The sequence below is a fragment of the Varanus komodoensis genome, unplaced genomic scaffold (assembly GCF_004798865.1).
Source record: "Varanus komodoensis strain SLA01 unplaced genomic scaffold, ASM479886v1 scaffold15, whole genome shotgun sequence".
NCBI lineage: Eukaryota > Metazoa > Chordata > Lepidosauria > Squamata > Varanidae > Varanus > Varanus komodoensis.
The window spans coordinates 15,061,547-15,205,725 of record NW_025335440.1 but is presented as its reverse complement, the minus strand read 5'-3'; the positions used below and the strand labels follow the sequence as shown (position 1 = coordinate 15,205,725).

The 144,179-nt window shown below is 42.7% G+C and overlaps 2 protein-coding genes across 8 annotated transcripts in view; both read left to right on the top strand.

The window, feature by feature from the left end:
* Positions 1 to 38,110: 38,110 nt before the first annotated feature.
* On the top strand, positions 38,111 to 102,501 carry LARP4B (La ribonucleoprotein 4B). 3 transcript variants are annotated; one of them, XM_044424784.1, is made up of 17 exons: positions 38,111 to 38,532; positions 68,183 to 68,308; positions 79,757 to 79,904; positions 81,347 to 81,520; positions 83,747 to 83,828; positions 85,191 to 85,327; positions 86,404 to 86,507; positions 87,237 to 87,347; positions 87,972 to 88,025; positions 88,114 to 88,323; positions 88,729 to 88,835; positions 90,395 to 90,646; positions 93,691 to 93,736; positions 94,936 to 95,100; positions 96,270 to 96,394; positions 96,710 to 96,821; positions 98,665 to 102,501. In XM_044424784.1, the coding sequence occupies exons 2-17, from the start codon at positions 68,228 to 68,230 to the stop codon at positions 98,944 to 98,946; spliced, it is 2,190 nt and encodes a 729-aa protein (XP_044280719.1). In that variant the 5' UTR covers positions 38,111 to 38,532; positions 68,183 to 68,227; the 3' UTR covers positions 98,947 to 102,501. The 3 variants fall into 3 exon arrangements, with proteins under 3 accessions (XP_044280719.1, XP_044280720.1, XP_044280721.1); XM_044424785.1 differs by having other exon boundaries at positions 38,112 to 38,532; positions 81,359 to 81,520; XM_044424786.1 differs by lacking the exon at positions 98,665 to 102,501 and having other exon boundaries at positions 38,112 to 38,532; positions 96,270 to 96,402; positions 96,710 to 96,815.
* Positions 102,502 to 135,372: 32,871 nt separating this feature from the next.
* The window catches only part of DIP2C (disco interacting protein 2 homolog C), a 323,243-nt gene continuing 314,436 nt past the window's right edge, over positions 135,373 to 144,179 (top strand). For 3 of the 5 annotated variants that reach the window (XM_044424779.1, XM_044424783.1, XM_044424778.1), the window contains exon 1: positions 135,374 to 135,857. In XM_044424779.1, the coding sequence (XP_044280714.1) occupies positions 135,773 to 135,857 (85 nt within the window). In that variant the 5' untranslated portion in view covers positions 135,374 to 135,772. Of the gene's footprint in view, positions 135,858 to 144,179 lie in introns of all 5 variants that reach the window. The other 2 variants (XM_044424777.1, XM_044424780.1) reach the window with 2 other exon arrangements.

Below are 144,179 nucleotides of genomic sequence, written 5' to 3'. Positions count from 1 at the left end.
TCCAAATTAGTGGCCATCACTGCATCTTAAGGAAGTGAATGCCATGGCTTAACTATGAAACACTCCCTTTTACCTGTCCTGAATCTCTCACCAATGAGCTTCATGGGATGACCCTACCTGGATCTACTATCATGAAAAAGAGGAGGGCAAATGTCTCCCTATCTGCTTTCTCTACCCCATGCATAATTTTTACACCTCTACCAAGTTTCTCTTATTTCCCCTTAAAAAGCCCTAAAGTGAAAAAATACCAGCTTTTCTTCACATGGGAGCTGCTCCAGCCCCATGATCATTTTCATTGACCCTTTTTGCACTTTTTACAGCTCCACAATAATCTTTTTGGATGTTGAGACCAGAACCATATAAAGCAGTGATGGCGAACCTTTTACAGACTGGGTGCCCAAACTGCAACCCAAAACCCACTTATTTATCACAAAGTGCCAACACTGCAGTCAAACCAGAAAACCGAGGTTTTAGTTCAGAAAAAACACCTCACAGCCACTCCAAGCATCTCTTTGGCAGTGCGCTGACTGGCCATACCAGAGCTCAGATAAGTCACAGTTAACGAGCCATGGCTTGTAACATCATCACCTGGCGCCGCTACTCGTTTCCAAGCATGTGCATGGTCCCTATGCACACTCTTATCCGATACTCGGCTGCTAGGGTGATGCGGGGGCAACTTGGCTTGCATGCCAACAGAGAGGGCTCTGCTTCCCTGCTGTGGCACGCATGCCAAAGGTTCACCACCTTTGGCACAACCCTACTCTGGTGCACTCCCCTAACCCTAATATAGGGTTAAAGTTCCACGGAAAAGAGGATGATTTAGAGAAAGTCTTCCTTGAGGTGCTGCTTCTGCACACCCCATAATTTCTGCCCATTCTAAACACATTCCAACCATCAGAACCATGCCAGGACACCTTGTTTTTCTAACCCTAACCCTACCCTGGTGCACACCCCCAACCCTAATATAGGGGTAATATACCATTGAAAATAATGCGGTTTTAGTAATCCATTATTTTTCTGTTGGCCCATAAAATCCTCAACCTACCAAATCAGATTATGCCCACCAGGCATCTTATGGCAACCCATCACATAATTTATTTATTTATTTTATTTTATTTATTTTTTATTTATTAAAACATTTTTATGCCGCCCCATTCGCCGAAGCCTCGGGGCGGCTTACAACAAAAAATTAAAATAACATTTTAAAATATATACAATAAAATACAAATATATAATATAAAACATACACTATAAAACAAGCCGCCCTGGCCAAATAAAATTCAATAATATTAACATTTAAAATACTGCTTAAATAAAAAGGTCTTCGCCTGGCGCCGAAAAACAAATAACGACGGCGCCAGGCGGACCTCTCTGGGGAGCGCATTCCATAACTTAGGCGCCACCACTGAGAAAGCCCTCCTCCGAGTAACCACCCTCCTAACTTCTTCCATGGAGGGCTCCCGGAGAAGGGCCTCTCCCGCCGATCTCAGGGGGCGGCTGGGCATATAAGGATGTAAGCGCTCCTTCAGGTAACCAGGACCCAAGCCGTTTAGGGCTTTATAGGTCATAACCAACACCTTGAATTGGGCCCGGACTTCAATGGGAAGCCAGTGAAGCTGACGGAGAACTGGAGTCATGTGAACATAACGTCCAGTCCCCGTCAGCAGCCTGGCAGCTCTATTTTGGACCAATTGAAGTATCCGGACCGTCTTCAAGGGTAGCCCCACGTAGAGCGCGTTGCAGAAGTCCAAACGGGAAGTCACCAACGCATGTGTCACTGTCGCAAGGCAGTCATTCTCCAGATAGGGGCGCAGCTGATGAATTAGCCGAAGCTGGAGGAAAGCGCTCCTCGCCACTGCTGTTACCTGAGCTTCCAGTGAAAGCTCTGGGTCGAGGAGCACTCCCAAGCTGCGGACCTTGTCCCTAAGAGGGAGTGCAACCCCATTCAGGACAAGGTTCAATTCACCCTCTCCGAAGCCCGATCCACCAACCAACAGGACCTCCGTCTTGTCTGGATTGAGCTTCAGTTTATTGGCCCTCATCCAGCCCATTACCTCGGCCAGGCACCGGTTCAGCACAGCCACTGCCTCACCTGGATTGGTGGAAAACGAGAGGTAGAGCTGGGTATCATCAGCGTACTGATGGTTCCGCAGCCCACACCTCCTGATGACCTCTCCCAGCGGTTTCATGTATATGTTGAACAGCAAAGGGGACAAAATGGACCCCTGCGGTACTCCATGGCATAGCTGCCATGGCGCAGAGCCATAGTCCCCCAGCACCACCTTCTGGAACCGGCCATTGAGATAGGAGCGGAACCACTGCAAAGCAGTGCCTCCAACCCCCAATCCTGCAAGCCTATCCAGAAGGATACCATGGTCGATGGTATCGAAAGCCGCTGAGAGGTCCAGCAGAACCAACAGGGACGCACTCCCCCTGTCCTTCTCCCTGCACAGGTCATCATACAGGGCGACCAAGGCAGATTCAGTACCGTACCCGGGTCTGAAGCTGGACTGCAATGGGTCCAGATAATCAGTTTCATCCAAGAGTGCTTGGAGTTGTCCCGCCACCACTCGTTCTAACACCTTGCCCAGAAACGGGATGTTGGCCACTGGTCTATAATTAGTGGCCATCTCTGGATCCAGTGACGCCTTCTTCAGGACCGGTCGGACTACCGCCTCCTTCAAAGGGGCAGGCACCCGACCCTCCCTCAGAGAAGCGTTAACCACTTCCAAGATCCAGGTTCCAATCCCGTGCTTGGAATCATTTATTAACCAAGACGGGCAAGGGTCCAAAAGGCAAGTGGTTGGACTTACTCGCCCAAGCACCTTGTCCACATCATCGGGCCGCAATAACTGAAATTCATCCAATAAATCTGGACCAGACGGCAGCGTTGGTGTCTCCTTTGAAACCTCTGAATCAATAGTGGTGTCCAGCTCGTGACGAATCTGAGCGATTTTCTCCCTGAAATGCCTGGCAAAGTCGTCACAGCGGGCCTTTGAGGGTGGAATCAGGTCTTCCTTTGGACCTGGACGGACCAGGCCTTGCACCACTCGAAAGAGCTCCGCCGGACGGCATTGTGAGGAGGCAATGGAAGCGGAAAAGAATCTCTTTTTTGCCGCCCTCACCGCCACAGCATAGGCCCGATAGTGGGCTCTTAAGTGTGTTCGGTCAGATTCATCTCGTGATTTCCTCCACCTACGCTCTAGTCGTCTCCCAACCTGCTTCATCGCCCTCAATTCAGGAGTATACCAAGGGGAAGAGCGGGCTCTGCCCGGTGGGAGAGGACGCTTAGGAGCGATCGTGTCTACAGCCCTGGTCATCTCCCCATTCCACAGTTCGACCAGAGCCTCGACAGGAGCACCCGTCTTGTCAGCCGGAAACTCCCCCAGGGCCTTCAGGAATCCTTCTGGATCCATCCGGCTCCGGGGACGGACCCACATAATCGGGTCCGCACCCTTACAGAGGGAGAAGTCGCTCTCGAGCATAAACCTCACCAGGAAGTGATCTGACCATGACAGGGGAGTCAAGCATAAATTACTCACCCTCAGACCACCCTCTTCCTGCCCCGTCAAGAAAACCAGGTCCAGAGTGTGTCCCCGTTCATGGGTGGGGCCGGTGACATGTTGAGACAGCCCCATGGCCGTCATGGAGGCCATGAAGTCCTGAGCCGCCCCGGTCAGACTAGCCTCGGCATGGAGATTGAAGTCCCCCAGGACCAACATCCTGGGGGTCCTCAACACCAGGTCCGAGACAGTCTCCGTCAGCTCAGGCAGGGAGACTGTTGGGCAGAAGGGTGCGCGGTACACCAACAGAATCCCCAGTCTGTCTCGGTCGCCCAACACCAAGTAGAGACACTCCAGCCCTGGTCTCGAAGGGACCGGAAGTCCCGTGAGGGAGATGGAGGCTCGGTAAACCAAAGCGACCCCCCCTCCCCTCCCCTCCGGCCGTGAGCAGTGCTGGACCAGATACCCGGGCGGGCACACTTGGGAGAGGGCAACATCCCCCCCCTCTCCCGCCCAGGTCTCCGTTATGCAGACCAGGTCGGCCCCCTCATCCACAATCAGGTCCTGGATGAGGGCAGATTTGTTATTGACCGACCTGGCATTAAGCAACAGCACCGTCAGGCCGGAGGGGCGACTGACGAGACTCCCTGGCACCCTCTGGCTGGGAGCAAAACCAGAAGTAGGGACAGGTGTCAGCCATCTGTCCCTCCTTCTTCTATGCGGACACGTTAAGCTCCCAACGCTGTTACGTCCCCTGCCCATAACCACCTCAATGGCGACACCCGTGCGCTCCCCAGGAAACATAAGCAGCAGCATGGCCAGGGACGACTCCATAAAAAGATTTAAAATACTACTAAAAACACACACACACACACACACACACTCACCCCTCACTCACAGCCCAGCAGGAGGGCCTACCATCGCCAAGCGCAAGCCCCTGGCCAGCCCCGCCCCCTGCTCGGCCACCTGAACAGCGGCGACCGTCCTTTGGCCGACGCCCTTTGTAGCCGCCGGCCCTGTGTCCCCCGCCTCGTCCGAAGCACGCCTGCCACACGTGCTGGGGCGTGGCGGAGCAGCCAAGTGGGCGGTGGATGGCGGCGCGGTCTTACGCGGCCAGGCAGCGGCTCCCCTCCGGCGCGGCGCGGTCTTACACAGCGAGGAGGCGGCCCTCCTCCGGCGTAGGCTGCCGGGCGCAGTTGGTGTTGCTGTTGGTGCGCTCCTCCCGCGGGCTTTGTAGCCGCCGGCCCTGCGTCCCCCGCCTCGTCCGAAGCACGCCTGCCACACGTGCTGGGGCGTGGCGGAGCAGCCAAGTGGGCGGTGGATGGCGGCGCGGTCTTACGCGGCCAGGCAGCGGCTCCCCTCCGGCGCGGCGCGGTCTTACACAGCGAGGAGGCGGCCCTCCTCCGGCGTAGGCTGCCGGGCACAGTTGGTGTTGCTTTAAGGTCCTGCTCAAAGCCTGTTCACAGGCAGTTGGTGTTGCTTTAAAGGTCCTGCTCAAAGCCTGTTCACAGCCGCCAAACCAGGAAATCATCAGCAGCCGCAGTACTTGAGCTTGTTGTTGCTCTGTGCCATCAAGCAATCTCACTTACGAAAGAATGCCCTGAAAAAATCTTCTTCCTCAGAGCTTTCTCCACCAGCCAGCTGCCACACCCATACACAGTGACTGGGAACGCAACAGTGTGGATGTTCTTGGCCTTGTCTCTGCTGAAAGCCCCTTACTCTTGATGATGATTCTTTCTTGTACCTTCCGTGTTGCCCTTCAAAGTCTCAGTATTCTTCTGATTTCCGGACTGCTGTCTCCATTTGACTAGATGAGTGAGCCAAGGAATAGAACAATTTTCGCAATTTCAATGTATCCACTGTTGACATTAAAGTGAAATACTTCTTCTGTAGTCATGATCTTTGTTTTCTTAATGTTCAGCTACAGTCTTGCTTTTGCAGTTTCTGTCACTTTCATCAGGGCTCATTTCAATTCATTGCTGCTTTCTGCCATTACTATGGCATTATCTGTATATCTCAAATTATTGAAGTATCTTCTGCCAATCTTCACCTGGTCTTCCGATCCCAATCCAGATTTTCTTATGATTTATTCTACATACAGATTGAATGGATAGGAAGATTAAAAAATGCCACAGTCTCCCAGTTTTGCCTACAGAAACCACTGAGTTTCTCCATATACTGTCTGAACAGTAGTATCTTGACCATGCTACAGGACAATCAAGTGCTGAGGCAAAAGCATCCATAGCACCTCATAATCCACATAGCAAAAACTTTAGTGTAGTCTATAAAACACAGACTGTTCTGAAATTTTGCTGTGCTCCAGTAGCCAAAATATGCTTGTGATACGCTCTGAAGGGCCTCTTCCTTTTAAGAATCCAGCCTGAAAGTCAGGCATTTCTTGCTCTAGGTATGGTGAAATTCTTTGTAGCACCACCTTGAGCAGCTTGCTTGCACTGGCAATTAGTGCTGGGAGCCTTTGCATCATTTTTCTTAGTGATTGCACTGTATATTGAACATCTCCAACCTGTGGAGCATCGCTTTGTTTTCCAGATCGTTTGTATATTTATGTTAGGATTTGGATTAATTCATTTTCTGCAGGTTGGAAGAGTTCTACTGGTATTCTGTCTACTCCAGATATTTTATTCCTACCAAGTGTTTTCAGAGCAGCTTTCACTTCACTTTCTAATATTGCAGGCTTTTCTTCACAGAATTCCCCTTTGAGGGAGACTGCCATCTGTTTATCTCTTCTGTACAGTTCTTGTATGTATTTTTTCCATCTTCTCTTTATTTTATCCTAATCAGATACTATGTTTGCCTCTTAGTCTTGCAGCATTCCTAATCTAGGTATGAACTTCCCTTTGATTTCTTGGATCATCTGGAAGAGGTCCTTTGTTCTCCCTCTTTTGTTGTTCTCAACTATTTCTTTGCACTGGCGATTATAATAGTTACTTTGCCTTTACTAGATATTTGCAGAAAATAAGGATTCTGACCTTATTTCTACCCCCTTTCGCTTCTCACCTGTCCTTAGCAGTTGTGAGCATTGTTTTGGCCTGATGGGACACATATTACTCAATCCTACATGAGGAGCTTGGATGGTATGATTCAGAAGACTAAGCTACATATTTCTAGAAGGACTATTGATATTCAATACCTTTTCTGAGCAAGAGGGCCAAGATGCCAAAGGGCCTTCTTGCCAAAGAGTCTTCCTCTAGGTCATCTGCTACAGCAAAACCCCTGTGGCTTACCTAGTGACAAGGAATGACAAGCAGCTCAAACCCAGCTTCAATTTGACATTCCGACAATACCCCTAAAGTTGCATCACTCAGAGATCCTGATGAGAAATCAAAATGGCAGCTCTCCGACCCATCCACTCTTTTAAGGAGGGGTCCTGCTGAAAAAGCTGGAAAAGCATCTAGAAAACCCACTTAATGCTCAACTGATTACTTGATTATATGGCTATTTTCATCTTGTGGAATGCATTTAAGAAGAGGGGATATTACCATGGAAACTCTATTGCAATTTCTTTCCCTATAGTGAAATTCCTTTGGGGGTGGGGGATGGAAATTCAACAAGAACCACCAGGAAAATGGAGGTTAATTTTCTATGATATTTCAGTCTGTGAAAATAAAATTCTCATCAATAAACAGCAAAGTGGCTAAGTGCTGCCATCACCTCTAATTGACTAGGAGAAAAGGAAAGTTTACAAGCCACAGCAAAATGCTCTAAACTTGTAAGACTTGTAATTTGCGCTTATCCAGGACCAGTCACTATATAAGGAAAATAACAAAGACAAAACTCCTCAGCATTTCTCTCAAAAGCAGCAGCATTGAAAAAGCACCTTTGAACCAACCAGTCTTGCTCTCTCCTTGCAATCTGTCATCTTTTCTTAATGCTTTAATGATTTTTCCCCTTGGTCCTGTTATCTGAACAGACTCAGCCAAAAGATAAAAGTTGGATTTGACTTGGGAAGCAGGATTGCCATCAGCTGCACCTATGAGAGATAGCGGCAGCCAGCCTGTGTCTGCTTTCAGAGGGAGGTGTGTTGAAAGATAGAAACTTTCCTCCTCAAAGGTTGCTTCTGGACTTGGGTCAGCTGGGAGCCTGACAACTAAACATGTTGTTTTTGGCAAGTTTGGGGATCTCAGATGTCCTAGGAAAAACAGGGTCAGTCCTGGAAGCCTCTCTGCTTCTGAGCTATTGCATTTATAGTCTACCGTCCACCTTTGTCCCCAGGAGCTCATGGTTAATCACTGGTCCAACATCACCATGGCATCATGGTATGTACGTATATATTTATTTAACATCCATGTATTTACACATGCCACCTTGAGGGAGCATATTTATAATTAACTACCATATAGTTAATTATTTTATTGTAATTCTGTTGTGTGAACTGCCATTGATACAATTATTATAAAATGATTTAAATCTGTTATTACAAAACCCATATAAAATCCACACAAATACCATCTAACAACAAACTACAAGATAAAGATAAATTTCGAAAATTCTGTGCTAGAATGGTTACTGTCATCCATATGTCTGAATAAACCATAATGCTCATTTGATTGTACTCTCCCAGCATACTGGTGTTCACTATCTCTTGACATTGTGCCTTTTTAAAAAGGAGACAACTGCACTGGGAAATTCGGAGCAAATACCAAAGAATAACTATGTTTCGGCTTGCATCCTGATTTGGGAAGAGCTGGAGCAATTAAAAGACAAGCTGAAAGCAATTCTCCCCCATCCCTGGACTGGCCACTTGTTCCTTATTGGCTCTGCTCCTATGCCTTTCACTGACTGCACTTGACACAAAGCAATTAAGTTGAGAAAAATTTCCTTTCACTTATTCTTCAGATTCCACCCTTTTTAGTCCATCTTGGGTGCCTCACACTTTCTAACCAAGTGAGGGAACCATCACCAGTCCTCCTTTTTTAAGTTTTTAAGACTGATCTTGCAGCTGTAGCTTTGGGCTTTTATGCTGATTGAGGTCAGCTGAGCTCCAGCAGCTACAAGTGACCCCAATCAATTTCCTCTTAACTTGGGCTATTATTTTCACAAAAAGAATTGGCTGGGAAGCCATTTTTCTCTTTCTACCAATCCCTTCCTGTCCTGCCTAACTCACACAAAGACTTTTTAACTCCTAAATGGACTTTTCCCCCCTTGCCCTATGCTTAACCTCCCTTTCCGTAGACAGCTTTGAATTTCTCAAACAGAAGTCATCAAAACAACATTTGTGAAAATTTGAACTCCACTTGCCAAAATTATAAACTTAAGGGATGAACAAGCACTATTCAGCAGGCCCTCATAGAGATGGGAGATTTTGCAATATTGTGGGGTTTATATGCAAATAAGCAATACCCAGAGAGTGGGACTTTTTTTTAAAAACATGTTTTTTCATTGCAACTAACAAAACCTTGTGATATTTTTGATCAGTTGTCTTATAACTTTATTTCTTCTAAGCAATTGTGTCATAAGGAGGACTGATTTGTATCTGGACACTGTGTTGGAGAAGGGGTTTACTCTTTTTCTGGTGCTGCTTTGAGCGCTCACACACTCAGCTGAAAACGTGTATTGGTCCAGTTAAGGAAAAATTATTGATACCTACAAGTATTCCAAAACTGATTAAGGAAATTTAAAATATTTGATCAAGCAAGCAACCTCAGAGAAAAGGATTAGATTCCTCTCTGCCAATAGCATCACAATCCTGATAAAAATTGTCCCTCCCCACATGGTTACTTTAGGGGAAAAATGCAAGACTGATCACACATCTCCAGCATTTTATTTATCTTGGCTCTAGTACAAGCCTGTTCTGGAATGAAGTGATAAGTAGGGAGAGAATCCTATCTGTGTTTAGAAGAAAAAGTCCATTAACACCCTGCTGGGTGGACAATACTGGCAGGAGTGCGGCCTTTTTCTGTCTAACATGCAGAGCACTGTGTCCCTGTTATGGTCACCCTGACAGGGCCCACTCAGCCAGACCATGCAGACTCTTTCCTACCCAAGTCCAAGGGACAGAAAGCTCTCTCTTACCATAAGCGGCAGGTCTTTGAGGAAGGTGAAAAGGCCAGGCTATCTGGATGCTAGCATTTCAATGCATATGTCTTGGTTGAGGTCTCTAGGCCAAGCACTGCCACTTAATTGAAAGTATTCTTTTCAGGTGCCTAAACAACAGGAAATCTCCCGGAATGCAGCTCAGAGCTGGGGATAAGCCGTTAGCAGGTAGCTAGCAAATAAAACAACAAGAAGTCCTTCTGGAATCTCTGCCTGGGCAAAAGGGGAGGGGTCAAAGGAGAGACAATCCACTGGAAAAAGAGGCCGGGCTCCTTTTCTTCTAGCACAGGTCCCACAAGCAATTCCTGGGCCCCGGCAATGGCACGAAGGTTTGTAAGAACATTAGAAAAGCCATGCTGGATCAGACCAATGGTCCAATCTGTCCACACAGTGGCAAACCGGCTTCACAGGATCCGTCAAGCAGGATGGGACCAAGAGTTCTGCCTGCCCAAGGTCCCCTGCAGGATTGCTGCCTCTGACCATGGAAGCAGCACAGAGCCTTTTCCCCAGTGGGGGACAGACCTAACAAAGGCACCAGGAGAACTTTCCTATGAATACAGTGGATCTTCAGGAAACCAGGATTGGCCCCAATGGCCCCTTCTGGCCCCTTCCAATGCTGCTATTCAATGCTGCTATTCTATGGTTCTGATGACCACTTATGGGATCAATGCATCAGCCCTAGAGCCTGTAGCTGGAGTGCCCACAGGCATCAGGTTACCCAACTCTAACAGTGCAATCCTGCATGTATTTACTCAGAAGTAAGTCCCATTGAATTCAATAAGGCCTACTCATAGCAAAATGTGTATAGGATTACAGTTAAAGAGGTAGCAAGCTGAATTGGTAGCGTATCCTGTATCACTTTGGATTGCGGATGGATAGCAGTAATTTCTGATCCTCTTCTGTTGTTCTTTTTTTAAAAAATACCTAAGACCAAAAGGGCCAGGTCAGATTATTTCCCCCTGCTGTGTTCATTCTTTACTGCAAAGATTTTTTTCAAAATCATTTGGGACATTCACAAATGGAATCTCCCACCTGCAGTGTGATTATAGTCCACTCTACCATCAAGAGGATAGTCCTGAGAATACTGAAAAAGGATGGTGCTCACATGTATTTTAAAAAGGCAGCATAGTTTACTTTCAAGCAGTAACTTTCAATGGCCAGCAACTAAGCCTTAGGAGAGCCATTTCAACCTAGTAAAAGATGGTGCAAGAGCTGGAAACCCACCAAAAAGCTGACCCTTGCAGAAAAGGGGTTATGGCCATCCAGAGATCCCAGGCAGGCTGGATTTTGCCATAGGCCAGGGTTTGATACCCCTGATTTAGAGAAGTCTTAATAACATAATATGTTACTACTGGTCAAAGAGTAATGCTTAGATCAGGGTTTCTCAACTTGGAGTTGCCCAGATGTTTTAGGTCCTAACATCTGGCACTCTTGAGCAATGCTATGCTGACTGGTCCCAAGAGGAGCTGATATCCAAACATCCAGAAGGTGGCAGGCCAGAAAATGCTGTCTTAGATGATCATGGAGAAGGAGAAAATGCTAAGGATGTCCAGATGGAACATCCATTGCTGTGATTGCTAGAGTTATGTGGAAGTCTTTACCTGAGCTTTCAAGTCTATTATACCCTTTAACACACTTTGCTTTTCTTATACAGCAGATCTCATGTACTTAAGAATCATTTCCATCCACCACATATCTGCCATGGACTTACTGATTATTTTTAAATCTAACCACTTTAAGTGATTGAAGTGGAAATCAAAGTATCTCACAAATGAATCTATCCTGATCTCTGTTTTGTCCATCCTTTGTCTACCTGGACATAAATTTGCATCCATCTAAGAGTCCAAAGCCCAACAGGATGTAGCACATTTTAGCTGATGCTCTGCCTGAAGTGCTTTGGAGGTGGAAGCCTAAAGTACCGCCAGGATATCTCGTCTCCTGCAGCCCTGGAATACTCATCCTGTCTCCTCCTTACTCCTTTTCTCCCTTCTCTGAGGTCAGTTTTCCAACCTTGGAGAAGCAGCTGGCACACAGAGGGAGACAGTATTCTCCCATAACACCCAAACCTGGAATCATCCTAGGGAAGGTTTAGGACAGAAAAGTTGGGTACTTCTTCATACAATGTATTGCTGATCTATGGAATTCACTGCCACAGGAGGTAGTGGTGGCCACCAATCTAGATGGGTTTAAAAAGGGATTTGTTAGGTTCATGGAAGAAGAAATTATCTGTAGCTACTAACTTTGCTGGCTGTGTACTACCTCCTTCACCAGAGGTGGCCTGCCTGCATACACCAGTTGCTGAGATGCTTGGGCAGGTGAAGGTCTTGTACCCATCCTGTTGGAGGAAACCTGTGGGCACCCGGTTTGCCACCATGTGCAAGGAATGCTAGACTAGATGGATCTTTGGTCTGATCCAGCATGGCTTCTCTTATGTTCTTACTGACTGGGAAGAGGGATTGAAGTGTGGATCCCCAGTTCTAAAGCAGGAGCTCTGTTTTTGTCCTTGGAATTGGGAATCTGAAGTATCCAAGGAGATCACTCCCTTAGTTGTTTTTAATTTCACGAGGATAACATTCCAAAATTCTATTATGTTCTAAAGCAAGTTAAAGTTCTGCTGACAGACAAGCACAGGTATCTTTGCGAATTAAATCAGTTTCATTATAGGATTTAAAGAAAATACTAGGAAATATTCAGAATGGTTCACTGTTGCCTTCTTCAGTACACTACCAACTGGGGGTAGCTTGAGCATCTGTGAAAAATGATCTGCCAGTGTCACCTTCCGCTACTGCTGCCACCCACTGGCTGCTCTTCAAGAGTTTCACCCCATCACCATTAGAGATAGCCATTCTCCTCTGCTGATGCCACTGTTATTCCTTCAGAGGGTGGATGAAGGCAGAAGAAGGAGGGGAAGACCAATTATGGATGAAGGCTGGAAAGGAAGGCACAGTCTTGAGTTTACAAATGCAGTCAAGAATAGAACAGTTTGGAGGGCTTTCATTCATAGGGTCTCCGTAAGTTAGAGACAAATTGACAGCACATAGCAACATATTGATCAGTGAATTTCAGACAATGATCGCTTGACTGGCTGATCTTAATGAGCCTGGCTATAAGAAATGCTTGTATTGTGGCAAAGAAGGATATAATAATCAGCATGCAGGATAAGCTTAGCTTCATTTTCTCCAGATAATATAAAAAGAGGTTTTGAGAGTTCTCCTTGAATGCCAAATCAGATCTCTCTATAGGATGGCACTTTAAGTGTTGAAATAGTGCCAACTGTCTGACGACTTCAGTATGCATAGGGTCATGGTTCGTAAGTTATTAAAAATCAGGTCCTCTCATGTGCAATTACCATTACAATAGGCATCTATACTAATGAGCCAAAAAGCTTTAGAGTATAATGAGTAGACCACTCAGTGGATGATAATGCATGATCAATTCACTCCTGGCAGTCTGAGTACACATATCAGAGAAATGCATGCCTGCTAAGGATTCTGGAGCAGTTTCTTTGCTCCCAGATTTAACAAAGCTTCCTGCGTCATCAGAGTCAATACTGCACTGTGCTCCAGGCCTCCATATCCTCTAGACAGGGATTGTCTTTACTACAAGGAAATTCTAGGCCACTATAGAGGAAGGCGCTTGTGTCACTGCTTCTGCTGGCTACACCGAATGGAATGGAGAGGTGGGAGAAGCCAAGGTCTGGGACCTGCTAGACGTAGAGGTTAGACCAAGGCAAGACCAGAGCAAGCCAGGGCACTTTCCAGAGACCACCATAATTTATAGGAGAGGTTAGGTGCATCTGAAAAACCTCAGAAAAAGATCCATGAGAGGCAATGAGGAATCTACAGTAAGAATTAAACATGTGGGGTACATTTTTTATTATCAGACTGTTCTTTTGAAAGCAGAAGGAGAGTATTCTTTCAAAAGCACATTGTGAGTAACCAGACTGAAAAACAAACAAAAAGCACTGAAAAGCTGCAAGGGTAGCAACCATCTAAGTATTACAGCTGGTTTATGTTGTTATGGATGATTGTTGATGTTATCAAGAATTAGCGAGTAGCCATGTGTTGCTTCCTGTTGCTAAAGATGCCCTGACAAGAAAGCATTCAGCAGTGTTTAATGCTGCTTTAGTAATGGCCAAAGTCCAGTATGATGAGCTAAATGCTAGTTTATACAGACTGTCTTATGCAGATGGTAGTTTGGAATCACAAATGCATTTTCCAATAGAATAGAGGCATGCCAGGTAATACTGTTGCAATTAAAAATACCCCTTTTTCCTGGAACCTATCATAATATAGCCACTGATCTATGTGCCTCTGCTGTTCTCTCACTACTTCCAAGCCCACCTGCACCTGCCTCTTGCACATTTGTCTTCAGGGAGGTCTTCCGCACATGTTTACTTCCAAGTCTGTAGCTACTTTAAGCTTTTTTCTCAACAGTGTGAGACTCCATAATTTTGATTTCACCAAAGAGAAGCAAAGGTGTTTTGGGAGAGCAGTTGTACTGTTCTTCCAGAGCAAACACCATGATGCCTAAGATAGAGAACAATAAACATGAATTTATTGGAGTGCTCTGTTTCTCTCCAGGCACCCGTTTCCTTCCATGCGGTCCACTGAGGAAAAGACTTCTCTTCTCTGTTTCTGGCACAGGAAGAATTACTTGCAGAGAAATGCAGCAATTCCCAGACTGCTCACTTGCAGGAGTAGAGCCAAGCAGAAGGGATCATGGTTGGAGCAAAGAGTTCGTACTGGAGCAACCTTCTCCAGCCTGGCACTGTCCAGAAGTTTTGGAGTACAACTTCCAGCATTCCTGATCATTAGTCATGCTGGCCTGGGGTGATGGGTTTAATCCTCAGCTTCACCAGGACTTCACCAGAGGAGTTGGTCCAATCTGGTGGATGCCAGGTTGGTGAAGGCTGCACTAGACCCTTGCCTCAAGGGAGCCTCACCTCCACATGTCCATAGGTATCCATCTCCTTGCTACACGTCTAGGATTTCGTCCAGCACTTCAGCCAAGTGTCTGGCCCCACCTGAATGGCATATACCTAAACCTAAGACAAGGCTGTTTCTGCAGAAACTGGAAACAAAAGGAAGCAGCTAAAATCTGTAAATACTTCTCTGTTGACCAAGAAAGCATTGATAAAGCACAGGGTGACACTTTGGAAACAGTACCCAAAATGCTGTCCAATCCAGTTGCAAAGACTTACATTCTGGGGCGACTGGAATTACAAGATTGTCCAGATGGTATCCAGCTGGGAGCTCTTTTTTAACGAAAACATTCCAATGTGAAATTGTTAATTTTCAAACAAATATACAGAATTTGTATTTAAATCAGCTCTTTTAGGGAGAACTGGAAGATTACCAGCATATTGCATTTTTAATGGTCTGGGGAGACTCAGGAAATTACAAGCCTGTTAGTTTATTTGTCCTGGGCAAATTGGTGAAAAGACATATTAAATCTGTAATTATTAAGCATCCATGAGAACCTTGTCTCTTCGTACCGACTGAGTAGTTCATAGATTGCTTGATGCCCCTTCTGAACTGCTGGTGTTACCTACCTGCCTCCATTTACTTTTCTTGTGGAGGACATCTGTTCCTCTTCACCCAAGATTTCTTGCTATTTACCACATTTGTTAAATCCCACTTTTCCTTTGCAAAGCTTAACAATTGGTCTTTGTCCTTTTATGTGGTCCCTTGAGGTTCACAGGTGAAGCTGCTAGCATCTGATGGCAGTTAGAACAAGGCAAGAAAAAAATAAAGCTCCTCGTAGTTGGGTCATAGTGGCTGCAACATGTAACGACAGGAGAATATTGTCTCAGGAGGAAGCTAAAGCCAATCGAAACCTTACTTAGGTACACAAGGCCTGTAGTGTGGCCACCTCTGCTCCTTCTAGGGTAACTGACTGGACTGGACCAGATTGTATAGCCTGAGACTTCTTCAAAGTGGGGAGGTTAAGGTTCTGCTGGGGACTCACCCTCTGAATCTGAGGATGCTGGCAGAGCTGTGTCCTGGGCAGACCCTGAATAAAGCACTGACTGCTCTACCCACAAGGAAGCTGCGCTGCCTAATCCAAATCCTTTGCTGCACACTGAAAGGGCTGAGGATATGATAGTCATGGTAGTCTTCAACCAGTGGATTGGGACCCACTGCTGGGTCACAGCCTGACCTAAGGTGGGTAAAAACAACAGCAGTAACATCACCCAAATGCCTTGGAAACATGTAAGAAGCTGGTCCCTAAAAATATATTTGGACTAAAGACAGATGTCCAATCGGAAAGCACTGATGATGTTGCTCCTAGTACTTTGCCTGTCTCAGATCCAGACATGCTTTGCTTTACCAGACCAATGATTCAAGTGCAGAACTTCATTCAATAAAATACAATGCGGTTCAAAAAATAGGTATCCCAAGACTCCTGAGTTATAGGCAAAAGCTATTATTAAATTAAAGTTGACAAGCAATGAACTGTCTCATTGGCTGCACTCATATCCCTCATAAATCTGGCGTGCATGCAGCAACTCAGCTGCTGAGACCTTGACATTTTAAACAGATACTTGCATAAAACCTGGAAACACAGGAAAGGATAAATGGGATGACCATGAGACACTTGATGGGTGCATCAAAAAGCATTTCTGGTTGCACTTAAACATTAAATAACAGGCACCTAACTGCATAGTGGGGACTGCAGGTGGCGCAGTGGTTTAAACTGCTGTGCTGCTGGACTGGTAGATCGAAAGGTCGCCGGTTCGAATCTGCACAACGGGGTGAGTTCCCGTTGCTCCGTCCCAGCTCCTGCCGACCTTGCAGTTTGAAAGCATGCAAATGCAAGTAGATAAAAAGGTACCACTTCGGTGGGCAGGTAGCAGTGTTCCATGCACCTCGGTGTTTAGCCATGCCGGCCACATGACCACGGAGACCGTCTGCGGACAAACGCTGGCTCCCTCGGCTAGGAAACGGAGATCAACACTGCCCCCTAGAGTCAGGCATGACTGGACTTAATGTCAAGGGGAAACCTTTACCTTTACCTTTAACTGCATGGTATATCCATCATAAACCTATGCTATAAACAACAGGTCTCATTAATGCAGTTTTAGAGTGTTGTGTGCTTGGAATAGGCCCATGTTTATGATGGTTAACTGTGCTGAATGCGTGTAAGGATGTAGGGGGTATTAGGCAAAGCTGTGTGATACTATACCAGCAGCTGAATTATTTATTTTCTGCCTATCTTTCCACGTAAATGGAAAATTTTGCTCAAGATGTGATATGGCCTAACCCCCTCTCACATCATTATCATCCAAATATAGATCTTTAAGTATGAGCCAAGCAAAACAGTCGGATTAACAATACTTCCCTGGACACACAAAGAGAGGGAACTGTGCTACCTGGCCAACCAAACATCTCCTTCGCAGACTTGTTCAAAAAGGATGCTGTGTTGCTATCAGATCAGTGGCTGTTTGGCAGGTGGAGAGACAGGAGAAACCTCGTTTAGTCTTCAAGTGTTTCTCTGCAGACCAAGCCATAACTATCTGCAAGGAAGGCAACGATGCTGTTTGTACGACACATAACTTGTGAGAAGAAAATACACCCAGTTCTGGTGTAAGAATGAGTTCCATTCCGGAGATCATCTTTAATTCAAATTTGTATGCAAGTCAGATCACATTTTTTTTAATTCTTATATTATCATTGTTTATGTGTGTATTTATGTATTTTTTTGTGAGCCGCCCCAAGGCTTTGTTGCGATGGGGGCGGCATAGAAATGTTTTAAATAAATAAATAAATATAAAAAGCATGTGAACACTTAAGAAACATTTCCATATACACTAAAACATCTTAAACACAATACAGCATTTTAATAATGATAATATACAGTAATAATAAAGTAACTACAGGAACTGAAGAGAGAGAGAGAGAGAGAGAATCTGATTGTTGAAGGACTAAAGCCTAATGCTTTCTCATTGACCGATGGCATCTCACCTTTCTCTGATCGTTTTATTATTTCCACTTTAATTTCAATTATGAAAATAAGTGTAACAATGACAAACGTTGGGATGAAGAGATAGTGGCATGTCCTTCTCATGGAAACACCTGTAACCAGCAGAAGGCAAATCATTGCATTGCAGCTTTAATTGTTCCTATATGAAAACTGAGAAGCTGACTAAACAATGAACTGCAGCTGAATATGAAGAAAACAAAAAACCATGATTAGAGAAGAATTAGACAACTTTACCATCAACAGTAAAGAAGTTGAAATGGAGAATGATTTTGGCTCACTCATCAATTCAAAGAGAGACTGCAGCCAAGAAATTTGAAGAAGACTGAGGCCTGGAAGGGCAGCAATGAAGGAACTAGAAAAGATCATCAAATGTACGGATGTTTAACACCATTGTATTCCTGAGCGCTATGCATGGACAGTTAAGAAAGCTGGCAGAAAGAAAATTGACGTATTCAAAACTCAGTGCTGGAAGAGAGCTTTGTGAATATGTTGGACTGACAGAAAGACGGAACAAGTAGGTTATAAATCAAATTAAGCCAGTACTTTTCCTAGAAGCCAAAATGACAAAACTGAGGCTGTGATACTTCGGACACATCATGAGAAGGCAAGACCCCCTGGAGAAGACAATCAAGCTAGGGAAAGTCAAAGGCAGAAGAAGAAAAGGAAGATCAAATAAGAGATGAATTGACTCCATAAAGGAAGCCACAGCCTTGAATTTAGAACAGCTAAACAGAGATGCCATGGATAGGACATTCTGGAGAGTTTTCATTCATTGGGTCACCATTAGACACAGACAATTTGATGGCACATAACAATAAAGTACTGTAATGCCTTGCAGACACCAGATTATTAAATAGGTACCACAGAGAGACACAGACACACATATATATTGCTCATTGGTGCTAAAATAGGACTATAGATGAAAAGATTAAGACATGACGTGTTGTTGTTTTAATTAAATGAGCAACCAGCAAACCCATTGCAATGTGAGCTTTTGGCAAGCAAGAACATGCTTAACTTGGCCATTTTTCTAGGATTCATCAAACACTTTATAGTAACACCTCTGCGCGCTAAGCACAACTTTGTTGATGCATCTGAGGGGTATGACATTATCCATAGATCAGCCAGACCACTGACTAATTTCAGCAGTTCATAGATAATGATAGTCACAAACAGGCTTGCTTATGGCCTATGTAACCATAGACTGAAGCTAACTCTATAAATACACTGCATACAACTCCATATATATATATATATATACCATGACTGAACTCTTGACAACGCTCACCTGGGAGGGTGTGGCTCTACTGAGCTTGCATCATGGTGTAATTAAGAGGGGTGAGCTTTGCCTGCCTATCCTATCAGCAAGTGCTTCAGTGCTTTGGAATGTCACCTGGCCTACTCCCTGGGGTGTTCCTTCCCTTTGCTTTCCTTTGGGAGTGAGTGATACCAGCACAGGAGGAAGCTATCCGATGTTGATCAATCAAAGGAGCAAAGGGGACAAAAGGAACAAGGAAAAGTCAGCATTTGCCTTCTTTTTGAGGATTACCAAGTCCTGAGAATGGTCATTACCAGATTCCCCTGATAGCACTCAATCCCATGCTGGCTGCATAATGTAACACAGAAGCTAACACGTCATCCTTCTTTCTTTTTATAAGCCTCTCATACTGCTAGTGACTGCTCTGAAAGCAGAGCTGGTCCCTGTGGTCCCTGATGGAGAAAGCAAGTGGCCGGAGAAGCCAGTAATTCATATCTTTTCTCCAGCTTTCAGACACAAGGCTGACCCAATCTCTGAGCTGACACTGTACTGCATAACTTTTATTATTCTCAGCCAGCCATTTCTTCCCATACCCGTGACTATATACTCAGTGCACATCTGAGAAATGCTCAGTACACATTTGACAAAAGTTATATTTTGGACTTTCCTTCCCTCTTGGTCTGACAGCAATACCTTAAAGACAACAAATGAGACATTTCTGGGAAAGCAGCCAATCCTGACAAAGGCCAACAAAGGAAATCAATCTCCAACAATGAAATGAATTAAACACTGTTGCTATTTATCAATATTTGTCTTCAGCTCCAGCTAGCAGTACTGAGAAAACAGACGGCTTGTTTTCGAAGATACCAGCAAGATGGAAATGGGACTTTGGAATGTGTTGAAAGGACACTTACAACAGAGAATTAGTCATAATGACAGGACAGGACATCCCATAAAGGGGGAAAGGGGGGGAATTTGAGTCTAGAGCAAGTCAATATTGGGATTGTGGACAGAAGGGCAGGCCAGGCAACGGGCTTGATTTTATAACAGGTCAGAATCTCTAGGGCAGTGGTTTCCAGATTTGAGACTGCAGCCATTTTGCACAAGAACTCCAGTCATTTCCAGTCAGCATGGCTAATGATGGTCCAAAATTCGCGAGCCCAAATTTCAAAACTGGTGCTCTAAGGAGAGATCTGAAGAGAGTGTAAAATAAACAGTAAAAAAGACTGAACATCAGGCAAGTGGAGGAGACAGAGCTCATTCTTGGGCCTGGTCCCATTGCAGTGGCCAAGCACTGTCCATCAGCCTTCCAGCTTCCTTCTGTGGAGGCTTGCAGGATGATGGGGATACTGAGGCCAGGGCAAATCACCCACAAAATAGAAACATAGAAACAGAGCGAGTCAGAAGGGGCCTCCTGGGCCATCCAGTCTGACCTCCGGCACCAGCTGGCTCTGCTCACGACATGCCCACCATGTGCGCATCCAGCCTATCCTTGAACACCCGCGCCGATGGGGCCTCAACGACCTCTCGCAGAAGCCCATTCCACACCCTCGGGGTCCTGACTGTCAGGAAGTGCTTCCTGGCATCCAAACGGAACCTCGGCTCCCTGAGCTTTGCTCCACTGGAGCGCATCCTGCCTTCCTCTGCAGGGGAGAACAGGCCTCTACCCATCTCCATGTGACATTCCAGGCCACTGGGTTCAGATACTGCACTGGGCCATCCTAATGAACCATGCCATCTGAGACCAAGACGCTAACTAACAGCTGCTGCAAGGAGCAGTTGAGTAGTCCACAAAATGGCTCTTGAAGCAAGCAGGTTATCCAAGTAATACACAGGGAACCTGCTACTTCACAAGTTGCCTGGAACTTAGATGTGCTGCCAAAGTGAGCATATTGGGAGAGTCATCTCCATGCACCTCTTTCCAGCACAATTTAATAAGAAGATAAATGGGGGAGGGGAGCACCGGCTCCAGGTCATGCGCAGCCCATGGGCTTCCAGTCAACCGCCTCTAATGTAATTGAACAGTAACAGTATGATATAGCTACGCAAGACCCCAAATCCAGCAAGGCTCAAAATCCAATCCAATCCCCTTGTTAGTGCACTATTTGGTTCCTTTGTTTAAAATGTATACCCTGTCTTTCAGTATCTCAAAGGCCATTTCCCAGCAATTATACTCCACACCACAGAGGATGGGGAAAACCCAAGAAGAACCCACGATGATGTTGAAATACAGGCAGGGACACACCTTTCTTAAATTATGTGTAATTTCAGGAAGTAGCCATTTCCCTGTCTTTATCTGCTTCTTCCATAGCATTTTGGTTTCTCTGCTGCCACCACCTGTTGCCATGTTTCCTTGTTCACAAGAACACATAACTATCGTTTATACATGTGTAACAATAAATGTGGGCAGGCATGGATTGAAACTGTACATGTATGAAAGTCTTCAAGTGCATTCTTGGACCTTATTACAGATGCAACCATCTGCCCATGAGGACTTGCAGATGAGCAACTGACTGTAGTGAATAGCTTTGCATAGCTATAACCTATATATTGATTCTCTGTGTATACTGTATCTTCTTGGCAGTGCTGTTTCAGCTTGACTTTCACTCTACTTTTTTAAAGAATGTCATCTCCAGAATGCTTTTTGAGTTTACTCACCTCCTGTCCCAGCTCTCTCCATCTAGCAGACTGTCTGATGGTCTCCTGTGAACAACTCCCAAACCTGCTCCGCTCCAACCTATTAAATTGCATGCAACTTACTTTCAACTCAGCATGCTTAGGATCACTACTAAACAAGTTACAAATAAGCAAAATATATCCTAGTTTAGCTGCTGTTCAGCAATTTCTGACACAAAAAGCCATTCTGTGTGTACCAAGTACTAGAACAGCCTTCACACACCTTAAAAAATAATGTGTGATTGATCAGGTGAAGATTAAAGTACAATAATTTAAAAACAACAAGTAGGCCTTAAAGTGGACACAGTTGCCACGTCAGACAATTAGCTGGTGATGACCTTTCATTTTCCGCTGCTTTACGGAAATTCTATCTTCATTGAAAATGCAATCACCCCTTTAGGAGCTGTGTGACTCTGAGTTAGCACAGAGAACGTCTAGCAACCTGTCAGATGAGCACTACAGAGCCATCCCAAATGGCTCTTCCTTAGATTAGACAATTCAGGGCCATCTCGGGACATATGCAATGCTGCACCTTGAGGGGTTCTGCCACATTTACAAACAGGCACTTAGGACCTGTCCACATACCACCCTGGGCTTATTTACACTAGCCTTCCCCAACTGGATACCTTCCAGATGTTTTGGACTACAATGCACAGCATTTTTGGCCAATGACTATGCCGCCTGAGGCTGATGGGAGGTGAATTCCAAATGATCTGCAGACCCCAGGGGTGAATGATAGATGTCCTCTGTGCAGAAAACAGAAGATGCAGCTTGAGGCCATGCAGGAACACCTGGCTCTAAGTAAGGGAAGAACCTCAGACTTGGGGACCAAACCCAGCTGTTGAAGGTTCCCCAGATGGGCATTCCGCCTTTCCCTGCCCCAACACCATTTCCCCTAATGATCATTTGAAGGTTTCTCAGCTTCTGTAAGGTCCCCTCCCACAAGCCCACATGCTAAAATGTTAAAATGCCTCTCCTAAGATTATATTCATGGCAGTCATAGCTGCCATGGTATTGGGGCTGGACCATGAAGGCTTTGCCCCTGAAATTCCTGTTGGTTCACAGATAAAAGGCAAGGATAAACCCTCATCAGGTCTTTTATTTCACTGTATGGCTGGATTCACATATAACAAGCCATGGTGGTTTCCACCACAGGATGGTCTGTCATGTTGTCTGAACCCTGTCATGGACTTACCATGCCGTATGTTTTGTTTCCATGGAACCACAAAGATAAACAACATTCTGTTGTGTAGTTTCCACATTTCACCATGATTTATATGGTTCTCTGAATCCAGAAACATGATTTCTACATGGTTACCACAGAGTCCAGTGGAAAGAGTAACAATCACAGGAGTCAATCTAGCCATCCAGCCTTTATATGCAGACCAATCAGGATGAGGTAGGTGACTTAGGCAGGAGCAGTGCAGCCTGGGATTACATTTTCACCAAAGAGGTTGATGAGATACATGTCAATTGGAGGACTGAGGCAGGAGGTGTCATGAGGTGTGGTCCTTCTTCCAACTAAACACACTACTTTAGAGTTCCTTTTCTCAATGCTTTATTGTTACACATTCATTTTGTCAAAACCTCTGAGTTCACCCAGAGTAAAGTGTTGAACCCAGCCCTCCCCTTAATCTTCGTCCCGAAGAGACTTTCTCCATCGCTAGAGCCACTGGCATTTCTCGCCTGTCTCCACCCCTCCTGCCACTCCCACAACAGAATCTCCTGCCTGTGTTGCCCACAGCAATGAGGAGGGGCTTCTACATCTGACAGACTACTCAGCTCTTGGTACACACCCTGAACCCACCTCCCATTCTCCCATTGGCAGATCGGAGCTCTCATCATCTTCCACCCCCAGTTTTCCTTGTTGGGCTATCTCTTCATCCCCTCCCCACCCCAGCTAGTCACTACCCTCACCCAGATGGAACAATGGTGCTTGAACTGCAAGACACCCCCTGACTTTGATCTGATTCTGTCATTTGCTGACATCCCAAAACTGCTTCATCTTCACTGTCTGAATTCCAGTTCCCATCTATCCACAGATTGTGGCCCTTATGGTCACTTTTCTCTATGGGTGTGCACAACAGGAGGGTGGAAACTATGTGATCATCTGAGAGCTTCTACCACGTAGGAAGCCACAAGGCATGGTTTAGCATCACATGTGAATGCTGCTTTTCTCTCTTGTTCAGGAAACTCCCCCACATCCTGAAGAATTCAATCCAATACTTTCCCTCGCCACCTGATACCTGCTGACTAGTGCTGGCTCTTCAGCTGAGCCATTCTCAAATCTTGCCTAATATCCATACATTCTTTTTCCAGTTCGTATAAATCATTTGACTGAGCAAAGGAGCCACGTGCATCCTGGTCCCACAGAGACACGGTCAAATTACAGAAGAAAGATCTGGTCTGTTACACAAGACTCTTTCTTCAGTCAAAAAGAGATTTTTCATGCAGTGTGATAGAATACTACCAGATGTGATTAAAAAGCATTCCCTCTTGCTTGAAGTTTAAATTAACAATGAAAACTCATTACATTTTTGAGGGAGTCAAAGAAAGGAAACTTTTAGAAATCTTTCTAATAGTTAGCCAGTATATTGAAGAGGCGCCTTGTGAAAAGAATAGACTGAAGTTCAAAGAGAAGATATTGAGGGCACAATCCAATCAGGACGACTGTAGCTCTCCAAACTGTCAAAGGTGGGAAGAATAGGCAGCCGATGCCTCTCTCTGAACACCCTCAGCCCTAAAACTCAGCTACGCAACAGATTTCAGCTAGCTGGAGTGGGAGGGAAGGAGGCTGGGATGCTTCCAAAATACTTTGTGTCATAGCAGCACTGGTCTGCTTCCATCCTTGTGCCCCAAAATGCCCACAACCTCACCAAGTTGCACATCTGGCCTTGGAGATGCAGCTGGCATGGCTCCCTCTGTGCTGGCTGCAGGTGAGGAACAAGTGCTCCAACCTCAGAGCAAGGTTCAGAGTTCAGAGCTGGGGCCCCACAAACTCATAAGGCCATCTAGATGCTGTCTAGCAGTCCTAGGACGGTCCAGCCCATAGGTTTGAAATGTGTCATATAATTATAAGACATATGTGTCATGTGTGTATGTATTCCCCTCCCCCAGAAACACAAATCTTCAGAGGCTAGGAGACTGGATTTCTGATCACAGACATGCCAGATATTTTGATGCAAGCTAATTATGGAATTAAAGCACATTAATATTTGATCTAAATAATACATATTTGGAAGCTCTCCTCCATATTTATTAATATCTTGCTACCTGAAAACCTTAAATGGTTGAGGAACTTGTAGTTTTGAAAGGGTGCAACACTTTTAAACAGCTAACATCTTCAAAAAGGTATGATTTCACCTATACAGTTTTCCCAAGATCCTGAAGACAAATTGATATTTAGATCAAATTATGATTTCAGAAAAGAAAATGGATGCTAGTGTGAGTTTAGATATTGATTTGGCATTTCAGATTTACATCGGGGTGTGAATGCTACAGTTAGGATTACAATGCCTCTAGCAATATGTTGCTGAACAGGTTAACTGCTGGAATCAGAAACAAAGCTACTAGAATGCTCTCTCTCTTCATGTGTTTAACCTACCCGGCTGCAGAATGCATGGACAGGACTATTTTGATTATGTAGACATATTAAATCAGGCTTTCAGATGGATTATAGGACTAAGAAGCTTTGGTCATCCTGGTGGATGATTTATGCCAGGGAAGGAGAATACAACATCAGTTCTGGATCTCTCAGTGATTTGTCATACCAGGTTCCATGTTTTGCTGTGAGATTTCAGCAACAAACCATGATAGTAGCCAAAAAAGACCCAATTTAGCTGCATGTATGCAAGATTCCTTGGGTTCCACACAGGAGGGAAAAGTCATGATATAAATGCAATACAGTAAAAACATAAAAAAACAAATTTGGTCTTTTAAGGTCATTGGTATGGTTTGCCCCCTCAAAATCGGCAGCAAACTGATCCCTGATTAGCTGATCCCACTGTTGTGAATTTAGTGAGGCTAGCAGGAGCAGCAATTAAGCCCACGCGGTCTGGATGCTGCCCACCGTAACCTAAGGGGACACCTGTGTCTATTAGTATTAACACCACAATGCATTCATATCCCACCCTTTTAACCCTTGTAAGGAACCCAGGATGGCTTCATAGCTCTCCTCCACTTCGTTTTTATCCCCACGACAATCCTGTGGCTGAGTGAGTGACTGGGCCAAAATCGCCCAATGAGCTTTGTGCGGACTAGAACCTGGATCCTCCAGGTCCCCAGTCCAGCATTCTAACCACTGCGCCACACTGGCTCTCCCTGGCTATTAAGATCAGGAGAGGCCTCTTTGAGACACCATTCCTTGCAGAGTCTCATTTACTGGACATACACAAAAGGACTTTCTCCTCAGGAACAGAGTTCCTCACCAAGTACAATTGACCCCACTTCTTCTGGTGTTAAGTAAGAGTAGGAAGTGACTTTTTAAAATGTAGCTATTAAAATATGTAATTGGTTTCATATTTCAGGTGGAATCTGAAAACACTTTTAAAGAAAGGTAAATTTTGACAGTCATGCCATGTGTAGGGTTGTACCTTAAATGTTTGAAAGTTTTCTTGTGTTTAGGTTTTTTAATTTTTAGTGTTTTAGGTTGGCATTGGCTTTGTGGCAAAGAAGATGGTATATTATTTCTGTTAATAATAAAACCAAATGTAACACGAGCTGAAGGAATGGAAGACCAAAGTAGCAACAGCAGCACTGCAAACCCAGAATTGCTGAGAGATCCATAGATGAGCTCAATGCAGAAGCATTTACAGAGTGTGAGAAGTATCACAAGATCTCCTCTCTGTCTTATACGTTACTTCATTGCTGGCTTGGCTGATCTCCTTGCAGTAAGGAACAAATGGGTTGAATTTCTGCTTGACAGCCCTAAAGTTCAAGACCGACTATGGCTTCAAGTCCCAATACCCAAATAAGTATGCCATAAGCAAAGAAGGGGAAGAAAGTCCATGCTCACTGGCCCTGACCTTGGCACCCAGGGATCCTCTGGCCCTGTTGCAGTAAAACACTGGAGGCACAGCTGCAAAAGGTCAGTGGGCACTGTCCCCCTGGAGCCTCCATGGGTGCACAGCAGGGAAGCTGCCTCCCAGATCCAGCCTGTGTGTGGACCTAATCTGGCTCCCCAGGATTCCTTGGAGGGCAATGCCCCACTTCCCTAGCTATCAAATGGTCGGTGGTTTCCCGACTTTTGCAGTTTTTCTTCTCGTACTTTGAAATGCCTCTCCTACAGCTTAGCCTCTGGCAGCAAGAGCTCTATGCTAAAATATCCTAGTATTTTGGCCTTGGTCCTCCTGCTTTTACCTTCAGTCTCATCTGCTACTGGAATTGCAGCCACAGAGAATTTCTCTGAAAATGAATTTAATCCTCAGGCTGAAAGAGGTTCAGCATCCCTGTTATATGCACGCTGAAGGAGCATGCATGCAGAGGGCTTGCTGGCAAACAGTCCTTAATGGCTCTGCCTTAAGCAGAGTGAATCAACTGCCTCAGCCAGCAGATTGGGGGTGGGCAGGCAGGCGGGGAGCTGCAATGAAGCATTGGAGGTTAGTGCCATGCATTGGACAGGCTGGGAAGTAGAGAGTTTCAAAGTTCACAGCGACTATCAAAACTGACATGAAAATATGGCCAGGAGCCAATGCAAAGCCATAAGGAGAGCTTTGATTGATTTTTATCAATTATTTGACTGTATACCACACCCTTCGTCTCAATGGAATTCCCAAAGTAGCTTACAAAGGGGAGAAAAACACAACTTTAAGCAGGGGCATTTAGAATAGAATGGTGAAGGCAGATGAAAGATAGCCTACACAGTATTAAAGCGCCACGCAAACTTAAATAAACTGAAGAACGGGATTGCAGTAAGAATACCAACATTTTTACTTATTTCCAACTATTATGTTCCCTTCATTCATCCATGTCAAGCACTACAATACACATTCCATGGCTCCATCCTGCAACCCAATAATGAAAACTATGTGGCTCTCACCACAGATATTCTTTTTTGAAAAAAGAAGTCACAGGACTGCCACTATTTATGCTGCTGAATGGTCCTCTATTGTGCTGCGCTTTTGCTCCAATGAAGCAGAACAAGCCCTTCTTTTTCTTTGTTTATAGGAGGTGGAAAAAAGAAAGAGAAAAACATACTGGTACAGGCTTTCCAATAAAAACACAATTAATGCAGTTCCTGCTCACTTCAAGCATGCTGGGACTAATAGAAGGGGGGCAGAATGCTCATTCCAATATTAAATGGAATGAGTTGCCTACAGAATTCATCAGAGTCTCGTAGCAGAGTAAGCTGTCAAGGCACCAGAAACAGATGAACTTTTCAAGCTTTGCTCTAGGCCCATGAAAGCCGGAAACATTTTGTTTTTAAAGGAAAGTTGAGTTTCTTCCTAAAGGCAGTATCTTGAACAGTTTGGGTCACATGCAAAGTATCAGTCATGCTCTATCCTGTGGCGGTCTTTCAATGCCAGCACCAAGTGTCGGAGGACTCTTAGACAGGGCAGCCTCAACAGGTTCCTCCCACAGTGAGTCTATTACTATCCTTTTCACCAGCTGTTTTTAGTCCACATCACTTGCTTGCTTGACAGGCAGCGAGTCACCAAACAATCAGGCAACAGCATCTGTTGCTGCTCCCTCACCATCATTACCACCAGCAGCACTGTCTGGACCAGCGTGAGAAGCAAATAAACAAGCAGGTTACATTGGTGAAGAACAGTGGCAGGTTTTTTCAGCAGCGCTTTTCTGGGGTGAGCAAGGACCCAAGCACAGCCACCCTCAATGCCCTGCAGCCTTTGCTAATGAGCAAGGCAATATCTCTGATAAATAATATGTACATAATGATGGGCAAGCCCAACATGGAACATACCTCATCTACTGATTTTAGTTGAGACACAGATCTAAAAAAATAATAATAATCCAAGCCAATACAAAGTTACTGAATGGTAATCTTTTGTCTAGGCAACCTGCAGGGTGCAGAGAAAAATTATCTCAGGAAATGTATTACATGGAAGAACGAGGCCAATAGATACAATAGATAATACAATATTACAATAGAACAAGGCCAATTGGACACTCACACCCAGTGGTGCTTTCTCCTCTCAGCAATTGGGTGACTCTGTTGGTTGGATATCTGGTTGTTCATGTTCAGCAGAAAGTCTAGGCTGCAAAACTTGCGCACCTGTGTTGAATTGATATGAAGCAAAAATTGCAGTTTGACCCTAATTTTGGGCCTGTCATAGATACTCAGCCTAACCTACCTCCCAGGGTTGTTGTGAGAAAAAAATAGAATAAAATCAAATTCTCAAATTCGGCCTTGGACTCCCTAGGGGTAGGATACAAATGGAACTAACCAAGTAATAATTAAAGTTCGATCAGGATAACTGACAGTGTTTGGTATGAAATGCTGGGGTCTTTGCAAGGTACAGCCAGGCAGAACATGCACATGGAGATGAAAATCAAAGCAGAGGGCTGGCAGGCACTGAAAAATATTCTTCTCTATGAGACTGGTTGCTTTGGTTGAAGTGCAATAGCAGGCCCCACAAGTGGCTCTTCCTGATCACCTGACTCCCCAGCTGGAAAGCTCTCTATTGAATTCTGTCTCCTGAAAGAAGTTCTGTAGTCACCCACCACCTCTGAGCAGCTATCCAGGTGATGAAGGTAGCTAGGAGCTGGAGTCTGACTCCCGAGCTGAGCAAGGAGGGCTCCCACAAGAGCTTACGTATCCCATGTAGTCACTGTAGGTTTTGTAAAGCAAGCAAGTCATATATATTTATATAATCCAATTATGCTTGACAATGTTAACAGGTTTCAGCTAAACCGTGAAAGGCTGTACATGAAGCATTAAAATCATGTACTTACATTTATGGGCCCTTTACTGGTTTGACTATGATCCTTCAGTGTCCGTGTAACTGGATAGCAACTCATCCAGCTTGTTCTAGGCAGCATCATGTAACTTTAAAGGATCACACAAAGGAGTGGCAGGAGTCTGTGATGGGCTTGTGCTGAAAAAACATGTTACAATGCCCCACGAGCACACTGGATACATTGGTAAAGCCACTATATACAGCATGGGTCCTCAACCTAAGGCCCGCGGGCCACATCCAGCACACCGTGCCCAGTTAACCAGCCCGCCCCACAGGTTTTGCATTTGCTGGGCGTGCGCGCGGGTGCGTGGCTTGCTCGCAAGGAGGTCGTTTTGGACGCGCTCAGGGAAATGATCTTGTGAGCAAGCCTCCGCCTTGCCATGTGCACGCCTAACGGCAGCTTGCTCACGGGGAGATCATTTTGGACTCGATCAGCAAAAACGATCTCCTCACGAGCAAGCTGACACCTTGCCCCATGTGCCCCCCATCCCTGCCTCATGTGCACCCACCCCCCGCCGGCACCGCTTTGGCAGCCCACGCCCACCGCTGGCACCTGTCAACTGGCCCCGTTGAAAAAGTTTGAGGACCCGATATACAGGATCAAAGAAGCAATAAGACTCCTGTGTCTTCCCTGCCCTAAGGCTTAAACTATTGAAACCTGGGAGCAGAAGGATCCATCCCAACCTTTCCCTACCTGCTGCTTATATCCTGGCCCACACAGCCTCCTCCAAGAAGAGGTGGTTTGCTCCCACCCAAGCTCCTGTCTGGGACCTGTGAGACAGACTGCGAGCAGGGAAACCCGGGGAGGGTTTAATAGGCACACTTCACTCCCTTCGCTCTATAAATCAGACTTCCCCACCCCAGATTTAAAAGTGACTGGGGAATATCCCAGGTCTAAATACATACTAGAGAAGATAAATGCCAGGGAAAGTCAAAGGGAGAAGAAGATGGGGAAGACAAACTATGAGATGAATTGATTCCATTAAAGGAAGCCACAGTCCCGAGTGTACAGGAGTTGAGCAGGGCTATGGAGGGCAGGACATTTTGGAGAATTGACTTGATGGTGAAGGAAGTAACTCAGTGATTGAGAAACAGTGAGGGAAACAACAAGCCATGAAGCCTGTCTGAAGGAATGTGGAGGGGAGAAAAAGATAATTGATTTGAAAGAAAGTTTGCTACTTCCTATCTCATCTTCCAAGTAGTTTTATGAGACAGGGAGTCATAGGGCAAGGTGAAGTTAGAGAGGAGCAAACTAGTAAACTTGTAGTTATAAGCATGCAGATGTAATAGTTTGATGAATATTAACTAACACACCTTGAATAGACAATGGGCTAATTATAATGCACATGTGATGGATGTAGATGTATGTAGCGGGATGAGATGGGAGATGCGAAGTAGGCGGACAGAAAGACTGTAACCTCCTAGTACCTTACCCAGTGAGGGAAAGGGGGAGGACTGTGGTTGAGGGTTAAAAGGGGATGTTTTGTGTGTGTGTACTTAGGAGAGATTCTGATAGAGCGGGCTCTCCCCATCTGTTGCAATAAACGAAGGAATTGCCTCACTCTGATGGTAGTCTTGGTTATTTAACTTGAGGAGAAGTATTTTTGCAGTTTTTTGCATAACAATGGCACATAATAATAAAAGTTAGAGTTATATTATTTGTCTATTTTCAGTGTTACGGTTTAAGATCAATGGGGACAGATGAAAAAAATATCCAGCTGCGTAAGAAAATATGATCGGGATGTAAGCTGAGAAATGGATGTTTATCAGAGAGAACAGACAGTTAAGACAGCACATTATAAACATTTGTAGCTATTTAAAGACTGCAATATTTAATGCAGAACAAGAACTAACAGCCAGAATCTTGCACAAAGATTTAATTCAATCAGCTTATGCTACAGTCCCAGGTTCTTCAGTCCTTTGCTCCTTCCTTTGTAAACAATCAAATAAATAAACCTCTAATTAACCATTTTGTCCAAACTAAAAAACTCTTAGTATCACCATTGGAAAAAAGCCTAGATATATACACTGATTTGAAGTTTGTTCTAAATCTTGGCTTGTTCCAAAGCTGGTATTCGTAGTTTCCTGGTCTGAATGAAATAGGCCAAGAAACCTCTAACCATATAGATTCCTGCTTGCTCACACCATAAAAGAAAATATGCACAGGCAAAAGGTTCCTTTGTAGGTCATCTTATTAAGCCAAGATATGATCATACAAATGCAGCCAATCTGCAAGAAAGGAGCAAACCTGAATGATTGACACTTAATGGGCCTCCTTTCTTTGTACTGCTTGCTCTTGACATTAGCGCTTCTGCATGATCCTTTGAGGAATCTGATACAAAGCTAAAACAGGACTCCATATATTTCCCCAATTAAATTGGGGATAGGGAGAGAGAACTGCAATTTGCCTTGCATCCAGCACAAATTCTTGTGGGCCACAAGGGGTGATGATTTTCAGTGCAGAAAAGGGAGGCAGAGAGGGAAGGACAAATTTAATGATGAGGAAAGTTTACAGGACAAGATAGCAATGACCTATGCCAACAAGAAACAAATCTGAATTTACTCAGGTACTTGGGGCTCTATTACACTGGCCAGCCTAAAAACTGAGGGAATTTGCTAGACAAATTGTGGAACCATCACTGAGAACTCAGATGCAAGCTTTGTAACTAGGTTTTTGCTGCTCAGTCACTCATAAAGTAAAATGTTGCTCTTGGAAATATTATTGAATGAGTTCCAGACCTTCCCACCATCCTTGATAGTGAGGAAAGCGTCCTGTATTCCAACATGTAGCATGTGGTAAATACAGCATTCTGGATCAGCAGAAGTTTCCAAATAGTTAGTAAATCTTGTTAAGGGCTGCTGAAGTGAAGAGCTTGCAACACTTCAGAGAAAATATGGTAACAAATTACACATTGTTTATACTCGTTTTAACATTTGGTCACGCTGTTACTGTGCAATCAGTTACACTCAGTTAAAAATAAACTCTGAATAGAATGCTTGACTTTTCTCTTTTTAAAGAATGGCAACTCAGTCAAAACACTTTTTTCCTCTCAGTGTAGATTTTAACGCTGGCTGACCACTTTCTATTTCTTCCAGTAACGATTGATGCAACAACAGCACAGAAAAAGAGATAAGGTTGTGAGGATTTTCCTTATGGAGAAAGCATCAGTAAACACTGTTTTGACCTTTCTGTTTCTGATGAGGAATAAAAAGCAGTCCCTCCTTCTTGCATTCTAAGTAATGAGGGCAGGCATGTAAACAAACTCAGTCAGTCTTCTGCAGTGAGTAACAACTTCTTCCAGATAAGCTCAGAGAAACCTTTAAATAAAACTTGACTTTTCTCTTTTAGGTCACAAAATGATCTCATTATGTGACAAGTGATAAAATATAATGTAAGCCAAAAACATTTTCCTGCACTTCTTTGCATGGCTGAACTAAGTTAATCCTTAAGATGTTTGTGTGAAACTTGTTCTTCTGGTAAGAATTAGCAACTGGCTGGGTTCAAACATCACAAGCAGCATGGTTCACGGGGCTTTTTTTTTTGTTTGTTTTTACCTCAATGTGCCTGACAGACAATCATTTTATGGAAGTAACTCTCCTTCTTCCCAACACCTCCTTCCCTCTCAGTCCTCCAGGTGGTACCTCAGGTGACACCATGGGGAGGCATGTTAAACAGTCACAAACAGAATGCATATCTTGCAACACAACAGAGAAGACGAGGGAGCCGTTCAAACACCATCAAGTCCTGCTCCAGAGGGGACCACTGGAGCAGGAAGGTGGGTGCCTGATCCACCTCAGGCAAAAGTGTGGGGGAAATCAGCAGGGTGGCGCTGTGAAAAGGAGCAGTGCTGCTCACCTGATCCCCCCCCCCCCGCTGTCCCCTGAAAGCATGCCCAAGAGAAGACCCTTCTGCACCCAAGCAGGAGGGGCAAGAATCAGCTGGGTGGCATGGCTCAGATGATCCCCCACCCACCCTTCTTCCTCACTTCCACTTATAAGACAGGCATACCCAGTCCAGAGCCTTTCTTGCTAACCGCAGTAGCAAGGGGGGGGGGCACTCACTTCCCCTCTCTTGCAAGTGAGAAGTAGAATAGGGGGCTGATTTTTGCAACTCCTGCTAATGTGCATGGAGGCTTCCTCTCCGCCCCACGTGACAGTCTTGCAAAATGGCAGCTGTCAGTGGTTCTTTTGGGCTAGTCAACTGCTCCTGCCAAGCACCCCATCATGTTCTGGCCTTCATAACATGATGGGTTATTTCCCCCATGTTTGGATGACACAAAAAGTCCTAATGGCAGAGAGGATCCATATTTCTGTTCATGGTTTCTAAAGATTTAATGTACCATGAAATATCATGACAGGGTTTGGACATGACAGAAGACCAAAAATATTTTAAAAACCATTGTGGCTTGTCATGTCATGTGAATCTGTCCTACTCTCTATGTGATGAGTGTTCAGGGAAAAGTCCAGCTTTTAAACAGTGATGCTGTTTAGAGGAAGATTTCCAATTTAAAAAGTAGCCTCTTGATTTAAATGCTCATCCTGCAGGTAACCTGTTGACATGTAGTAAGTGCCATCTCATTTGTATAGTAATTTAATTCCACTGAAGTTGCTGAGACAGATGTTTATGTATATTTTAGGGTATTCTTTGTTGTCCAGAAATAAAGTCCAAATCCTGTGACCCCTAGACAGCATCTAGACAATCATAATATTGTTCAGATTCCCATTAACAGAGGATTGAAAATCATTCTGAGCCCAGAACTAGGGATCTGAAAAGAATCACACCAGCTATTTTTCTGAGGTTGCAAAACGCCAGAGAAAAGGTTTAGTGGGTATTCTGCGGGGGGGGGGGGGCAGGGAGAGGAGGAGAGCAGGCAGTGCCTCAGTTCCTTCCTTCCCCCTTCAAAGCACTGCAGGTAGACAGCAGAATCAGCAGCAGCATCAGAAGTACAGAGGCAACATTTGCCTCTATGCTTTTTTTTATCCTACATAGGATGCCCATATTCCTCCAAGTTCAAAGTGCTTCAGGCATCCCTGCAGGATGGCAACCCATTTAAAATACCTTTAAAGTGCTTTTCTTGTCATGTAAGCAATAGGATAGTTATAGTCAGTTAGCACAAACATTTAACAATTGCTACTCAATTACAAGACTAAATACAGCCAGTGGTAATTGAAACCTGTTGTGGAAACGCTCTATGAAAAATTATGCACCTTTGCTCATGCATCCAGACACTAAAATAAGCATTACAGCTGCTACAACACTTAGTCACGAATCCTTACGGGCATGAATGAATGACCTAGTTGTTATGATCCTTCTTACACTTCCTTTCTCCTCTTCCAAGAAAATCTACAATAACAATGTCAGGAGATAGGTCTGACAAAGTCCACATATTCAACCTGTATTAAAACATTTCCTCTAACTGCAATTCTGTAAAAGCATAAGAAAAGCCATGTTGGATCAGAACAGTGGTCTACCCAGTCCAGCATTCCATTCCCAAGGTTGCAAACCAGCTGCCCACATGAAGCCTCAAGCAGGGTGGGTACAAAAGTTTCCCCTGCCCAAAATTTCTCAGCAAACCACCTCCGATAACAGAGGAAGCACATAACCACCAGGGCTAGTAGCCACTGATTACCTTATCTCTCTGTTCAGAAATTCATAGCAATTCAGCCCAATTCAGGATTTCAGTGGGAGTTAGACTGCAGTCAGTATACATAGGACTAAAACCTTAAGGCATGATCCTATTAGGCAGAAAAAATCCCATAATATTGCTGGATGGGGAATACTGGGACTTCAGAATTTTGCCTAAATATGCATACCCTTAATATCTGCAAATTTGAGAGCAGCAGAGCATACCCTTCCCACAAATGGGAACCATGCTTTCTAAGGATTTGGTCAAAGGGACCTTGTCTGGGTTTGTTCTACCTGACAGATCACTATTAAGAACATAAGAAAAGCCAAGCTGAATCAGACCAAAGGTCCAGCTAGTCCAGCTTTCTGAAGACACCATGGCAAACCAGCTGCCTTCAGGATTCCTCACGCAGGATGGATGCAAGACCTCCACCTACCCAAGCTCCTCAGCAACTAGTGTATGCAGGCATGGCACCCCTTGTAAAGGAGGTAACATACAGCCAGTAATTCTAGTAGACACTGATAGCCTCTTCTTCCCTATTCTGTCCAATCCCCTTTTAATGTCGTCCAGATTGGTGCCCATTACAACTTCTCATGGCAGCAAATTCCATAGTTCAACTATACATAGCATGAAGAACTTCCTCTTGTCGGTCCTAAACCTTCCCTTAATCAGCTTCATGGGGTGACCCTTGGTTCAAGTGTTACAGGAGAGGGAGAAAAATGTCTTCCTCTCCATTTTTTACACTCAAAACACAATTTCAAACACTTTTATCACATCTCCCTTTGTTTTTTCTAACCTGAACAGTCCCAGTTACTGTTAGAGGCTGCTCCAGCCCCCTGTTCATTTTTGTTGTCCTTCTCTGTATTTTTTCCAATTCAGTAATGTTCCTTTTCAGGTAAGGCAATCAGAACCGGACATAATACAATACAGTAAGTGTGGACACAGCAAGGGTATGTACAAGGGGAGTACGATCTTGGCAGTTCTATTTTGTATTCTGTTCCTAATTGTGCCTAGCATGGAGTTTGCCGTTTTGACAGCACCTGTGCACTGGGCCAACATTTTCATCAAGCTGTACACAACTACCCCAAGATTCCTTTCTTGCTCAGTCACTGCTAGCTCAGATCCCATCAGTGTATACTTGTGTAATTGAGCTTTCTTGGTCCTGCATGCGTAACTTGTTATTTATGTTGAACTGCATTTGCCATTTTGATATCTATTTTCCCTGTCTGGTGAGAGCCTTTTACAGCTCTTCAGAATCTTGTATGGTTTTGACCATTCTAAATAGTTGTGTTATCAGCTGTTACCAGCAAACTTGGCCACTCCACTACTCATACCTAATCCCAGATCATTTATGAATAGGTTGAAAAGAATTGATCCTAATACAGAACCCTGTGGGACTCCACCGGCCATGTGTCTCTATTGGGATGTCGCCTTTTATTCCCACTCTTCATCTCCTGTTAACTAATTAGCAATCCATAAGAGGACTCCCCCCTACACACACAAATGCACTTTTATTCCATGACTATTTAGATTTTTCAGGAGCCTTTGGTGAGGGACTTTGTTGAAAGCCTTTTGGAAGTCCAAGTAAAGTGTCTATTGGGTCACCCCATCTACATGCTTATCAACACTTTCAAAGAACTACAATAGGCTAGTGAGACAAGACTTTCCCCTGCAGAAACCATGCTGACTATTCCTCACCATGGCTTGTCCCTCTGTGTGTATACTGAGTCTATCTTCGATGCTTTCAATCAATGATGCAGTTTACTCAGAAGCTAACTGGTCTGTAATTTCCCAGACTCTCTCTGGATCCCTCTCTAAAAATTGGTTTTACATTGGCCATTCTCCAATCCTATGGTACAAGGGCTGTTTAAAGAGACACTAAATATTTTGGTAAGATAAGCAATTTAATGTTTTAGATATTTAAAGACTCTAGGATGGATACTGTCTGAACTTGGGTAACTTGCTGACTTTCAGATTCTCAATAAGGTTTACTTCTTCCTTTGTCACTGCTATCTGCTTTAATTCCTCAGAGTCACTTCCAGACTACATAAACTCAGGGACTGATATGCTGCACATCCTCCACTGTGAATACATTCAGCTTCTCTGCAGTCTCCTCATCCCTCCTTAGTTTACCTTTAATTCCATTACTGTCCAATGGTCGAACTGCTTCTTCAGCTGCTTTCCTACTTTTGATATAGAGAACTTCAATGTTCTTATTAGCAAGATGCTCCTCAAACTGTTTCCTTGCTTCTCTCTGCTTGCATCCCCCTTGTGGTACTTTCTATTTTTTTCATTTGGGCAAAACTTCCATTTCTTGAAGGAAGCTTTTCTTCTCCCTAACAGCTTCTTAACCAAGGTTAACCAAGCTGGTGATTTCCTGGACTTTGTACTTCCTTTCCTCATTTGTAGTATGCATGTTATCTCTGCATCTATTTTAGTGTTTCCGAGTAATCGCTAAGCACTGTGAGGCAAGTTGATCTTCCCCTCCTCAGCTTTTGCTTAACCAGTTCCCTTAATTTTGGCAAGTTTGGGTTGCTTCCCAACACAAGGAAAGCCAGCTCCGACGAGGCCTACTGCAGCGCCCGTGGAGCGACTATTCTCCATTAGGGGGTGGGGGTAGATTAACAGCATTTTTTTCTTGAGCGGGCCCCAAATAGGGCTCTTCGAAGTCGTCCTTCCTACGGAACACGAGAGGAGGCCAATCTTCCCGTAGCGGCGTCCGCAATTGGAACGAGACCTCCAAAGATGGGAGGGGAAGGACTCGACCACCCGCTCCTAGAAATGTTTGCGACTTCGCCCTCCCTCCTTTTCCCCTCTTTCTCGCGCTCCCTCAAGAAAGGGGAGTGACGTCGCTGCCTCCCGGTCACGTGCCGCGCTATACGTCACGCCGCGCCCCACGCGCCAGCCCCACCGCCGGCCAATCACGCATCGGCGTAGAAGCTTGTCGGCCTATCCTCAGTAGCCTCTTGCTTTCGCCTAATGAAAAGGAGGCGGCGGCAAAGTGTGAAGATGCTGATGGGGAATTGAAGACGAACCTTCAGGCGCGGGCCAATATCTTCCGCCGCCAGAGGCGGGACTTCCGCCCTGAGCCGGAAGCGGGGCTCGTGGGTCTCCCTGGCGCTCTCTCCCTCATATGCGAGCGAATTGTTCCTGCTGCTTCTTGGCGTCGAGACGTTCCGGGGCCCGGACTCACCGCCGCCGCCGCCGCCGCCGCCTCCCGGCTCTCCGCGCCCTTCCCCTCCTTTCCCGCTTGCCGTTTCTTCCTTCTCCCCGCCGCCGCCACCGCCACTCCTCCCTCGCCTGGGCCCCGCTGCCGCCTCTTCCTCCCCCCGCCCCGCTCCGCTTTTGCTCTCTCACCCCCTTCCTGGGATTCGGCGGCGGCGGCGGCGGCGGCAGAGCAGAAGGAAGGCGGCGGCGACCAAGAGGTGGAGCAGCAGGCGCGGAGGATCCCTTCGGCTCTCGAGCGAGATTCCTCCCGGCCCGCCGGGGCCTTGCTGGCTGTTGGTTGACAGGTGAGTGAGGCCCGGTTCAGTTTCGCCGCCGCCGCTTCCTCCTGCTTTCTCGCCGCCGTCCCCGCCCCGAGTCGCCGCCATTTTCTCACCCGAGGCCGCTCATGGGGGGCGCCCGGTCGGCCGGGGCGGGGCTGGCAGCTGTAGCGAGCTGGTCCCTGGTTTGGCCTCCTTCTGCCGGGAGCTCCGCACTGCGTCTCCCCGGTGGCCCTGTCGGGGAGGGAAGCGTGGGGACTGCCGAGCCTGAGTTTCACGTGTTCCGTCGTCTCCTCTTTCCTTCCCCATCACCACTGTCACTCTCGGTAAAGGGGCGGGCGGGGGGAAGTCGTTTAGCAGCTCCGAGGCTAAGCGAAAGGGATGAAGGAGGTAGACCCCCGTCGCGGTGCCCTTGCTGTCGGCCTCGCGCCCCTCCCCGCCCCCTCGCCCAAAAACAGCCGAGGCTCGTTCGCACTTCTTTCTCTTTCTTTTTCTCACCGCCACCCGGCTTCTTGATGCGCATCCTTAAATAAAGTTAAGCTCTAAAGCAGAAATTGCTCAGATAAGTTGTTCGCATTCATGCCTCCTACAGTCGCACTCGGTCTAAAGATTTGTTAAAGAGGAAAGACTTGCCTCACTTTCTTAATCGTTTTTAAGCAAACTTAAAGCTGATGGGGACTTTAATCTGACAGTATCTATTAGCTGGAAGTGTGTAGTTGTTATAGCAGATTGCTTTAATGTATGTATATGAACTTCATTGTTTAGCTTTCCCTTGCCTTCAGTGTATTTGAAAACTTGATGTGACAGATCTTTGTGCTTTGTCCATTGGCTCATACAAACACCAGCTTAGAGTGTTTGCTTCTGAACTCCAAAAACTAAGAACAACTTCATAAAGGAGGTAGAATATCTGTGCCATAGTGATTTACCAGGAAAGGATACTTGTGGGCCCTCTGTGTAATGAAGTGGGTGATGTTTTTTGTCTACATGTATTCCAGGGTTGTCATCCAGACTTGAATAAAACATGTTTTGTAACACCACATTTGATGATACTCCATACTTGTCTGTTCCTGTTAACTTTTATCACTGTATGTGCAACCTGTTCACATTTATGCAGCTGAAGCTACCATTCGTACATACAATTTCTATAATAATGCAGCTTTTTGATAACCACTCTAAATAGGTTTCCTATTAGTTTCCCCAGTTTCATTTCTTGTTCAGGCTTCCTGAGTTAGCCAGTTGATTTTATCAGTTTATTTATATTTATTTATATTGTGATTTATATCCTGCCTTTTTCCTACAAAGGACACAAGGCAGCTTACATCATTCTCCTCCTCCATCTTACCCCCACAACAACAACCCTGTGAGGTAGGTTGGGCTGAGAGTCTGTGACTGGCCCAAAGTCACCCAGTTGGCTCCATGGCCGAGCGGGGACTAGAACCCAGATCCTCTGAGTCCCAGCCCCATGCTCTTAACCACTACACCATCTTAATTTTTAAAACCAAACTCTGGATTTAAGGTAGTATGCCAGTGGCCTTCTGTTGGCAATAGCAGAATCACTGAATCAATATACAGATATCTAACCAACAGATTATTTTTTCCACCAAGTTGGGAGTCTGGCTGTGTTTATGGATTTACTAATAGATTAATTTGTTAAAATTCTTATTTTTTGGAAGCTCAATATATGAGCCATGGGTATGAGAGTATCAGTATGCTGGATGAGGCCCATAGAGAGCAAGCTAGATGGTTTACTTTTAGGTAAAGGTCCTCTGGTTCAGCTTTCACCAGTAAAAAGCTCCATCAGCCTTCTTTTTCCAGTAAAGCTGCTAGTGTATAAGTTCTCTGTGGAAAAGATGGAGATGAAGACTGAAGTCTATATAGGATATGTATGTGTCTTGGACTGCTTTTGCTCACCTTCATGAAAAGGCCTTTGGTTCACATTTTGTCTTAAGTGTGTTAATAGAAATTCATGTCACGTCCTTCTATTATATTACATTTATATCCCCCTTTTTTCTTCTTGTGGGAATCTAGAGTGGTACCCAGTCCAACATTCACAACAACCACACCATGCTAATAGCTCACTTCTTTCACTCTTGGCTCATATTTGATATTTTCTCCAAACTTCTCCATTGAATTTATTGACTTTCTGAGTATCTTTGCCAAGAAAATACATAGAATTTTAGGTAGCAGAAAATCGGGTAATTTTTCTTAAAACCTCTTTAAAGTCATGTGGGACTTGATATTGGACATTGGGCACTGACTTATATTTCTCAGCAGTGAACACCTAACCATTTTTTGTGTTATATATACAACCTCATATATAAAAAGATTAAACTAAGGAGTTGGATCCCCTTTATTATATGTCTTCTATATATAATCATAGTTAGTTCTTCATACTGTTTGTTTTATTTGATACAGTTGTATTTGTTCTGGGTGATAGCCGCTTTGGTCTTCCTTTTGGAGGGGAAAGGGTTATACAAAGAGATGGTGGTGATGCAGTTAGCATGGTCAGTGGTAAGGGATTAAGGGACTTGTATCTGGAGGGAACCAGGTTGCCTACTGTTGCATTGAATGATTCTATTTATCTTCAGGGTGCCCCAAGATATACTTCATTGATTTGGCTGCTGGGAGTGGTTATAGTTGGTCACATTCTATATAGTGATTTCCTGTTTGCTTTGTCTTCTACTGTCACTATCTGACTAAATTTGAATTCTGTCAATATGAAATGGTGTATGTTCATGAAAATTAATCATCGCTATTGGTTTCAGTAGTGCTTTTTGTTTGGTGCATCTATAAACACAATGTATAGTCTGTTAGTTTGTCTGCCACTGTGTGTCTGCTTGTAGTTCAGTCACTGCACATGTCAAAGGATTGAATTGGCATGATTTTACAAACTTTTAGCCAAATAATCTAAGTAGCTCTAGGTTAGACAGAGTTATTGCACCTGTCTAATCAAAGATTAGTAAGGTGTCTTGGTTATATCCATGTTTATATAGGGTAGAAAGTGGAGAAATACATAGTTAATGCTTATTTAGTATTGTACAACAGCAGTGGCTTGGGCCTGGATTTCAGAATCCTTAATTCAAGACCTGCCTCTACTATAGCATCTTTTGCCAGAGGTCACTTCAACATCCTGTTTCCTATTTGTAGAGTAGGAAACCAAAAACATGCTTGCTCTCACAACAACGCTTAAGAGACATATCAAATCATTGAAAACATACAGCATTTATATATTACCTTCTATGCTTACCATTTGTATGGAGTTATATATTAAAATTCCCCTTTTCTCATTTTTATTTCTCAAGATAGTTGCTAAGAAGGAGATTTAAGATTCTCTCTGAACTGACAATACGGAACTGTAGCCTTGAAGCATTAAAAAGGCTATATGTCTATAGCCTATATGTCCAGGTGCAAATGGCCATGCTGAACAGAATATCAGTTTTTATATGATCAAGAGACTAAGCATATTCATTTTTAATAGAAATATTCAGAGACTAGAAGTATTTTATACTTGCAGTGCTGCCTAGAGACTGAAAACTGCACTTGCAACACTGCTATATGTAAAAATCCCTATAGTCTTTTTCTCCGGTTGAGGGATACTATTAGTTACTGTCGTGTGAATTAGTCCCCCTGCACCCGGAATCATTAATTCTGAGCTACCAGAGAGGTATGTCTTGAGGTGCAAAACATTAAGTCAGTTCTTGGTGGGTGGCACTAAACTAAGGGATGTAGCCTAATATTTATTTTAGAATAATTGCTGCTTTTGCTAGTGTTTCTGCAATTAAACTTTTGGTTAATAATACTGTTAAAAAGCAATAATATTTTATGGTGCTGACTCAAAGTTATTACAGATCATATGATTGTAAATAGCTTCTTAGACCTTGATGCCAAATTACAGCTGGGATACAGATTATTTGGGATGTATGGCAGAAGATAAACTAATGAATAATTCCTGCTTTGATGCTGCTGAACCATTAATTGCATTCAGTGAAGTCTAAACAACTGAGATTGTATTCTTATTTCTATACTTTTCCTGGAAGTCTGATTTTGTGTAGCTGAATCAGAAGCACTGTGGGTTACTTCCTATTTAAGTGGATGAGATCAACTACATCCCCTTTCTCTGTAGTTTGCCTAAACTGGGCAATAGTAGTTCTAACAGAAGCCATCCTTTTTAAGGCAGTAATAGTATGTTTGCTTCAGGCTGTATTAAAAATGGCAAGGAAATAAAAGGATTCTATTAGCATTTTAGGGAGAAAATTCTACAGGGGTCCCTAGCTTAGCGCATGTGGCGTCTTGGCACCTATGGAGACTTGCAACAGTGCATATAAAACTCACAATTCCTCAAAAATTTCTTAATTTCAAAAACTTGAGACCAATTAGAACACCAGAGCATTGATCAGATGTTCTCCAGGCAGCAAGAGAAGAAAGGAGGTGCATCCTGCCTCTAGACAGTCTTCTTCCACCCACACAGATTTTCCCCTTTGTTCTCTGTTCTCTCTGTCCTCAGTCTCTATCATCGCTGTTTCTCTCCCCCAGCCCCTTTCTTCCTTATTTCTTTCCCTTCTGCAACTTTAGCTACCCTAGCATGTAACTCTCCTCTTTCTTTCCCACACAACTGTTTGCCTCACTGTTTCACTCTCCCTCCCAGCCTCTAGCCTTAGCATTTCTGTCCCAGCAGTTCTTTCGCCTAGCCAGGCCTTCACTAGCCACATTTTCCATGTGAGCTATGTCCAAATGTTTCTGTGGATCCGGAAAATTTGGAAACCCCTGGTTTCTAGCAAAACCTGGTAAATAAGAAAATCTTTTTCTAGGTCTCAAAAAAATAAGCATTGTGAAATCGCAAACTAAACATAAATAAGCAGTACTGTTATCAAATATCGTCTAGACTCCAAGGTGCTTCTGGAGCTCACTCAATTCTCTGTTCTACTAATACAGTGGAATTTTGATTCACATCCCATATTAAAAATGTGTTTTCAAGCTTCCATGTAGCATTTTGTGTATGCTTTGTGATAATTGTAGAAAAAATCCATAGCACTTTGGGGTTCATGTAAGTACTCTAATTAGTCTTTGAAACCTTGGTGTTTTAGCTTGTAGTTTAAAAATGGAACCTTTGTCAATTAGATTGCTGCAGTTTCACCCTTTGTTAGCCTTTCTGTGTAAATAAAAGCATTGGGTCATAACGTTTAAATCAATTGATTCCAGAAGCATTCCTTGCACTCCAAGATGAAATCCAAAGTCACAAGGTAGGAAGTATAGGGCAGAAAAATAGCATGAGGATCTTTTGTTCTTATTTGCTTTTTGTAATTACGTGCTTGCACAGAATGGCTAAGTATATATGAGTTAGGTTGACCTAAAATGGCAGGCAAGCCATCACGTTTCAGAAAAAATGCTGACATTCTGCTTTGTTATGTGTGACACTGAAGCAAATAGCATAAAGGTATATGTCACACAAACAATTATTAAGAGTAGTAAGCTAAGAGCCAGAAATACCTGATAGAGGAAGCTGACTTTAGACATCAAGCTTCCAAGGAATGTGTAATTGAGAGTACCTAGGTGTTGCCCCATCTAAAACTTAGTTTAGCTTCTAACTTTAAGTTAGTTGAGTGCATAATACGTGGAATATTGTTTTCCAAACTTAAAGTACTTCTGGAGGAAGTCTTTCTGCAAAAGATCTAATAGCAATAACTTGTATGTTAAATTATAAATGTCTGTCTGTTTTGCTGGCTGCTCTTCAGAATAGTCTAGGGAAGTTGACACAAGCTAGCAGTTTTGTTTTCTTCATATGAGCAAAAAGGTGAACTGAACATTGAGATTTGAACTGGTCGAATAAAAACAGTGTTATGCATGAACATATGAGAAGTCTATTAGAAAAGGGGAGCATTTTGGCAATGTTCCAAGAAATAATTGCTTTACAGTAAGATTCTTATTTTACTATCTTAAAAACAACCTAATTAAAGTAGGTGAAAATAGACTTATTGAAAGTTTATGAATTTACCTATTATCTGGCTTTAATAGGTATAACTTATTTTTAAAATGTTAGATACTGTCTTGGCTATTTCAAATTGAATGAATTAAAATTATTTATTGTACATTTTAGATGAATCTTAGGGCATTCCCACAACCTCCTTAAAGTGATGCTCCAGTTCATTTCCATGTTCAATCAGCAGGACATCCTTGCGAATTTTAGTAATGCATCTTTTCAAAATTGGTATTTGTGTAGTCTGACTGTAGCAGGTGGAGGCTGCATGTTGCTCTCCAGGTATTTTGGGTAGTAACTTCCATCAGTTGCTGCCAGCATGGCCAATGGTAAGTGGTTCTGCGAATTTTGGGCCAAGGCAGATGGAGGCCACTAGGTTGCCTACCCTTGTGCCATAGTATGGTTTTGCTACTGTAAAATGCTACTCTACCAAATAGAACTTCTGGCCTGGTAACATCATGCCTTGTGCTTGGAGAAACCTGGAGGACAAGCTTCATGGCCAAGTGGAAGAAAGTATGGCAGGTTTTCAGAAATACATTATCATTCTGAGCGGTAGATTCCCTATTTGAATAGGTTACCGGTATTTCACAGATTATTAATTTCTGATAGCACACAATACATCTGGCAGGTGTCTGTAACACTTTTCTGACCATTTGTTTTTCTTGCTGTTGTCCAGCTTCTCTTTGATGTGTTTTCTTAACATCAGTTAGCAAAGTGAACCTCTCAGCACTTTTTGACAGCACTTTTGCCATATGTAAAAAGAAGCAGCAATTTCCTTATTGGCAAAACTGTTCAAAACCTGACTTGAGTCAGGTTGCCGGTGTAGTGAGCTTATGACTTTGTATCATAAACGCCTACATGAAGATCACTGGTGAAATACTCTGATGAATCACCTTTGTGCCAAATCTTTTAGTTTCCATCTCTCATTTGATTGAAATAGCATGTTCTAGGAATTTCCAGAGCCTGTCACTCCAGATGCTTAATAACTGGTTGAGTCGTGATACAAAAGATTGTTGCTTCATAAATTGAGTGTTGTTGCCACCTCTGTTAAATTTAGCAGCAAGGGCAGGGTTTTCCTTGCTAATAAAATGTATAAAGCTTATGATTTCCTCGGTCAAATAAGCTATTGCCTAGCTAAACCCACAGCATTTGTAGTGAATGATGGACCCTGCATAGAGACCCTTTTGGTAACTTGAAGGCATATAGAGTAGTGGTATAGTCCATATGCAGAAACTCCATTCAGATATTTATATAGCTAACTGTGGCTGCTGGCTGGCCTGAAACAATTTGTTTTCTTAATCAAGCAGCCTCACAATATTGTTACTAGGTTAAATTGCATTGGAAGAAGAAGATACTGAAATATAACAGGACAAGTTGTGTTTTTATAAAAAGCATACCTGCTTCCTTTAGGGATGGAAAAAAAATCCTAGTTTGGGTGGAGGGGGGTTAGTAAGAGTGATTTACAACATTATGTGGGATGGCTCGCTGCTTTTTCCTGGAAATACTTTTCTGCCTTATTTTAGTACAGTAATTTTAAAATTGTCCTTCAAATTCCTTTTTAAATAGAATGTTATGGTTTGGCCTGGGGTACTATTTTATTTGCAATATGGCATTTTAACTTCCTTCCCTTTATGGTTAAATTGCAGGGAAATAGACAACCATTAGTAAGTGTTAAGTGAACACAATGGCAAGCAGCTACTATGGGAAGCCAGCCATTTATATCCCACTGTGCATTTGTGCAAATTATACAACACAGGTACTAATGTGTGGTCCACAGTTACTGGTAGTTGTTCCCAGTTCCTTAGATAGCAGAGTTCTTCTTTTAGGAGACTCCTACCAGAAGTATACCCTATTATATACTTATCTATATACCAGAAGTATACCTGCCTTACAGGGTGGTTGCTGTTGGCATAAGATTGGGAAAAAGAGGAGGAGGAGAATGATGTAAGGCACCTTGAGATCCTTGAAAGGAAAAGAGTCAGGATTGAAATATAATAAATGAATAAATGGCACACACAGTACTATGCAAGTGTGCACTACTCTTTAGCAGGATTCAAGTCTCTTAGGATTCATTCCAGTTTCAAAGCTTAAGAAAGCTGAAAACAGCTGAATTTTTCTTCTGCCATGATGTACCTTCAGAGTACATCTCCATTCATGCTATTTTAATATATTACATTGTTCTTTTTATGCATTTTAGATATGATTTTAAGTAAAATGTACAATTATAGTTGTACAACTGTACTTTGATCTTTTAACAAAACTGTAAAGTTTCTTTACAATTATCTAATGCCCACACTATAGTTACACCCCTGTGTAACTATAGTTTTTTATTAACCTTTTAAAAATAGGCTAGAAAAGTCATTTGGTGGTGGTGGTGGGGAGCCGTAAGGATGCAGAAGACTTACTATTTTCCGCCAAGGAAAAGTTTCTGGATATTTAGCAAAAGATCAAAATACTTGTGCCCTAGTATGGGCTTACATTTCTGCAGTTCCAGTTCTCATAATAACATAAGTCAAGCCCATTACTCCTAACAGTGTGAGTTTCTGGGAAATTCTGAATTGCAGAATTTTCAGTGCAAATTACTTTCATTTCATAGGAAAAACTTCAGTTTATATTGGAAAATATTCTGCTGCCCTGCAGAAATCTAGCTTGTATTTTACTTGTATTTAGTAAACAAAGCTAAAATAATATTCATTATTTTTGCCCTAGTATACAGTACAACCCTAAAATATTTTAGGAGAAAACCAAACTTAATATGATATAAATGTTACTAAGATCTTTTGATTGGAATACTTGTTAAAATATTAAAGACAATAGTATGTACTACTTTCATGCTGTTTAAATTTAAGAGATGAGAACAACTGAAAGTTGTTGAAATGTTAATTTGAGCAGCCCAAAGAAAAGTGCATATATGCTGTCAATCATTCATTTCTTTTGAGAGAATCCAGCTTTATTTGCTAAAGTTATTGAAGTACCTTCAGTTTTACTTGTCATTATTAACAAGCTCCATTCCCCTTGGATATGCTTGTATTTCAGTGATATATCTTTCTGTCTCACATACATACTTGTATGTAGTAATCATCTGCAACTGCCAAGTTTAAGATTGTATTTATACTTGGCATATATTTATTTTTACAAATGAAGTTATTAAAAGTATGTTTTCACAAAAAAGTAAATCGTATAAAAATTCTCCCTATTGCTGATTAACAAACCCATGTGTGGAGTGCACACTTCATATTGTGATCCACTAAACTTAAATTAAATTTCCCATCAGTAAGTTCCCTCATCACCCCTGTTGACTAGAACTTGCTGCCTGGTAGTGATGGTGAGTCAGAGTCTCTTGATTTATTGCAAATGGCTAGCTCTTGAAAAATGGCAGAAGGGGATTGAGGCCGAGATCGACTGGCATGCTAAGTTCAGTGTGGATAGAATTCTTCCCAAGTGTGCAGCCAGTACTTTGATGCCAGAAGGCTTTTGTTTTGTTAGATATTAAATTTGAAGATAACTGCAAGTTGATTTGGCAGTGCTTGTGATCATTGCCTTTAGAAGAAATTCTCATCTTTTAATTTACCCTTTCCGGGCCCTGAAGTGTGAATTGTAACTAGCTGTTTGCATTTGCTGTGGCAGCTAAGGAGGAAAGCAATCCTGGAAATGTCTGGGTTCAGCTGTCTGAAGGTACTCCAGTACTTAAATAATGAAGTTTGGGAAGCAGAAGGGTGCAACATGCTACTCATTTAAAGAAAAGCACTTTACGAATGTAACACATGCTCTCTCTGCATCCCGTTATTATGGGCACATGTTCTTAGGCTGATCTCTGGCAGTAAAAGCAAGTTCTGATCTGGTTCAGCAAACCCTAGTTCAAAATAGGGGAGGGAGGAATACTGAAGAGAGATTGATATTGTTGACCTGCACAGTTATTGTTGTAATCTGATTCCAGTCTGAGTTGTGTGTGTTTGTGGTCAATCACAATGTGAAGAGACACCAGCAGTGAAACTGTAACCACCTTTTTTTCTTTTTCCTTTTTGTTACTTCAGAGTTTCATTAGCATTTTAAAAAAGCAATGTCTACAAATATTCATTTCCATTTTTGTCCTTTTTGAAAAAATGTTGCTGCTTATTCTACTGATCGCTTGCAGAGCTGTGGTTTAAACTAGTTTTGCAGTGGAACTCTGTGGATATTTACTCAAAACAAGTTCTGTGTTTAGTGGAACCTGGTCCTTAATAAACGTGTTTTGGTATAGTCATCATAAGATCTGAGACCAGATAATTTTTTTGGAAGTAGTTTTTCAATCTGTACATATATTCATAGGCAGACCAAGAAAACTTCTTATAAGCTAGTAACTGGTGAAGCTATTTTGCAGGACTGAATTATACTCCTGGGTTCCTCATGTAAAGACAGGATAAGGTACATTGTAAGATTAGGAATGGCTGGTGTTAGGCAACTAAGAGGTACATGTGAACATGAAGAGTGAACTGGTTTATGTTTTGTTCATACCGTATTAAGATGGGCATGCAAATTTGTCAGGTGAAAGCATTAACATTTTTACAGGTTCTCCTATTGAAAGTGTTCTGGCAATGGAAGCATTGTCTAATGGTTTGAAAGAGATGTTAATGTGAGGCCCAGCCTGGATCTGTGTATTTAAAAACTATGCCCAGTCACAAATGCACAATTTTTAGGAAAGGTAATTGAGAATGTTGTGCTGAGGCAACGGCAGGTATTCTTATTTAAAACCAATGATGTAGATTCATTTCAATTTAGGTTCATACCTGGTTTTGAGGCTGAATTAATCTGGGTTCACCTGTTGAATGTCCTTGTTCCTCTTCTTCAATCTTTGTTGTTTTTAATACCACTTATCATTGACTTTATGGCTCCTTTCAGACCTTACAGTCTCCAAAGGTAGTTTTGAGGGAATGTATCAGGACCTTCTGGCACTTGTGTTTTGGGATGCCATGGTGCACTATTTTATTTCTAGTGCTATTCTGCATTTTTATTGAGGGATTTGGAGCTTTATATTTGTATTAGATTTATATCCTGCCTTTTTCTTACAAAGAACTCAAAGTGGCGTACATCATTCTCCTCCTCAGATGGCACCCATTTCTGTTTGTGTGTAACGTCTGAATAGGTGAGACCATGCAAACACTAGAGAGATGCTTGAATGTAGTGGTACATTGAATAAGGACCAGCAAATTGAGAATTAATTGAAAAATGGAAGCAGTGTGAGTGTGTGGGTATGTCACAGGTTTGGGAAACCTGTTCCTCATGGCTTTGTACCATCTGAAGAACTGGGTGTGTTGTTTGGGATTCTCCTGGATTCATCCTTATCTCTTGAGGCTCAGTGGATCTCGATAGCCTTCAACTGGTTGCTTAGCTGTAGTAATTCATGTATTGGTAACCGCAAGACTGGATTTTTATAGTGAGCTCTACATGGGCCTTGGGCCTTGTCTGGAAGTTCAGCTGGTATAGGATGCAGGAGTTAGGATGCTAATTGGGCACTTTTTCTGGCAGAAGGATGCACCTTTGCTAAAAAGAACCATGCTTTCTGTCAGTAAGATACTCAAATTTCAAGCATTGTTGTTTAAAGTATAGAGCCCTAAACATCATGGGACTACATTTATGTCCTTGCCCAGCTTCCTTTGATGCACTTACCTAGTCTCCGCAATTATCAGAGGTGCATGTCTGAGGGTACTACATGCTCCTTTAGAGCTTTTAGTGTTGCAGCACCCACTCTCTGGAATGCTTTGCCAAGTATCATGAGACAAGTCCCTACAGTTTTGATGGTTAAATATATTCTCAAGACCAGTTTATTCATACAGACTTTCCCCGAAGAGTGACCCAGCAAGCTATGGTTTGTAGCATGCAGCAAAGTGTGCAGTTTTACTGTTGCACCTTTTCTGTTCTTTTTTCTTACTATATTGTTTTGAGGCCATTACATTTATTTTTTCCACTTATATATTATACCTCTGTAGAGGTGTATATGTGTGTATATATACTTCTGTAGAAAGCTGTATATAAATTTGAGTAATACATAACTAAATAAAATTTGATTATTATGCAGTTAACTTTAAGTCTCAGTTCAATTTCAAAGAAACAAATAAAAAAGTTATTCTCACAGCTGTGACTCCCTTATGAAACTCACAGCTAATCTGAGATGTATCTAAAAGGAAATGATGCCCTTATATGCTTTTCTAAAAGGTTGGGAAGAAAGAAAATCAGTTGTAACTACCCTAAATTACAAGTCTATGATAACTTTAGTGAGACTGATTGCTTCAAAATTAACAAGTTTAGAGTTTGGAGAAACAACACCTGAAGCAATAAATTGACTTCATTATATAAACTTGGAGAGGATACTGCTTAGCAGAAATATGTTAATATCTTAATGCACAGCTATTCAACTTTTATTGTTTAGCTGTGGACTAATTCTAAATTTAAAAGTAATGTATACAGCAAACCCTTTTTATTTAATCTAATTGGCTTGGATTCTGATTGTGTGTTCAAGATGCCTGTTTAAAGCTTTGCTTTCTTGATTGTTGTAACCACACTGAATTATCATCATCTTGATACTCTCACTGTGAGTCATAGAAAAAAATTTTCTTCTAAAGGTGAATCGGAACAGGGCTTCACCTACCCTGCTAAATCCTAATTAAGATGAATTTGATAACACAGAACTGAAGTAAAAGTTAAACAAGTCTGAAATACCTAAAAAGACCAAAACTTAGATGCTTCTTACTGAGATATGTAGGATGCTGCACCTTATCAGAAATCATTTGTAATAAATATATATTGACATTAAAGGCTTCAAGGAATTTTCCATCTGTTTCTTCTAGGGAAATAAAATCATGGTATTGACCTGAAAAATTACTTTTTCATATATGGTATCATCTGCAGAATGAGAAGCAGGACATGATAAGCAAATGAACTTAATTATGGAAGTTTTAATTCTCAGTTACATTGTTGAGGACATGCACAACCCTACCTTGCTGAACTTAAAATAACTCTAGGTATCTTAATATAAACTTACTGATTTTATTTCAAGCAATCATCTACCGGGATTCCTGCAAGGTTAAGTCTTATAGGCTGTTGCTTGAAATATTAGGTGACTTAGGTAGTGTGTGTGTGTGTGTGTGTGTTCTAGTGCCCTATATGAAAATAACCAGTTTTTTTCACATGCAGTAAAATGGTGTTACTTACGTAGCCACAATTTCAGCTAGAGAAAATACAAATAAAATGCTTCAAGAGTGAGCCTTAACATTTGCAGCATGTGGCTTTGATCACACTAAAGGATTCCAGCATTTTGAATCCCCCAATAATAACAGGTTTCATAATCTACCACCTTCCCCTCTAGTTCTGTAACAAACTTGCTAATAATAGTTCACAAAAGAATTGACTTGCCAAGCCAATACTTTCTAAAAGAGCTTGATTACTCATATCAAGGCATTTAAATTTTATGCTTAAATGACATTCATGGTTAGGTATAGGAAATTATCCATTATTGAGGGAGCAGAATAAAGCAAAGCTTAAATAACTGTTGACCTGAATCTTATAACTAAGATCTGAAGCATATGTTTTAATAAAGCAATCTTGAGTTGCAGAATAACACTCGGAAATGACATTGGATGAGGGAATAACACTGAGTCTTTTTGAGCAAGGAAAAAAATGGCATTTCAAATTGAATGCCATCAAAGCTGCTTTGGTTAATGTCATTCGCAAGAATAGATCTGAATCTTTTTCAGTTGTGCTTGCTGGAAAACTTTTATCACTTTAGAAAAAGTTTCTAACTTCATTTGTTTCTTGCCATTAACGTTGTTTTGTAACACTGTAGATAACTGAAAAGAAGCCTTTTTTACTTCTAAAATTAACATGTTCAGTCTTCTTCAGGCTTTGATTTCAAGAGAGATTCTTAGTGAGGGCTTCTACCTGTGTGTGGTAAAGCAGGTTTGGAAAACTAAGCTCTAGTTCATACAAACCAAACAATTATAACATAGTAGTTGAAGGGATATCTTCTCCCACATGCACCCTCAGACTCTTATGTCATCTTGAGAAGTCCCCCTGCCAAAGGAAACTAGACAAGTGGCTGTAAAAGAAATAAGACCTTCCCAGTGGTGGCACCCCACTTAAAAAATACACTTCCTAAAGAGATTTGTCTGGCTTCTGTTATCTTTTTGGTGCCAGACATTTTTTTTTCTCCTAGACATTTTAGAAATACAATTCTAGATTTTAACTGATGTTCTATCATTTCCTGTATTTTGTATTATATTATGTTTTCTGTGTTTAAACTATTTATGTTTTTTATATTTTAACTAGTGTAATGTTTGTAATCTTCCCAAAGATAATTAATTATTGGGTGACTTAGAAAAGTGATAAATATGAAATTTCTCTGCGGTGGTGCCCCACCTATGGAATGTGCTCACCAGAGAGGTCCGCCTGGTGCCGTCATTTGTTTTTCGGTGCCAGGCCAAGACCTTTTTATTTAAAAGTTATTTTAATTGTTAATTTATTGATTGTATTCATTGGGTTTTTATGTACATGCCAAGATGTTTCCGGATTTTTAAGGCTAATTATATAATTGTTTATGTTGTAAGCCGCCCCGGGGCTTTTTGCGAATGGGGCGGCATAGAAATGGTTTAAATAAATAAATTCATAGTCTGCCTGTTACAACATTGGTAAATGGATTTTCAACTTCTGAGATCTACTTTGCTTTTTACTGGTACTCACAGATCTACATGGAACCCATAGATCAATGATATGCAGAAAGCATATCATTAGCATAAAATAGATATAAGAGTAATATTTTTGTTAGGGGGCATGGGAGAATAGCTAATATTCAAGCCAAGGATGCTGCATGTGGTTACATCTTAACTTAGCAAGTGTGAGGAGACATTTAAATTAGACCCTGCTTGGATCCTCAAAAGGGTGGTTTGGAAGTAAAAATACAGAATCGTTGACACCCGTTCCATTTTTAAAATAAAAAATCTAGCTTTTATTCCAAAGTCATTGTCATCCTTCAGTGAAACACAGGAGTTTCTTGGTAGGTGGGAAACAGACCCAGAGAAACTAAACAGTGAGTATAGATAAACATAGTGGAAGATGGTTTTTATGTAGTATACTGGATAAACAGAGAAACAAAAAAATAGAAGCCAAATGGAGTAGCTGTATCTAGCAGCTTGAGAAGATATATCCTCAGAGAATGCATGCACGCACACACTCACTCACTCTGAGGATATATATATAAAAGCTTTTGTATGCCATCCTTCATACAAGATCTCAGGATGGCTTACAATATCTAAAAAGACTATTAAAACAACAATTCCAATAAATAATAAAACAGAACAAACAATAAATCACAAAACAAACAGAGTGTCTAAACTTAAAAGCTATTAAATTTTAAAATACTGTTTAAATAAAAAGGTTTTGGCCTGGCGCCGAAAAGAATATAAAACTTGGCACCAGACATACCTCTCTGGGGAGTACATTCCAGAGTCTGGGTGCCACAGCAGAGAAGGCCCTACTCAAGAGTTGAAGACCTTTATACCTCTCTTAGAGAGGGTTTCCAGCACAGGGCTTCTCCCATAGATCTTTATAGGTCAAAACCAGCATCTTGAATTGGGCACAGACTTTAACTGGGAGCCAGCGAAGCTGGTAGAGGACCGGCGTTATGTGAGAGTAACGGCCGGTCCCCGTCAGCAGCCTGGCAGCTCTATTCTGTACCAGTTGCAGTATCTGGACCGTTTTCAAGGGCAGCCCCAGGTAGAGTGCGTTACAGTAATCCAAGCGGGAAGTTACCAGAGCATGTATCACTGTTGCTAGGGAGCGCTCATCCAGGTAAGGACACGCAGCTGATGGATTGGTCAAAGTTGTAGGAAAGCACTGTGGAACTCCAGTGACAGCTCTGGGTCAAGGAGTACTCCCAAGCTGCAGACCCTGTCTTTAGAAGGAGTGCTATCTTGTTTTTTGTGGTTTAATCATAAAATATAAACTTATTAAATATCAAGTGTCTAGCACTGATAGTTTCTTCCAATTACTGACATGATCAAGTATGCTTATTGGTAGCAAACTGTCAATGCCTTGGTGGAAGAGATGAGGTAGCAACAGCAGCAGAGTGGTTTTTGTATGCTTCAGATGCAACATTCCCCCCCCCCCCCATGCATGCTAAATGTTATAAGAAGACAAAACCTGGGCTGCCTCAAGAGAAATAGGAAGGTTGCAATGACTTCAAGGTTATGAGTGTGTTCCTTTAAAGTGTTACTGAACTAAGCTGGTCAACAGCTAGGGCAAGCCCAGGTGGACCCCAGACCCTGAGCCAAAAACAGTTTTATTCCAGTGCACTTTAGAATAAAAGGAGACCAAGGGGATCAGATCTTCCCAAATCAAAGTCCTGGAAGTTGCACCCCAGTACATGTGTTTTATGCCTTATGTAAGCAATCAGGTCATCTAATACACATCTAACACATCAATACATAACCCCTTTTTCACAGTCCCATTTTCTGTAGTGATGTGTTTTATATTGTTTTAATGTTTTATATAGTAGTTTTATATTTATTGTATTTTTTATATATCTTGTAAGCTGTCCTGAGCGGTTGAAGCAATAGGACGGGGTATAAATGTATGAAATAGTACATCAATGTATGCACTCCACCCCCCCCCCCCCAGCCCCGCTGTTAGCTTCAAAGAGTTCTTCTGTCAAGGACTGGACATTTCCCTTGTCTATTTTTTATCTGCTTGAGATTCACACAGACTTGCCATGTTCTTACCCACTGCACATTTGCAACTTTCATGGTGGCTATAACCAGTTTCCACTGTCCCTTTGATTAGAGACACACTCCCTTTGACCCCTTCCCTTTGTCCCTTAGTTTGAGATCAGGTGAGCTTGTTAGTTGTGGGTTATGCATTTTGTTCTTATCCCCTCCTCTCTTCTGAGACAGGAAATTCAATATGGCTGTGCTTTTTTCTATGTGGCCTCCCTCTGGCCAACTACTTTTGGGGTATTTTTGAGTGCCACAATTGGCAACAAAAAGTTGGCAAGTTTCAGAAGAGCAAGGAAGGGAAAGACAAGGTGGGGGGTGTGATTGGCTGGTGACAAAGTGTGTGGGCAGAGCCTGGAAGTGTGTGAGGACAGCAAAATAGATGCTGTTGGTCAGTCAGCAGTCCAGGGGCAAAGTTGTGGTCAGTCAGCAGTTAAAGTGGTTGGAATCATTCAGCCGTCTGCAGAATCTGAAGAGGCGACCTTCTCTTTGGAATCCGAGATAGTGCTCTAGAAGACATTTAGGATTCATAAGGACAAAGGGAAGGAACTAGAATTCTTGCAGGCATATTAGTGACTAGGGAGAGTCAAAGCCCAGTCAAGTGTTATAAGGGTGTGAGAGAGAGAAGTTGACAGAAACCTGAGTGCAGGGGAGAAAGGAGGATTGTGTACAAGGAGTGTTTGTGGAGGGAAAGAGATACCTCAGAAGTTTTTATATATTCTCTTTAAGGGAGTAAGTTACTGAATGTCTTGATACCGATACGTTTCTTGTACAAATAAAATTTTATTTTGCTTGTTGTTAATTCAAGAGGCATAGGCTGTTTGAGTATCAGGACCTCAGGACCATATAGCCCGAAGAAGGAGCTGTATAGCTTTCATCAGGGTGGATAAAAACCAATGATTTTTTGGGAATTTAAAAAAAAATCTATCTAGAAGGTATTATCACAGATGCTTCGTTTTATAGTTCTCAAAATTGTGAATTTGTGTCTGTAGATACTACATGCCTCTTCTTCACAGCAAAAATGGTACACAGTAAGCATACAGAAATGAGAAAAAGACCTTAATTCCATTGTTCCTTTGCAAATCTATGTACACAGAATCAATCCCTTACCTCTTAAGTGCTAAGTTGGAAAAATTCAATGAATGGAAGAAGATTGTTGGGAGCAGAATAGATCTGCACAAGAAGCTAAGTGTGAGGGAGGGGCAAACAGTAAAACAAAGTGAACACTTTTGAGCAGAACACTCCACAAGTCCTTGGCTTTTTTCATGTATTGCCTAAGGTTTATCATATTCCTGGAGGAGAAAAACCTATAATGGCTGCAGGCCAGAAGAGACCCAGTTTGGGAATATTTTAATAACGTCCCTTTACTTGTAGATAAGGCAGGCATACATAAGAATTATGTAGGATACCATAATTTAAATCTATTCTTACTGACTAGAGATTTTAAATGATTTATTTTAAATCAAATTCACCCTGGGGCAAATTACTGTGGGAAAGGTTAAGTGAAAAGATTGGAATTAAATTCCCAGTGGTAGTGTTAGATATCAGAGAATTAAGACACACTATATCTATTCAAGGAAAGGCTTGTATTTGTGACAAAGGTACACTCCATTTTGCCTCCTTTCCTGTGACTTGGCCTTCGAGGAGACAAGCCAGGCTTCACTTGTGTTCCAGTGTTGAGAGATTCTTTCGGAATAGTTCTTTACAAGACTAGATTTCAGATGGCTGAAAATGCTATGACACAGAGACAGAGGAACTGATCAAGACTCTAAAAGGATGCAGTGATAATTCACTATAACAAGGGGAAATAATTGGCCCAGTGTTGCCCAGCCTGAACAACATTATTTTACAAAGGGCTTTCTCTTTCTGCTACCTGTGCATTGTGTTTATTGCACATACAGTACCGAATTGGTAGACCAGTTGGCCTTGGCCAGTTGTTTAGGAGCCTCCTAGATTTCATGACTGAGCATCTGCTTTGATAGAAAAGTGCAGACACTGAAACACTGAGGAGAATAGCTGTACCAGCAATGGCACTACAGATTTCTCTATAATTCATTGTGTGGTCCCTGAGCTTTCACTAACTGCTCTATCACTGACAAATACCTATTTTTTAAAATGCAGTTTTAAAATGCAGGAGAAGAACAAAAAACAAAAATAACCAAAGCTTCATATCCATTCACAGAGATTTTGTAACACCATTAATTGAAAAAGGAATCAACACTTCTCTTTGAAATGCATATGCTGGTATAAACAGACTGTTAATTTGGACAAAATTAACAACTGCAGGATATATGTTCAAATGCGGCAAAAGCAGTATGTTCAGACCATTGGGGATAGGAGCTTATTCCCCTAGGGTTGAAGTCATGAGTTGTTTTACAATTATTTGGACTCTCAAAGTCAGTTTTTGCTGTTCATCCCCACATCACAGAAATATAATTCTAAAAGAAAGAGGCACCTGCAATTATCACAGCTAGTTCAAGAACAACAGTGTACATTAATGTGTACAGTAATTTCCAACTACAAAGAAGGTACCATAGGTTATATCCAGCTCATATACTTCACTGGTGCGTTCTCTGCATTAAACTGCTGGTATCTAGCAGAGCTAACCAAATTCTGCTTAAGAAGCACTTGTGGCACTTCAACACTTATCCTTTCTTGTCAATTTGGTCTCAATTTTTAATCAACAGAAATAATATATATGGAAGCTAAGGCAGCTTTCCGTTGATTAAGATGTGTTAAAGCATACATATTCCCTATGAAATACCTCTCTTATATACCTGAATGTTTCAGAGAGGGGCAATTTATCAGAAAAAAGCCTTAATTTCTTATCCTGTTAACTGATCAAAACTATAAATTCCACTGTCAACCCAGCTGTGCCCCAAATAAAAACTGTTTCCCTATTTTCAAATTGAGATTTCCACATAGAGTTAATTTAGTAAAATGTGGCTGAAACTGCAGCTAACAGGATATAGCCCTAAGAATAGAAGGGGTTATGAATGAGCTATTCCTTATTCATATGAGATAAATAGACTATCTGGTTTTTCCTGGTACACCTGAACAGTGAGTGGCAGATATCTATCACATCTCCACATGTATCAGATTACGTTCTGTAGCACCACTTCCCCCAAAGTGATCATATTAAAAGTGACAGACATGTTGCACTTAAAAGAGTTTAATTCACTTATCATAACTTTTGAGAGAGAGATGCCCTGAAATTTTCTGTTGAATCCGACTTGATGACTTGAGTGCTTGTTCTTCAGTTTCTGGACATTCAGAGAACACAGTGGAGGAACACTTCTTGATTCTTATTCAAAAACTACCGGAAATATGTTAACCTTTTCCAGAGAGGTAGACATGTAAGACAGCCAGACTAAAGTCTTGTGGAAGCTTCAAGACAGAACAAATGTATTACGGCATAAGATTTCATGGCATGAAGCAGATAGTGTTCAAAAAAGCTTCTGCCATGATAGCTTTGTTGCTATTTAAAGTGCAAGCAGACTTAGAATTGAAATACTGTAACCTTAAGCATTTTTGGTGGTGTCTCAGCCACATCTCAGTGGTATGAGTGAAGTTAACAGTTGTTAATATGTGCTTTGTTTTTTAAAAAGTGAGAAATGCTGTGAAGCCGCTTCTTGAACTTTGAGCCAGGGCAACCAGCCATGTGACAGTGTCTGTTGCTACGCACCTAGAATGCTGAGTCGTCTTTGGCAAAACCACAAAAAACTGTTGGATTGTTCAGTCCTGTCATAGCTAGCTGTAATGTAAAGATCTCTCTGGCACTGTTCAAATAGGTACAAGATTCGTACAAATGTGATCCCAAACTATCACATTATTTCTTAACTATCAAGCAACTTTGAAGAAAAAATTATTTTCCAACACTCCTTCACTCCCCTGCAGCTGATTTAGTGTAGTGCAGGAGCTTGTTTTAATTAAATGCAACCAGTATTGTAAAAGGAAGTATGCTTCACAAGCTACTGTAAGCCTCTGCAGTTAAAACTCTATTTGCAGAGATAGAGTATTCATTATCTGTCTTAATGGATTTATTTTCTCTCCTGTTAGAACTCTTACGTCCAGGGGCTTATAGTAGCTTCCAAAGTACAGCTCTCATCACAATATGACTCCATTGTTCTTCGTGAAAGAGGCTTTAAGCAGTTAAATGAGTTTGTTTCCCTGCTTTCTCTTTACTAGAAGCCAAAGATGAACTAGAACTGGGTGCCCAGCCAGATCACCAAAAGCAGCAGACATTTTTGCCAAGGCTGAGTGTGGAATAGCTAGTGCTAATGGCTGTGTGGCAATCAGTTCTCAAAAATTAGGTGTGTGCGAACATATCTCTCATCTTCTAGATGCAAGGAGGATATGTGGTGCCAGTGTTTCTGGAGTTTAAAACAAATCTGAAAGCAATAATTGCCAAATTAGTGCACCTTGGGTATTCTTTTCAATGTGTTCCATAAATTCAAGGTACCCACTCACAGAGTAGGCTGCCTGTTCAATTTCTGCCTTTACTAAGCTTGTCTTGCATCATTCCGATAAGCCTCAGTGGTGGTTAATTGTTCCGTGTTTCGCATAAGGTGTAGATCAGGGGTCGGCAACCTTAAACACGCAAAGAGCCATTTGGACCCGTTTCCCACAGAAAAGAAAACACCGGGAGTCACAAAACCCTTTTGACATCTAAAATGAAGATGACACTGCATATATCGTTTTTTACCTTTATGCCATGTATAAAAAAACTAGTGTGCATTTCCATCCAGATATTTTTAAGCAAAGGCTGTGTGTTTATTCTGGAAATGTCTTGCAACATTCAACTTTTTGTTGTTTGCCAATTTCTCACCACATATTAAGCATACTGGTAAACCAGTCTCGTCAGCAGTGAAAGCAAATGAATCTGTCCACGTACCATTAAACGTTCTGTTTTCTTCTGAAACTTTTCTTTTCTTGGAGGTTGGCCTAAGGGGGGGGGGTCGAAAAGCTCAATAAATCGTGTGCCAGTGGGTGTCGTACATTGGTGGTTGTGACTCATATTTTGAGTGATAGGGAGCCACTGCAGAGGGATGAAAGAGCCACATGCGGCTCCAGAGCCGTGGGTTGCTGACCCCTGGTGTAGATAGTACATTACATTACTGCTGATATGCCTACCTGCAGTTATATAGAAAAATAAAGTACCCTGCTATAAGCACAGGTACTTATTTTTTCACGTCCTGTAATGTCAAGGCATGTGAATGAAATGTACCTCCCATTTTAAGTTGGAAAAATGTGCCTCAGGAATTGAAAGTATGAGAAATTCTGACAATCCATATAAAGCTAAGGTTTAGTATTTGGATACCAGCTACTATTTATATTGGAGAAAAGTATCAAAGAGTCATCTTCAGCTGAATACATACATGCAGTAGAAGTTTTGGAAGAACCAGTAGAATTCTGGTAGTTTTTTCCTGCAAATAATCTACCTCCTTCATTGAAGTAACATTGCAAGTTGTCTTTGAAACCCCATCCCCAGCCTCATTTTCAAAAGTTTTTTGCCATGTTGCTTGAAAGACTACTGGCAAATCAGCCCCATTACAGCTAAGCTTTTTGTTAAAGATTTTGCCTTTATTAGTGGTGAAGTGCCATGCTAATAATAGAAAATGCATTTATTAATGCTCATAGAATTGGATCCTAGCTGGTGACTATTACCAGGTTTGCATGATCATAAGGAAGAAATAAGTCTTATTATTTCTCCCTCTGTATGTGCCTGTCACATGCTAGAGGGATTAGTATGAGCCATTGTAGGGTTCTGGGTACCATGACCAAGTTCTCACAACATTGCTATATTGCCAGGCAAAATTAATCTAATCTCCCTGGCACATGGCAGGCACGCACAGAGGGGAGAAATAAAGCACTGTGGCTTATTTCCTCCATTATCATGAGAAATGGCCACTTTAAGTATATTGGAGTGCTAAAGTATCTGGAAGTTCTCTGCTGCAGGTGAGAGCTAAAAAAACGGATTATACAGATATTCAAATAATCATCTTTGGAAAACTAATTGATATTCTGATGTTACTGTTTCAGCCATTGACCCTAACAGTCATCTGAATTTAACACTCAGTCGATAAAATTAAGACTGTTATAGTATAATTAGCTGCATGCTTAATAAAATAAATTTAAAACTTAGCTAACAGCATTAAATATCTAGCAACTATGCAAATTAACTTAAAACACTATTAAATGGATGTAGTCTGCTTAACAAACTATTATATTTCCTTAAAATCAGCAAGTTGCTCAAAATCCACAGTCTGCAATTACAGACACTGTATAGGATTTTACACACTATGCTGTTGAATTTGGTTGATGGCATTATTTGGAATATCACTATGGTCAGTTTGAATTTATTACTGGTGGCATATGTATTCCTCTATACCTAGTTTATGTTTGAATAAATTATATCGTCCTTATCCTGGCAGACCTCTAATGCTATAGTATGTAAAATCTTATTGTTGCTTTCAAAATCTGTGAGTTTTATTTCCTTGTCTCTTCTGGTTTATTAAAAGACAATTTTATTGTGCAATATCCAAGGCACATGGATACCTTGTTGGCAGAAGTTGTAATTCATAAATTTAATAAGTGTAAATTCGTATATTACTATCTTGCATTCATATCCCATGTATCTTCATCTGGCCAAGGAACCCAAGGTGGCTTACATAGTTCTCCACTCCATTTTTATTCTTTCACAATAATAATCCTGTGAGGTAGGTTAGTCTGAATGAACTTTATGGCTGAGGACTAAGATCCAAATCTACCACATCCCCAGTTCACTATCCAGTACAGTTTATTTATTCTGCTAAATGAAGCTCTGATATATCAAGAACATTTTATTCAGATTTGCACATCTAGGAAGGAACCCCTGTTTCCAGTCAAAAGAACACTGCAAGTATAATTTGGAAGTCCTTAGTAAACTGTTAGATATATGGTCCAAATAGTCTGTGCAGTATAAACGTTGTTCTTCAGATTTCATCAAAGATTTTGCCCACCTTTCTCTACCAGTTTACTAAAATTAAAAAGCAGACTAGCCAGCAAAAGGGTGCTTTAAGTTCAACAGCTTTTAATTGGCTGCCTCATATGCTATGTATGAGATTAGAGCCAGACAAAAGAAGGGGCCGCATAAGATGAGGTGAAAGAGTAATAGGCCTAGGAAAGTAGGAGCCAAGCTCCTGAAAAGTGGCAGATGGAGAGAAGCAAAGAGGAACTCGGGCTGGGACTTGGAAGAAGAAAGTGGCTAGCTGAATGATGAGGAAGGAAAAAAGATAATAAAAGAGGGGTCAGAATGGCCAGAGAAGACAAGTATTCCGTACTTGAAATATCTAGGCATATTTTTAGCTGCTAGCATCTAAAACACTTGATACTCCAGCAATTCTTAATAACAATAAGAAGGATATTTGTATATAGGCCATGAAATGGACAGCAATTGCTTCAGAAAACGAGAGCGAGAGTTGACAAGGTCTTTAGTATTTCTTGGCTGTAGTGCAGCAACTGAAAACAGATGCCTACTAGCTGTGCAAGGTGTAATGACGTCTGTTAATAGTATGCAAATTGCCAAGATCAAAAGGGAGAATGAAGAGTACTGTAGTCTCACTTCCTATCCAGAGATGCATTTTACCCCTAGGCAGGGCAGTGGGTGTTCTCTTCTAGAAAATGAAGGAGTTGCTGGCATCTCTTCAGTAGGCTGAGTTTTAGCTGGCAGAATGTTTACCTTTTTACAGCAGCTATGATAGTGAATGACATCTTAAGTGAAAATAGATTTGGCAGTCATAACTGTCAGAAAATACCAAAAGGTCTGGTAGAGAGGTTTTAGGTAAATATTCTCCCTTGACATTAAGTCCAGTCATGCCTGACTCTAGGGCCGGTGCTCATCTCCGTTTCCTAGCCAAGGGAGCCAGCGTTTGTCCACAGACAGTCTCCGTGGTCATGTGGCCGGCATGACTAAACACAGAAGTGCACGGAACGCTGTTACCTGCCCACCGAAGTGGTACCTTTTTATCTACTTGCATTTGCATGCTTTCGAACTGCAAAGTAGGCAGGAGCTGGGATGGAGCAATGGGAACTCACTCTGGTGTGCAGATTCGAACCGGCGACCTTTCAGTCTACCAACCCAGCAGCACAGCAGTTTAAACCACTGCGCCACCTGCAGTCCCAGTTTCTAAGTAAATTCATACTAATAAATAGCCTTCTAGACCAGTTTAATTGGTCGAGAATAACTTTAGCTGTTAGCTCATAAAATACTAATGAGAAAATACCATGTTCTGATTGATTGATTGATTGATTGATTGATTGCATTGCATTTATATACAACCCCAATATCCCAGAGGGCTCTCTGGGTGGTTTACAAACATTAAAACCCCACGAATCCTAAAATAAATAAATTGGCTACACCATGACTGATAGATGTGATTGGGACCCAAATATTCTTCGGTTTGGCACTTTTCACTATAATTTTAAGAAAAGCCGGCTTGGCTCTTAACTTCAATAAGCAGGCTTGCATTTCATGGAAGAAGTCCTTAAAATGCTGCTAAAAACCTAAAGGTTCGGGGAATTTGCTTGAACAACATAGCTATGGCACATCAGACTGCAGCAGAATGTTAGCGCAGGGACTTTGTAGATATTGGAGAAGAAATTTTGCTTGAACAAAAGTGCTTGCACCTCATACAGTAAAGCCTTGAGTTCCAAGCCTTTAAAAGGTTACTTTTAAAAACATGTTTCATGGTAGACTAATGGAGGAAACGTCTTCCTCCAGACTAATCATGCTAGGCTGGGCATCTCAATTTTCAATTGACAAATTGATTGTGAGCTGATCAGATGACAGATGAGAGATTTATGGTGCCATCTTCTGTAAGTATGTCTGACCAGTAAATATGATCAGGTAGGCTAAACCAAGCATTGCAAATTGAAACTGGGGAGTTTACATGCAAAAATGGCCATTGGTTCTGTTAGCTAGGGCTCATGGGGGTTGCAGTCCATCAGCATCTGAAGCGCCATGTGCCTACTATCCCAGCCTTGGAAGAATAACTGATTCTTTGCTCTGTACCAAAAAAGAGATGAAAGATGTATTCCAAATAGAGTAGTTAGTTGTGTAAAAGGAATAGGCAATTATAGTCCAAGTCACTTCTCAAGTCTCAAGAGCCAGCTTTTACAGGGGAAAAAGGAGGTAGTGGTAAGGTGTGTGTGGGAGAGCTGTAACCCCCCCCCCCCATGTCCCCATGTGCATTTCTCTCAGTGATGTATTGAAGTTCTTTACTTCAGCCATGATTTATTTAAGCAAAACTGCTGTTATTCAAATTTATCAAGATTACAATTTAGAAAAATGATTTTGTGAACATGATTGGCCCCTAGTATTCTGCCTGGAAATACAGGAACTGAGCAGAGGCAGCAGGCAGGAGAAGCACTGTTACTCTTCTTCCAAGCAGAGTACAGTGCACCAAAAAGAGCTGAAGCCTTCCCCCTATACAGGTAGTCCTTGGTTTATGGATGACTTCCGTTCCTGAGAACTTCTTTAAGTTGAATTTATATGTAAGTTGGAACGTATGAGTAAGCCAAATGTGTCTGTCTCTCTCCCTCCCTCCCTCCCTCTCTCCCTCCCTCTCTCCCATCTGTAGTATGAGCACACTAATATTAATCTAATTCCCCTTTAGCATTTGCCGTTTAGCATGCCCTCAGCTGCTACAAGGCCATTTATGATGAGAAAAAGAAAATGGCTACTTCAAGAAAAGAACTCCAGTGCTAATCCCCATCCGCCCAGCAGCACAATTAAATTCTGACTCTCCGTCTCCGTCATCATTAGTTAATGTTAGGTTTAATGTTACCTCATGGGTTAGGAAGTCATGAATAAAAACAGGATTTCAAGTTTTAAAAGAACAACAACAGAGGAGCAAGGAGAAGAGCACCTCTGCTTCTTCCCTTCCTAGATACCATTTTGCCATGGTTTTGCTTCATTCTTGAGGCTCTACATAGGACCCAAAACACACAGGCTTGGGTAAGTTCAAACTGATGCTGCAGAATGAAAAGCCATGACTGTCTCTAGAGAATCTCTATCTCTACAGAAAGCTGTGAATATCCCTAGGGAAGTACATGGCCACTAATGAAATGTCACCAAATGCATTGCATAGTTCTCTATATTCACAGCTTTTTGTTAAAGATATTCATATGGGGTTTATGGCAGCCATATGTTCAGAGGTACATAATGCAGGGACTACTGCTATTGCAACTCCCCTTCGTCCCTCCTTCCCAATCATAAAAGCAATTCGCTCATAATGCAGAAGTTTTGGGCTCCAAGTCTCAGGAGCTCCTACCAATATTACCAATGGTGAGGAATGCTGGGAGTTGAAATCTACAACTTAAGCACTTCCATAAACAGTCTGCCCTTAACATTCGTGGGGATTAGTGACACAGCACCCACAAAAGTGGAAAAAATGCAAATATCTCTACCCCCTCCCCCCCACCCATACTGTAACTCTTAATATTGTTGACCGTACATGTACTGGATTACTTCTCCCAGACCTCAGTCTGATCCAGCAGGGCTCCCCTCCTTCATTTATGACATCATGTTCTTATTCCCTACCCTCTCTTTCGCTTATCAGTCCTTCTCTTCGCACCAAGGAAATGTCAGAGAGATTAATGTCTCTGGATGGGTGGTGCAAGAAGGCATGCTTTGGAAGCCTCCCTCTCTTCCCTTTCACTACTTCTCTCTATGTTGATGACAATTTTCCACAGTAGGCTGTGGAAATTAGCTCACATTTGTTACTATCAACCATTCATCTTGAATTGGAATTTTTAAATTAATAGGCTTTATGGCAATTTTTAAGTACAGATGTTCATAACTCAGATGTTTGTAATGCAGGGACTGCTTATAGAAAAAACTTACAATGTAATTTAGGTTCATTAATCTATAGCTAACAATTGGCAATGGTTTGAGTTAACTCTGGCTTATTTAATCACTAAACAGTAACAATAAATAAGACATAGCAATAAGGAGGGTGTTCCTGTGTTGTTGATTAAAAGAGGAAGTGTCAATTGTGCGGGAGGCCATATGCTAATTTGTTGCTGCTCAGCTCCAAAAACTCCTGGTTTAAGCAACCCTGGAGTTGTATTACAATGGGACTCAGGCCAGAGTATCTTGAGAGAATGAACTGTTCCCCCACTGGTTTTTCACTATCGCCATTTCTGATTTAAGTTTTGTATTCATTTATTCTATTCCACAGAGACTGGCCTGTTTGTCCTATTTAGAATACAGTAGGGTGCTGCTAGCAAATCATGTTATATGTTGTGCTAGAAGTTTAGCAGTTTTATGAACCTCTGATGTTATGGATGACATAATCAAGTCCTGTGATAGTATTCTCTGAGTATTCCCCAAGAACAGAATTGGCATCTGGGTCTGCCACGGGATCCAGTTTCTGTGGTCTGTACCTTTGTTACAAGGTCTGTGATTTGCGACTTAGGTTGGTTGGCTGCCTGTAAGCAAGTACAGGCCTATCACCCAAGATCTTCGAGAGGCTTAAGCATCCAGGATGAGTTTTAGATCATTAATGATAAATTTGAGTGAATTTAGGTGGGAGCTGAAGGTGATAACAACTCGTATTCTCTTGTTTTATATTCTGGTTCTATTTGTAGTAAATTAGCCTGTTATTTTTACTTTATGGGATGCATGTTATAGACTGAGAAATTCCTCATTTAAAAATCTTAAAGTTGTGACTCTATCAAGCAAGTCTAGAAAGAGGGGTTTGTACAATACAGCTTGCTATAGACAATGGATTTTGTGGTGTGGTCTAGTTGAGAGTTGCAAGCATGTCAGTCTACTAGATTATTAAACTACATTATCAAAGGCTCTGTAGCAACTAACACATTTTCTTTAATTATGTTTCACTTCTTGGCAGTATGCTCTGCTTAGAATTACAGTTCTGGCAAGAAGTGTGTAATCTCTAATTTCAATATGAGGCGCACATGTATATAGACATCACTTACTAGTCAAAGGTATCTGATAATCTATCATTTGTTGCAAGTGCCAGTTGTTTCCATGGAATCAATTGGTCAGTGATTCATGAGGTGGACATTGTGCTATTTCTTTAAAATACTGATTTGATATATCATTTGCATTTCCAACCCATTCCAAACTGACATCTTATGGCCTCGTATTCAAAAATGCTTAAGAGATGTCAAGGCCAGCTAAGTGTTCTGAAAACAGGATAGAACAGTTTGGACATGCTTCTTGAAGCACTTGCAGTAGGTACAGATTGGATCCAAAGGTGCTCGAGTTAAATTCTGTTCACATGGTGAGACTTTCTTAACCTCCCCCATTACAAGCTCTTGTGCAGGTCAAGCCCCTTCTGTTGTGCATGTGTGCCCTGTCAAATTTCAGGTACGCTCTTGGGAGGCTCTCTGTGCTGGCTGTACCGATGACTGAGGTTATGCTGATGAGACTGTTTATAAAATGGTTCAGATTGCACCTGCTGAGAGTCAGTGGGAAATTCCAGTGGGGGACCAGTCTACCTGGCTGTGGGAACAGGGAAGTAGACTGGAAAATCTCTGCGATGGAGAACCTCTGTCCCCTGAAGGAGTAGACCCAGTCACTCATGGACGGGGGGGAAGCGCAGTTGGGGCCAAAAGGGGGGGGGGAGGGGTTTAAACACCCCCCCCCCCCCCCCGGGTGAGACACAGATGGGTTCATAAAGAGAGCTTTGTGAAATGAATGGTAGAAAGGGTTCTGTTTGTGCATGCTCAGAGGCTCAAATATAACAATAAAAATCATTAGCAAAGAAACACTGGTGAGACTGATAAGAACCCAATCGAATGCTTTTCATGGAATATCAAGTATGAACTTTGCACTTTTCAGTGTAATCTGCCAATTGTTATTGTTTAACATTACCTTTTGTTTACTGTTGCTAGTTCTACATAAAATGAACTATGCATTCTTTCTGACACTTTTTTCTGTCCTCCTGCTTAAAAGGTGATCAATACAGTTCTCTCTGAGGAGCCAGAAAGCAGGCAGCTCATGACTTCTGATCAGGACACTAAAGTTGTGGCTGAACCGCAGGTGCAGCAAGTACAAGAAGTTAAAGATAGTTCTCATCTAGTAAGTATTGTGATAAAGTTGTTATGAGTCCTTGCATAAAAATTTTTAGACATTATTCTATACCCTGAAGTATGTATTTGTCTTTGGTAACTTGTCAAGCTGTTTTTCAAAATGATTCCATTTGATTCTAATAATTCCAAGTAGAAAGCTTTTCTCTGCCAATTTTATGCAGTTGTGCTAAGTATATAAGTACATAAAATAAAAGTAATCTTTCAGCTTCTGGTTATGCTAGTTATATTAAAGGAGAAATAACTCCACTGATTCCATTTGTGGGATCTTCCCAGAACCAGAGAAAAATTGCCAAAGTTTCAAATATATTCCATCTCAGTTTTCTGCTGCTGTGTTTGGATTTAATTTCTATAGCAGTAATGTGTGTTTCCTGCATAAAAATAGCTCACTGATTCTTCTAGAAGAGTTAGCTTCACAAAATGAGAAGCGATTAAATGGAGAAGGGTGTGCTAGAGTATTTAAGTGTTCCATATGTGACTTCCAACTTCTATACCTAGCATGACATTCTTCATGATATCTGTGCATCACATACATGGGCTTTCATGCCAGTGCTGAGCCTGGAACAGGGAAAAGCTTCTAAAGCTAAGTGTTCATGTAGTGGGTGGGAGGTCCTTCCCTTTCTGTTCCCTGGAAACCATGAGAGAGTTCCCACCCATCCCTTCACTTCCTTTTTGACTGCCATCGAACATAGACAGGAATCACCGTTTCTCTCTTTACTCACCTAAGTACCTGTATTCCTTTTCTCGTTTTCCCTGTGTGATCCCACTCCACTCCTACCTCATGAGAACTGACCCTTTCTTCTCCATTCACTCTGCTAATTTACCATATTTATGATGGATCTTTAAGCCTTCCTTTTGTTAATAACCTGGAGGAAAACGCCTGTACTATTTTCAGTAACAGGTACAAGGAACTAAACTTTTTTTCCTTTGGAGGGTCTTTGGTATATGTCCTGCCTGGCCCTGCTGTTGTGGAAATAATTGAAACTGAGTGTGAAAGAACAAGTTGGGTGAAAATTCCAGTCATCAAGAGCCACTCAGTATCAGAACCACTGCAAAATAAAATCTGAATTGCTGTTAACAACAGCAAGGATGGCTTCAAGTACAAGATTACAGTGGATTGGATCCAGGCCAAGTTATTTACATTTGATTGCCATTGAGATCAAATTTGGCTTGTTTGTTACTCTTGCTGTTTTTTTGGATTTTGAATTGGTGGCTACTGTTTATTTGCCTACTTCAGTACATTAGTTGATAGTTAGCAACACTTCAATACCGTAGGCCTGATGGAATTTAGATAGGGGCAGACAGCTTCTCCAAGAGATGCAACAAGGAAAATGCTCCCTTTCAAAGAACACTTGAGCAGAAGGGGCCTGCTTTTCCTTTATTTTCTCTTCAGCTTAGCTTGACTTGAGTCTTTGATAAGGGTCCTATATAGCCACAGCAAAATGTATCTAACGAGGTCTGTAATGAAATACCTTGACCCTAGCTATAATTGGAAATATCATTGTGCTACAATGAGAGTTGAAGCCCATCTAAGAATAATGTTGACCAGATGGAATAACTCAAGATGGAAAATAAGGCTTCTAGCCTGGGGGGTGGGTGGGGAGGCATTATATTTGATTTGTCTAGTGTTAGTGCCTGCATTTTTGTAAAAAAAATTTTTACAAAGTATATATTTAAAATTCACCTTTTCTGATATATTAAAAAGTTTCACCCTTTTATCTACTCTTCTAGATTGTCTTTCTGATTTAAATTACTTTTGCCTTGTTTAATGCAGCTCCACTACAGCATAAGCTCAGAACAGCAACAATCCTGACCCCTGTGGCTTTAGTCAAATATAAACTTGAGGCAGAAATTAATGTCCATATTTAATTGGTGCCTAATTCAATGTGTGTAACCATGGCAGAAGCATTACTCTAACTTTGTGGGATTGTAATTGCAGGTTCAGTATATTTATGATGATATTTAATTGGACCTGTGTTTTTAAATGTAAGCTAAATTTGTTTTTTAAAATTGTAAATGCTGCAAGTCAAGGTTTTGATTTACAATAAAACATAACACCCCCTCTTGAAAAATGAAAATGATGCTTCCAGTTCATAGTATGAAGTTTTTAAAAAGTTAAAGTAATGGACTTTGGATTTTGAGTGGCAATAGCATGTGAGCCCCCTGCACTGCTGAAGCATTACTATTTTTGGCATCTGGGTGTTGGCTTGTCTCCCCAGCAGTCTGAAAGCAAACTGGACCTATGCGGAAAGGAGCTTATAGTCTCTGGACTTGCAAAAGGGAACATAACAAAATGGGTTGCTGTTTCAGTAAAGAATTAAATAGCAGCAAGAATGAGAAAATGAGTCTGTTGGAAAAATCTTCTGAAGAGGAAGCCTCTGAAAGTGGGATAAGTAAAACTTTAACTTCAGTTTTAGAGACAATGGAAGAAAAAGAATTGCATGTGTCCCAAGAGATAATTTGTGGAGAAGCTGTTCTGCATAACAGCTGCATGGAGTCAGTTAAATACCCTTCAGACCATTGTTTGGATATTGCTGAAGGTAACCATGTTGCCAGTAGACCTTTAAAGCTTCATCCTCATAATGGGAAAAGGGTCTTGAATAGTTATGGCAGTTTGCAAGAGTGCAAGCCAATGGAAGATGCAGCTGGTGGTGAAAGGCTTACAGAACTTAGCAGTAGTAATACATTGTGTGTACATGATGCAGGTAGCTACCATTTTCACAACTATAGTGAAACTGGATCTACTGTGGAGGGAAAGTGTTCATTTGAAAATACTTCCACATTGTATGTGCCAGAAGCTTTAAGTCAAGGAAGTTTTTTACCAAAAGCTTTAAATATGTGCAGTGTAAAGGACAATCCAGTTATGGGCAAGTGCTTACTAATGCAGGACAATGTAGAGGCTGTTAAAGGTAACAGTAATGCAATAATTTCAGGTATAGCAGATAGAGAAACAGCAGCTTCAACCTTTGCATATCTTGATATAGATAGGCACCATATAACCACCAAAGATGAGTTTTACAGTATTTGTATAATCGATGATGATCTGAGAATGGATGTAGAAGAAGGACAAGGGCAAGCTATTGTGTATGAAGAGACTACTTCAGATATAAAAACAGCAGCTGTTGTGGAAATGTGCAGTATAACATGGCCTCTTGAAAGTGGGAAAGAACTCCTAGTTCAGCAGCCATTACAAGTGCCAGTTGACTTCAGCATCCTGAAAGATGCATTTTACAACATAAAAGATGATAATTTGGTGCCAAACAGCGAGACAAAAACTTCAGTTGGCTTAGTCAATGGGGGTTATAGGTTAAATAACAGCATAGCAGCAAATGGTTTAAAGGCGCAAGCACATGCTCAAGAATTCCCTCAAAATAAAGCTCTGGAAATCGATTCGCTAGATGGTAGAATCTTTGTGGATGAATTGGTTAGTGAAAACACTCCTGCAACATCTGTGCACTTAGAAGAAGATGGAGAATGTTCTCTGCAGTTAAAAAGCATGGCATGTGCATACAGTTCCAGTTTAGAAAATGGGAACGGCCATGACACAGAAGTTAGAAAATGTGAGCTTACTGAAAATCAAAATACCGAAGGAACAAACACGAAAAAATTATTTGCAAATCCAAAGTATTCATCAGAATTTGATGAAGCAATCAGTGATTTAGTCTGCATAGGTCAAAGTAATACAGAAAATGTAAGTCAAGAGAATAGGCAAATGTCTGAAAGCAGACAGAACTTTACAGGAAATGTGAATGAATTTTGGACATTATCTGCCTGCAGAGATGAAGAAATACATGATGTTTGTGAGCAATATAATGTAGACCAGCTCTTGAACAGCAAAGACATTTCTACTGTGCCTTCCTTTAACCATGAAAATCTAACAAAAAGCACGATCAAAATGCCTTTTACATCAAATAATTTGGGTTTTGAAGCAGGAATATCCCATGTATCAGGGTTTAGTACTAATGAAGAGGGCAGGTGTATAAGGCTTGCTCAGCCCAATCTGTCTCAAACAGATAACTTACCTTCAGAGATGAGCAGTGTGAGTGAGAGATCACAGGAAAGTGAAGATGCATTAATTTTTTCTGATACTCTTAATGTAAATGGACAGGAAAGAATGCAAAAGGAAAATTGCTTGGAAATTCATGTTCCACTTGACCTCTCAAAAAATGATGATAAAACACATGAAAATTCTAGTTCAGTTAATGAGGATAACAGCTGCAGTGTGTCTTTGGAACATTCTGAAGTTGGTGAAATGGATTTGAATTATAAGCAATGCACGTTATGGGACAAATGTACATTCCATAGACTGGAAGATCAACTGAGTGCAAGGATCAACTCTTGCAGATTAATAACTGTAGAAGAGCCCGTAAATGGCTTGAAGTGTGAACTGTGGCATGCAGGGAAAAAACATTGTATAATGGAAACTAAGTCAGATTCTGAAGGTTCCATTGATCAAGACAATTCTATGTTAAATAGTGATAATATAGAATACAGTGTTGCTTCTAATGTACTAGAGAGACCTGTAGTTTTGGAGGAGCCTGTAAGTACATTGCAGATTCACAGAGCCAACAGCCAACTTGAAACTGAGAGGTTTCCTGTATCAGTTGAGGAAACCAATGCTAGAAATGTACTTGTGAAAACTGATTTCAATGGGGCATCAACTAGATCAAGTGAAAATAATTCAGGACTCCATGAAAACAGTTCTCTACCTGAGCAAAACATGATGGAAACGGTATGTCCTCTTAAGCTTTTAATTTCTGGTATCTCCAATCCCTATACAAATCTATTACAGGAAAATGAAAGGAACTCTTCTGAAACCAGCCTGCATAAAGCAGATACTGCTAAAAGAGATCCTAAAGACATTCTGATTTACAGCTTGGAAACTTGTAAAGATGCTGGTGGGATTTACATTGACCCACGGCAAGTAGATAGATATGCTGCTACACCATCGTACGAAATACCTCTTACTTCTGCTAATGACCGAGAATGTGAACAAGGCAGTGCAAAGCATGTATTAGATCTGATGGAAGATATTTTAAAGGATTCTGATAGGATTCACAAAATGGATGTAGGAGATTCCCAAGATGATACAGGTGACTTAGGAACAATGTATCCACATTATCAGGCTGCTCCATTAAGTAGGTTGTTTTCAGCCACTGACTTTACTCATGATGAGGAATATCTGATGGGATACTTGTGGATTAATTCATCTTCCAACAAAGCTGATAACATATGCACTACCCATGAGACAGTACAAAACCAAGCTGAAGATTTGTCAGTTCCTCCTTTTGATATTGGAAGATGCCCTTACCAGTTGCTAGTACAACAGAACAGTGATATTTGGGGATGGCAAGCTAGAGATGAAGTGTGTGTAAGTATTCTACGATTATAATTTAATTCATGTGGCACCTTTAAAAATCCAATCTGTGGTTTGATCCCTCATTTGAAGATATTATGTTAATATATTATGCAACTGCCTCACATTTGAACTGTCACCAAAAGCCTTCCAGATTTGCCACCTGATTTTGGGTTAGGCACTCTGTCAACTTGGAAGCATTCTGGAGATACTTCTATCATTGGCAGCTCAGTAGCGTTGGTGGTTTCTTTTAATCCTTCTCACTGAACATGCCGACATTTTGTTGCTGCCCGCAGCAGTGGCAAAATAACTCTTTGCAGTAGTGTGAAGCTCTCATTGCTACCCTCCTGGTGTAATGCTTAAGTAAGGTTTAGCATTTTTCTGAGGTTTAGAGCTCCTCCCAGCTGTGCGGGAGGGAGGACAAAGGAAGTGTGTGAGCCCAGGACTCGCTATGGTTTAGCGTAGTTTCATCTGGGTTTGTGATGGGTGTGTAGACTACATGAGAAGTGGCGCCAAGGTTATGAATATTGTGCGCCATCTAGATAGCTTTGTAGACTATGCTCTGGGAGAGTCAGTAGTGTTGAGGTCAATGGTTGGTACCGGTGATTTGGGTAATTGCAGTTAGGAGATCCTGATAGCCAAATTTAGGTCGCATGATAGAAAGTTGAAATCCAGAACCGCCAAAGTGGCTTTGCAGTTGCATCAGTTTATATCCCATCTTGTTTTCTCTTGTGAGGAACACAGAGAGGCTTACATAGGCCTCCTCCACTCCATTTTATTTTCGAAACAACAACCCTGTGATTGTGGTTAGGCTGAGTGTGAAGTCACCCAGTGAGCTTCATGGTTGAGCAGGGACTACAATCCCATTCTTCTTTGTGGTCTCAGTACAACATACTAAGGAGTGCTGTGCCTGCGTAGTGCCTCTGTTTGGGAAGATTCTTCTAGCTGAGCCTAGAATTTTTGGCAGGAGCCCTGCCCCCTTTCCTCCTGTGGAGAAAAGCACTTTCATTGCTATGTGGGACATCGCCAGTGATGAAAACAGTTGCCCTTCCACTGCTAAAGAGGCCCCCACAATCACCCTTCACCTGCAGCAGTGGGTGCACCGAAGCCAACTTCATTGGTTTCAAAAAAAAAAAAAAAACCAAATAACTAACTTCCTCCAATGCTTCTAAAAAGCACAAAGAAAAAAGGAAACACCTGATGGAGAAAGAATCCAAAAGGGCTAAAAAGTCAGGCAAGCATAAGGCCACGAAGAAATCCAGGCACCTTTCACCAGAGATCTCCCAGGTCCCCCGTCCAGCACTCTGACCACCACACCAGTGCCCATGCCTGCTCCATGCCTAGGGCCAGCAATGCAGGCACAGCTGAGCAATCCCCAGGTGTGGAGGGGTTCCGATTTGTCAGGCGCTGGGGAACATGTTAGTTCAGGCCAGGCCTGTTCAAGAGGCCTTTTAAAAGAGCCAGCATAGTGTAGTGGTGAAGAGCGCAGGACTGGGACTCAGGCAATCTGCGTTCTGGTTCCTGCTCAGCCATAGAACCAGCTGAGTGACTTTGGCCCAACCACGGCTCTGAGCCCAACCACCTCACAGGGTTGTTGTTATGGGGATAAGATTGAGAGCAGGAAGAAGAGAATGATGTGAGCAGCTTGTAAATGAAATGATAAAGTGGGCCCCATTTGGTAGAAAATGGAAGCAGGCTGTTGGTACAAAGTGTAAGGACGACAGAACAGTTTTTAAACTGAAATCCTGGAAGAAAGTTGACAGGAGCTGAGAAGCATCTAATTTGGGTGAGATCATCCCAAGCCGATGTAGATGGAAAAGCTTCTGGTTGCCCAAAGGTTGGGAGAGGAGAAAAATAGGCCACGAGAATATGGTGAAATATGATCGCCCATGAAAGAGGCCCAAGAATAAAAACAGAAGTTGCAAATGCTAGAGACATTGGGAGAAGGATACTGTGTATAGGGTTTTTTTTTTTTTCCCCTAAAGCCAGAAGCCTCCAAGCCAAAGTTAGGGAAGCTGGAGTGCCTGGTTTTAAGGGGGGTGGGCTAGATATATAATGGGCATTATGAAAACCTGCTAGAATGGTGAGGGCCAATGAGATGTGGTTGTCCCTAGATATAAACTGCATAGGAAGGATAGGGAAGGATTACTGGAGGGAGTTTTGCTCTGTTTGCCAAAGAAGGCTTAGAGTCTTGGGAAGGGATGCACCTCAAAAGGAGGTGCTTGCCAGCCAGGTTGCCTGGAAAGGCTTGGGATCATTTGGTGGGGTTTAATGCATCTGCCAGAGAGAACAAGCTCTGGTTTTGCATTCATACAGAAATACACTTAGAAAGGAAAGTCCATTCAGCAGAAAATATACAGGCAAAATTTTTTCCTCAATGTTGTCTATACAGTAAATATTCCTTTTGTATCTCTTTATATTTTACTTTATATTTCTAAAGAGATAAAAAGCTTCCTGCCCAACAGAGAGAGAAGCTGACAGACAGAGGGGAGGCAGGGAAGGAAGTACATGTCCTGAAGGGTAGACTCTCAACAATAGTCGTTTGTATGGGCAACAAGGGTGCAAAGAGTTCACAGGTGGGGGTGCCAGGCCTGGGTCCAGACCTTGCCCCCCTTTTTAATGTTATTCTCAGAGCTTGTTCCTTCCCTTTCTTAAGTCCCTGAACTTTATCCTGTTTTTCTCTCTAGTTGCCACTCTGGGAATCCTTGTATGCTAATTGTTGGATGGGTGCTCAATTGCTCTTATCTGTTTCTGTCCATGGGTCATTCTGCTTGCAGAGTTGTTTTGCCTAGGCTCTCTCAGGGAAAAGCCTGACTTTTTGTCTGCAAGAATTCCAGCATTCATTTTTCTCTCACACTGCTAGCCAAAGACACTTGAATTCTTCCTGAATTCAAGCCTATCCAACATGGTCGGGGAACTTGTGCCACACAGCCTTGAAGATTTAAAAGGTGCAGACTTCCTCACAGAGGCACTGTGGCTGACAATACCTGGCTCCAAAATTAGTTCTAGGAGCACGTCTTATCTCCCAGACCAGGTCAAAGTGATTTTGAAATGGAAAATGAAATCAGGGAGGCCTCAAAAAGCAAGTGTTATAATTATGGGTGACTTTAGCTCCCAAACATTGGCTGAATAAATGCATTCTTTCCTTCTGATGATGTGGTTAAATTTCTTGATGTCCTAAATGACTGTACCTTAAAAACAGTATGTGGGGCGGGGAGTGACAGAATTATGCTTGGTGTGACAAAAGTAGATAAGGAGACTTTTCTCTCTTTCTCCTGTAATACTAGAACCCAGTGTCATTCCATGAAGTTGACTAGTGGGAGATTCAGAAGAGATAAGAGGGCATACTTATTATATTATAGTTTGCCTTTTTTTTCTTACAGGACCCAATTAGCTCCATGACTGATGGGGAATAGAACCCAGATCTCCTGAAACTCAGTCCCATGGTCTTAATGACTACACCACACTTACTTACACAGCAGAAAGTTAAATTATTAAATTTACTTCCTTGAGGTGTAATGATGGCCACTTATTAGGATAGCATTAAAAGAAGGTTAGACAAATACATAAGAAGGCTATCAGTGTCTAGTAATCCTGATGGTTATATGCTACTTCCAGTATCAGGGGCAGTATACCTATATATACACCAGTAGCTGGGGAGGATGGTTAGAAGGATACAGTAGCAGAATCCTTAGATTGCTGGCAGTATCCTTGAGTTGGCCAATGTTTGAATGGGTTGACTGTGAGCTGGATTAAGTGGACCACTGGTCTGATTCAGAACAGCCCTTTCTGTGTTCTTATATTCTTATGGTGTGCCTTTCTTTAAATAGTGTGTTAGTTCTGCTTTGCCATTTTCTTTGATTCTTCAACTTTCCAAAATGTTTGTTGGATTGTGTTTCATGAAACAAGTTGCTTGCAACTCAAATATGAGAAATCATTTCAACCATGTTAAATATAGATGGGATTTTTTAAAAAGCCCCTTCAAAGAACAGCTGATTTTTTTATTCTGGCAGGCATTTGATTTGCTAGATTAAATATTTTATTGTTAATCTCTTTGCTTTTTTAGATTGGTTTCATCAATTGCTCCAGTTTCTTTTTACTGCAAGTTGGCTTTTTTGCTTTTCCCTTTGATGTTCATTATTTTGAAAACGGTGTAAACTGCTCTGAGCGCTGCAAATGCAATAGGATAGTAGAATATAAATATTCCAAATACTCAGTTTACTGATTTGCCTTTGCAAACAGTTTGCAGTTTGACCAAAGGAAACTGAAGATAACTTTTAAAGTCTTATAATTGGTATGTGTTCTTCAGAATGTTGCTTCTTTCATATACCCTGGTCCCAAACACATTGTTCTAAAAGTCCCTTCAAGGGCTTTAACTTGGGAACTGACTTTCAAATAATAACAGCAGGCATAACATGAGCTGGAAAGTGCTTGGTTCAAATGTTACTTCAACTTGGGTTTCCTAGGTACCTTTAGGTAAATTAGAACCCACTTCTGCTCCTATTCTTTTGCAAAGTTGAACACAACAATTTAAACATACTTTTACAGAAGAGTTGCAAGTACGGTTAAGATAGGGCTGGGTCGGCACATGTGGTACATGTATTGTTTACCCCATGTGCACCACCCCTGCTGCTTCCAAATTTGCTGCTGTAATAGCAGCAGCAAAGCAATTGGAAATTTGCCACTGATTTTTGGTGGCAAAGTACAACTGTAGTCTAAAGAGTCCAAAGTTGACTTTCAGGTCACTGAAATTCAGCAGCAAACCAGCAAGTGGTCTGTTACTTTCATCAACATCCAGCAGCATGGGAGCAGCTTCTAGGAGTTTCTGGGACCCCCAGAGGCCTCAGGAGTTTCTGAAATGGAACCCCAGAGGCCTCAAAAGTTGCCACCCCATCTGAGATAATCTACACCTTTGAACTCTGTGTTTCCTAAATTTATTTTTATATAGCTCTTGCTGTAGTTTATTTACCAGCACCTCTGCTTTTTCTTGCTATTTACCCTTGTTGTGTCCCACCTGCCCCTTCTCTATACAACTGTCTGTGCCTCTTGAAAATCTTGGGGACCATTGGGAGTAGTGTGTGAGCATGTGTGCATGTATGTGAATGAGAGAGAGAGTGTGTGTGTGTGCAGGAGATTGCAGATTGAGGAGGGAATCACCTTCCCATTCCCAGCCATGAATGACTAGAATCCAAGAACTTAGGATCCAAGCACTGCAGCGGAATTGCTTTGAACACTCTAAAGAACTAGAGTATTCTTTATGTACCTGCCTGGGCCTTCAGGTCATCTCCTGGGGTCCTTCCCTGGGAACCTCCTCTAAAGGAAGCAAAGAGGGTGTCTACCAGGAGAAGGGCCTTTTTGGTTGTGGCACCCCAACCATGGAATGAGCTCCCCAAAGAGGTGCACCTGGTGCCTATTTGCTATTCTTTTCAGTGCCAGGTGAAAACCTTATTTGCTTAGTGTTTGAATAGTTAACTTTTTAATCTTAGTTTTAATTCTGCATTTATTCTATACTGCTTCTTGTACCTCTGCACTGATTTGATTGCAATTGCTGTGGTTTTATTGTTTATATTTATTTATGCTCATATTTATATGCTGTCTATTACTGCCAAAAGGCCTTCCTTATAACAACATATTAATAAGTTGTTTTAGTGTGTTCAATATGTATTTACATATTAAACACATGTATGTATGCTGTCTCTGTTTTCCTTGATATTTTAAAACTTTTGTTAACCACCAGAAAGTCATTGGCTATTAGGCAGGATAAAAATAAACAAACGAACTATGCAAATGTTAAGAATTTATAAATTTGTCTTAACAATCAACTTAGTGTGACCTTATGTGAACATCTTGATGAGGGAATACTTCATAAGGTGCTTTTTGCTTTTGCTTTTTTACACTTCATGTGGGTGCATTAGAATATGTTAAAATTGCAAGCATTTCCAACTTCATGGGAAAGCTCATCTGCCAACAAGATGGAGCAAACTCTTCTAATTTCAGAGTGTGGTGGTACTATTGTGTTCCTATCAAGCATGCTTCTGCTTCAAATGTTAATTCATAGAGTGTAATCCAAACATTGTTTTGTAGGAGTCAGCCAAGGTTTCGGAATTAAATCCTAATGCAAAAGTATGGGGGAATCACATGTTACATGTGGAAGCAAGTGGTGCTACTGATGGTAGCGTGAGCAAAGCCTGGGAAGAAATACCAGATCATCCGCCAGATTCCTGCAAAGAAGGTACAAGGAAGCAGTCTAGTTTTTTCCCAGAAGAAAAAAAAAATTCTGGCACTTAAATTAGAGTACCAAGGTCCTTCCTCAGGAGCCCTCTTTGAAGGAAGTTGGAAGAGTGGCTACCTGGAGAAAGGCCTTTTCTGTGGTTTCACCCTGGCTCTGGAATCTGCTGCCCAGAGAGGTGTGCCTAGTTTTTGGTACCAGGTCAAAACCTTTTTATTCACCTAATATTTTGAGTTTTGCTGGCATTTTAAAATGAAAATTTTATTACAAATTTTAATTGTATTTTAATTGTGCTGTTACTGTTGTGAGCCATCATGAGATCTATTCTGGTATAGTCAGGGTATGAATGTTTTAAATAAAATAAGTTAGTCTTGGAAATAGCCCATGGTGAGACTGTAGAGCATGGGTCCTCAAACTACGGCCTGTGGGCTGGATCCGGTCCGCCATGCACATTGATCCAGCTCACCACACATGCATGGCAAGGTGCCGGCTTGCTTGCAAGGAGATCGTTTTGGACTTGCTCGGAGAAAAGGATCTCTGCGCGCGCACGCCCCTGCCTTTCTGCATGCGTTCCCCCCCCCCCCGCCCAGCCCGCGCCCATCCCTGGCACCTTTCAACTGGCCCCCTATTCAAAAAGTTTGAGGACCCCTGCTGTAGAGCATGTGGGCTGTTTGCAGCCACCATTTTGAGTATGCTTGTTTAAAGTTGTTATCCCATGCAAACCTGGGGAGTGTAGGTTATATGAGGATTAAACCACCATGAGTAATGTGTGGGTTGTTTAACCAGGTTTGCACCACACAACAACTGATAAGCAGGGGTTGTATACTCAGCCTGGTGCTTGCAGTCACCACCACTCATTCTGGGTTATGGCCATGTAGTATATGAAGGACGAATCTTATACAGTGGTACCTTGGCTCACGAACGCCTCAGTTCACAAACAAATCGGGTCGCAAACAAATTTCTGAAAAAAATTTGCCTCAGGTCGCGAACTGCGCATCAGGTGACGATCACGGGCACCCTGGGGGGGAAGCCCCCCCAGCGCACCCGTGACCGCGCCCGCCTCCCCCCAAGTGCGCCTGCCTCCCCCCCAAGCTCACCCGCAATCACGCCTATCTTTCCACCCCAGCGCACCTTGCTTCAAATTTTTGGTGATTAATCTGTTCTGTAACTTTTTTAAAAAATCTTATTTACACTGAACCTTATGGGGAAATTTGACTTGGCTTATGACCAATTTGAGTCCCGACCAGAGTCCTGGAACGGATTAAGTTCGTGAGCCAAGGTACCACTGTATGTATTGTTAGTTTTCCCAGTTACTCCAAAACTATTCGTTGCAATAAAAGCATGCATGCACTCAGAGCCACCACTCTGGCGGTTACTCAAAATGTAACATTGATCTTCAGTGGCAGAGAACAAATGAGTAATTTCTTGGTGTGTGACTCTTACAGTTTTCTTGACAGGATTGGAGGCCAATGGGGATGGTGACAAAAAGCACCAGAATGCATCATTAGCAGAGCTGCAGGAACCAGCACTAACTGCTCCGTTATCAGACCAAACAGATATGAACCCTTTGGCTCTAGATCATTCAGAGTATGACTCTATGCATGAAAACACTCAGACAGGTAAAAAAAAGATCTTCAAATAAACATGTTGTCATTTTAAGAATTGTTTGTTAGTTTATTCGTCATTCACTTTGTCCCCCCTTCCATCTTTTCCAACACGAAAACAGTATTCAAAGCAGCATTTCAGTTTTCTAACGTACAAAATCACCTTCCATCATGGATGTCATGGCACATTTATAAACTGCAGGGTACTGATTAAACTTGCCTAAGCAACACTGAATTAAGCATATTGAAGCAGAAATGACCATGTACTAACGATAGCTGCTTCTATTAAACCCTTAATATGCTATCTTAAATAGGAGGGTCAATTAATACAATCATTTTTCCCAGCATGCCTCTCTGTGTGATGAGATCCAGCGCACATAGAAGGAATTGCTGTCATGGGCATGTGCCTAGTTTTAAGTGTACTGTATGTGTAGTGTAACAGCAGCAGCATGATTATAAATCAAATATAAATACTGACATCTAGATGTGATATTATATGAACTCTAATACCCAATAATAGTGTTGCAACTTGGTTTTTAGCCAGCCTGCTTTCCAAAGTTTTCTGGTGGGTGAGAATACATTTAAATAGAAAAGAAACCGTGCAGTTGCAGTAGCTCAAATAGTGAAACCCATCCCCTATTCTGCTAGAATTAGAATTCAATTCAATTAGTTTAGAATTCAATCCAGGTGAAATGCTCTTGCTTTATAAACTGTGCTGCGGTTTTGGATGTCCAGGGTCTTGTGTGGTAAACATCTTTACAAGCTTAACCAAGCATATGTATAAAAAGAGAGATAGGGATTCAACGTATTTTGTTAATGTTCTGATTTTGGATCCATAATGAAAAGCATCTATATGCATGAGTTAGTTGAGTTTGTGTGCACTGGAAGTTCCATATCAAGACAACTGAATTCTGTGTGATGAATGTGTATAATTAGGTGCATTTTCCTAATCTGTATCTGGAAGCATTCTGCTTTTCCTAGTCACAGAGAAACACAGGACATTGGAAATCTGTTCACTGCTCACCCTGCACCCATGCTTACACACATACGTACATTTATATGTATGTGTGCAGACCTCCAGAACATGCGTCGCACCTGAAGGACTAGAAACCTCTTTTTCCAATAAAATAAGATCCTCAACATAATGAATAGTGTAATCCATGCTAAATGCTTTACTTGCATGCTGTGAACAAAAACTTGTGCACACATTACAATCCTCACTTTGTTATTCATTATATTCTGATGCCAAGCAATATATCTAGCTGTTTGTGTATTTATAGGACATGCTTTTTATTTTTAACTGACTCTCTTTGGGAAGCTCAATATCTACTGTAGGAACAGAAATAATGTAGGCATTTTCTGTTGCTGGGTTATTAGAAGGCTGTAGCCCCCTCCAGTAAGCCATGCTGCCCAGGTTTGGACAACGTGACAAGTCACACCAAGCGGGGTGATAAGGCTAACCATGTCTTACACACACCAAAAATTAAGGAAGGCATACTGGCTTGTTTAAGTCTGAGTGATCGTGACATCCAGCCCACTGAGCGTATAATGCAGGAGTGGGCACATTGGTTGATGACCAAAAAGACAATGATTTTGCTTCCCAAACAAGTTGCATGCCTTATGTTGGAGCAGAACTGCTCCCCGTATCACTGGATTGAGTTGGTAGAGGGCAACCTAAAGTGGAGTCCATGTGAGCAGCATGATCCTTGATCCCCCAGAAGTTACCCACAGTGTAAAGGCACTACAGAGCAGAGTAGCAGAATATTCAAGGCCCTCTCGATTGCTTCCAGATGCCTCCCCCTCAAAAAAAAAATCCATAGTCAAATATTTGCATGCCTTCCTTTGTCCATATGAGTTCTTAAAAGCTGTTTCAACGGAAAAGGAATTGTGACTAACATATATGTCAATGTTTGAGGATTGACTCATATTTTTAAATAAGTTGCTTTTTCAATTCAACTTTATCATTCTCTTGTTTAATGGTTTCTAGAGGGGTTGGGACAGGGTGGACCATGGGTGCAAATTAAGTGTGCCTGGGATCTGTCAACACTTCTATGGAGTTCATGAGTTCGGGTAGAAGATTTATTATTATTTTTTTATTCATATAAAGAGCACGTTGTGGTATTTGGCCGATTTGGCATTATAAATGAGGAGATGGTTGTAACACAAAGAAAGCTACTTTTAAAGTAATTTTGACTTCTTTCCTTCTTGACTTCAAGTTGACTTTGTATTTCCTATTTTTAGGAGGTAAAGAACAGCTACAGCCAGAAGGTCAAGAAGATCTGCGAGAAGTGCTTAAAAAAACACTGGAATTCTGTTTATCTAGGTACTGTAAGCATAAAAGGGATATTACCAACTAGTGGGCCCACCTTGTATATTTTTCTTTTGGATGATAGGAAAAGAATTACCATGAAATAAATGATGTACCTGTTTCATAATGCGGTGTAGCATTTGAGTTGCATAGAAATTTATGACTGGCCAGAACCAAATCAGGTGGGTTTATATCATGAAAAATCTGAGGGCAATTTGGGAAAGCATGAAAGTACTTCATTTCTAATTCGCTTATCCTTTTTCTTTCCATTATTCAAGCAGTAAAGTCTTTCAAATTTAGGAAGCTTTAGAAGCTGCCGGTCACTCCCTAAAAGTTTACAAATATTCTCTACCTGCATAAAAAGACTGCACTCATTGCTTTAGGAGAATAGCAGCCACTGAAAGTAGGCTCCTATGAGTGCTCTGTCTGTGCTCAGGCTGTGCTCTGTCATCTGCAGCAGAAAATGCTTTAGCACCAGTGCCTCCTGTAAGCTAATCATTAAATACAAGACTGGGCACATAGTTTGCCTGGACACAGACAGACATCTCTCTGTCCATCCACCCACCACCTAGTGTGCAGGAATGATGAAACGTCCTCTCCCTATACACTGGGATAAGGGAGGGAAAAGCCCTTTGGAAGCTGGAATCATGCAGGTGACAGCCAACTCTTTCCTGACTTTCAAAAGCTCTCCCGGCTGGAGGGGAAAGTGAAGATTCCTCTTTACCCCAGCAAGGAGACATAAGGGTTCTCCTAGGCCACCACTCACCTGCATCATAGTGGGCTGGAAGAAGCATGGACTTACGTAGGGAGAGACACATAGAGGAAGGGGGAGTTAAAGCATTTTCTCCCCACGGCTTCCCCCACCAATCATGACCAATATTCTGGTTTTCCTGCTGCAGGTAATGTGCAAGGCCTCTGTGTAAGCTAGTTGATAGCTGATCTGCTCCATAGTGGAACAGAGTGGGTAGGGCCCACTCCAAAGGATTCTTCAGAGAGCTTCTCAGGGCTCCATGTGGCCATGGGTTATCCACATCAGGTTAAATGCCTGCAGAGAACTCAGTAAATCCTCAGATATGTCCTTTCTGTCTGCCTGGGGTTATACAGCAGTTTTTAAAATATACCTGCCAAATGCACTGTATTCAGTTTGTTGTGTCAATTTGTAGAGTCCTGCATATTATTGCACAACCCATGAAATGGGGAAGCTAAGACTGTTTCCAGAGTCCTTGTGATATCCGCACGAGCAGCCAGGAGAATTACACACTACTGATAGTGTATTAGATGCCTGTTTGTGGGTTATGAAGGCAAATGCTCCATGAACACTTGCATGAGAAAAAGAAATGTGTCTCTCACAGTGAAGCCTATTTTTTCCTTCAACAGAGAGAATCTTGCCAGTGATATGTACCTTATATCTCAGATGGACAGTGATCAGTATGTGCCAATAATGACAGTAGCTAACCTTGATCATGTCAAGAAGCTGAGTACCGATATGGATTTGATTGTTGAAGTGCTGCGATGTAAGTACTTGTTAAGGCATAAATAGTGTTGACTTGTGAACAGATTATGAAGTTTTGTTCTAAAAAGGGACTTAGTACTACATAGAGTTCTTAAGAGTTGGTGTTTCCTCTGAAAGCAAATTAAGGCAACTTAATTTAAAACCAACCCATTTTAGCAATCTCCAGATTTCTGGGTGAGCACACCCATCAGTTAATCAAAATTATGAAAGGACCCCCACACCTCCAGAATTCTTAGAATATTCTAAACAAGATGAATAGCAAAAATGAGGCTCTCTATGCTGCTGGAGTTGTATATATGTTCAATAGGAAACTTGCTTTGCTTTAGCCACTACAAATTCCTTCAGATGGAAACTCTGAGACTCTTTCAAAAGATCTGTAGTAGGTCTGGGACATCTGTCATTATTGTTTCTGAAGTTTTCCCATTATAGGAGAAGTCTACTTTTTAAAAAATAGTAGCTGTCAGAATGAGGCAGCCTGAGATAGCATATACAGCCTTTTTCTTTTCAAAGTAGAAAAGAGTTCCTTGCAAGTGTCATCTGACCCAGTGAGGCAGTTTGTCCAGCAAAGACAGCAGCTTTGGCAAAATGTGGTTTGTTAACTGTGGGTTGTAGGTTGTGAAGTGGGGGGTAGCATGCTGGCCCCCAGCTGATCAACCACTCCAAATACGTGTATCAGCTCAGGAAACAAGGCGTTAAAATATGGGTTGTTCTTCCACTGATGGGTGAGAGCTAGCACACTCACTTGCTTTTGCCACGCCTACTTGTTTGCATCTTCCCAGATGTATCTTTAAATATGTGTAGTTATGATGTGCTAAGTGTGCTAACAGGGTGCTGCAAGTACAGCCAACATACTCAGTCGCCATTGGCAGCCAAGCAGGTTACCTGTATTAAGAGCTAAAACAATCACTTCCAAAATCAAGTAGGTGGCATGACTTGGAAACTTCATGTGTATCTTCCACATTTAAACACCTACCGAAAGATCTTTCTGTTAATTATATGTTAAGAGTGGCAACTGTAAAACCAAGTTCTTCTCTATCCTTTGAGGTCCTAAATCAACAGTATTGTATATTTTCTCAGCATTGCCTTTAGTCCAAGTGGATGAGAAAGGTGAAAAAGTCAGGCCAAACCAGAATCGCTGCATTGTAATTTTACGTGAAGTACCTGAATCTACTCCAGTTGAAGTAAGTATCACATACTGAAGGAAGTGCTTTTGGTAGAAGCCAGGGTATATGTAGAACAAACAGCTTGCGTGCTAAAATCAGTTTGCGTGTGCATGTATGTGAACATGCACTGAATAAAAGGATCCAACTTGGAATCTTGTTCCAAGATTCTGGTCATAGAAATCATGATTAAATTACCTGTTCTTCAAACTAAGTCTCTGTGTATTGTAAGCTTAGTAGACTAAGTAAATCACAGGGTTGCATCAAAAACTTGCATGAGTGGAAATTCACTTGCTCAACTAATGTGTTATTCCCTGGTGCCCCTGCCAAAGGCTCTTCAGAATGTGGGGCACCCTCCTGAACAACAAGGACTATGTGATAGGAGGCTTTAGCAGGGGAGAGAACCTCCAGAAGCCAGACAATGCTGGCTTGCACACATGAGGTTTTTTTATCACTAAATGAGGTTGTAGAAGTGGCCTTGCCTTTGCGTTTCCTTTAGATCCAATCCAAAGTCCTTGCAAGTTTATTTAAACTTCTGTATAAAATCTTAAGGAGGTAAACCATGCACAAGCAACTACATACTTAGAATTTTAGGGGAGCAATCGCTGTTTCATGGTCTTTGTTGAGATTAAGCATAGCTACTGATAGTGTGAAATTTAAATAATTTTGCTGCCAGTTCTGACAAGGCTTGTAGTCTGTTCAATTCTAAATCAGCCTTTGGTCACACTTTTCCTTCAATTCTTTTCTTAGGAGGTTGAAGCACTCTTCAAAGGAGATAACCTGCCTAAGTTCATCAACTGTGAGTTTGCCTATAATGACAACTGGTTTATTACATTTGAGTCTGAAGCAGATGCGCAACAGGTAAATGTGCCCTCCCTCCCTCCCTCCATTGTGTCAATGCCCTGTTTCAGAAGATTGTTTCAGGTTAATCATAGCTGTGAGGATGTAACACAAAGAAGTGCTGATTCATAATATACAGTTGATAAAAAGGTATCTAATACTGAGTTGCAAGAGGGGATCATTGTGGAGAATTCCAGTTCTCTTAGTTTAGAGCAAGATACATGCCATTTCCTGTATGCTTTCCATTACTGAGTCTGGAAGACGTGAGAATACAACTCAAACATCTAAATCCTTCTGAAATCATTTTAAAAACTGACTCCTGTGAATTTCAATAGGGCTTGTGTATGTCTTAACTTGTCTAACTTAAGGGCTGTTTCAGAACTTCAACTAGAGTGGAGTTTATGGAACAAGTCCTACCCATGCAAATTCACCTTGTCTGCTCCACCTGTTTTTGATATTTCATATGGTGGTTGCAAACTGCATTACACAGAGTAAAAATTTATCTTTTTGCAAGCTTTGAAAACATAACTGTAGTACATCATAAGTCTGAATCAGACTTGAGTACCCTGTGCGAATAGGGAAAAGTTGACATTGTTGCTGGTCACTTTGCATCTTTTCAAACAACCATTTTTGTTACTCTTAAAGGCTTACAAATACCTTAGAGAAGAAGTGAAAATCTTCCAAGGAAAACCAATTAAGGTAATTGTTCTGTGGTTGCGGTTGTTCTAGCGTTAGCTGAAGTGCTTTCGAGCAGAGTCTTCTAAGAGCATAATCTTCTGTCTTCTAGGCAAGAATAAAAGCAAAGGCTATAGCTATAAATACATTTTTGCCAAAGAATGGATACAGACCTCTGGATATGAACATCTACACACAGCAGCGTTATACTACATCATTTTACTTACCTCCAGTATACAGTCCCCAACAGCAGTTTCCACTATACAGTTTAATTGCCCCACAGACTTGGTCAACCACACACAGCTATCTTGATCCATCACTGGTAAGCATTTGTTAATCAGATGTTCAGGTTATTGCTTGGTCTTGAATATCACTAGCCATCTCAGATTAAATATATAGTTCCATACCCAATATTGCACTGCTGATACATGTACATTGCACCTTGTTGCTTATATTTGTATACTTCCGCAGCTTGCATTCAGAATAGCTAAATTCTGGAAACAGTTCTCTTGAGTCATCTGAATACTGTTAAATTCTTTTAAACTAAATTGGGAGTTGATAGGAGCTAAAGTGTAAGTGTGATGCTCAGGTCAGGGACGAAAAGTGAAGGAGAAAAAACTGGCATTTAACAGAGACTTGAAGCCATGCAGCACATTTGAAGGGACTGTGTGGCTATTGAACATTCCAAGTCTGTAGTTGTGTAATCTGCAGTGTTTGTCTTCTTTAGGTAACACCATTTCCAAATACTGGATTTATCAACGGCTTTACGTCTCCTACTTTCAAGCCTACTGCTTCCCCACTGACTTCACTTAGACAGTATACTCCTAGAAACAGGCAAGTTCTAGAGATAAATGTTCAACTTTTGACTCTAAATTATATCTGTTAAGGGAATAGTTCAAATAGCTTTTGGAGAACTATGCATCACATTACAGATGTTCACTTCACTTGGATACTTCGGCCTATCTTCACTTTACAACAGTATAAAAACAATTGATTTTGATGTAACTGATTTAATTACAGCCTGAGGTTATGTTCAAGTTACAGTAGCAGTTGGATTTAAAATAATCAGTGGACTGATACAAAAGTGAGTGGTCTATATGACCTCCCAAAATGGAAATCTATGTACTGCTAGCAGAAATAACCATTTGTACAAGGACCGTGGGCATTTTGTCTTCAGAAACTGCTTTGGTCACAGTTCTCAATTTGATGAGGCAGGCTTTCCCTCAAGATGCATAGTCAGTTCATGTAGGTGGCACATGCAGATGGACTAGAAAAGGAGAGCCACAAAGTGTGATGTGTTTATAGGACAGAAAAAGCAGACATGATGTTGAGGTTTCAAGTTGACTGATGTCACCAAAGGTAATGCAAATAAAATTGCTCCTCTTTCTTTCTTTCCCTCAACTGTGAATAAGGAATCAAGCACTGCTGACAGGCTCAGGTGCTCCTTCCCCAGAGCAAATTCAGCCCTTCCACTTTATGGGTAGCCAAGCAAAACATTGACCGCTGTGATGGTTGATGCCAAAATCTTTGTAAATATAGTTAAAATGGGAGGAGCAGCATTCACATGACTGACCCTTTTGCATCTGCACAGGCTCCAGGCCTTAATATTTCTGCAAAGACTCTTTACAGATGGAGGAATATTTCTGTTGTGGAGTTAGCGGATAGTTTTTGGTCCATAGAATCTGGAGGTGTCCATTGAAGCCAAATGAGGGGAGGACCAAGACAGACCAAAGGAAGTAAAATTTCATGTGTTGCCTCATTAAAATGGGATTCACTGTCAAAAGATTGTATGATGGCCCTTGATTTTTGACTACTTTAAAAGTGAATTAAAGACATTCATGGGAAAAGAAGCTATCAGTGGCTTCTGGTTGTGAGGGCTCTATATTGTCTCCAGCAATAGAGGCTGCATGTCCCTGAATATTGGCTTCTTAGGAACTGCTTAGGAGAGATGGCTGTTGCCCTTCCTAAAGGCATCTATAGAATTAGGGTTAGAGTTAGATGAAGAGGAGGAGGACCAAATACACAATGGATTGATTCCCTAAAGGATGCCTCAGCCTTGCATTTACAAGAGTTGAGCTGGGCTGTCAAGGTCAGGACATTGTGGAGGGCTTTCATTCATATGGTCACCATAAATTGGAGATGATGACACATAACAAGAACATAGACATCTGGTTAGCCACTCTAGTACGCAGGATGCTGGATTAGGTTGTCCTTCAGTCTGGTCCTGTAGGTCTTGCCTTATGATCAAAATTAACCAGACAGAACACCTTGTTGTTTTGACTTGGGGAAGGCAGTGTCTTTAGAAAGCTGTTGAGCTTGTTCTTTGCATGGTTTTAAGACATTTCTAAAGATTTTCTGTGGTCATTAAGGTACATTTTGTTTTTTTCCTTCAGAAATCCTAGCAAATCACATCTGCGGCATACGATACCCAGCGTAGACAGAGGAACTGGACTTTTAGAGAGCCCTACAATATTCAATTTCTCCACTGACCGTTTAATCAATGGCGTCAGGAGCCCACAAGCAAGGCCGCCAGGGCAAAACAGAGCACGGATGCAAAATGCTGCAACTTACACCAAGCGAGAAGTAGGCAGTGGACGAGTAGAACCAACAGCTTCAGACTCTTCCCCAAGTTTAGGCAGAGGAAGGTGAGTATTTCAAGGGATGTGCACAGTGATGGTGGTCGGGATGCAGTACAAAGGTAGGTTGCCACGTTTCCACAGGGCAGGAACAAAGGGGTGTAACAGATGAAGAAAAGGAAGATAAGGCCCCAAGGTGAAGTGGAGGGAGGAGGAATAGTTTGGGGAAAAGGCAAAGGAAAATAAAAGTCATGCTAGGGAAAGTTCTACTGATGAAGGGCCACCACAGAAAATGGGCATGCACAGAAAGAACTGCAGGAATCAAGTATTAACAACAAATGAACTAAAGAATGGGAAGATTTCTGATGCCTACATAATCATCACAATAAATCATGGTTCTGAGATAATGAGTTTAGTTGCAGGATTTTTTTTTCAAAAGAACGTTAGCGTGGAAACTAGTCTAAGTGAAAAAGTTTTGAAGTAAAATTATTTTTAAAATCTAAGCTGATTACAAACGCCTTTTCTGAAGTTGAAGCTTTAAAAGGTAGTCCTTAGTAACACTCGGACTTGGTTTGCACATAACCGCAACCCATGAGTTGTCATGTACGAGCAGAAAAGACTGCCTGTGTGGCTTTCTGCGCACATTCTTACTTTTCTCAACAACCTACAGTCAGTTTGTTCATAAGTTGTTGTGTACGGCGTGTGAACTTGGACCGCTGGGCTGTTTAGGGGCTAAACAATTCTGCAGTTAACCCCCAGTTTGTTGTTGAACTAACAGCTAAGCTGTTAAGCCTCTAAGTAAACCAGTGGTTTGGGTTTGTACATCATGCTTACAAATTAATCAATTGTATGTTGTTGTTTGAAAGCAGAAGTGGCTGGCATGTTGTAGGCAGCATGTTCACTCTCACACGCTCATCCCCAGCAGCCCATGCTTTCATTCATGGACTGCTGTTTCATGAGAACTGCTCCTATATGTTGCTAATTAAGAGTGTATATAATCATTCCAAAACAAAGTTCATGAGAGCAGCTATTTACATAATTATGGTGGTTGGGTTAGGGAGGCAAAATTAGAGGGGAAAGAGGAAGCTAAATAGAATTGGGTTGTAGCTTAACACCTTCCTGAATACTGAGAGTCCATACTGAGTAACTCTGCAGAAAATTGGGTGACAATGGATATGATATGACTCCCAGTGTCTTGGTGATGGGCTGACCCTAGGGAGATCAGTTGGTTTCACATAGACAAAAGCATTTACCTCTAATGCTGCATTCCTTTTTTTTCTTCCTTTCTTTGTAATGGTATTCTACTGCTTATTTAAAATAGCAATCTTTATTTACTTCCATGTCCCCTGTGTCAGCTTTATAGGAGCTACGTTGGTATTTTGCTTTCATCAATAACCTATGTTTAATGTTCTGGGTGAGAAGGGTAGTGAATATGTTACCCTTCATATGTTTTGGACTAAAACTCCCATAAGCCCCAGCCAATGGTCAGTGATTGTGGGAGTTCTATTCCACACCACTGTAGGCAACCTCTATTATTTTGAATCCATATCACCTTAGGTATTGATAAATCCATCTTTCCACATTGATCTATAGATTTTTTAAAATCTTTATGGCAGTTAATAATTTAATATCTAATTTCAGACGTATTGTCACTCAAAAGGCACATTCTTAAACTTTCTAAAATTTACATTTTGAAATGTGGCTTGGTACATTTTTTGAGCCAGTCGTTATCACAAAATTGGGTGAAATGTGAAATCTGAAGGAAAACCTAACACATTCTGCCCCACATATTAGCCTGTGAAGGGGCAATCACATCGTTGTATTGAAATTTGTGAAGCTTGAACTCTTTACATTAATGCTGAAGCAAGTAATCTTGCTTCTTGCGTTTAGCAAGAAAGCTTTTCAACTTTTAGCCTATTCACCAGGAGAAGAACCCACATGAAGTTAGAGTAAATATACAAAGTGACTAAATTTTATCTTTTCAAGAACACATAATACTTGGGTGTGGGGGTCAGATGAGATTGTATGGGCTGCTTCAATGGCCAAGAATTTATGAGTTGCTTTGATGGCCAAGATTTAAAACTTGGGAGAGGGAATTAGGAAGGGAGGAACTGGAGGGTACAAAAACCTTATTAATATTCTGCCAAACATTCCTTTTGGTTTCTAAGCCCCCAGCAGAACTTTCTCTGCCACAATAATGGGGCTGGAAATGTATAAGGGGGATGCTCTTTCAGAAGCCAGATAACTGCCAGAAACCGATTTCTGTGCTGCTTGGGTTTTCTGAATAGGCATGGCTTTGTGTGTCCTCCTTATACAATAGCCTTCAGTGCAGTGGACCTTGCGCTTTGTTTGCACTGACATGCAGCTGTTTCTGAGTTTCACTCTGGTTTGGTTCCAATACTCCTGACACTATTTTAAAGTGTTACAACAGCTGCTTTAATCCATCAAATACTTTTTGCACAAGCACCACTGAACTTCATCATTCTTGCCAACTCCTGCATTGATTGTATTCTAGTGACAACAATAGGTTGATAGGTTGCACAAACCAGTCTTCACAAACTGTTGTAAAGTTGCTGCCCTGTTCCCTGGCATTATTGTGCTACTCCTAGTCTTTACTTGGCATTGCATAATCTAATCTACAAAAGCAAGCCACATTAATACCATTTGGAACTTGAATGAGATACATCAACTTCCAAAATAGTTGGTAGCCATCAATAAGGAAGAATATTTGTAAGCTGCTCAGCAAACTCATAACCCAAATTCCTGCTGAATTTCTGTCCTGCCAGACAAACATGCTGTCTCATTTCTAGACCTTAAGAAAGATATGTATTTTTGTAATAATAGAGGCAGACTTCACTCTCTTCAATGCAATTTGGAAGCCTTGCCCCCCCGCCGCCCTTGGGCTTTCATGTTTTCTGCAGTCCTAGCTTGATATTATAACAAGCTGTCATTAAACAAATATGTGCCCATGTAGGAATCCTTTTAAAATGATCTTACTAGGTAGTCTTAAGAACACATTCATTATTTTCTTACAAACAAGTACACCATAATGCATCATTTCAAGTACTGTATAAAAGAAGGGTGAGTTTCTGATAATGATTTTCTCTCTGCAGAAAAAACTCATATGGCTATCGAAAGAAGAGAGAAGACAAGTTCACAGTGAGTCTGCGATATTTAGTCTGTTCATGCATGACAGAGGAGTTGTTGATGAATCTAGAGATAAAGCATCGCATGAAATGATTGATATTAAATAATCACTAAATAAAAAATAACTATTCTAAATAGCTGTTAATTGTAATGAGATGATCAAATCTGCCATGGGATTGGAAGTTACTGAAAATGGAAAACACTTTTCTTTCCACTGATCATATAGATTACCCATGCTGAAGTTTTAGAGCTTTTTTTTTCCTTCCCATCTCCAGCTGGAAAATAAATGCTTTATGAAAAAGACAATTCACCACAACAAAATGGATCATAGTCAGCCTGCTGCTTTGTGATTTTAATTTCATGTGAATATCTCTTGATACCCATTTCCAAATCATCACTTTTTAGTTAAATGCACGGTGTCTTGTTTTGTCTCTTCTTCCACCTGTTACTTCCATACCAAGCCATCCTGTTCCCACCCTGCCCAATGCTGCCTTTCTCTCCTTTTGAGGTAGCTTCTTATACAATGGAAAGGGTGTCTTGTATCTTTAAGACCCTGGTCCTTCCTTTCAGTTCCTTCCCAAATGACTGCATGCAGTTACATATGCTGACATGCTTTCTTCAGAATTTTGTCCACATACATAGTAAAACGGGTTCTTCTATTAACTGACTTAAGGGCTGGTGTAATTTGAGACTGGAGTAAACCATGATTAAGTGAGTCTCCTTCATGCTTGGAAACAGATTTGCTTGTGCAGAATGGGTGCTATCCTTGAATAAAACAATCAGATCACAGCCAAAGAATCTGCATGAGCTACTTAGCATAGTCAAATGTAGAACTCATTTCCTGGAGAGGTTAGATTGGCTCCCTCATTATTGGTCTTTAGTAAAAACAATACTGTTCCACCAAGCCTGTAGATATTAAGGCTGGCCTGCCATTTTAGAAGATACCCTGTTTTATTACGTATTTACATATCAGTTTTCTTTGCAATTGTATCATGTTTATGATTTTATTGTCAATTGGCTCCAGCACTTACTAAGTAGATGGGTGATTAGAATTTTTTTAAAATATTACATACCTTGCCTATAACAACTGCTGGCTCGTAAGAATTGCACATACAGCACACTGGATTTTGTAGGCCCTCTTAGAAGCATCTGACCTTTTGGTCAAGCCTCCAGTTGTGGCATTTTCTTACGCTATGCTTTCCCTCATGCAGAGAGGGCAAACGCAGTCTCCACCCCCTCCAAAGCCTCCGTCTCCAAGTTTTGAACTGGGGTTGTCCAGTTTTCCTCCATTGCCAGGAGCTGCTGGCAATCTAAAGACTGAAGACTTGTTTGAAACCCGCTTGTCAAATGTGGCAGTAGGAACATCAAAGGAAAAGGTAAGGGTGCATAAAAAGCCAGAAAGAAGGGGAGAATCTAAGATGAGATTTTCCCCTTAGATGTCCAGAATTGTCAACAGCAATGGAGCTTGAGAAGAGGCTCAAGGCTAACATGCTTGGATGAGTTTGCATTTATATTTTGATTTCAGCAAACTGATTAGACAGACTGATGTCTTCCTGTATAACTGATGCAGAGTGCTTCACATTGGTAACTAGATAGCCTTGCAATAGGACAGATCTGTCTTAAATATGTGGGAAGAAAACCTAAGGGGAAAGGATGCTGACAAGTACTTAATATCCAGAGGTGTCAAGATGTACTTACCAGTGTTCATTTTATTTTATTTTTTTTATTAAAACATTTCTATCCCGCCCCTTGCCGAGGCCTCGGGGCAGCTTACAACATCATGTTCATGTGTTAGTTATACCCAACTGGAAGGTGCCTGACTAGAAGAAAAGTCCTTCTAGCCTTGTACTTTCAAAGCTGACAAGTGGCTTTCCACATACTTAGTCAGAGACCTTCTTTGTTCGAGTCAGGCTTCTGATTTTTAAATCTTCTAAATGCAGATGCCAGCAAACAAACTTGAGACCCTTTTAGATGTGGTACAAGTGGGAGTTCCATCCCCACCTGTTGTGTCCTCTGAAAAGCAGTCTTAATGGTCAGAGAGCCTCAGAGCAGAATGCAATGTGGCACAAAGTCTGTGCCTGTTAGAAGCAGACAAAACAAATCCCTTGTGGAAATGTATTCCATTCATACAAATGCTACTTCATACACACCCAAACAATTCCTGACTTGATGCAGCCTGCAGTATTCTATTCTGTTTGTCTTTAACGTTAACCATTCTAATCATTTATTTGGCAGTGAGTCAGATTGTCTTATTTGGGCTTAGGAAGTAGGTTTCCTGGGGTCTGCTTTAACTCCCATGCAGATTGCCTTAGTTGTTTGAGCAGTCTAGAGCTACTGCTGTGTCCATACTTTGTCAAAGGATATGTACCCTGTGCTTATGGCATATTGGGTTTGGTTTCCTTGGTCTTTGAAGGGCTGGTGCCCTGTTGGGACTTTTCTTCCAACAGCTTCCATAAAGGTATTGAATGAGTTCAAGTATGCTATTTATACAGTATGATCTTGAGTCAAAGTGCATTTGAAATGACCCAGACTTCATTTCCGGCAGAACGTCAGTGTGGGTGCAAGCACGAACACGATTCCATCAGGAATTCCCCGAGAGCCTTTGTTGCCTGTTTCTTCTGCTCTACCAGGGACACTCGAAAGGGCTCCTTCCCCATCCCAGCCTCCTGAGTAAGGATGTAATTATGCATGGCTTTAACTATACCATTCAACTATATTGAATCAGTGAAACTGTATGATGAACCTGTAAGCACTCTTGGAATTAACGCTCCATGCATAACAGTGAGCAGTTGCTTAGAATTTTATTTTGAACTGTGCAAACCTATGCAGTGCATATGCGTGCATTCTGTGTGGGGTAAGAGCAATCACATGCGCACTTCCCAACCAGAGTAGAGGGCTGCTGCTTTCTGCAGTCAGCTTGGGTGTGCTGAATGCAAAGTTCAGGGGTTTCCATTATGTTAACACATTCCTTTGTATCAATTGCAGCGACCCCAAAGTTATGGAGAAGCAGCAGAGAGAGACACAAAATATTGAAAGACTTTCTTCTGTACTCACTACCGCTTGTAAATCAGTGCAAGTCAATGGGGCTGCTGTGGCAGTAAGTGCATTTTGTCTTTTATAAAGGGGTCTCTGTTTGCTTAATGTTTGGTGTGAGCTATTTACTACCAAAAAAAAAAAAAAAAACTCCTCCAAAGAAAAAATAGGGTGAGTTATGGACTACTTTCATTAGTAAGTGTGGGGTGGGATGCAATAAGGAACAGGGGAGCTTAATATCCGTTTTTCCTTTGAGTTGTTCAATACACCTGACTTTTGTTTTTCCAATTAAAACACTGAACACTGTTTTGTCAGTATAGGTTGATGATTCTTACGGGCAACAAGTGGTCCAAACTCTGTAGAACATCTGAAATAACTCATATGCACTTAACAGCTGCCATGCTTTTTAGTTAGCTCCATGTTCACACATCACTCAAAGGCAATTTCTTCTGGTTGAGAAAATGGTAGAACAGGTAGCTAACTAACATCATGGGTACAAGTTTATTGCACATTGGGCCTTACTCACCCGTTTTGCTTTAAAATACTTATTCCGTCTTTCTGTCCTGTAAATTGGAACCCCACAGTAGCTGACAAGCAATAGTTTAACATCATAGTGATAAAGTCAAACTAAGCAAATCAAAATCCATCCCAAACAATAGTAGACTAGAACCAAGATAGGATGAGATTCGTTTTACTTATTAGGCCAAAAGCCAAGAGAATCAAAGTATTTACCCCTAGATACTGGAAGATCCAATTCCAAAAGTTGTATGGTAGGAATCAAGGATCTACATTGCCAGTTTCATATGCCTGCTGAGAGCTGTGCTTTATCAACTCTCTCCCCCAGGTGCCTGCTCAAATGCCCTGCTGTTTTCTTGAGCCATTGTCCAAAGGCTTTACCTGCAGCTCCAGTATTGTTGTTGTTGTTAGTCGCGAAGTCGTGTCCGACCCATCACAACCCCACGGACAACATTCCTCCAGGCCTTCCTGTCCTCCACCATCTCCCGGAGTCCACTTAAGCTCACACCAACTGCTTCAGTGACTCCATCCAGCCACCTCATCCTCTGCCGTCCCCTTCTTCTTTTGCCATCTATTGTTCGCAGCATTAGGCTCTTCTCCAGGGAGTCCTTCCTTCTCATTAGGTGGCCAAAGTATTTGAGTTCCATCTTCAGCATCTGGCCTTCTAAAGAGCAGTCAGGGTTGATCTCCTCTAGGACTGACCAGTTTGATCACCTTGCGGTCCAAGGGACTTGCAGGAGTCTCCTCCAGCACCACAGTTCAAAGGCCCCAATTCCTTGGCGCTCAGCCTTCCTTATGGTCCAGCTTTCACAGCCATACATTGCAACTGGGAAAACCATAGCCTTGACTATACGCACTTTTGTTGGCAGGGTGATGTCTCTGCTTTTTAGTATGCTGTCTAGATTTGCCATAGCTTTCCTGCCCAGGAGCAAGCGTCTTTTAATTTCTTGCCTGCAGTCCCTGTCTGCGGTGATCTTGGAGCCCAGGAAAATAAAATCTGTCACTACCTCCATTTCTTTCCCATCTATTTGCCAGGAAGTGAGAGTATCGGATGCCAGTATTATTATAGACTAAGAAATGTTACGTTCTGAGTTTGTAATGCGAAATCAGATGCCTTGCATTGACATTGATGTTTTCATTCTTTAGTGGCGCACATAGTTTTCTAAGCTATTCAACAGCAGCTCTCCTTATTGGAAAATTTAAAAAGAAGCATTTACTTCATTCATGAGTTTTCACTAACGGTTATCTTTGTCAGGGGTGCCTTTTGACAGTCTAGGGTACTCAAACAGTTAACTTTTGATTAGTATAAACGTTGCTATTTTTAATGCACCAAGGAAAATCACTATTCTGTGTTACAGTGTTGTCCTTTTCTTGTGCTTTTGAACACACAGGAATTGCGAAAGCCTAGTTATGCAGAGATCTGCCAGAGGACAACTAAGGACCCCCCTCCACTGCAGCCCCCTAAAGAACAGAAGCCAAACACTGTCAGCTGTGGGAAAGATGAGAAAAAGCCCACGGAAACACTAGAGAGAAGCAAAGAGCCCCCTCTTGTGAAATCGAATCCGGGGCAGCCCAAAGACCAGAGGAGACAGTCGGGACGCAGGTCACCACCTCCAGCCGCTGGGAAACGTCTATCTAAAGAACAGAGCAGCCCTCCCAAATCTCCTCAGTGAAAGTGCTTGGGAAGGAGGTTCAGAAAGTTCTCATTATGAAGTAAACCCATGTTGCCACTCAGAGTACAAAGAATGAGTTGCTGGTTAGGAGCTTGCAGTGGATATTAAGTTTATGAAATGCCTGCAAGTTTTTTGTTTGTTTGATTCTTTGTAAAATAGATTTCTTGCTCCCTCACCAAATTTCTCTTGAGCAAACAGTCTACTCTGTCAGGATTTAATTAATCTAAACCTTTCATTTAGGTTGGTGCTTAACTGGAGGTGATGCCTAAAATCCTTTTTTTCCCTAGATGGAAGATGCATTTATCTGAAAAATCATTTTTTATGAAATCTCCATGTGGCTGTGTGAATATAAGCTCTATCTAATGAGTTTTTTCCCTAATCTACTAAGCAGAATTGGGCTGCTGTAGTTTTTAAATAACTGGTCTGTAAGTACATATCTTGAAAAAAATTCCAGAAGACTAATAATAGCAGCTAATACTTGGAGTGCAAAGAAAGGTGTTTTATAAGACAGTAAGACAAGTTTGACTTTTTTTTTCTTTTTAAATTCTGGCTGCTGTAACACGTCAGCAAATGGATTATACTTTTTAAGTTGAAAGTTATGTTGAATTCTAATGTTTTAAAATTCAGCTGTTTTTGTTCTTGGCCAAATGTGAATTCATAAAGATCACCAGTGAAGCTGCTCTAAAATAATCATTTTGATGGTCTGCAAGCAAGTAACCAGCTTCTCAATCCAAAATAAAGTGGTTCCTTGAATTTCAGGAAAAGAAAAAGAAAAAAAAAAAGCACATTGTGAATAAAAAAAAATTAAATAAGCCCTTGTAAATGGCAGGAGCCAAGTAAAGGCTGTTTTTCACAAGATAGCACAATAGCACTCTTGTGATAAGGATCTCAATTTTTTTCCTCAGCCAGAAAATATTGCGTTTGAGTCACCACTGTCCTTTCTGATTTACCCCTGTGCTCTGTGTAGGTTTTTAAAACTATGCTCAAAGTGCTCTTTGAAAGAGTTCATATCTTAATCAGCTAAGTGCTGACACCTTTCTGTACCTACAAACATTGGCATATGGATTTAATTTTTTTCAGTCTGTGAGATAATGGCGTTTGTGTGTGCGAGTGTGTGTGTGCGTGCGCGCGCCTGTATGGTGAAGGAAGAGATCCCTGTTTCTGTCTGGGGTGAGGTTTGTCACACTTATCTACTTTAAAAGTGACATGCTTTCTGAAGGACAAGGATGCACTAAATTAACAAGTTTCTAATAAAGTTGAATATAAATTATTTTTGTTTTAAAATGCCTAAAGTTTTTCTTTGAGTGTTTAAGCAGCAGATGATTCAGATAAAAATGTGTTCCTGCTGAATACAGTTTATTCCACACAAAAAGGTTTATTTAAACAACTGATTTTTTAAAGAATAATTTCCATCCAATATTTAAAGACTTGAATTTTATTTAAACTTGAAAATGACTTTGCCTTAACTTTTGTATAAGACAGATTAGAGTTACTGAAGTCTGACCCTCAAGGGTTAGTGTGGGTGGCATATACAGAATTACTCAGTTACAGTATGTATGTATTGTCACAGGTCTTACTGGGTAGACATACTGTAGTACAGGTAGTAGCGGCAGTTTTTGTAATATACCTTAAAAGATCTTAAGCAGTTGATCTTTTTCAAAATGTTGAAAAATCTGTAAATGGAAATAGTCAATACTGTATTAAATATGTGCACTTGGAAGTGTGTGCTTTTGCTTGTACAGGTGTAAATAATCAGAACATATAAAAAGGTACCATTAAAAAACTGATAAAAATTATTGATATATTATAAATGTTGCTGTTGAGCTGGATGTAGATAAACTTAATGTTGTGGTTTGAATATTACTTTAATTTGTTTCTTTTCCTTGTTTCTTTTACGTTATTCTGATGTGCTGAGCTGATTCTGCCTCTTTACTGCAAAAGGGAATTGGAGAAAGTCTGTCTTAAAAGCCCTGACATTTTAAAAATTTTCAGAAAGTGTGCATTTCAACCAGTATAGCACATGGTTGTGCAATGTAACTTTCAACTTTGTCTTACAAACCACAGGTTTTTTTTTTTTTTTATGAATTGGAAAGAAGTAACTTTGCCACAGAAAAGTAGCCCCAAAGTTTACTCAACCACTCTTCTTAGGCCAAAATATTAGCAAGTACACATGTTTAGTTGAAGTTTTCACATAGCTCTAAAACACATAGGGCAGTTGATTTCCTAACATAGGTTGCTGCTATTTTAATTGTCCTTTAATAACAACAAAACAACCAAACAAAAACCAGCCTGCTTTTTGCACTGCAGAATTTAAAATAAGCAGGCTGGGCTCTGTTACTTCCTGAAAAGCCACACGTGGAGAGGATGTGGGAGGGGACGGGGACTCATGTAACACAGATTAAACCACCAAATGTACTTTTGTTGGATTTTCATGTATATCATTTACTCAGTGAGCAGTGAAAATGGCAGCTGGACTGGAGTATGGCTTAAGCCAGCTATGAGATTTCTTTGTTTGCCTGTTGAAAGTATGAGCAAACGGCTGCAAACGGAGTAGGAAGCAGCCACAGCAAGTGTACAGCTAATTATCACAGCCAACTGATATGTTCACATTAAGATATGTAGGCCAGCAGGTGGGTTGTATTTTGCTGCTGCTTGTACTAGGTTAATATAATACTCTATAATACCCAAACCCAAGTAACAGTCTGTGTAAAAAATGTTAAACTTTAATGGGTTTCTTTAAATGAAAGTGTCATGCCAAATAACTTTAATTTCCCATTCGGACAGCATGGAGTTGCTGGAACAAAAGTTGTCCTAAAGACTGTTTATGTATAGCCATGCAAATCTTGCTTTTTTTTTTTCTTTTTTCAACTCCCCTCCCAAATCTGAGTTGCAGCTTTAAACTGCAGGAACCAATTGCAGTTTGGTTTTTAAAAAAAAAACTTGCAAGATTACTGTTCATACAGAAATATAATCCAGAAATATAATTCAGGTTCTTCTGAAGCTGACCAAGGGATGTATTTAAACCTTAATTTTACTTCTGAAGACTTGACCTGTGCAAGAATTTTGCATTAGGGTGTCCCATCTCTCTCCACCCCAATTTTACAACCTGACATGGGAAAAAAAAAACATCATGCTCTATGTATATTTTTGCCCTTAATCATTTTGCTGCCTCTCATCTAAAGATACGCCAATTACTGATGGGTGGGTTGTAGTGGATTATAAAACAGCAACTGACTGCAAGGGTTCACACTAATTTTTGTATCCCCTTCAGCTAGCTGCAGTTCTTATGTGATGTGTAATCTATTACATTGATAGCAGCAGACAATCAAAGACATCTGCAGGCTAACAGCTGCCAAGTCAACAAAACAAGGTATTATATGGAGGCCTTTTTTCTGAGGGTGGTTTTTTGTTTTGTTTTGTTTTCTTCTTCCATTTAAGACTGGAATCAAGCTTACATGTAAACTATTTGGTAATTTAAGTTTTCTTTTGTGTCATAAAATGTACAACTGTCTAAAAATGTAGGTTATGAAAAATAAAGATTTAGGCACTGTTGAATTTCTCTTTTTTTAAATTAAACTTCTTACAACAGTACTTTTCACTTCCTTTGTCTTTGCGGCCACTTGTGTGTAATCTTAATGCTTCAGAGGCAGATAGCAAAAGTGCCTTTGCTGTGGCTATACTGTTTTGAGAGCAGGCGATACAATTCAAGAGCAGTAAATGCGGCTCCATTTTTTCCAAGGAATCAGATGTTTGATTAGCAAATTGCTTTCTAATGGCTAAACTTTTCTTGGGAGGTCTACCTGTGAATTAGGCAGATTGTAAGGGTTTGTTTTAAATAAAATTATGGAAGTAGAAACCTTATGGCTGTGGGTATCCCCTGTAGTATGGACTTAAGCTTTATAGTCAGTTTTTCTCACATTCTGATTTCTATCCAGAAAGGCTTCTGTGAAAGCAAGCAGTATCCCATGTTATGGATGCCTCTGATGGCTTTCCTTGGCCTGATACTTTTCAGATTTTTAATTTTATTTCTGTACTGCCCAAATGCCAAGGTGTGCTCAGTGGTACAGTTCATAAAATACAGTATATAAGTTACAGTAAAAACAAAAAATTTCACTAGAGATTTGAAACCAGATTGTAATGGATAGACAGCTAAGGGGATTCCTAGGAGTAAACCTGTCAGAGCAACTGGCATAGTTGCTTCTGTGCCCCTCAGTGTGACTCCGGGCGTGCTCCATGCTCTGACTCCTGGGGAAGACTTCACCTGGTGCAGAAACTGTAACGGGTGCCTGGTGAGCCACCAGAGCAAGATGGTTCCATAATCGGGGACAGGACTCCAGCTCTGCAAGGCTGAATCCTAGGAATGCTGGAGTTCATGGGCACTGGGGCTGTGATGATGAAATGTAGTTACTTTAACATGGTAGCTGGCAGGGAAAGGGGAGGGAATCAACGGGTGGAATTACCACTGAAGCATAAGCCATACTTCAGTCATTAACATGCAGTGATTTCCTCATAGAGCCCCATCATACTGATACCATCCCAACTTAGGCAGCCATCTTTATAACCTTGTTTGCTTTCATAGTCAAGATAGTGTATGGATCTGCAAGACTAGGCAGCTGTGCGGGAGGCCACAATTCCAAGAGTCCGTTTCACATCTGGCGTGTTGGCCAGTGCTGCTATTGCTGCAAGCATTAAACCATTCCCATGCAGTAAGCCCACAATACAGGGACGCAAGGAGTGCACGCACAGGAAGAAATTAGCCTTTAGTGACTTGGCCATTTGCCTTTTTGGTCATGCATTTTGTTTGGTTTACATAATGGACATAAATGTGAGTGTAGTGTTACTTCAGAGCCATGCAGAGCAACTTTAGATCCCCACTATCTTCTCTTGGATGTACGATTTCTCCCCTCCCCATATGATGAATAATTATCCACTGGGGGTGACTTGAGAAATCACTGAGCAGCTCCATTTGCCAATTATGTCTTTTTACTGGTTTTTTCACTTTCACATGGTATCAATAAAATACATCTGTACTAAAAGAATGTTACTACTTTATGTGAATATAGCTTCTTTTAAAAAAAAAAAAAAGTGTTCTGAAAGTAACCTTCCCACATTCAGTATGAATGTGCTTTTTGGTCCTGTGGAGAGTTCTAAACAGACCTATTTTTAGCAATACTTAACACGATGGAAGGAAGGATTGTGCTTATTAAATCAATATCATACCACATCACACATAACATTATTTGAGCATATTTTGTATTTCAGTTGAGAGAGAAAAATAGACAAATGTTGCTTTAAGATGTGATTTTAAGGCTTGTGGCTTGCTTGAAGCGGAAGAGCAAAATTGACAGGAGAAGCAGAGTGATTTGATGGCACGCGTTCATGAGGCAAACTGAAGCCATGATCACAAGGTAGAGGGAACTGCTCTTCTTGTAGATAAAATGCTGTGTCTTTCTTTACCCTTTCTCATCCTGGCCGTACAGATAGTCACCAAGACAACCAAGCATGTTTGTGGAAATCGCAAGGTCGGGCCCAGCGTCAGCGGAGACATGTAAAAGCAGTTTGTTTACTTTTCCACTTCTCGGAGGGGCGAGTACAAAATTTCAGACTCACAAGCTTTAATCTGTTATTTTTCACAGGCATGTAGGGAAAGAAACCCAGTGTGCTTTTCATGTAAAACCATATTTTATTACTCTTTCCTGACCTTAAAAATCCATCTTGAAAATAGAGCCTCAAAAGAGAGAGCAAATCCTGCGTGTTCCCGTGCTTAACAGCTTCACCTTTGCCCATTCGCAACATGCTTCCTGAATGGCTCACACAAATCCTGAAAGTGCTTCACCACATTGTCAGAAGGTGTCTGCTCTGTCAATAATGCCACAATTATTCCCCACCTTATTCTGTCATCTTTGGAGGTGGGATGGGAGGTGTTTTAGTAGGCATTTCATATGCAAAGTAATCGCTTTTTTCAAAGATTTTTTTTAAAGAAAGGAATAAACCATCAGAAATCTAGAGTGTGTCAGGAAACAGTTTTTATGGTAATAGGTTTGGCACCAAAACAGTTCTTCCCAAGCTGCACCCCAAAAGTGATACCAGAACATCTATTGTGCACATTTAAATATCACAAATGGGCTTGCAAACAAATGTCTTCACAAATGTTAAACAAATGTAATAGTGCTTAGGGTGTCAGCCAACCATGATTTCTTCCAGGATCTTAAAACCCAATCTTACTCAACCTGGTGCATTGGATTATAAATCTGAGCATCACCAGTTAGCATGGTGTTGGACAATGGATGTTGTAGTCCCAATATATATGGAAGGTGCCATTGTTATTAGGTGGAAGGAGGTGTTTAAAAGGTCCATGTTGAACTAAATAACATGGCTTCCACAAAGATATGGCCTGCCTTAGGTTTGTTGAGTGCAGCTAGGGAAGGCATTGTTTCCTTGACCTTGCAAAAAGCTTTTGACAAAGCCCCTCACTAAAACAGTCATGGAGGTCCTGTTATATATTAGTAACTGATTAAGGAACAGAAAGCAGATGATAAGAATAAATAGTAAATTTTTCCAAATGGGGTCTCACAAGGTTCCATTGTGGAACCAATGCTTTTCAACTGATTCATAAATGATTTGTAATTAGGAGTGAAGTGGACAAGCCTGCTGACACCAAATTATTTCAGGTGGTTGAAACAAAAAGAGCCTGCAAGCGGTTTATACTGCGGATCGCCAAAGGATCTCTCCAAACTGGAGAATGGGCATCAAGTTTTCAAACAAGCAAGCCTAAGCAAGAATCAACTGATGCAGACGGGGGTGGGGGGGGAATCCCAGCTGGCAGTGGCTGACCAAGAAAGAGAAGCATGTGTAGAATTCTGGTTGCTGCACCTAAAAACAGTTACTGCAGAAGCTGGAGAAAGTGCAGAAAGGTGCAAGAAAAATGATCAGGGGGCTGAAGCAACTCTCCTTAGAGGAAAGCTGCAGCATCTAGGATTGGTCAGCATACAACAGAATTGAGTAAGGGAAGGCATGATAGAGGTCTACAAAAATATGTATGAAAAAGTTGAGCCCTCTTTAACATCTATCATTCCCTTCTGTTTTTAAAACCCCTTTGGTGTCTCGCTCCAGAAGGTGGGGCACTGTGAAATCATGCTCATCTGCATTCTTCCCATTCTTCAACCAATTGAACCTTCCACTGGTGCTGGCACCTAGTGATCAGTGCCACCTCTCCAGGTAGAGGGACAACTATGTCCAACAAAATACTATAGGCTCTCTGAGCAATTTACAATAAAATGCATTAAACTATAATAATTGGCCCTGCCCCCACCAAATGGCCTTATGGCAAACCTGTGCTGAATGAGCACTAGATGGGTGGTGCCAAAAGGCATTGCCCAAGGATGCCGGCCTACATGCCACCCATTAAAGAAGAATGGCCAATGGAGAAAGCCCTGCTCCCAACTGGAAGGTTGACTCACCTTGGCTCTCTCACAATCTCCTCCTCTATTCCCCATTCCCCTGCTGTGATACATGTCCACCTCCAGCTCCACCTTCTCCCCATTGACTGGCAGATGTGGGCTCCCACCAGACCAAACTTTCAACCTCCTCCTCCTCACCATCTCCTCATTCCCATGGGAATCTGTCCACAGGTGGGTCACTGACATTCCTCACCTGTCTCTGCCCTTCCTGTCACTCCAACAACAGAATCTGCTGCCTGTGTTGCCTCCCAGCAATGAGGAGGGGCTTCTACATCTGACAGATTACTCAGCTCTTGGTGCCCACCCTGAACCCGCCTCCCATTCTCCCATTGGCAGATCGGAGCTCTCATCATCACCACCCCCACCCAGATGGGGCAGCAGTGCTTGAACTGCAGACATTCCATGACCTCAGATTGTCATTGACTGACATTCCAAAACTGCTTCACCTTCACTGTCTGCACTCCAATTCCCATCAAATCTTATCAACCAGCTGTGGCTCTTCTAGCCTCTTTTCCCTGTGTGTACACACAACAGCGTGCCAAACAGAACATTGATCTGGGCTGCTCTGGTGGCAAGAACCAGAACCACCACCTTAGTATTAGCAGGATTGGTCGCAGCCCTGCTGAAGCTCTCAGCCTCTTGATGAGTGCCAGCTGGGAGCCCTGCAAGAAGTGCTATATAAGAGCCAGTTCTTCCTCCAGAAGGCCTGCATTTTGCCTGATCCAGATCTTGGCTTACTGTCTCACCTCAGCAACATGGATTTTCTTGGTGCTGTGCTATGGCTCGGCTCCTACACCTTGCCTGCCCCTTGCTGAATGTGGTTCCAGTTGTCTTCTACCTTGATGTGTATCCTGTGAGCTATCTGCATCGTCTTCCTGGTCTTGACCCTTGGCTTCTCCATGACCTCATCCTTGTTCTGCTCCTGATACATGCTACTTATTCCTGACCTTGGACTGATCTGTGACTATGATTTGACTTGCCATGAAACCCTGCTTTTGGACCATGGACTCTCACCTCAGAGTTCTGTTCTGCTGGTGCCTCTGTCTTGTCTCCCATCACCCGTGTCCTGGCCCTGGACCCTGCCAGGTCGGGTAGTAGCCATTGATAGCCTCCTCCATGCATTTGTCCAGTCCCATTTTAAAGCCATCCGAAGAGGTGGCCATCATGACTTCCGATGGCAGTGACTTCCATGGTTTAATCCTGCACTGTGTGCAGAAGCACTTCCTTTTATCTGTCCTAAATCTACTGCCAATTAACTTCATGGGACAACTGGGCCTGAGTGTTATGGGGGAGAGAGAAAAATGTTTCCCTCTTAACTTTCTCCACACCATGCATTATTTTATATGCCTCTTTTATGTCTTCCCTTACTCACCCTTTTCTAAGCTAAACAATCCCATTTGTAGTAGGGGAGTTGCTCCAACCCCTTAATTTTACTTTCCCTTTTTGGGTAACATGATCAGAACTGCACACAGTATTCTAAGTGCCTTCAAAGATTTGTAGAAGGTGAATACAGTCTTGGCAATTCTATCTTCAGGCTGTTCCTAATGATGCCTAACAAGGAAGTTTGTCTTTTTCACAGCAGCTGCACTCTGAGTTGACATTTTTATTGGGCCACCCACCACAACCCCAAGATCCCTTTCTTGACCTGTCAGTGATAGCTTAGATCCCATCAGCCTGTCCTTGAAATTGGCATTTTTTGCCCCTGTATGCCTATGCAGACACGGTCCTCATTCATATGCCCCTTGACTCAGTAGTCTACTGAACATATTATCTGAGCCATTAAGGACACCGTCAAAGGATCATCAACCCTCATACTTGGCAACTTGCAATTGTACACCACAGATTTTGCCACCGTGTGCTTCTGCCCTGCATTTTTGTTAATTAGCGTTTTTTGCCTTTCTAGCAACAGCATTTTGGAGGACCCACTTGGCCTCCCTGCCCACTGAAATAGCCCCTTTTGCTCCTCTCTAAGGGTAGTTTTCCAGCCTCAGGAGCAGCCAGCACAGTTATGATCCCGGGCCAGCTGCAAGAGGGAGGAGGATCAGAACTCAGAAACTCTCCCTCAAGGTCAGAGCACCGTCTCCCACCTGGGATCTGAAACTCCCACAGATCTTTAGACACTGACGAGGGGCCACGGGAGTTGACTGTTAAGTTGCTTTATGCCAAGTCAGACCTTTGGTCTGTTTAGATGAGTACTGCATGTCCTGACTGATGGAGGTTCTTAGGTGTGTCCCCCACCCCTCCCCAATACTACTGATTCCTTTAACTAGAGATGTTGGGAATTCACCTTGGAAAGTTTTGCATTCATAGCATCAGCTCAGTGCTATTTCACTGAGTGATGGCTCCTTGCAGGCTTTGCTACACAGCCAGCTATGCCATTTCTCCAGGGAATTTATCATCCCTGGTGTGGTTTCTGGAATGCTCTATTATATTCTGATTTTTCAAGCATTTCTTTCAGGCTGGAGTGGGAGAATCCATAAAGTTAAACCTTTAGAAATATAAATATGAGACAATGAAAATACAGTGCCAAGAATGGTATGGATTAGCTTTCTCATAAGCTATGCTTTGTTCTTGATTACCCTTTAAAATTCTCCTCTTAATTAACTTGCTAATTGCAATATAATTAAGTTCTTAAGACTCTTATTAATTCTGCTTCTCAAAACCCCCAGTGTTCCAAAAAGCAGTAAAATGAACTGGAGTTTAAAATACGTTCATTAGAGAGAAGCTGTTTGAAGGTAGTTTAAAAATCCAGGTTTGTTTGTTTGTCTGAATCAATATTTAAATATATCTGTCCCATTCAAATGTTTACAAATAATTATTTTAAAACTTGAATCGCTTAACAATTGGGGAGGATGCAGATGTCATTCAACACTCAGCATAACCATTAAAAGCTCTGCTTCTACTTTGGTGCATTTTTAAGCACCCCAGGGACAGTCCTAACAATATAAATAAACAATCCAAATGAGTAGATGCAATTTCCCCACTGATAAAAACAGGTTTACTTCTATGCATGCATTCTGAACTGAAGAACACTTACTATGATGTAAACAATTAATACTATGTAAACCAGCTTCCCCAATTTTGCCCCCCTCCAGACGTAGTGATCAATAGCCCTTCTGGTTGGATATCAGATGAGTCTTAATTCATCACACCAGGAAGAATCAGGTCAGTCGGTCTGTCAGTGATATTTTTCATAGCCCAATCACTGAAGCTCTCTAGGCAGTTCACAAACAAAACTAACAACCATCGGATTCTGTAACATAATAAAACTTAATATAAAATCATCCATCTCAAAACAGAATAAAGCCAAAGTAAAGAGCAAGGAAAAAACAGCACGAAAGCAAGCAGCACAAACAGGGCTAATGGGCACTGGAGTCCAGAAACATCCGGTGCATCACAGCAGCTTCAGTTCTACAGCTGAGTCTGCCAAGTACAATATGTCTTGTTTTGCTTTCTCTGTGGGAATGAATGGCAGCAATTCACACCCAGGGAAGACAAGGATGCCCTTGCAAGATCCCATGCAGCTGGGGTGCAGCAGGAGAGCCACGTGTGTCATGGGTGCAGGGGAGCAAGCCTTGGCCCCATCCAGACCATGAAGTAAGCCCAGCCAGCACCCTGCATCTGGGAGACTCGAGGCATTTCAGCACCTTTCTCCTAAGGGTTGTAGCACCTTAAAATGTAGGACTCTGCTGAAATAACAGTGGAAGCAATCATCTCCTCGGCGTGCTCAGCCATTTTAATCACTTGAGCTCCTCTTGCTTCCTCCCGTTGCTTCCGGCTTCCCTGTTGCCAGGCAATCATAACACCATGAGCTGCATCAGGATGAGCTGCCCATGTGCATTCTTGTATCGCTGTTTCAAACATCTTCCCCATCGTGTGCTCCGCAAAACACTGCCCACCTGCATTTATTCATCCTGCAATGTATAGTTCATCCAGAGATCGTCTATCCATCTGCATGTGTGTCTGTGCAAGAAGCATATTGGGATATGCATTCAGGGACTGATATAGAAATCAGGCCTTGAAGGAACTTAACAAGCAAGCAAAAACAAAAAAAGCAGCAATTACATAACAGAGAAAACTAATTTTAGGAGTAGTCTTTGCCGTCTCTCAGCAACATAGTGCACTATTCGTGGGTAGAGGTTTCAACTGATAACCATGTCATGGAAGTTGATGAGTTCCCTCTTCCTTTTCTTCCTATTCTCTGTCTCAGTCCTGTATGGCTGGGCCTGTATCTTCTCCACCTACTCTAAACAATCTCCTTGGCTAATGGCCTTGGTGCTCTGCTACAGCTCTAAGTGCATCTTGGATAATTCAGACAAGAATCCAAGCCAAAATAGATGCCTAGCAGAACTATCTTATTGCCAAGAACCATCTAGAAGATGGTTGCCTGCCTCCATTTGCTCTCAGTGCCAGCTGCAGTTAGAATAGCAATAAATTCTGCTCCCTACAGACTTGGATATTCCAGCTCTTGAATCTCTGCCTGGAAGCCATGCTTTGTTTCTGACTTGGGGCTACATTCTTTGGACGCTCACATGCTGATGCTACGAGGAGCAACTGCCTATAACATGGATAGCCATGGGTGGGTGGTTGTTACCACTCAGCAGGACCATCAAGAGCAAATAAGGGACCCAATTGTTTTCTCCTTTGGATGGCTACATTTTGTACAAGGCCTTCTTGTGTGTTGGACCAAATCACTTTCTATAGCCTGGAAAGTTATGTCCTCAGACTCATGATGAGAACATAAGCAGAGAAGGCATCCTATCATCCATGAATGACTTCATTTCCTTGACATTTGGTCTACAAGAAAAATTACAAAGGAAATAAATGACTCATTCCCATGGGAGAGGCTCATCTCCAGTTGTTGTTGTTACCATGGGTTAGATTCAGATTGAAATTAAGTCATGTTAATTTTATTGGGTTTCCTCTAGGTATGACTAAGTCTAGATCCACCCAGAAATGTTAAGGACCTGCCCTGAGAAGTGGAGGAGGAAGACACCTTGGCAGTTCTGGTAGTCTAAGAAATGAACACCAAGGAAGGTGCTCATCTCCAGGTGATCTGCAGGAGCCAGGAAGCTGCAACTAAGAGCTAGAGGACAGAAAGGTTTCACCTAAGCTGGCCTGCTTGCCCTCTGATCCAGATATCAGTATTGGACAGTAGTCTGGTCATCTGCTGTATGCGGCATGGAAGAGGTGTCATCTTCCCCTTGATGCCTGGGGCTGGCCCTGCTCATGCACCAGCAATGCCCTGCTGATGGCAGCATTAATTAACACACCTCGGTCTCAAACTTAGGTCCTGGATAGGTTTCCACTGAGAGTAAACCCTGAGAAAGCAAGCCTTTCTATCTAAAGAGCTCAGGGCCAAACAACGTTCTGCTGATCAGGTCTAGCAGAGCTGTGGTTGATTGGCTTCCAACAGAGCCTGCTTTTTCCTTTTTGACCCCCCACCCCCAATGTGATGGGGAGATTGTGTCTGGGGTGAAATTGTGGCTGGCGTTCCTAAAGCAACTCTCTACAACTCTCATGGTTGCAATCCAAATTGTGCCTGTATGTGTTTTCACTAAAAAAAAGGAATCCGATCACATAACTCTGGAATGCATGATTAGCAGAATTTTTGGATCGGCTTCCACAGGGTTGCCAGGCCACCTCACTGAGGAAACAGACATGTTTAGCTGTAACAGAAAATTGACTCCATATATTTCAGACTATACTGCTTTGGCTTGTATTCATCATCAGCAGCAGCTGACCTACATATGAGACCTGCAGTAAAATATGGATTGTATCCTCATTGCCTAGCAGGGTGCTCCATCCCCAAGTTGTATTCTCCAGGTTTATCCTCTTCCAAGATACCATAAAGCTCACACAGGATATTCCATTTTCCCACCGCCATTTTCCATTTCTCTTCTCTGACAGCTTCCCATGCTATTCAACAAGCTCAGTTCTGGCTGGACTTGTTTGGAAGGGAGGAGGTCTTCTTATTTAAAATTATGATTTTTCTTGTTTAAAAATGCAGATGTTGAACTTCTGCATGCCTTGGAGCTCTCAAGGATGCTGATATTCCTTTTGCAGCATCTCTGTTTCTAGCGTCACTTAGCACCTGAATTTACCGTTAGAGGGCAAGATGGGCATCATGTACGGATTGAATTTGGTGGGTCAACCAATTGATTCATTGCGAATTACATAGAATTCCATTTGTACAGTCCAGCAATTTTAAGAAGGAAAAAGGGTATTTTTTGGAATTTTCAGGGAGCAAAAAAACTCTTGATAATGAGTTCTTGATATTTTGTAAGGTTAAGCATGGGGGGCAAATTAATTATGTCTAAATTACAGCCTTGAAACTTCAAAGTAGTTCAGACTAAGTTCTGCACTACTGACAGGGTTATTCCCACTACAATAGTTCTCATAATTTCCAAAGACTGTATTTCTGACCCAATTTAAGTTTGAATTCTATTGGCAAATAATTATTGGTCCCATAGGTTTTTTTCTTGTGTTCAGGTTCTGTAATTTTCTCCCAGCTGCTTATGATTTATTTGAGCAGTGTCAAAAGCAGTAGCAGGCAGCCACCTGGAGTTCTCCTGTGATTTTAGACTACAATTCCTATAATCCACCAGCATTGGTCACGCTGGCTAAGGTTTATGGGAGTCGTACTTCAAAATACCTGGTGAACACCAGCTTGCCATCTCTGAGTTTAAAGAGAGCCAGCATAGACTGCTGCTTTACCCTGAGTCAATCCACTGGTCTGTCTAGAGCAGCTTCTCAAGGATTCAGGCAGGGCTCTTTCCCAGCACTAGCTCGAGGTATTTGGTGCCATCTGTATGCCGAGTGTGTGTTCTGCTCTCAATCTCTGATCCTTCCCATTTGAAAGAGCAGGTTGCTCACTTGCGGTGTGAATCCAGCTCGTGAAAAGTGCCAGCTCTTGCATTCAGAGGATTAGTACCGGTCTCAGATTTCCCCCCTGGAGTCAGGTGGGTTGCCTTAACAAAGAAAGAGGGAAAAGGGCAGCACAGCAACATGTTTTTAAACAGCAAAACTATGGTTGATTCTATAGCAAGGGCAGTTGGTGATCACATAGGCACCAGCCAGGAGACACGCTTATCCTGGGCAGCTTTTCACTGTACAGACTGCATCACACCGAAGACTCAGAATGGTGTACTTGCAGAAGAGAAAAACACATTTGCTTAGAAAGCGTGTATCCTGTTACTCTTAACACATTTGAGGTGTCCGTGCTTTCTGCTTTTGTAGATCTTCCCTTCTGCACTCTTTGCTGAGATGCTGAGGGCTCTCTTTCTAGATGTCATCTCCGAGGGGCTATTGTTAACTCCAGCTCTGGAGCTTGCCCTCAATTAGGCTACTTCTTCCATCTTCCGTCCACAGGGAACAATAGCCAATGTAAAAGAGCATCCCCATCGACCTCTTGCATTATTGCAGCACCTGGGAATTTATCTTCTCTGAAGTGAAGGGACCATAAATAAAGAACTAATTTGTCATTGCTTATGTTAGACTGATCACAAATGAGCACCAGGCAGTGGAGGTGATAGAGGGAATGAAGTACTGAAGTCTTTCAGGCAACAATTATTTTTTAAAAGAGAGGGTGCGTTTCCCTCAACCGTTCATTGGGAACATGGATCCCAGCATCCATGCAATCCCTTGGCAGGGCAATCCTATCTGTGTCTCACATTCTATACATGTCAATGGGATTTACTTCCTCCTAGATAAGTGCATACAGGATTGTAACCCGAATTTTCTTGTACTGCCCCATGTGCTGCTGAGCCAGTAGGACTAATGCTGGGCATAAATGTGATAGAGAAGACCCATAATGCCGCAAAAGAGAGAAAGTACATTGAGCTGCTGTCTGGAGACTATCTTGCAGCTTGGCCAATGGTGTTCACCTATAGGTTTGCCATTAGGCATACATGAAGCTGCCTTATACCAGGTCACACCAGAGGGGCAGAACCTTGGACTTGGAGACCAAATCTGACATACCTTTGCTCTCAGTTTGCTGGTTGAAGTTTCTCAGGTGGCCACACCCCATGCCATGGCCTCATGCCCTTTCCACTCTATCACTGATTCTTTGATGAATCCCTGGATTTTGTGTGTTTTTTTCCCCACTCTAAAAGGTTGAAAAGTCTTCCTTAAAGTATAGTTACTGGAAGGAAGAACAGTAAGCAATGATTCATTGGCAAAGAATCATGGGATAGTTGAGTTGGAAGGGGCCAAGAAGGCCATTAAGTTCAACCCTTTTGCAGTGCGGGACACCAAGTTAAACCATCCCTCTCAGTTGACTGTCCAGCTGCATCTTAAATGCCTCAGTGTGGGAGAACCGGTTGACCACCTCCCTAGTCACTGGTTCCATTGTCATAACATTCTAACAGTCAGGAGGTTCTTCCAGATGTTCAGCTGGAGTCTGGCTTCCTGTGCCTTGAGCCCATTGTTCCTTATCCCACACTCCGAGATGATCATGAAGAGAACCTGACCCTCCTCTGTATGGCAGCCTTTATCTCCCCTCAGTTTTCTCTTCTGGAGGCTAAACATGCCCAGTTCTTTCAGTCTGTTCTCAAAGGACTTTGTTTCCTGATCCCCTGTAATCTCTGAACCTTTTCCAGTTTATCTAAAGCTTTTCTGGTGCCCAGAACTAGATACTGTTTGGGGAGAGTGCAGAAGTGAAGGAAGAAGAAGAAAGGAAATAATGGGACAGGACTCAGAAGCCTGAAGGAAGTCCCAGACTCTTCAAGCAACCATTGCTGCTTCCTTTTGAATACAAAACTGCCCCAAGTAGGCCATTTCCTCCCACACCCTCCAACCCAGGCTGTTCTTTGTCGTGGCCTCTCTGCATCACACATATGGGTGCTGCGCCTGCGCAGTGCCTAGGCCGGAAGATTAAAAAGCTAACAGTTTTTGGCGGGAAAACTCCGCTCCCCTCCCCCTTCGTGGTATAAATAGAGTGGAGTGTCCACCATTTTGTTCAGTCTTTGTGACCGCCGTTCGCTGTGCCTCATGCCTGTTAACATCCTCGCTAAGATCTTGAGTCCGTACTGTTCCTTTTGCCTTTATCCCTCTCTTTTTCTTCTTCTCAAAAAAAAACCAAAAACAAAACAAAACAAAAAAAAACCAAAAATATTATCTTACCCTCTTTCCTGTCATCTTTTCCTCTTTTTCCGCGATGGCGCAGCGAGCGGCCTTTCACAAATGCACCACATGCGGATCCAAAATGTCACCTGTGGATCCGCATGATCTATGCCTCCTCTGCCTCTGTGAGGGGCATAGAACCGACAAGTGCAGACATTGCTTGGCCTTTACCAAGGCGCAATTCGACAACTATCCTGCTCGGAGGGATTGCACGGATTCTACTCCAGATAATTCACGGTCCCGAAAAGAGACGGTGGTTTTCGTCCGATTTTGGACTTACGGAATCTTAACAAATACATCAAAACAAAAAAGTTTCGGATGACCACTTTACAGAGTATTTTTCCGTTACTGAAGAGAGAGGATTGGTTCGCCTCCTTAGATTTGAAGGATGCTTATTTTCATATTGCTATCCATCCTTCACATAGACGTTTCCTGCATTTCACTGTTGGGCTCGACTTGTTCAAATATGCTGTGCTACCCTTTGGCCTGGCCACCACACCTTGAGTTTTTACGAAGTGTATGGCACCAGTATGTGCGCACTTATGGACAAGAGGAGTGCAAATATACCCATATTTAGACGACTGGCTAATTGTCTCCCAAACTAAACAAGGGCTTCTGTCTGCAATATACATGACCTGTGCCTTGCTCGATTATCTTGGACTATGTATTAACCACAAAAAATTGTCCCTTATTCCCACACAGGTCATCGACTTTATCGGGGCACGTCTCGACTCCACACAGGAAAGAGCTTTCCTCCCTCCAGACAGTCACGCTACCTTATGTGCCCATATCCATCGAATCCGAACGCTCGGAACGGTTCCGGCTATATCCATTCAGAGACTATTGGGGCACATGGCTGCTACAGTTGCCATTGTCCCGTATGCCAGACTACAGATGCGGACCATGCAGCTGTTTTTCAACACGTCGTTTTGCCCACAGTGAGATTCTCCCAACAAACTGATCCGAATTCCGTCCGTGATACTCAACACTCTAATTTGGTGGACCATTCCGAACAACCTGTCTGTCGGTGTCCCGTTCTGAACACCTCATCCAATGAAGACCCTGTATACAGACGCGTCACTACTGGGATGGAGCGCAACATGTGCGGACCTTCGGGTTCAGGGAACTTGGAACCGATGGGAAGCAAGGAAGCACATCAACGTCCTCGAACTACAGGCGATTTTCAACGTCCTAAGGGCTTTCGAGACTGTCCTATGCCAACAAGTTGTCCAGATTGCATCGGACAACATACTGGCTGTCTTCTACATCAACAAACAGGGCAGCACAAAATCACCACCTTTAGCACATCTCTCGATGGCCATTTGGGACTGGTGCATATCGAGGGACATTATGCTTCTAGCAGTCCACCTCGCAGGGACCGACAACACCGAAGCAGACATGTTGTTTGCATCGGTACCGTTGGGGCTCAATGCCGTTTGCAACGAATTTTATTCTTAACCTGTAGAGGGCGAACGTTCGGTCTTCAAGACTGAATAAAATGGTGGACACTCCACTCTATTTATACCACAAAGGGGGAGGAGAGTGGAGTTTTCCTGCCAAAAACTGTTAGCTTTTTAATTTTCTGGCCTAGGCACTGCGCAGACGCAGCACCTATATGTGTGACTGCACAGATGGCCCCTTGAAGAACATCAGTTACAGGTAAGCAACCTGCCTTTCTATCCAATGTTAGGGTAAGAAGTGCTGTTCTTTTCTAAAGGTTGCTTTAAGTATGACACTGGCGTCAAGCCCATAACTTCAGGTGTTTGCACCAGTGGAACTTCAGTTGGATTCTCTCTTTGGATATAGTTCAGAGCTTGGTTTCTGCTAGGACAACATCCTTTGTGTTTACAGAATGATAACACTGAATGCAACCAGTGATCACCAACTCTGACCCTTCACATTATGTGTACGTTGCATGGGAAGAGTAGTAGAAATGTTCATTCTTGTATTTACGTGCATCAAATACTTACCTAGTTGGCAGAAATTAAATGTTTCTAGCAAAGAAACACTGCAGACCACAATGTAATAACACATCAAAGGCAGAAAAAATAATTGAACTGGGGTGCTTTAGTGCAGATGCCTAAAACTAAAGTAAGGCTTCAAGAGCCAGGTCTTTGCTTCATTTTTATAGACTTGAGGGAAAAGACTGAGTCAATTAATCCTAATAACAAGGAGTAAATTACATTTCAGATCCAATCAAGGTGTACAGAGAAGAAATTAACACTACTTTCCCTCGCAGAATGCAACCAGAACATGCAGCTGGACAATCCATTCCATGTCAATTTGCTTTGGCCTTTGAAATCTGTGTGGCTTCACCTCTGGTTACCTTAATGCTATTGAACAGGGCAAGATTTCTTAAATTGTTTGCTTACTGCTAGGTGGAAATGAAAAGGAGATGAATTTTCTCTAGCTACTAAAGTTCTGCAGCTTACTCAGAGAGGGTTATGTATGTCTGCCCCATGTGTGTCATGGCCTCCTCAACCATCTAGTCCTTATTGAGGGTAATGGATTATTAAATTACTAGATCTGATAAAATCCCATCTAGCTCAAGTAGTAATCCAGAGTTTTGAGCCCTGGACAAAGGCATTCTAGGAAAATTCCATTTCTTCCATGCATATTTATCATCCCAAGGAATCTGGGGTGAAATGTTGGTCAGCAGGAAGGAAATAGGGATACCCATGTTCTTCCCACCACAGTATCAAGAACTTTCAATAATATATTGATTTAATTGATCCATTGGAAGTATTCCTGTCTTTCTCTATAACTCAAAGGAATCCTGGAATGGCTTGCAGCCAATCAGTAAAGCAAGACAGTAACCTCCTGCAGGTTTACCGTTTAGAATGACATGGCACACAAGGAAAAAGTGATGCGAAGGGAAGAGGGGAAAACTAAGTATAGTTTGTCAGCTAGGCTGGTGGAATAGGCTTTCTTTCCCCTCTTGTCACCCTCTATACAGCCTGTTACATAAGACAAGATGGCAGAAACATGGTCTAATTTAAAAAACAACAACAACCAGTATCTGAACTCCAAAGAGTCATGTACTCTTTTCTGTGGCTTTTACCTCCCCTGTTTGCAAAGTACACCAAGTGACTTCTCTAATAATATTCCTTCCCAGACTAATGTTTGGAGTCTCTCTTGTCCCCCATCCTAAATAAATTAATGAGAACAAATCCAGTTAATTCCAGTGTTGCAGTGCACTGCAGGCAGAATGCAGTCAAAATCGAACTGCAGGGATGCCTCCAATGCCAATGTTATTGCCTGGTGCAATTGAGCCATACCCATTATGGTCATACAAGGGGTTGGATCCAGGAACTGCCATCCGTGAGAGACTTCTGCCCCAGCTGAAGGGGATCCCGCTCCCACCACACTGCAGCTCACCCCACTGAGCAGGGTCTCCTGCAACAACATTTTCAAGGGACTGCTGCTGGGAGGAGGGGATGGAAAAACCCACTTCCACCAGCACAGTGGATCCAGCATCAACCTAATCCGCCTTCCCCATCCTGGTACCACACAGGTGCTTTGGATGTCATCTCCCATCAGACGCAGCCAGCATGCCCAATGGCCAGAAATACTGGAATAGTTGTCCCAAACATCTGGAGCACACCGGCTTGGGAAAGCCCGATCTGTGAAAAAGATCAGCAAGCACAATCCACGCCATGCTCTTACTTTGCGCAGCAATAGCAGCATTAACTATAGTAAAAAGCTACAGTGGCAGAGCCAGGGGCTTGCCTGCTCCTTTCTCCCCTCCATAATGACCTGTATCATTTGGGCATGATGTTGTCCTCAGAGTTAAAACTATGAGTTTATGGCTATATAACACCATCTTTAGGGTTGACTTTCCACTGAAAGACTTGGCAAGCACCTTGCAACGTCCAATTCTATACCACTCAATTTCTATACCACCCAAGAGAGAGCTTCAGGGTCCAAGTATAGAAACCGAGTAAAGGCAACATGCAACATTAATTAAAAGTGGATTACTGTCCCTGCTTAACTGAAAAGGATCAGGATGTCCAGGTTAGAGGAAGTAGGGAGGAGTATCAGACAGTTGTGTCATTCTCTGTTGTCACCATGTGCACTCCTCCACCTCACATGCCTGTCAATTGTGTAAGAGACACTGAGTCAGTGCACGGGTGATATCAGGCAGTCCGCTTCAAACGGGCATCTTCTGTCTGCACTAGGTGGCCCCTCCCACCATGAGCTGATGATGAGTCATGAACGGTAAGAGTTCAGAATGAGATCAGTGGTCCACAAGGATAATGACATTCTGTGCACATCAGCGCTGCCATGGGGATAACCGGATAATAATAATAATTATACCCAGTTTTCTCCAAGCCTTGACTGACGTTGACTGCAACTTTCATCCTCATCCCTCGCCATTGTCCATACCGATGGGGACTGCAATCCGCTTGTCACACATTTCCAACCCTGGAGCTGTATCTACTTTTGGATCTGAACACTTAGAGGAGCATTTCCTTTCTGGCTTTTCCACTGCATGAACTCTAGGTGGCGCTGTGGTATAGCCGAATTGTACTAATACTCAAGAGGAAATCACACTTTCACATGCTTTCACAAGTAAGTGCAGCATTTAACTTCTAAAAAAGTAAAACCCAGCAGAAATGCTGGTTAAACACAGAAGCGAAACTGGAGGGGCACACAGTTGTGTAAATAACTGTGTGCAGAGAATGATAAGCATATGACAAATGCCACATGTCAAAAATTCCCTGTTCAATTGGAAAATCCTAGGCTTCAGTTCATAGATTGTTATGGTGGGTCCAGACAGCATCTTTGACTTGTCAGCCTCCTGCGTTTGCTTAGCATCTCTTTCATCCTAACTTCTTAAAGCAGAAAAACCATTCAGAACAGTTGCACAATGTTTTCTAGGAATCCTCTGCCTGGAAGCTCTCTGGAAGCCTGGTCCCTTAAACGTTTCTGCTGCCCGATCCACCTTGGTTGCAGTTACTCGCCCCAAACTCTAGTTTCTTTGGCAGCGTCCAAATGTGCATTTGCAATGATGATAAACATTCCTGTGAGACCCCAGCGGGAGAAATGGGGCTAGGGAGGGGGCATGTTGGAGCCAGAGAAATTAGTTAGACATGGCTCCCCCAGCAATGAAATATTACAGAGGCAAAATGCCTCTACTAGTCACTTGTTTGGCCTGATAACATGGAGGGGGTAATGTTAGCATGAAAAGCTGCACAGGGATGAAGGGCAAGAAACCTCCCTCTCTGCATCTGATCACTTTGGGGCCCGTGTTCACGGGCAGTTTTCTCTTCAACTCACCTCCAGTCCCAGAAAGGAGAAGAAACAGCCTTTCTCAGGTGACATGGATGGCAACTCCTGCATTTATCAGCCAGCAAGGCCTCTGGCTTTCTGGGAACTGCAAATCAGCACAGCAGGAGAGGACCTGGTTGGGGAAGGCTGGGCTAGATCAGGTCCTGGGCTTAGTGAACCACATGGTGGTGAGATGGGGCTCCCTTCACATTCCACCTCCTGCACCTGCCCCAGCACACTTTCTCCGTTCAAGGAGCAGGAACATAACTGACGAAATGTAGCTGCCTCCATCACATTTATTGGGTCTCAAGTACTCATGATTCAGAAGAAGAAAACTGACTGTGTAGCTGCATGTCAGAGCCACATAACAGGTCAGAATATAAAATTGTGATGTGCGTGCTAGAATAAAGGAACTTCACATTCTGCAGGCATCTTTAAATGTCAATTTGTTCTAGAGGTGCACTGTGACAATCTGGCCTTTCCATGGTATTTCTCATCATGTTCAAGTACAGAACCTGCTTTTCAACCCCCCCTTTCCTTTCCTTTCCTTTCCTTTCCTTTCCTTTCCTTTCCGAGTCAACAATGCATTTTACTTCGTCAAACATACTCCTTCTCTCCCAATGTCATCATTTTTGTGAAGTGATCCCAGAGGAAAGCAGGTCTTCTATTCTGTATTTTTTTAAAATGTACAAAAGAGACTATTTTATGGATGAGGGATTTGTATCTATAACAAATTATCTACTACCATACAGGTCAGGATCAGCAACTCTGCAAAGCTCCCTCAAGAAGAGGGGGATTCTATTCTGGCTCAGACAAAGAGGTAGAAGATGGGGCTGAGGACTCAACACGCTGGCAGCCGGAGATGAGTGAGAAAGGTCAGACAAACCAAGAGGGGCAGGTGGGAGGGACTAGGAGTTACAGACCCCAGAATTACACGTTAAAGGAGGAGAGAGGGGCAGCAGAGTGGTAGGTTAATCCAAGGTGTTCACCACCGAGCAGGTCCTCACAGCTACCTCAAAGACAGAGCACTGTTAGGACACCTGGCCTGCACAGAAGATGCCAACAATTTCTCAACAGTTTGGTGCAGCTCTGGCTGACTGCCAAGACTTTTTGCGAATGCGGTGGCATATCAATGTTCCGAATGAATGAATGAATGAATGAATGAATGAATGAATGAATGAATGAATGAAGATCCTGGCTGGCTTTCTTTCTCAGGTGCTAAACCAACTAGACCCCTAGTAACTATGGTTTTCGCATGACCTATCAAGCTAAAGCACGACCTGTTAGCTTGTACCTCTTGATGTAATAAAGTCTGATTATTAGAATTAGTGAGTTGTCTTGGTAAGAGGGAGGGCAGCTTTATTACTATTATTCCTGCATTGCATTTATATCCCACCTTTTCCCTTTTGGAAGGGACTCAAGTTAATTCTCACCAGAAGGCTGTGAGGAAGGTTAGGTGAGACTGAGTGAGTGGCCTAACATCACCCAGTAAGCGTCATGGCTAGGTAGGGAATAGGGCCTGGATTTCCCAGGTCCCTAGTTTGCCAGGTGAACCCCCCCCCCCCCCCGCAATGTTGGCTTTCTGGCATCCACATTAACATCCGTGTTGATTGCACCACCTTCTCCAACCTGGTACACTCCAGGTGTGGACTACAGCTCTCTCATCTCCAGCCAGTACAGCCAATGGCCTTGTTGGCTAGAAATCATTGCAGCTGTAACACATCTGGACAGTGCCAGGTCAGGAGCAGGCTACCAAACCCCAAGAGTGGCCAGGCCACAGCATGGATAGCCCACAAGCAAAATGGGCAAAGGGGTTCTTGTGCACCTGAACAGTTGGAGAAATATCCAAGGTCCTGGCTGAAAGGGGCTGATCCACACTCTTGCCCTTATCTATTCGCCGCCCTCCTTCAGACAGCGTGAAGCAGCTGACTTGGGGTGTCGTGAAAGGGCACCCGATTGTTGTTATTAATGTATTACTGCATGGTTACCACCTGGAAGGAAAAGAGGCTTTGCTGTTTCAATGCCAAGTGACTTGAGTCTTGAGTCCTGGAGTCCAGCTGCCACAGAGCAGACCCACTGGTGTCCTTCCCTGCCCTCCATATTGCCTTCCCCATGGAACTGCCTCAGTGGCCATCAGGAATGTGGGCTCTCCTCCCAGTGCCAGAGAATCCATCCTTTACCTCTGCTATCGCCGTGGATCTTGGATCCCTAAAACAGAATTAGTGCAAACAGAAAACTATTTTATGGCGGTCCCAGCTGCTAATAAGAAACGTGTTGCTGTGATGGTCATTCAGTGGGAGGGTTGAGGGAACTTGCCAGGCCACAAGAAAGGGCTCTGAAGCCCGAAGTCCCACAAGAAGGGTTCTGAAAGGGCTCTGAAGTTCCACTGCTGCCTACAGACAACATCACCAGAGAGTTCAGATCCCTGCTGAAGCAAGAGCCAGGATGGTATAGTGGTTAAGAGCGCTGGACCAGGACTTGGGAGATCAGGGGTCTAGACCCCACTTGGACCTGAAGCCCGCTGGGTGACTGAGGGCCACTCATTGCCTCTCAGGCTAACCCGACTCACAGGGTTGCTGTCATGAGGATAAAATGGAGTGTTGGAGAACCTTGTAAGTCGCCTGAGGATCATTATCAGAGGAGGAAATGTGGGATATACATTGTAATGCAATGTAAAAACAATAGCAACAAGGTTGTTAAGGTTCCCTTGCCTTGAGAGGCAATGTCTGAGTAGAACTGCGGACAACCAGATCAAAGGAAAGAGTGGCTGTTGATAATGGCCTTTTTTCTAAAGTTACCTGCCATGCTAGCTTGTTAAGATCCCATTTAATTATTTGGCAGACCAAAGGATGGCTAACAGTGTCCTGGGAGGGGACAACTGTGACTAGGGCACAAAGGACCAGGGCCCCTGGACCACGCCACCTTCCTTTTGTCCACAGTGAAGCTCAGTCCCTTATCCACTCCCATGTTGCCCGAGGACTTGGCCCTACAGTTACTGCCCGCTTCTCAGCAGGGCTACAAAGAGGAAGGTATGGATTTTCCAGACTGTCCTCCATACATCCTCCTCCTCCTGTCCTGGCTCTGCTTGGTGGTGTTTCTTCATTAAGCGCATCAACCCTACGGAATGAACTGATCATGCCCATGCTTCTTGTGCAAACTTTATCTGAATAAATGAATAGCAAATGCTTCTATTTTCAAGGTTTAAAATCAGATCTAAAATATCCGAGAGCTCCGCATTGTACTCTAGAAGCATTCTTCATCTCCGTTTCCCCCAATTTTCTGCAGACAGTTGTAAAGGTCATTGAGCAGGGCAATTGAAAAACAAACCAAGGAATGGAGACCCAAAAAGAAGCTGGCAGAGGAATATTACGAAGTGAGTTCAAAGCACCAGGATGGAGATGTGTCAATTACAGTGAGACGATCAGCCCTTTTATGTGCTGCCATTCACTTTTACTCTGCTCAAATGACAATACAGTAAAAGCCAGACACGTATAAAGCTCTCTGGTGAAGCTTCATTTGTCATTGAGCCAGAGAATACTCTGGCAACACATTTGCCATTTGGGGGAACCTGTTAACCCCTAGCCTGCTTTGAGACGTCGTCAAACTTGATGGCTATTATTTTTATTGTAACTGTTTTGTTCTATGGCAACACATTAAGAGCAATGTACAAAAATAAAAAGTATACAATTAATTAAAACAGTACAAATATGACAGGTTAAAATGGGAACGCTAAAAAGGATGGCAAACTGTAGCAACATAATAACTCAACCAGTTCAAACATCAGCAGCATCAATTTGCACCAATTTTCTAGAAAGTAAAAAATGGTTCTTATGCATTCTTTAGGCAGCTCCTTGCTGCCTGTAATTTTTAAAAAGCTGAACCACTGCTGGGGAATGCAGAGAGCTGTAGGACTTTTCTCCCTCTTAACAGGGATAGGATTGTGCCATAGCACACTTCAGTATAAATACCCTCCTGCCACTTTCTTGAACACTAGAAATGAAAATTTAAAAAATTAAACCTAGATTTTAGAATGCAGCAACGGCAGATGGTGTGGGTCATTGTCACCAGCAGGGGGCTGTCCGGGACAGTTCTCCTTTTGGCCAATCAGATCTTCTAATTCTTGTAGGAGAGAAAATCTAGTCAAAGAAATACAGAGTATTTACAGGTCTGGGATAATAAGAACTATCTATGCCCCCATGTACACAATTGTGTTTAGACAGGGAATAGAATGTCTTATCATTCTGTAGGCACAATTCATTCCTGTTTATCACGTATTGCATTAAAAAGCACCTCTCTGGAATTATCACTCCTAGGCTACTAAGAGAACCCTAAAAATACCTGCTGGCTCTTATGTGCTTATGTTACTTATTTATGTTCTAAAGAGGAACCCAGATCACAAGCCATGCTCAAAATCTCACTGAACAGGTTGCTATAGGATTTGGAGCACTGAAGTTTTGCGCATGTCAAAAGGGGGGTTTCCAGATAGCAAATTGTTTATTTCCAGATAAAAACCTTGGGGAGTTTTCCTCCTACCTGTGCTAGGTATGGCTCAGACCTGAAAGGAACTCCAAGTGTTCTCTCCATCTGAGCTTACACTGCAGCAGTGGGAATGCTCGGTTGGTTCTGAGCATATGGCAAATAAGTTTCAAGCTTGTGTTTGCAAACTTCTAAAACTGGAGGGATCTTTTCAAGCACTCTGTGGTATAGTTGTGGCAGTTGCTACCTAAAGGAAATGTGGATCTTGAATTGCTACATGGCACACCAGACCGGATCTTTGGATCCTGGCCACTTGCTTTGACTGGAAGGTTCCAGTAAATACAGTAACAACTTTTAAATTTTAATACATTTGGCCTGCTCTAGTTATGCTTTTAGGAGGACAAGCCTGCTTCTAAGAGCTGAGGGCAACATCTAACAGCACTTTGGCTGCCTTTGGGGCCCTGGGAAAAGCATGCAACCTCTTGCATTCTTGAAGCCTTCACCTTCCTAGCATGAGGGATAATAATAGTTTTCAGGGTGGTGTGAAGACTAATTATTGCATAAACCCCTCTGAAGATAAGGAACACTTAAGAGCTAAGCATCCTTAAATTGTAATCCAGCAATTATGTAAAGGGCCATTACTTGGGTTTACCTTGTATTCAGGGCTTGCTCTTCTTTAAGATAGGGAAGAAGCTGCTGCACAGAGACATTTTGAATCAAATCTGAGCTGATCACATCTTATCCTATGGGTGCTGCTTGGCTGAATTCTTACATGCAGAATTCCTTCCTCTAGCCTTATAGTCATGGTTACTCTTTGAAAAGCAGTGATAAAGAAATCCATAGCGAACATGTGACAATTACTACTACAGCAGTTCCTTATGCTTTTTGCTCATTTTGTTGCCTGTCTCACAATATGCTTTCCTTTCATGAAATCCAAAATCAGCTGCCTAAGACAGCAGTCTTCCTCTGCTTAACAGCAAGGGCCACTTCTGCGTAGGCATATGCCATGCAGATGTTTGAGGACCACAACTCCCACCATCCCCAGTCAGCAAAGCCAATGGCCAGAGAGTTGAAGTAGAAAACATCTGCAGGACACCAAGTAGCCTACCTCCAAATTAGGGGGCTGTCTTCAGTAAAGCAGGGCAAACAGCTAAAGGGAAGTTGTAGATCCCACAGCATGCTTGCTCATTGGCTTTCTCCTTGCTGCAAAGCCAGCCAGTGGTTCCAGTACTGAGAAGGAGGGCAAGCAGCAAGAGCACCTGCTGATGATGTCCATAAAAAAATGCAGGTGGAGGGTGGCTGTCCCAAGGAGCCTCAAAACCTGTAGCCAGCACTGCATTGGCTGAAATTGAGGATGTGGGCCTGGGCCACCCACCCATCCGTCCTCTATACCAGGGGTGGCGAACCTACGGCACACGCGCCACAGCAGGCAGGCAGAGCCCGCTCACTCGGCACGTGAGCAAAGTCGCCCAAGCATCGGATAACAGCGCACATAAGGGCCATGTGCATTCTCAGGAAGGAGAAGCAGCGCCTAGTGATGACGTCACAAACAGCAACTCATTAGCTGCGAATTGTACAAGCATTGACATGACCAGTCAGTGAACTAGTAAGGATAAATATATCTATATCTATATCTGCTTGGACAGACTGTGAGGTGTTTTCTCTAAACTAAAACCTCAATTTGAAGTTTTTATTCTGTTCAGAATTGGGAGAAATGATGAGCTGTGAAGAAAAAGCTATTCAAGGAAGTCCTTTTCAAAAGCACTCTCTTTTCAATGGTATTTTAGCCCAGTGTGAGGGTTGGCGGAGGGTTGGCGGAGTTTGGTTAGATAACAAGGTGTCTGGGAAAGTTTTTGGTGGTTGGAATGTGTTTAGAATGGGCAGAAATGTTGAGCTGTGCAGAAAAATCCACTCAAGGAAGGCTTTTTAAAAATCACATTATTTTCAATTTAACTTTACCCCTATATCAAGGTTAGGGGTATGCCCCAGGGTAGGGTTAGGGTTGGAAAAACAAGGTGTCCTGACATGTTTTTGATGGTTGGAATGTCTTCAGAATGGGCAGAAATAATGAGCTGTCCAGAAGAAGCTGCTCAAGAAGGCCTTTTCAAAATTACCCTATTTTCAATTGAACTTTACCCCTATATTAGAGTTAGGGGTGTGCACCAGGGCAGGGTTAGGGTTAGAAAAAGGAGGTGTCCTGGAATGTTATTGATGGTTAGAATGTCTTTAGAAAGTGCAGAAATGATGAACTGTGCAGAAGAAACTACTCAAGAAGGTTTTGAAAAATCACATTATTTTCAAATGAACTTGACCCCTATATTAGTGTTAGGGGGATGCACCAGGGTAGGGTTAGGGGTGTGAACCGGGTTTGGGTTAGGGATAGGAAAACGAGGTGTCCAGGCAGGATTTTGGTGGTTGGAATGCATTTAGAATGGGCAGAAATGATGAGCTATGCAGAAAAAGCTGCTCAAGGAAGGCTTTAAAAAGCTACTGAAGGCTTTTTAAAAATCGCGTTATTTCCAATTGAACTTTACCCCAATATTAGGGTTAGGGGTGTGCACCAGGGTAGTGTTAGGGTTAGCAAAAGGAGGTGTCCTGGCATGAATTTGTAGGTTGGAATGTCTTTAGAAAGGGCAAAAATGATGAGCTGTGCAGAAGAAACTACTCAAGAAGGGTTTGAAAAATCACATTATTTTCAATTGAACTTTACCCCTATATTTGGGTTAGGAGGGTGCACCAGGGTAGGGTTAGGGTTAGACCAAGGAGGTGTCCTGGCATGAATTTGATGGTTGCAATGTGTTTACAATGGGCAGAAATATTGAGCTGTGCAGAGAAACCTACTCAAACAAGGCCTTTTCCAAAACACCTTCTCGTCACTGGAACTCTAGGCCTGTGTTAGGGTTAGGGGTGTGAACCGGGTTAGGGTTAGGGTTAGGGTTAGGAAAACAGGGTGTCCTGCCATGATTTTGATGGTTGGAATGTGTTTAGAATTGGACGAAATGTTGAGCTGTGTAGAAAAGCTACTCAAGGAAGGCTTTGTAAAAATCGCATTATTTTCAATTGAACTTAACCCCTATATTAGGGTTAGGGGTGTGCACCAGGGTAGGGTTCGGTTTGGAAAAACAAGGTGTCCTGGCATCATTTTGATGGTTGGAATGTTTTTAGAACGGGCAGAAATTTTGAGCTGTCCAGAAAAAACTGCTCAAGAAGGCTTTTTTAAAATCACAATATTTTCAATTGAACTTTAGTCCTATATTAGGTTTAGTGGTTTGCACCAATGTAGGGTTAGGGTTTGGATAACAAGGTGTCCTTGCAGTATTTTGACGGTTGGAATGTTTTTAGTATTGGCAGAAATGATGAGCTGTCCTGAAGGTACACAGGGAATTCCTTTCAAAATTGCCCTTTTTAAATGGAACTTTAGCCCTATATTAGGGTTAGGGGTGTGCACCCGGGTACAGTTAATGTTAGAAAAATGAGATGCCCTGGCACGATTTTGTTGGTTGGAATGTGTTTAGAATGGGCAGAAATGTTGAGCTGTGGTGAAAATGCTACTCAATGCCAGCTTTTTCAAAATTGCGCTCTCTGTCAGCTCTTCAGCCAAATCGGCCTCGCATCGCCCCACCAGGCTTGCGTCAGGTGACTGATCATAGGGGCCATGCACATTCTTGGAAATGTGTAGCAGGGCCAGGCTATGACATCATGAACCATTATTCATTAGCCACAACTCGTCCGAGCTTTTCCAGGCTGCTCAGCGCGATTTATATATATGTGTGTGTTTGTGTCTGTGTGTCTGTGTGTAAAAAAGTGTGTGTGTGTGTGTGTGTGTGTGTGTGTGTGTGTGTATTTCTTGGACTTGCTTTCAAGTGTTTTTTCTAAACTAAAACCACAGTTTTCAGGTTTTATTGTAGTGTCAGCCGTTTGCGACAAATAAGTAGGTTTGGATTGCAGCTTGCACCCTCGGTCTCTAAAAGTTTTGCCATCACTGTTCTATCTAATGTATACATTGTTCCATCAGTAGCCAGAGGTTGAAGGAACATGGATAGAAGGTGACATATAAAGTAGGCATGAATGTGCACCTGCCGATGCCCATACTCTAGTCGGGCCCCGCTGGAGTTGTTTCTCCACATCACCATTGCAACTTGCTTGTTCACCTGCCTCACACTTTACACCTGCAGCAGCAAGCTGTTTCACTGGGTGGCAAGCCAGCCCATAATAGCCATGCTGTGAAAGAGGATGAGGTGCAACAGCATAAGCATGGCCAGGAGATGGTCCATTCATGAAGGGAAGGGGTGCATTGAGGCTGTATTGTCCAGGGACCCTCAAAAACCTAGCACTGGTATTCTTGGCCCTGTAATTATTACACATTCCTAGCTGTTTCAATTTGCTTCTGGGTGCACACCTTAAGCTACACACATTACAAAAAAATTAAAGCAAGGCAGACATACGTAGTCTGAGTGGTTCCTGAGATTCTTGGCATGTCTCTGTCTAATTTAAAAGTAGCCCTGAGAATAAGTCTTTTTGATGTGCTCTCTTGCTAGGAGCTGTGTCTCTGATGGAGGATGAAATGGGGATCACTGCTGAATTTTCACTGTGGTTAGTGCTGGGATAGAATTATATACTACAGTTTGGAAAAAGTTCAACGTGTCTGGCACAAGAGTTTGGGTTGGATCAAGATCTTCCTTTTGTTCCTGAAAGGAAGTGCGGTTCCACACTGCCCTGCAGCTCACTCCATCCAGCAGGAACCTCTCACCTGTATGTCAGCTTTGCAAAGACATGACTGGGTGAAGACGATCATCAGGAGAAGGAGCCACTTCTTTTCTCCACCCCGTGCATGTCTGGTGGGAATGGTAGTGTTGAAACCATCCTGGAACCTTACAGCAAGCCATGGATTCTGGGGCGGTTTAAAAAGCCCCCTGTTGAACACCTTGCTGGGTTTGGGCCTGGGGTAGGGCAAGACAAGGAAGGTACAGTGGCTGCTTTGCCTGCTGATTGTCTGAACCCAGCCAAGCACTTGCTTACCACCCTGTGGGTGCATGTCCTGTGCAGGCCAGTTTGGAGAATTAGCTTTGCTGAGCACAACTTGCTGTAAAGCAGGGGTCTCTAGCTCAACTGACCTGAGGGCCGCTGGAAGTAGAGCCTGGGTGAGGCTGGGCCGCTTCAAGTATTCCAGCACCGCGGTAGTGGTGGGCCACTCATCCCGCGGCCGGCCCGGGCGCCGCAGGTGCTTTGAAGGCCGAGGGCCCCTCCCCCATGACCCACCCGTCCCGGCAATTGGCCCGCAGGCCGCGAGTTTGAGACCCCAGTTGTAAAGGGTCAGCCTTGCAAGGATGGCTGGTTGAGGTGTTTCACAAACCATCCTGGAGAGATGGTGTGGTGTAGTGGTTAATGGTGTGGACTGGGACTCAGGCATTCTAGGATCTAGTCCCTGCTCAGCCACGGAGCCAGTTGGGCGACTTTGGGCCAGTCACAGGCTCCCAGCCCATCCTTCCTCACAGGGTTGTGGTTGTGGGGAATAAGACGGAGAGCAACAGGAAGAGAATGAGGTAAGATGCTTTGAGTTCTTTCTCAGAAAAAGGCAGGATAGGGAGAGAGGGCTGAGGTCCTCCTGCCCTCTAGGACATTTGTTCAGGCTCTGTGTTTGCTATTCAGCCTGAAGTGCTGCTGTGCAAAAGTGTCATCACCACCTTTGGTGCACGGAGCTAGTGGCACAACCACCTGGATTCCATCCCATGATCATAGCCACACCCTGCATCTGACGTTTATTTGCCTGGAAATGGAAATATCAGAAATGTCCCCTATAACAGTTCCTTGGACTTCTCCGCATATTTGTCTGGCTCGTGTGTTCTGCACAGCCTCTTTTCACTGCTGTGTTCCATTCATAATGCCTAGTGCGTGGGGGGGTGTCTAAAAATGAAAGTGTGGTTGCACTAGCTCGGGGTTGGCCAACACGTGGTCCATGGGCCACATGCAGCCCCCAAGGCCTTGGTGCTCAGAGCCCCCTCTTGCCTCCCCCCCCCCCACAGTCCAGATCCAGCCATGGCATGGACATGTTTGCGGTGAGCCCTCCCAAGGCCCCCGTGGGGCAGCTGGCCTTGGGGCGCTTGCCCCGGCATGCAGTGCCCCTCCAGCAGGGGAGCAGTTGCTGTGTGAAGGAGCAGCAGAGATCATAGGCCTGCAAAGCATTCTTTTTCACGCCATTGGCCCTAAAATCATCTAAAAATTAATTCTCCCTTGTTTAATGGTCAATGAAATATATTGATTGTATATATCAAATCAAGTCAATATATTGCAAACACTTTAATTTACAATATGGAAAGGGAATTCATTGTGCAGCCCCTGGGTTCTGTGTCAAAGGCCCCATGTGGCCCTTGAGGTATGTACAAAAAGATGGACCGCCTTGGACTAGCTGTCTGGATACATCGTAGTGCAAGGCTATTTTTTTAAAAAATGAGGATCTTACTGGACATTTATTGTATCCAGCTCTCACCTCTGGTCAAACTGGTTCTGCAGAGTTATTCCAGGTTCACTGCTGAGATCACAGTGCATGGAGTCTGATGGTGAAGGGGGAAGCACTGCGTCCTCTCCAGTGACGGGCCAGTTCGAAACGGTTTGCAAGAGCCTCTTCTTCCTCTAAACATGGTTTAGACCAGTGTTCCCCAACACATCTGATGGGCAACAGGTTGGGACAGGTGGATGTACCACGTTTCTTTTGTCCCACTGACAAAAGAAATATTCACATAGTTTGCACTGATGCTCTTTAAAAATAAGAAATACAAAAACAGGTTCCAATCATGAATGTTAGCCTGAATGTCCATACCTCACTGGGTGGGTTTGGGGAAATAACTGACTTTTGCCTTGCCAACTGCATAGGGTTGCTGTGAGGATAAAATGGAGGATCGAGGATGCCGTCTTGAACTTCTGGGAGGAAAGGAATAATGTAAGTGCAACAAATAAGCCAGATACCTCGAGTATAATGGATGGGAGAATTATTGTCATCCTATGGGAAGTGTCTTGCTTCTTGCAAATCAATGACAACAACAGAGCTCGAAAAACAAGGAAGACAGAAATGACAGAATGTAATAACCCTCACCATATTTTCACAAAATTGTAGGGTGGCATGTGTGAATCATGGGGAGTGGTGGACAAGGGTTGACGTTCGTATTTTTCTTAAGAGGACTGAGTGCTCCTGAATGGAGATTGCACAGCAAAACACATGCTAGATACATACTTTTAAAAAAGCACCGTGTTTTACACTAACATCTAATCTTACCTTCAGGGAGTTTCAGGCCATGTGCAAGGTTGCATCCTCCACCTTTATCTTTACAGCAATCCAGTGAGGTATGTTAGGCTGAGTGTACTGCAGAGGTTAGAGTATTGGCCTGGGATTCAGTTGATCAGGGTTCTAGTCCGCATTCAGGACATGAAGCACATTGGGTGACTTTGGGCCTGCCATGGACTCTCAGTAAATGAGAAATAATCTTAAGGAAAAATGACTTGCATCCACTGTCAGCTGCCAGTTCACTTGCACTTTAAAGAGGCCCATCAAGACAAGTCTTTTGGAAAGCTTTGGAGATTTATCTACTTGCATCTGCCTGGCCTGGATTGTATTTCTGGGCTGTTCTGGATTTTTAGCTGCACATGTGTTCTGGATTTTAGTACCACCAGGGCTGAATGCTTGTTATTGCTGGTGTTTACTGACTTAGTGTTTTATTGTTGCATGGGATTTCATTATGTAAGCTGCTCTGGGAGGGCCCTTGCTGTTAAAGTCAGCCTAGGCATATTTTAAAGAAAGGTATTAAAAATAACAATGCATGACTGCTCACTTTTTGTTCCTCAGAGAATCTTTGTTGACCCCCCAAATCCTTTTTCCTCTTAGTCTGGCAAAGTGAAAAAAAAAGGAAAAAAAGCAACGTTTTTGCAAAGGAAGTTCAGCTTTAAGGGAAGATGTGTAGACCCTGGAAAATTCATTGGGTTACAAGCGGAATATTGGGTTGTAACCCATGTTGTGTTCTCTGATTACCAGAGTACTTACCTGAGACCAGGAATAACATTTTTCTGCCTGGCACAAAGGAAACAATGGGACTTGTCTCCATTCCAGATACAGAATTTAGCTCCACTGGCAAGTGAATCTTATTCATATTGGCAATCCGTGATCACACCATGGGCAGTGGGCTGGCTGAGATGCCCAAGGCCACATTGCATGGCATATGAAGCTTTGTCCTTCCACAATTGCCTTGCTTTGTCTCAAGTGGGGGAGGCCTGCCATAGCCCAGCCTCATTCGTGGGATTTCCCTGCAGGTCCAGACAAAGACATTCTGAGCCTTCCTGAGTTTTCCACCACTTCACCTATCTTTTTCCACACCAGAAAATATCTGTTAAGGAAAGGAAGGAAGGAAGGAAGGAAGGAAGGAAGGAAAACGGAGCAGCCGCGCCATGGCATTGTGCCAGAGGCAGGCTACCTTAGTATGTGGTTTACTGGAGAACATGAGCAGGAAGGAGCACCCATGTCCTGCTCTGGGGTTCCCACAGGCTGTGTGAACTGGTTGCCAGAGGAGTTGGGCCTTTGGCGAGGTTGTGCAGGGCTGTTTCTCTAGGGTGAGTCCAGAGGAAGGCGACCAGAGCAGCAAGCGCTCTGGAAACCCAGTCCGTGAAAAACCTGAGCCAGTTTAGAGTAGTCTTCTTCAAAGATCTGGAGGAATGTCACGCACAAGATGGAACATAGTTGTTCTCTGTTCTGGTTCTCTGGGGCTGGACCGGAACTCATGAGTGATGGGCTGGGTGCACCACTAGGTGGAGTGAAGAGGCTGAGGCTGCAGCCACACCGGAAGGTCACTGGCTGGGCCACTTGCCTTGCCCCCCACCCCCTCGAGCAAGCCTGGCCACCAGTGTGGTGGGCAGTCCTGCCTCCTTTGCCAGTATTGAAATAATGTTCAGCTAGCAGGCGGGCTGGCTTCTTGTGCGTGGAGTAAGGGAGGGCAGCATCTTGCCCTCCAAAACGCCTTCCAAAATGGGGCGGTCCGGGATGGGCAGAAAGAACTGAAAGGTGAGAAGGGCTGCTCAGCCGTGGAAAAGACTGTCTCGACTGGTGGTGGCGCTTTCTTGGAGATGTTCAAGCAGAGTCCATCTGTTGGCGATGCGGTGCTTGCAGCCTGCACGAGCGCAGGGCTGGACCAGATGGCCTCCAAAGTGCCTTCGCACGCTGGAATTCTATGGCTACCCCACGCTGTTCTTTTTTCATCTGTGAGCCGTTTGATCGCGAGTCACATTCTTATTACGAACCCATTGTAAGAGCTACTGCATATCTGTAAGCCACGCAGAAGGAACTTAGGCTGGGGATGACGAGGCGTGGAGGAGAGCGGTTTCCGCGAAGCACTTTCGCCTTCATCGTGGCTGCGACTAACACAGTGAACTGAAATGAACTGAACTCAAACTAAAGACCTGATCCTGCGGAAAGTCTCAGCGCTGGACAGACTGGCGGAAAGCGAGCCAGCCCATCCTCGTTTACCCAAGGCGCGCGCGCGCACCCACGGATGCTCCACAGACACGCGACGCTCCTGCGCGACTCGCGCGCTTTGGAGCGAAGGGAGCGTTCCATCCTGAGGCGCGCGCGCGTGTGCGTGTGAAAGAGGAGCGGGCGAGCGAGAGACGGGGGAGCTTCCCTGGAGGCGCGTGCTCCTGCGCCCCCCCTAGGGGGCAGCTGCGCCCAGGAGGGTCACGTGCGCGTGTGACAGAAGCGGCGGCAGGGGCAGCAGCCGCGGCGGCACCGCAGTTTCCAGCCGCCGCCGCCGCCGCAGCAGCCGCCGCCGCCGCCGCGCGGCCGGGGTGGAGCGAAGGAGAGCGCGCTGCGCCCGGGCGGGCTGTGCGTGAGGGGAGTGAGTCAGTCCGTCCGCCAGTGGCGAGGTCGCAGCGGGCCCGCTCAGCTCCATGCAGAAGGACTGCGAGGAGAAAAAGGCGGCGGCGGCGGCGGCGGCGGCAGAAGGAGCAGCGGCAGCCACCATGGCGGAGCTCCACTGAAGGCAGCCGCGGCGGGCGGCGAGGGAGGAGGAGGAGGAGGAAGAGGAGGAGGAGGAGGAGGAGAGGTGGGGGAGATCGCTGCATTCATTCCCTCCCCCGCCCCAGCTGGGCAGGGTGCTGCGTGGACTCCTTCCTTTATGCACCGCTGAGGACGCGGGGCATCCGACGCCGCGGCCCCAGCGCGCGGGGCAGGCAGGCAGGCAGGCAGGCTCGCTCGCTCGTCCGTCCGCCCAGCCGCCCGCCGCCGCGGCTTTTGTGTTCCGGCGGCCGCCTCCCGCGCCTCCCCATTCCTCCGCGCCGCTCGGTTCTGCCCGCTGCGTGCTGCGAACAAAGGGCCACCCCCGCCCCGATCGCGCAGCGCGGAGAGAGGCGGCGAGCGAGCGAGCGAGCGCGAGAGAAAGAAAGGAGAAAGGCGACCGCCGAGAAGCGGGGAGTGGTGGAGGGAGGGAGCCCGCGAGCGAGAAGATCTCCTTGGATCGAGTATGGCGGATCGCAGCCTCGACAGCCTCTCCTTGCCGCTGGAGGTGCGAGCCCGACTGGCCGAGCTGGAGCTGGAATTGTCGGAAGGTAAGGGGAGCCGGGAAGCAGCGATATTCCTGGGATTCGGGCGCCCGGCGCTCCCGGGCGCCTCCTCCTCCCCTGGGCGCGCATCCTCGGCGCCGGCTCCGGAGACAACAGGCAACGTCCATTCCTCCGGGGAACGGGCTGCTGCTGCTGCTGCTGCCAGTAGCGGGGCCACCGCGCGCGGGGGTGGGGTGGGGTGGGGTGGGGGGCTAAGGCGGCGGCGTGGGCAGGGTGGGGTGTGCAAGGTTAGGCGCGCGCGCGTGCGCGGGCGCGCGCAAGGGGTGGGGGCCGCAACTAGCCGTGGGGTTCGCTGGAAGGTGCATTTGTCCCCTCCGCAGTGTGTAACCTCTCGCCCCCCCCCCGTGCGTGCTGGAGTGAGTGTGTGTGGATGTGGCGTGCTACAATTGTTTCCTTTGGGTGTCAGTTTCCCCTGGTATGTGTGACAGAGCCTAAGAAATGGTGTGCATGGATTTGTGTGTGTGTGTGTGGGGGGGGGATTCCAGCAGAGATTCCTCCCCCCTTTTTTCTTTCTCCTTGGAGCTCTTGGTCGATATATATATATATATATATGAATGATGTGCGTGCATATTTTTCTCCTGGTTTTTTAGTTTCTTAGGAAACTAGCAATGAATGTCGGTTCGGGGGCGGGGGGTGGAAATTCACATTGATTCTTGATGGCGCCTGTTGTCTCCTTCCCAGTACGGTTTGGGCTGGCTGTGGATAAATATATAGGTTGTGTTCTGCTGGTGATAAATTTCATCTTCTCCTTTTCTTGCTCTTGCAATCCTTCCTGCCACAGTGCTAGGCGAGATTGAAGAAGGGGGATTTTTTATTTTTTATTTGGCAGGAGATCTGCTACTCCAGGGTTGCTTGCTTTATTACGGAGGATGGAAAAATCTTTAGGGCTGGGCTTACAAGGACTCTCATCCTGCCAAGAAAATACGGTTTTACTCAAAAAAGAAAAACAAAGGCACATCCCCCTACCTACCAGATATCACAAATGCTATTTCAAATATAGCCACTGATACTACAGAAACCATGTATGAGATCCACTCTTCAGTTACAGTCGTGAGGAATCCATGCAAATTTAGTGTTTTTTATCAGCTGATCTGCACCTATTTCAGGAAAAGAGGAATTGAAGTTTTTGGTGTTTTTTTGCATGGTTCACATTTCCTATTACTATTTCTATTGAAGATGTTGCAGTGTTCAGCATTTGGTTCATACTGATACTCCTGGAAGTTCCTACTTTACAGAAGGGCATTATGCAATTTTTCTATAATTGTTTTCCTTTTTTATCGTAAAACCAGGACCAGGCAAAAATGCAGCAGTCTGATATAGACATATTAGAAGCCTTCATTGGTTGTGCACTTGAATGTATGTATTCAAATACCACACACATTTTCAAAAAAGATTCGATGTAGTTCCCCTTCTTAAGCGTAAGTCAATGATGCTGGTAACAGAGTTGCTTAACAGAGTGGTCTTCTGTTTTTGAAAAAAGTGCTCTTTTCCTTCTGGAAGGTTATTGCAACAATGTGGCAAAAGCACACAGAAGAAAGAAATAATCCAGAGTGTCTCAAATTAGGACTAAGAATAATTCAATGCAGAGAATGCATTTCTCTCCTTCGCGTCCCATGATTTTTCCCGTTTTTGTAACGGTTTTATGAGGGCTTCTAGCCAGAAAGCAGAATGCGCTCAGCCCAGTTCCATCAGCAGGGAGGGGCTGGTGTTGACATTGTGCTTTTCTTTTAACACTTTCAGGGGGAGGATGGGATGGACAGACCAAGCCAATGAAATGGCGAGGCTCTCTGTGCTTGCCCTTACAGACCATGCCTTTTGCTGGTACTGCAGAATTCTCAACTTGTAACAAGGGTTAAAGCAGTATTGACTTCTTCAGGTTTTCCACACATCGATTTGGCCTTTTCTGAGCTAACAGTGAGAGGCAAGGCAGAGTGATACATTTTGTTGAATGCACCACTGTATATGCAGAAGAGTTTGGTTATATGTGTACACATACGGGCATCTGCCTGAGCTGTGTGCAAATGCTTGCCACTATAACAGTATTTCGGCACAGTTGTAACCACTCTGGTTTGTTGATTCAGTATCCAAATTTCTGCAGTATGATTACAGGCCGCAGTTCTGTGGGAAAGAACTGGGTAATGTGTGGCACTCCACTCCCAATATAGTTTGAGGCAGTGGGATGTGATAGGAAGACGAGACAAATCAATGGATGAAGTCCATTTCGAATGGGTGCATGTTTACTCAGAAAAGTCACACTGTGCTAAAAAAGGCTTATTCCAAGATAAGGTTTCAATCCCATGCATGTTTAGACTGAAATAAGACCTGCAGATCTCTGCACCCATCCAGCCAACTATGGGAGGGATATACCAGGCAATGTTGTAACCACTGTGTAAATATGTATAGAATTGCTATTTCAATATTCATTGGAGTTTGACCAAAATAAGTATATTAATTTCAAATGTCCCTGTTATCGTACTGATAATTAAGTAATGGCATTCCATCCCCTTCCAACTCTATTAGTCTATGATTCCTTGTGCTTTTGGAGTGATTTTTTAAAATATAAAGTGGCTTTCATGCAACTCTTACATGGAAGATAACTACATCTGAGTAGATGGAATTATTTTAATGAAATATTTATTATGTGCATACCAAGATCCACAGGAAACTGCTATTGACTTCTGACTTGCAAAACTATAATGTAACCTTAGTTAACTATAATGTGACCTTTCTCCCTTAAAGGAGAAAAGTGTAAAAAAAGGTTGAAAAAGAATCTTTCCTGTGAAGCAAGTTCAGTGGTGTTCAGTAACTGAAATCAGTTTTATGCACACTTACCTGTAAGTAAATCCTAGTAAAGTAAATTGAACTTAGTTCAGAGTAACTAGGCCTTATGGCTCACTTACTGGGTATAGGTCCATTGAACACAAGTTACAAGCCTGTAAACCAGGGGTCCTCAAACTTTTTCTAAAGGGGACCAGTTAACAGGTGCCAGAGGTGGGTGAGTCCAAAATGACCTCCTGTGCATGGCGAGGTGCCAGCTTGCTTGCGAGGAGGTCATTTCCTCCATGCTAGACCTACTTGTGAGCAAGCTGTGTGCCTGTGCCTGGGGAATGCAAAACCTGTAGGGCGGGCCGGTTAAATGGGCTTGGCGGGTCAGATCCGGCCTGCGGGCCTTACTTTGAGGACCCATGATGTAAACCAAGCCTTAGCATCCTGATGTCTATGGGTGTTTTTAAAGAGGTCCTATGCATGGACATGTTTAAAGTCAGAGGAAGGCACAAATACCTCTGAAACATCAAGTCAGTTGTCTTTTATTACAGTGTAGACACCCACAGTTAAGCTAGTATCTCTAATAAAGCTCACAGTTGTGAGATTACTGTGTGCCACGTTTATTGTGCATATTGTGTAGATTTCTATATCTTGCAATTGTCATGTACATTAAGAGAGAAAAACAAATTCTATGTGCAAAAGTGTATGTACAATGATCTTACTTAAGGAAGACTAAGAACATCCAAAATGATTTAGGATGATGATTCCATTCCATTTTTTTCTCTATACTAAAGATGGCAAATACTATCTCCACTTCATTAAAGAAACTTCATGAAAGAGTTAAGACAACATTTACTTGCGAACGAGTTCCATTGATTTCAGTGGCATAAACATACTTAGGATGTTCTTGTCAAACTCCTATTTATATAGGGGGACATGCAGCATGAACCCAAGAAATACATATGTTTTTTCATTGAACTCAATAGGACCTTGTAATAATTGTGCTAGGATTGCAGGTTTGAGCACAGACAATACATGTTTATTGCTTAATCACCAGAGGCAAACAAGGCAACAACAAAAATGACTGAAAAAAGGACATACAGAAATGAATGAATGATCTTCCCTTTTGGTTTAGCATGCAAAGCAGAACTAAAATAAATCCTTCATAAAATCTTCCACTTGCTTTTGACTTAGCTTTCCCACTGAATCACCTTTCCAATGTACTGATCCTTTCTTCAAGACTTGTTCTCAGTTTTTTTAAGCTGCTGTTACAACTAGTACATTCATTCCTCTCTCTCTCTCTCTCTCTCTCTCTCTCTCTCTCTCTCTCTCTCTCTGTCTCTGTCTCTGTCTCTGTCTCTGTCTCTAAGTGTGCCTCTGTATCATGTATTAATCACCCACCAGGCCAGAAACTTTGGTTCTGTTCAAGTCAACTTATTGGACAACCCAATAAGTAATGACAACCCAATAAGTAATGCAGCTGCCTCTGCAGATGCAACATTGACTGGCATATCCCTTCCAAATAAGTCATTGGTATCTGTTTTTAATGTGTTTTTCATTTTTATCTGTTTTAGTGTTCACAGCTCTGCAGTCTGTCTAGATCAGGAGTGGTATGCAAATACAGTAAATAAATGCAATTAAATTTAAACATCTGTACATTTTGTAAGGGCTTTTCTCTACTGCAGAAGAGTGATTTTTCCATAGAGAGTGGCAGCCAGTTGAGAAGAAGGATGATTACCCATCATTTCCATACTTACAGATACCAGATTGGCTGTATATGACCTCCAGAGATTACACAATAGTCTTCCTTACCCAGTTGCCCTCCAGGCTTTTCAGGCAACACATTCCATGATGGAGTTGTACAGTTGTTGGCGGTGGCTGATGGGGGTCGTAGTTCACGACATCTAGAGGTTGCCAGGCTGGGGAAGATAATTAATATGGCTGCATTCTGTCGTACAGGAACATTCTCCTTTGTTTGCTCCAGCGGTTCTTTTGAATTCTTGAACCACCCATTTCCTTTAGCCTGCGCCAAAAGCAAAATCTTGATTTGATTGAAGGTAGACCCGGCTCCACCCATCATGCACTTTCAGCCTGAACTGCCTCACAGGGTTGTTGTTGTGAAAATTGAACGGTGAGGAGGAGAGCAGTGTAAGCTGCCTTGGATTCTTTGCAAAGAGAATGAAAAGCAGATGCAATCATAGGTTGTGTGGAATGCCTGGTGTACTGGAGGGATTGGGGATTCTTGGATACGGAACTCAGGATCTGTGGCTGCAGATTCTTATGAGTTGCAAGTGTTCAGCCAGGCAGTCTTCCCAAAATTTTGCTCAGCTCCCTGCATTGGGTGAAGCACCTGCAGAAAGCATTGGCAGGTTTGGCACTTGGGGTCTGTGGGTTGTGCTATAGGCATGGAACACATCACAGATGCAACAAGGCATTCCTTGCTGCTTTTAAACAAGGATTTAGTTGACTGCAATTGCAGTTGATTGGGAAATTCTGTTTTGGTTAGAACTGGCAGGTTTCTCCCTTCATCGATCAGCACAGATACCTAGTCCCTTAGAAAATTAAGAACATGGGTTGCTTTTTGGTTTCAGTAGGCCCAAGAAGATTCCCCCCTAGGGTGTTCATTCAGTATGTTCCAGTCACTGTTGAGCCTCTAACACATCAATATACAGGACAGGCCTGATTTCAAATCCCATAGCTGGGTGTTTGGCTTGATATTTATCTCACTGAATTTCCTATCTGTAAAATGGAAATAACAGTGACATTATGTTTCAAGGTTACTGGAGACAGGTAAACAGAAGCAAAGACTGCTAAGTATTTGGGCACTGTTGTTGTTGGCAATTCAAAACAAATCTGCATCTTAATAATTTTATTAATGTAGTGTTGTCAGCATCCCAAAGAATAATCTGAAGGCAAATGCAGTGCATACATAGTGAGCCTATTTTTCTTTTGTCTGGTTATAAGTTCAGGTTTCTAACCCTTGATTTGAGAGAGAGAGACTGAGTGAATGGCAGAGTTTTAAATGAGCTGATAATGGATCTCCTTAAATACTCCAGGAGATCAAATTTGAAACAGGTGTTTTCTGATTTTGTTACTTAATATAAGCTAGAAACTGAACCATATCCAAGCAAGGCTTTCTGGAGGTGTATAAGGCAACCTGCCTGTGGCCCCTGTGTATAAGCTACCAAGGGATAGTTGAAATGTATTGTGTGCTCTAAATGACACGTCTTAAGGTAAGCACTGAGGCTTAGTTTTATGATACGGTTGTAAACTTCATTGGAGATGTTCCTGATCTATTTTGAGAATGGGAAGGATGTGTAAAGACGTTACTCGAAGTTGAGCGGCAGCACTGTGATATCCAAGGAAAGTGTGAACTTGCAATCATATTACATGCAGGTCAGTCCCATTGATTCCTGTTGGGCTTACTTCTGTGTGCTGTCCTGTCAGGGAAGAGGTCCATTTGGATTAAAGGCTGGATTAAAGGGCACAGTTGCTTTAAGAATATTCTGGGCATCTCTCAAAGGCATAATGTGGGTGACATGTCATGGCAGCTCGTCGGGCTCAGCTGAAGAACTAATGGCTTCTTCTGCATAAATGGGTGTGCTGCTTTCGTTGTGCCTTCATCTTCTGCCATATTGCACAGTCTTCTTTGCAGGTTGTGCAGCATCACATCTGAGTCCAGACTGGCGGGTTCTTTAGGGGCTGAACAGCTCAGTGCTTAATGTATGATTTGTTCTTGGATCCACCACTGGCTTGTTTAGCCCTGTAGTTTAATCCAGTAGTTCAGGTTTGGATGGCACACTCTGGACAGCAGGTGTGCTTGTGCATGGCGACCCATCAGTTTAAAAGGTAATATTTTCATGTATGAACAGGAGACTTTGTGTTCTCAGTTCTAGGATTGCAACAGGTTTCTACTGAAGATTCACAGTCAGAGTTAAGGAACTGTGACAGGTGGTTATAAACAGAACCATCTTTCTGTGTAGGGCCAGGCACAACCTGTTGGACTAGTTTTTCTCCTCTCTTATAAAATTGTGTGTCTGTGATACAGTCAAGTAGATTACCAGAGTGCTTCTTGGAAGGTTTGCAGTAGCTTTCACTGACTAAACTGTGCCATGTGTGGGGCTGAACTTAAGGGTCTTGTGGTCTGATGCAATAGATTTTGAGTTTCCACAGTAACTGGCTTTTGAAAGATTTTTTTCTGGAGTCTATCAATCTTTCTAGCTTTGAGGTAACAGTGGAATTATCATATTTCCTGGAATAGCTGGAAGATAACATAATGAATGCTTAATACTATGTGGAATTTTATACTTGTGGATACTGAAGCTTTGAAAACATAAATATCTTCCATTCAAACAGGTTTAAGCAACTTGTTTGATCTACAACTTCCATCGACCCTGGCCAAGAAGGGATGATGGGGAAATAAGAACATAGAAAAGCCATGCTGGATCAGACCAAAAGTCCTTCTAGTCCTGCATTCCATATGCATGGTGGCAAACCAGCTTCCCACAGGATCCCTCAAGCAGGATGGGTTCAAGACCTCCTCCTGCCCAGCTCCTCAGCAACTGGTGTGTGCTGGCAGGTCATCTCTGCTGAAGGAGGTGGCACAGAGCCTGCAAGGCTAGTAGCCACTGATGGCCTCTTCTTCCATGAATCTGTCCAATCCCCTTGTAAAGCCATCCTGATTGGTGGCCATGTCAGTGAATTCCATAGTTCAGCTATACGTTGCATGAAGAAGTCCTTCCCCTTGTCTGTGCTAGAGCTTCCCCAGTCAGCTTCGTGGGATAGCTTTGGGGTCAAGGGAGAGGGCAAAGAATATCTTCCTCTCCATTTTCTCCACTCCAATCACCTTTGTCATGTCTCCCTTTAAGTGCCTTTTTTCTAAGCAGGACAGTCTCATTGTTTGCAGCTTTTCATCTGGAAGCCACGAGGTGGCCATTTCCCAGCCTGGTAGCCTTCAGAGCCATTTGGACAGCAGCTTCCAGAATTCTCGTCCGGCAGGGGCCTTGACTGGGAATTCTGGATATTGCAGTCCAAACGTGTCTGAAAGGCACTAGATGGGGAAGGGAACTGCGTCTCAGCTTGACAAAAGATTTCATGATTTGATCAGTACATGGCTACTTGGAAGTGCCCTGTTGGAAGGGAATTCCTCCTAAGCAGACATCCGTGGAATTCGAAGTGAGGAAACTTTTCACAGCCCTGTGCTGGTCTAAGGTAGTCCAGTAAATCATATCCTGATAGTCACTTTGTGTTTCATGCTTGAGTTTTAGGACCAAGATGGTAGCCCTTCTATACTCAGATCTTTCTTTTCACCTTAAGTTTGTGAAGCAAGAATTTGTGAGGCCTTTTCATGTATTCTGATCAAAAGCCAGATAGGGACATACCTTTCAATTCCCTTGAAGGATGTTTTTAGTGTTGAATGGCATCATGCAAATTCTTCAGGGGATAAATGCTTTGTGTTTTGTTTCTAGTACTGTCAATTGCCTTTGATGTTATGGCTGTATGTTCTATTTTGTATCTCTACTTTGTATCTCTATTTTGTAT

Bases quoted from the DNA above. Each gene is read 5' to 3' on its own strand.
- LARP4B (XM_044424784.1), top strand. From the start codon at position 68,228: ATGACTTCTGATCAGGACACTAAAGTTGTGGCTGAACCGCAGGTGCAG. The intron at 88,324-88,728 runs GTAAGCATTTGT...TGTCTTCTTTAG, and splicing joins GCTATCTTGATCCATCACTG to GTAACACCATTTCCAAATAC. The intron at 88,836-90,394 runs GCAAGTTCTAGA...TTTTTCCTTCAG, and splicing joins CAGTATACTCCTAGAAACAG to AAATCCTAGCAAATCACATC.